The 144,179-nt window shown below is 46.5% G+C and overlaps 1 protein-coding gene across 1 annotated transcript; it reads left to right on the forward strand.

Moving 5' to 3' along the window:
• Nucleotides 1–4,450: 4,450 nt before the first annotated feature.
• NUAK1 (NUAK family kinase 1) lies at nucleotides 4,451–77,661 on the forward strand. Its single transcript, XM_061125453.1, has 7 exons — nucleotides 4,451–4,708; nucleotides 35,932–36,052; nucleotides 53,732–53,883; nucleotides 56,836–56,901; nucleotides 68,256–68,375; nucleotides 70,120–70,252; nucleotides 73,145–77,661. Exons 1-7 carry the CDS (start codon nucleotides 4,466–4,468, stop codon nucleotides 74,296–74,298), a joined length of 1,989 nt encoding a protein of 662 aa, XP_060981436.1. The 5' UTR covers nucleotides 4,451–4,465; the 3' UTR covers nucleotides 74,299–77,661.
• Nucleotides 77,662–144,179: the final 66,518 nt, after the last annotated feature.

Here is a 144,179-nt window from a genome sequence, read left to right on the forward strand (position 1 = left end):
AACCAGTCATAGGGCCACACCGGGATGCGAGAGAGGTGGGGACATACATTCCCAGCAGAGCAGCTGTCTGTGAGCTCACCTGCTTGAGAAGCATGAATATTTGTTGGGCAATTAGAAATCTGGGCTTCCCAGGTGACTCAGTGGTAAAAAATCCACCTGCCAATGCAGGAGATACAGGTTCAATCCCTGGTCCGGGAAGATCCCCTGGGAAGGGAATGCTGGCAACCCATTGCAGTATTCTTGCCTGGGAAATCCCAAGAACAGAGAAGCCTGGTGAGGTCACAAAGAGCTGGACATGACTTTGCAACTGAACAACTAGAAATCTGTCACTGTGAAGAATAAACACTTTCCTGGGTTGCTTTTTATTGTAAGGTGTCTACCAAGCAACATATTTAAGTTAGAAATATTACAACCTTTGGTAACTTTGCAAAACCTCATCTAGAAAAATGTAAGACCTAAGTTAACCAAAGCATACACATTTATAGATATGAGCTTGGATGTCAGGCAGCTTGGAACAAGGATCAGAGGAAAGGCTGATCACAGACAACTTAACCTTTTTGAGACTCAGTGTGATTAGCTAAGTGGGGATCATTAATACCCACCTTGCAGTTTCATGATGATTAGAGGTAATACATATAAGTGAAAGTGAAAGTCGCTCAGTCGTATCCAACTCTTTGCGACTCCATGGACTATACAGACTATGGAATTCTCCAGGCCAGAATATTGGAGTGGGTAGCCTTTCCCTTCTCCAGGGGATCTTCCCAACCCAGGGATCAAACCCAGGTCTCCCACATTGCGGGTGGATTTTTTACCCGCTGAGCCACAAGGGAAGCCCCCAATACATATAAAGGTCCTGGCAGACGGTAGATAGCAGATAAACCATAACTGGCTTTGCGAGGTCTTCTAAACAGCTATTTCTTAATAGAGCAAATATTACTTTCTTTTTGCCTTGACAATGGAAAGTGTAATAAAGAACAAACAGTGGGCCTTACGAAAATATAAGTTGTAGGACTTATATTATGCTTCCAACTGCTAATGTGACAACATTGGTCCCATATCCATAATGAAGCCAGAAATCAGAGTCTAATCAGGTAGTATGATTAACCTGCTTATAATTGCCTGAATTCTAGTAAGAGTCATAAGAAGGTGAAAAATGAGTATAATATTAATAGCCATGATTTACTGAGTATATTTCTTAATCCTCACACCAACCTCTGAGACACACTGTTACCACCGCCAATACCACCTATGTTATTACCATCACCATTTTGCAGATGAGAGAACAGAAGAGTAGAGAGGGAAAGCAATTGTCCAAAATGCTCAATTATGAGTGGTAGAACAGGGATCTGAACCCAGGCAGTCTTGACTCTAGAACTCAAGCTCTCAACCAAGGCGCCTGGGAGCTTGTTGGAGGAAATGCGTTATCTATGTGAAAACACTTGAGCACAATGCACGATAACATTGTGCTAAAGTGTGGTTCAAATTATAAATGCTATAGGAATTCAGTCTGGAGAGGAACTCCCTGTTCTCGGGCATGACTGTGTGCCAGACATTGTACTGTTTCCATCCTTCCCAATTAAGGAGAGGTAGAACTGCATATGTGGAAGAACACACGCTTGGGAACTGGACAGGTAGGGTTTAATTCCTGGCGTGGCTATTTACAACCTGTGTAATCTCAGGCCAATTTCTGAACCTTTCTGAGATGGTTTCCTCAACTGAAAACAGGGTTTCCTGTCATAAAATAGGATCAGCACAAGTAGGTGCTATTTATTCGATACTGATTAAGTCCTAGGCACTGGGGAGGATCACCATCAGCCAGAATAAGTTAGGTTATGCTGCTGTAACAAACAACCGCTCAATCTCCCTGGTTTAGCACACGTTTAATATTTGCTCACACTACTTTTACAATGCAGGTTACTCGGGCCAGTTCTGCCATCGTTACAGAGGCCCAGGCTGGATACGGGAGGCTCTATCTCTGTACTTCATGGTTGTTGTGATCGCCAACATTGAATTTTCAGGATTGTCAAGACATGGGCATTTACCCATTGGTCCTTCAAAGTTTCCACCTAAAAGCCATGCACATCACCGCTCTCATTCCATTGGTCTAAGTAACGTGGCCACACTCAATTTCAAGAGATGGCGTAGTGGATTCCTACCATGTCCATGGGCTTTCCTGGTGGCTCAGACAGTAAAGAATCTGCCTGCAATGTGGGAGACCTCGGTTTGACTCCTGGGTTGGGAAGACACCCTGGAGGAGGGATGGCAACCCACTCCAGTATTCTTGCCTGGAGAATCCCATGCCCAGAGGGTCACAGAGTTGGATACCACTGAGTGACTAAGCACAGCACTCGTCCCTGGGAAGGGAAAGACCCAGGGTTAGCAGTTTTAATTACTGCTACAGACATGATCCGTTTACCTGTAAAACAGATCCGTTAATCTACACTTCAAGAAGAAACTTAAACTCTGAGAGGTTAAGTCATTTGACAAATGTCACACAGCCTAGCCACTGGGAAGCCAGGTTCAACCGGCATCTTATTTATACTGACTTTCTAATCTACATATGCAAAGTATACAGATTTTGTATAAAAGCAGAATAGTTGCTGGAGGCAGGCAGGGAGACCCTGCAAGTGTGGAGGACACATTTCGGTGACTTTGGTGTTACAGGCTATTACTCTGGCAGCGGGGAGGGGGCTTGCAGGGAGGACGTGCTGTTGCTGGATCCTGGGTAAGGTGATAAGGTATAGACAAGCCTGAAGACAGCAGGAATGCAGAAGGGATGAACCTGAGAGCTGCGGAGGAAGGGCGACTCCGGCTCACCGGTGAAAAAAATGAACCACCGCGCATCTGTAGAACGCACCAGACATTCCTCACCGCTCACTCTTCCCATCCCAGTCTGGTATACCGCACTATTAAAAAAACTCCCGAAGCCCTCTTTCTCCTGCCTTCTTCCTTATTTTCCCTTGCTGCTTCTTAGAAGAAGGTGGCAGCCTTGCCACAGTCGTAGCCCTTCCTGCCTGCCCCCTCGCTTGTGGGGGTGGGGTGCTGGGTACCACCTCCAGGATCTGGCCATTTCAGTTAAAGGAGAAATAAAAACGCCCAACGGGCCAAGAGGCCTGCCTGCCTGTCGCCACTGGCTCAGCCGGTCTCAGGCCCTGCTCCATCCGAGGTCCCTGGTTTGCCCATCTCCAAACACAGCTTTGGCGGGCAGGGTGGGCGCCCAGCTGCATCCAGGAAGCTCTAGCGACCCAACTCTCCTCCTCTCCCAGGCGGGAGTCCTGGACAGTGTCGGAGGGCCGCAGTGCGGCAACCGGCCGCAGGTTCAGCCTCAGAGCCTCGCCTTTTTCCGGCGAGGGCGCGGGGCCGAGATCAACGCGCTCCTCTTGGGGTTTTCAGGGGCGCGCAGCTGCCCCGGCCCCGGCCCGGGGGAGCCGCCCTACGCCAGCCGGGATGGGGGTCTGCGAGGCCGGGGTGCGCCCCGCGGCGGGGGAGGGGGAGCCGTGACTCACCGCCTGTAACCCGACACCCGCGCGCCTCCCCTCCCCCAGCCTCTCCCCGTCTCCGGCCTGGCGGCCGCCGCGGCACCTAAAAGAAAATGAAGGGGCGCCCGAGCCCGCGGCGCCCCCGGCCGGATCGCCAGCGGGCCCCGGGGGCCCCCGGCTCCGAGCGCTCTCGTCTGCCCGGCCCCGGGGCTCGGCGAGCCGCCGCCGTCGCCGCAGCCAGGGCGCGAGCCGGAAGGGAGGCCGAGCGGCCGGAGCCGGAGTCCGAGGCGGCGGCGGCGGAGGGCCCGCGGTAGCGGCGGCGGCGGAGGCGGCGGCGGCGGCGGGCGAGCCGGGGGAGGGGGCGCCCGGGCTGGGAACCCCCCCGTCTCTTTCCCAGCCGCGCGAGGACAAAGCCCCCTGGCCGCCGGCGCGGCCTAGCCGGCGCTGCACAAAGGGCGAGTCGCGACACGCTTCCATCCCCCTCCCAGTTCGGGGTGGCCCCGGGCCCGGGAGGCGGGCGGGAGGTGGGGGGAAGCCCGGGCCGCGCCGCCCCTCGCCCCCTCCCCGGAGGCCGGCCCGCGCGCCGCGCCCGCCCCCGCGCCCGCCCAGTCTGCGCGTCCTCCCGGGGAGGGGTCTGGGGGCGCGGCGCCGCACATAACACTCCCCCTCCTGCGCTCCGAGCCACCCCTCTCCCCTCCCTCCTGCGAGCACCGCCGCCTCCCCTGCCACCGCCGCCACCTCGCCCGACGCGCCGCAGCTCGCCGCGGCCGGTGGGCGGTGCGCGGATCGTGCGCGCCGGGGGCGCCAGATGTGCCGTCCCCGCCGCCGCCAGTGACCCAGCCGCAGCCCCGGCGGGAGCCGGCCGCCTTCCCGATGCTGCGGGGGCGACCGTGAGCGCGCCCCGCTTTCTCTCGGCGGGGACCCCGACACCGCGAGCGCCCTGCCCGGTCCTGCCCTCTCCGGCCCGGCTTGCCCCGCGTTCGGACATGGAGGGGGCCGCTGCGCCCGCAGCCGGCCCGGACTTGGGGCCGGGGGCCCCGGGCTCTCCGCCGGAGGCGGGGGCGATCGCGGCCCCCTCGGCGGCGGCCCCGGAACCCAGGAAGCCGCACGGTGTGAAGCGGCATCACCACAAACACAACTTGAAGCACCGCTACGAGCTGCAGGAGACCCTGGGGAAAGGCACCTACGGCAAAGTCAAGCGGGCCACCGAGAGGTTTTCGGGCCGAGTGGTGAGTTGGGGGGATACCCGGGGGCTCGGTCTAGACGCGGTTGGGGACGCAGCGTGCAAGCGGCGGGGTGTGGGGGCGCAGAGGGGGTCTCTGGCCCGAGAGGGGGCTTCTCCGGAGCCCCCAGATTCCTCATTCTCCCCCGCCCCAGACCCCCGTGGCTCAGGCGTGTCTTTCTCCCGAAACACTTGTTACATCCTGTCTGCGCATATTTTGGGGGTTTTGATCCCAGCAGCAAAGTAGTGTTTGTGATTTGCAAACACTTTGCACCATCGGGACCGTTGGGGTCTCCCTCGCGGGCACGCATTCATGCCCTGGAATGCCTTATTGCTGTAACTCCACACACAGCCACATCCGCAGCTCGGAGCTGGTTCGCCTGGCCCCGTATCCTATAGATGAATGAGACCCCCCCCCCCCCCCCCCCCCGCATCCTCCCAGTCCCCATCGCCGCGGTGCTGAGGTCGCTGCAAGGGAGGACGGACTCCTGCCTGTTTTTAAGAGAAAAGGTTAGGGGAATAGAAGTGAAGGTTCAACCCTCATGCCTGAGGGTTGTGACAGTTTGCTGCTGGCTTCTGGGAGGACTGAAACGCCTAGGGCATCATGGATAGCCACACTGAGTTGCAGATTCAGTTGCCTTTCAGGCCCCGGCTGCAAGACTGCTGTATTGTGTAAGGGCTCTGACCCAGCACCCCAACTCTTTGTGACAGCTGTAACCCTGCCAGGGTCCTAAGGCCATTACTCAGCCCCAAGTAACATCTTGAGTGCTTTGGAGTCTTTGCATTGTCCCAACCTTGGCTTGTTGTCATTTTCCTTTCTGCAGAACAGGCCCTTGCAATCCATGCTGCTTGTGGCTAGAGGGTTGGGTTCAAAGTGACTGACTATTGCAGAAAGATTTTGTGTGGTGTGTGGCAGAAAATTAACATGGTTCTTTGATTTTCAGCGTATCAGATGGATTTTAATCGATTTAGGGCCAAAGTCAGGAAGTAATTATGGAACTCCTTGTGTACACTTTTGGGGGGTGTTTGGGGGCCCAGGGTTGCTTATAAACTTAAATGATCACAGGGGAAAAGCAAAATGGGCTGCTGAATAAAGTAAGTGGTGGGTTGATGTCAGTATTTTTCTTTTGCATCTGTGCGGTGACAGTTCTGTGGACAAAATATGGCACCAATCAGAAAGTTCAGCCAGCCCAGTTCTCAGATATTGGTTTATCTGGATAATTCCTTCATTCTAGGCTTCACTCTTTGGGTTGATACAGCTCTATCCTAGATCCTAAAAATTAAAGTCCATTATACGTTAACTGGAAATTTGAGAGATTGTACATAGTATTTTAAAGTTGTCTCCTATCAGCAAAATCTATAGCAAGTAGTCGAGAAGGCAGGTGCCATTTTTGTAGACTGAAAATTTTCAAGAGGAGATGCAAAAATGTCCTTTGAGGAGCACACTCCAAGGTTCTGTGGAAGAGGAGGCTGAGAAACGTGCGCTTCATTCATGCTTTTTGTCTGAGGTGATATTCCCCAGGCTGGATGTTGAATAAGCAAAAACTAAGCCTAGCTCCTTGCTCATGTTGTCTTAATAGCTGTTGAAGAATCACGCTGGGAAGTTCGAAAGCGGAGTAATGAAAACCAGACGCGGTTGGAGCTGCAGGTTGAGGATGTGAGCTTGTGAGGGGCTGAGTGGTAAGGGTGTGTCTGGGATCTGTGAGGGGGCACTGACTCTGGAACGCTGAGTAGCTTGCCGCCAACTGCCAGAGTGAACGCTTGTCTGAGGGCAGACATCTTTCTGAGCTTCACTGGGGCCTCAGGTATTCCCTCTGAGAGCTGTCTGATCTACGGACTAGGGTAGAGCGAAAGGGATTGATTGCATCAGTAGGCGCGAGCCTGCCTTTCTCTCGTGGTGGGTGTCTCTCCCTTTATTTGCAGAAACTCTGAACATTCCTTCGGGATTTAATCGAATGGCCACTAGGGGGCGCCCAGAGAACGGAGGAGGCTCATTTCACCGCAGCAAGCTGTTGAGTCCCGCTGTGTTGTCCAGTTTCCCATTGTGCTGCTCATTACAGCCCCATCTCTTGTTTTACTCAAAGATTATGCAAAGATTCTAAATCTGGTAGCAGATCCACATCCAGAAACTGGCAGTCCCCAGACTGCTTTCTACCTGATAGATAAGCTTCGGATGTTAGCAAAATCATCTAAGTAGATGCGTTAAGCAGATGAGAAAACTGAGATTGGGTGAAAGGAAGGCTTCCTTGACTTCAAGTCCGTCCCCCCACCCCCAACCCCGGTCCCCCCCTTGCGGAGCACGCTGCTCACAGATGGTGTCAGAACTTAAGTGAGAAACAGAAATTGTCAGGTGGAAAATTCCCTATGCCTGACTGGACAGAAAATAAAACATTAAAAAAAAATTGGTCAGCAAGTTGTTCTTGCCTGTACAGTGCTTGGTGACTCAGAATCTATCAAGAGCAGCAAGAAATTTTCATCTGAAGTGTGACTTTGGAGTTTTCTTCTGGTTCCAAGGATACACTGAATATCCATTTGCTTTTGAGGTGCAGTTCCAGAGAATTCAGAGCACGTTGTCTCAATTCTGCCTTTTAGGTCTTTGGGTAGTATTGCGAAGTGATGCTTTATTTTTGTTTGTACCCACGCCTTTCCGAGAACTTTCCAGGAGGCACCGTGCCTTTCAGCTGCTTTGCCAACACGAGTGGCCCAAGTAGAGTGCTGGGTGTTAGGCTGCCTGAGATGCTATGAAATCAGCACCCTTGAGACAGAGGATTGTTTAAGAATCTTGTGGCTTTTAATTGCACGTCTGGAAGGGCCTTCTGAGTCAAACAGCACACCATGGAGCATCAGCATTCGGGGAAAGGCAGTTCCGAAGAGAGAGGTTGCAGAACCAGGAGCTTGGAGTCAGCAGGTCCAGCCCTCTATGTGGTCCAGGCATTCTCCAGGCATCCTTTTCATCCCAAGTGTAGTCTTGCTGCTACTGTCTGAGCATGTCTAGGAGAAAGGACTCAAAGTGGCTTCTTCCAGAGTTCATAAGCTGCACAAGTGAGGCCCTCTGGCAGAAGGACTAAGAGCCCTGGCTTATATTTCAAATCCTGACCGATTCCTGACTAGCTTTGTGACTTTGGGCAAGCTATGTAACTTTCAGAAGCCTCCACTTCCTCATCTGTAAAATGGGCTAATATAATACCACCATATGAACTAGTTGTGAGAATTGAATTAAATAACCTATGTGAAAGTGAAAGTCAGTTGTGTCTGACTCTTTGTGACCTCATGGACTGTACACTCCATGGAATTCTCCAGGCTGGAATACTGGAGTGGGTAGCTGTTCCCTTCTCCAGGGGATCTTCCCATGCCAGGGATCAAACCCAGGTCTCCCGCATTGCAGGTGGATTCTTTACCAGCTGAGCCACCAGAGAAGCCCTTAGAAAGCCTCAAAAGGTGAAATTAGCAAATTCAGTTTCTTTTTTTAGCAGATTTTTACCCCCTCATTTCACTTGGACTTTCACCCCATCAGAGAGGCATGATGCATTGGCCAATTAAATCACTCAGAGAGAGGTAGAGAAATAATCAACTTTTCAGGTTAATTAGGGAAGTGCACCCATAGGAAGCCAAGACCATCAGCCAGATTCTGATAGGATCTGAACACATTTCTAAGGCCTTGAATTTGGGCTTTGTTTATTGCACAACTTTCGTTTTGATACAGTTTCGGGCAGGGCTGCAGAGCAAGCCCCTGTGTTATAACATGGCATTTTCTTTGAGCCAAGCTCTCTGGACCCTCAGGCTGCACTGAGCATTGCCAAAAAATCCAACAGCAAAAATAAACAACGTTTTGGGGAGAGGTGTTATGCGATCAGCTCACCGTCAGCTAAGTTCACCTCTCTCTCTGTTCCAGGTTATCTCTTGTGAGTAGTGTGAGGTGTGGTGTGAGCAGGAAGCAGGTCTCTGGGAGGGTCTGGCATGGGAATGTCAGGGCTGGTGGGTCAGTTGTGCCCCCAAATTGCTGTGATGCCCTGGGATGGGTGATGGAGCATTCTCACCCAGCAAAGGAGCTGACTTGACTGAAAGTGGGTGTTTTAACCATTGGCACCAAGTTATTCATAGCTCAGTGCTGGAAAACTCCAGCTCAGGGATGCAAATTAGTAAGCTGGCCTGCTGAACCATGGGTGTATGACTGTCATATGCAGGGTGGCTGGGGTACCATATTGCAGCTAAGGCCCAAACCTAGTTTTAAAGTATAAAGGACCTCGACAGATGTGTAGTCCAAACTTTTCATCCATCCTTGAGGTGAGAAAAATAAGGCACAGAATTGTCAAGTGACTTCTCTGAGGTTGCACAGCTGGTAACTGAGTAGGCTGAGTCTAAAAAACCTGATTCTTCGTTCGGTATTTCTCCATCACTCATTTAATAAATCTTTACTAGAATAAGACATGACCCTTAGTCTTAACGAGTTTATAATCTAGTAGCAATGATGAAATGTACTTACAAATATTGAACTAATTCTGCTCAGTTCAACAAAGATTTATTACCATCTGCCATATGCTTCTCACCATGTTAAATTCTGGGGCATACACATGGATAAGACCCAAGGAACTTATAGTCTGGTGGAAGAGACAAGAGTGAGCAGTTGCTAGGCTGTGGGTACCTCTTCTGTACAGGAATTGATTACTTCTGGAGATTTTCAAGTTGAAACATAGCTCATTGAAGATCAGTTCATTAACTTGAGTGCCATGCTAGGTAGGAACACCCCCTCCCTCAAATGCCACAACTGCTCTTATTGCTACCAGCCGATATTTTTGAGAGTTCGGGGTATGTCAGGCTGTGCCAAGTGCTTTACAGACATTTTCTCATGTCTGATTGTCACCATGACCTTAAGAGGCATGCCTCACCTTAGACCCATTTAACAGATGGGGAAAACAATACTTGGGGAGTTTAAGTAACTTGCCCAGGGTTAAGTAGCAAGGAAGCATCAAACAAGTCTATTTTGAGACCCACTGCTGCTGGAAACATGGAGAACCTTTTATCTTTGTTGCACGGTGGGTGACCTCCGGATTTGGATGTGGTATTCTGCTCACGTTCCAGAGAACTAGTCATGGGGAGATGCTTCTACTGGGAGGTTTCTCATTGTTCAGGAAGGGGATTGAGAGAGGGCCGTGGAATACGGTAGGATTAGGGAGGGAAAGGGCTGTTAAAGATGACCCTTGAATTGTATTTCCAAAGACCAAAATATGGAAGCTTTCAGGCAGAGGGCAGATTCCGGGGTGAGCAGGCCAGATCTCTTGGAATGCAGGCTTTATGCTGGGACGCAGTAGGAGGCAAGGCAGGTAAGATAGGAATAGGGGGGATAGTAATAACATTTAATAACAATACATAATAGCAGCTAATTCTTCTTGAGTCCTTATAACGTGCCAGGTCCATTTAACTAATTTAATTCTCATAACAATCCTGTAATCGTCTCATCTTCCAGATGAAGAGGCTGAATCACAGAGAGATTTGCTAGCCTGCTGAGGTCACACGCTGCAGCCGAGCCGGGGTCTGGACTCAGGCAGTGTGAATGTGAAGACCGTGGCCAGCTCCCTTCCCCTAGGTGGGCTGAACTGGGCTCTGATCACAGCGGGGCTCCGAGCCCAGGGGTCTGCAGTGCTGGCTTGGAGCAGGGATCCAACCTGGAGGTTTTTGCAGGAGTTGAGCTATGAGAAGATAAAGATCGGAATGGTGTCGGGGTGAGGGGGGGAGATGTGTGCTTGTTGGGCCACGAGTCTGTCTTAATGAAGCAGGTCCAGGAGCGCTTCTCCTGGGCACACACTGAGTTCTTTGTGCCTTCAGCAGCCTCGGCTTCTGGAATCCCTCGGGGCCCTCCGGAGCTCAGCTGGTTCACTTTCCTGTGACAGACGTGCTCCCTCACCGCCCCAGGACGTCTGATCTCACTTCCTCCCAGGAAGCTGCAGTAGATAAGGATTGAGTCAAGGTGTCTTGTCTGCTGACAAGCCCCAGCCAACCAACTTGGACCTGCTGTCCACGCCTAGCAGAGTGCCAGGCACATAGGAGTGCCAGGCAAAAGGCTCATGGGATGGCACAGAAGGGAATACAATATCGAGTAACTATTTCAGGAGGTATGGGAGCTGTAGGTCATTACCCCTGACCTCAAGGAGCTTTCTGATTTGTGGGCTTGGAAAGACAGTGGCTGGAAATGAATGGCGGGTAACAGCAGCGTCTACAAAGTCAGGCAGACCCTTCCCTGCTCGAATTCCCATTCGGTCTTGTGCTCGTGGAGAGGAGAGAGCCGTGCTGGCTGTGGCTTCCTGTCCTCAGTGGCTCCGGAGTCAGACAGCCTAAGTCTCATTTGTCTTTCCCACATGAAAGTCCTGGAGCATCTGTAAGTTATGATTTGCGAAGTATCTGCTTTAAAGCAGAATGCATTTATCATCCCGCCGGCCCAGACGACGCTGTGCAGTGCAGGAATGAGAAGATCCCAGGCCCAGGGCCCAGGAGGGGCCGGGCCAGATGACCCACCCATGAGTAGAGTCTGGCTGTATTGATAAAATTCTCTGGAAGTGGTCCAGAAGCAGCCAGATGTTGACTTCACAGTGAGGCTCTTCGGTAAACTTTTAACTGCATGTTCAACCCGGGGCTGGGCTAAAGATTCCCTATCATGAAGACACAGCCTCCACTGGGGTCAGCCCATCTTTTCCTTTCCCTCTGGCAAGGTATATTTCCTGAGGGCTTCCTAAAGTGCCCAGGACAGTGGGAAGTTTCAGAATAGAACATGAGAAGTCCTGCCATGGAGGTACTGAGGACTTGGTTGGGGCGTGTCATGAACACATGTGGAATAACTGAGCACAGCACAGGGGGGCTTGTATGAATGAGGAGGAAGAAATGCCTGTAGAATCAGACAGACTTGGGTGCCTGTTCTCCCCTGCAGCTCAGCACCTGGATGATCCTGGGCAAAGTCGCATATTTCCTCTGAGCTTCTGTTTTCTAGAAAATGTGGCTGCCAACATCCAACCAAGTGGGATTGCCGTGAGAAGTAGGACTGGGAGCCTTCCGATGCAGAGCTTGTGCATATTAGGCTCTTGGAAATCAGAGCTAGTGAGAAGTGCAAGCAAGGAGCACCTTGGTGGCCTTCTTATTCCTGGTCGTGGCTGTCCCTGCTTTAAACCCTCGCATGGGTGGCTGAGGACTTAAGCTCTGAATCTGCGACATCCTTCAAGTCCTGCCTGGCTGTCCAATTCCTGCTTCCATATCCTCCTGTCTTGGCCCTATGTCGGTTTCCTCCAGAGCTCGTGGGTTTGATGATTTGTCTGTACACACCCTCCCCTTCCACCCCCATTAGGAGGGAAGCAGGGTCACTGTCTTACCACTGCATCCTGGCCTGTAGCCAGGCAATATGGTAGATGCTCAGTATGAATGAATGAATGAATGAACAAACAGTTGCATGAAGAGTGCACCGGCAGTCCTGAGAAGGGAGGGGTCTGTGGAGGTGGGAGGCAGCAGGGAAGGCCCCTTGGGCCCCCATCCTCCCCCTTTTCCGGGTCACCCCTCTCCTTACCACCCTTTGGACAGCTGTGGGGGGGTCGGCCCAGCACAGCCAGGTGCCTCTCCGTCACAGCTCTGTGCTGAGGCTGCAGGGAGGAGGAAGGGAGCCGATTCCCACCCTTGGCGGCTGCTTCCCGCAGTTCTTTGTAACTCTCTGGCCTCCCTGGTCACTCCCACACTTCCGGGAGCCGCCAGCAACCGTCCCCCCTCACTGCATCCCCCACCTTGTCTGACAATCCCTGGTGATCAGCTCTGCAAGTAGGCAAGCTTGAGATGCAAACTGCATTTGCAAGATTTTCAAAACATTTTCTCCCTGGGTTGTAAATCAAGTACTTAAAGAATTGTAAACCAGCTGGAGTGCAGAGTTAATGTATGTCTGGAAAAAAAACACCATCGTGATTTGCCTTTAAAACTCGAGAAAAGAATTCCACTTGGTTTACTTTCATTAGAGGTATTGAGAGGCAGCCCGAGGTGTTTAGTGGGAGGGTGCTAAGAGGCCGCCATGGTAGGTTCCCTCTTTCCCTGGAAGGGAGGGGAAGGGCGGTGTCCAGATGGCTCAGAGTGCAGCTTGCATCTCTGTGGCCAAAGGGGCAAGTCCCCAGTGTAAGAAAAGGGAGCTGCTGCTTCCTCAGTGTTTCCTTACGACCCCATCCCCTCCCGCGGGTGTCACACCTCGTGTATCGCTGGTTCTTCTGACTCTAAAGCCACAGAGGCAGCTGATGGGTGCAGGTTGGAAGGAATCCTTGCTGGCTCTTGTCATTTCATTGTGATTGGGCTCAGTTCATGTACGATTCACCCCAGCTGCCAAGGACACTCATACCCCCAATCTCCTTCAGGAAGGTGGAAGGAAAGTGTGCCAAAGGGGTGGATCTGAGTCTGCCTCTGGAGCCAGGCACCGGGGTTTGAGACCCTGCTCTAACCTCCTGTGTAAGTTTGAGACTCGGTTTCTTCGTCTGTGAAATGGGGAGTGGTTGTGAGGATCAACGAATTTCCTGTTGAGTTCTTAGAAAAGTGTTTGGCCCATAGAGAAATGTTATCCTTGAAGGAGCCCTCTTCTTGGGAAAGGCAGGACAGGGTCTCAGCCGGCTTTGTACCTCCAGCAGCCTGGGCACGGGACAGCACAGAGTTAGGTGCCCCGGCGTTGGATCCCTTTTCTTCACCTATAAATCGAGAGACCAAGACAGAATGCTCAGCAAGGTCCCTGCCAGCTCATAGGAGGAGAATCCTGGGATTTGCTGAATGGAACTGATGAAACAGACTTCATTTCCTCTTGCCTGGTTTTTGGCAGGCGGTCTCTTTGTTGAGGGAAAGGGAAATATCTTCGGCTCCCCGAACCCTTTTAAGATTGTTTGGTGCAGGCTTTGTCAAGTGTAGGGAGAGCCTGCATTTCCTTTCAGCTCAAGGCAGGAATTGCTGTTTAAACTTGTTTATGAAGTGGGTTCTGGACAACCCATGTGAGTTAGAAAATACTTTGAAAGAAGCTATCAGTTTTCTCATCTATAAAATGGCATGATAGTAGGACCTCCTTCCCAGGTTGTCAGGGACTGTGCCAAGAACAGTGCCTGACATGTAGCTGGTTGTCAGTAATTACAGGCTATTATTATTTGGGATTCAGAGGAGGGCAGTCTCATGTTCTGCTGGGTTGCTTGATGGGATCTCCACTCGTTCCTTGGGTACTCTGAGTTTAGGGGACTTTGCCTTGGAGGCTGCAGGCCTGTGACCATCTCTGCTCTCTGTTGTGCGTTTGGGTGTCCCCGTGCTTTTAGCAGTGTTGGGGGGCATTTGGCATCCAGGAAGCTCCTTCATCCCAGGGACAGGTGGGTGGAGGCAAGACTTCAAGGAGGAGGCCCTCTCCCCATGGAAAGGCATGTTTTTGGCAGCCTCATGTAAAAGGCAGAATAGACGCTTATGTTTACTACTCTCTCATCCTTAAAGATGAAATCAGACCATCAGACTCACCTCTGTGGAGCACTCTGTATCCGCCAGGCCTTGGGGTAAGTGTGTTGCCTGCATCGTCTAACTGAATTCCTGGTCATTCTTAGACCCTCCCTCCTCCCACAAGAGAGATGCTATCACAGCCCCCGCTTTACTGCAGAGGGAACTGAAGCCCGCAGGGATACACCGTCTGTGACAACCTGGGGATGATGGCTGGAATGAAACTCACGTCTGTCTGAGCTCTCGGCTATGACCCTAGATGGCTTCCAAGAAGTAGAAACAGTTGTCAGTTTTCCTTCTGCCTTTCCCAGGTCGTATGTTTAAACATATTTATGTACATTTTGACTGAGCTCTTGTTCTGTGCCAGGCTTTGTAGGCACTGGGGAGGCCGGGGCAAGGGGACAGGGGACAGCCTCTGCCCCAGAGGAACTCAACCAGCTCTGGGTTCTAGAACATGCAACTACCCTTTGTCATTTCTACATCCCCAGCCTCCCAGCCTTTGTGGTGTACACTTACCCTTCCTGCCTGACTGTTGAAGGAGACCCATTCCCTGTTGTGTGTTTTTTTTCCCTTTCTCTCATCTCTTAGAATTTCATCTCTTTGTATTGGATACTTTCATTATACAACCTTGATTTTCTTGTTATTGATTAGAAGAAATGCCAGCAAACTTTGAGAAGCTCTCAGCAGTCCTTGATGTAACATTCCAGCTTGTCTAGTTCTGGGTAGATTAGAAAGTGAATCTTTCTCCAACTAGCAGAAGCTGTGGGAGGGAAGAGACTGACACTTGGGTTGACCTGGTGAGCTCAGAGCCCAGCACGTGGATGTGTTTGAATGGAAAGGCAGGATCGTGATGCACCCCTCAGGAGAACCTCACTTTGCGTCTTCCTCACAGTTAATTGATCTCTGCTCCCCAGGCAGAATCAAATGGAATGCTGTGGGAGGGAACCAGTGTGTGAGTGGGCATGCTGGCAGCTGGTGGTATCAATCCTGGAGAGGGGAGGGATGAAGTGGAAATCTCCACTGATTCGTAGCCACCTTCTTGAATGTGTAGGAAGGTCCAGAGTGGAAGGATGATCCTTTCCCTAATGATCATAATAGCAGGAAACACGCATTGAATGGTGCATGTGTGCCAGGCACTGTTCTAACCACTTTAGGGGCCTTCTCTCCTTTGAACCTGCATTATTAGTATGTTCATTTTGCAGACCGGGAAGGAAAGGCTTAGAGAAGTCACATGACTTTCGCAGAGTCACAGAGCTGGGATCTAGGGCTGGGCTGTCTGACTTCAGGCTCAAGGTGGTAATCGCTGGGCTCCATGGCCTTGCACGGGTGTGAACCCTTGGAATCTTCTGCAGCTTCCTGCTTTGGTTCTTCACGCACACTTGGGGACCAGGGGTGGAGTCCCACTGAACCCAGCCAGACTCACTGTTGTCTCCAGGCTTGTGGAAATAGCAGCTGGAGGAACTTGTTTCTGTGAAGCCGGCTGCTCCGTGTCTTACTCCTGGTGCCTGTGTCTGGTTCACGGGAAGAAGGCGGTTCGTGTTTGCTGAATGGCTGTGGCGAGTCAGGAGTCTGGGGGTGTGGTCAGGACGCTTGCGGGCTGGTTCCCCCATTGCCACCAAGTGAGCCGCGTGACCTTGGGAGAATGATGTCCCTTCTTCTGTACTTCTTCAGCTACTTTCTCTGTGAGATGAGAGTTCTAGGATTGATCTGGACTTCCACTCCAGCCCCATCCAGATTCTGCAGTTGGTGAGTCTTCAGGTCTGGTCTCCAAATTGCTTCAAAGTGGGAGTCACTGAATCCTCCGTTGTTGGTCCTCCTTCCAGGGAAGGCGGGCTCTCCCAGGGCTCGGATTTTCACCAGTTTTGTTTCTTGGTGTAGCCCAAGTGCCTCGCACAGTGCCTGGCAAATCAGTATTGTTGACCGGCCTGCATGCACGCCTGAATGAATGATTTGCAGGTATCTCTCTTGCTGATGAAACCTTAGGATATCAAAAATTCTGTCGCTGAAGCCCAAGAAGAAAATTAAGGAGCAAAAGTACCATTTTCCAGGAAAAACACCCTCTTTATAAAGCCAAGATGCAGCCGAGATGGGGACAGTTTATTATCCCTGCTAGCCGAGGGATTAGGGAGGCAGGCAGGATTCCTCGATTTTTCATCATCTGGTGATGCTTTTTGCAAACCACAAAGAAAACAAAACAAAAACAAAAACTCTCCCATTCCTCCCCTCCCCGCCCCACCACCTCCTTTAACTTCAAGCCCAAAGAGCTCTTGCTGCTTGAAACAGCTCATGAAGGAAGAAATTATAACAAATATTTTGCATTTCTCTGGTGGCGGCACAGTCTGAATTCCTTTCAGTCCCACAATGAGTTCTAATTTTATGAAATGTTTGGATTAGCCACCAATTTTCCGGTGGAATTTAGGAGGCTTGTATTCGTACTTATGCTTGAAGCGAAGAAATCTCGTAAAATCCACGCAGGGCCCAGTGGGACGTTGTAGCCAAGGACAAAATGACCGTCAGTGGAATGACGGGGACGAGAGAGATCTCTTTGGCAGCTGTGGGCAGGCTTGGTGGATGATGGTGTGTTCTTGAACCACGGTCTCTGGGGCTTGGCCGGGCTGCATACCACTTCCAACTGATCATGGCCTATAAAAATTCCAGCCCAAGTACAATGCCTTGTACCTGACCTTGTTCTTTCGATTCCCAGAGCCAGAGAATGTTAGAGCATCTGGTAATTGGGTGAGAGGCATTTGATAACACATGGTGCTTGACCCACCGCCTCCCCCCGCCGCCATAGCACTGAGTGCCTTGTGTTATCATTTCCCGTTTGCTAATCTCTTTCCTCCTCCAGACCTGCACTGTCTCTTGTGGACACATGTGCCTATTAAAATTAACATTCATTACAATGAAATAAAATTAAAACCTTAAGTTCCTTAAGCCACATGGTAAGTGCTGGATAACCCTACGGGGCTAGTGGCAACCATCGGACAGTGCGGGGAGGATTATTTCCATCATCATAGAAAGTTCTAAAGGATGGTGCTGCTCTAGAGGCTGAGTTTAATGACAGCAGGGACATGTTCCATCCGCTTCCTTGTTTATTAGCTCCATTCATAGCTCTTGTCACCATCTGTAATTAGCTCTAAGCAGCCTCATTCATTATCTTTTCTGCATTTCCAGGGTTTAGTCCAGTTACCTAGTATATAGTAAGCATGGTGAAGATTTTGAGTAAATGAATGAAGTTGTTTGTCTGATTTAGCATCACTTTGCATGTACCTTCCATTTAGCAGTGGAGAAGGCAATGGCAACCCACTCCAATACTCTTGACTGGAAAATCCCTTGGACAGAGGAGCCTGGTAGGCTGCAGTCCATGGGGTCGTGAAGAGTTGGACACAACTGAGCGACTTCACTTTCACTTTTCACTTTCATGCATTGGAGAAGAAAATGGCAACCCACTCCAGTGTTCTTGCCTGGAGAATCCCAGGGACGGCGGAGCCTGGTGGGCTGCCGTCTATGGGGTTGCACAGAGTTGGACATGACTGAAGCGACTTAGCAGCAGCAGCAGCAGCAGCCATATAGCAGACCTTCAGAAAAATTGACTGACTACTTACAGAGTTGTAGCCCTTGAATGGATTCACCTGATACCTGTCTAGCACGTACTACATGTCAGGCATACTATGTGTAAGGCTCAAAGGCTGTGATGGTGAGCAAATGGACATGACTCTCTAGTTAAGGAGCTTAGCCAGTCTAAGGGCGCTTAGATTTGCAGGGACGTGGGAGTCTCTGGGTGTGCCTGTTAAAATGCACCATCCTTTGCACCCACCGCAGAGAGCTTGGTCCAGCAGGGTGGGGGCACTTAGGGAGACCTGGGAGTCTTCAGCAATTTAACCAAATACCATAAGAAAATGTGATGGGGTTGGTCCATGGTGTATCCTTGGGAAACACAGCAGTGGGAAGCATTCATCTGAGGATATATCACCCCACTTTCTTCACTCCACACCTTTTGTGATAACTGGAGCCCCCCTAAGGCACCAGACCTTTATATTGGAGCCGTGGTTTGAGATCTCTTTGTCTGTTGTTATCCCATGGAGGAATAATAATAAGAGTAAACAATTACATAGCAGGAGTTGGGTCAGGCAGCTCATTGAATCATTGACTTAATTCATGTTCCCCCTAGGAGATGCCCAGCATCATCATCTCCATTTTACAATGGATAAACTGAGGCACAGAAAATGAAGTCACTGGCCCATGTTTACACTACTTGTAGGTGGAATTCCAACCCTGAAGTGCTGCGAAGCTGCTGTTCTCAGTCACTGGGCCTTGAGCTGCTGCTCCCTGAAAGTCAAATGTGCCTTGACATCCTTTTTTGCCAGTTGCTCAGAATCAAAGTTGAGGTATATTTATGAATTGCCTGTTTAGGGACTTAACGTGTGGGCCTTAGGAACTCTGTGGCTCTACGAATGCCCATCCCTGGCTTCAAGGAGCATCATTCGTTCAGACGTTTGCTTGGGCTTAAGATGCCCCATCTCTGTGTGGTGCTGGCAGGTGACAGAGGCTTGCAGCTCATAGAGGAGACAGAGGAAGGGGCAGGGACCTCCCAAGAAAGCGTTGCCCCCAGTTAGATTGTCCTCTGGATAGGAAGACCAAAGCAAATCTTACAAACTAGGTGTTCCCTCATTTTGCTGCTTGTGACTCCATTCTTTACACAGTTTTGCTGTGAAATATGCCTATTTTGGGGCTTCCCTGGTGGCTGAGCAGTAAAGAATCCACCTGCAATGCAGGAGCCCACAGGAGATGCGGGTTTGATCCCTGGGTCGGGAAGATTCCCTAGAGGAGCGCGTGGCAACCCACTTTAGTATTCTTTGCCTGAAGAATCCGTTGGACAGAGGAACCTGGCAGGCTATAGTTCATAGGGTCGCAAAGAGTCAGACACAACTGGAGTGACTTAGCATACAAGCCTATATCACCGGGTAGGGGTTCTGAGTGTGAGTGTTTTGTGTGTGTGATGGGGGGTGGGATTCAACACAAGGGACAATGTGCCCTTTCCCCCTACCTAGCAAGGCAGGCAACCGCTTAGAGTTGAGAGATGCCAAAACTCCTGACCCTCTTCGGAGAACCTTGAAAGAAGGAGAATAAAGTGAGGTTGGTAGGATAATCACCCTCCATAAGTGTTTCCGTGCATCATTCCATTTCACAGCGACTCTGTCGTGAAGTGACCATTATCCTTACTTTGCAGTTAGAGAAGTTGATCCTCAGAAAGGGTAACTCATCTGCTCAAGGAAGCAGGGTAGCACCTGAGTTGAAGACTCAGGCACATCTGACCCTATTATGGGCTCTTCCCCCTACACTGCGGGTTCTCCATCCCACTGAGCATTAGAATGGCCTGGGGCCCTTTTAGAAGCTCTCTGAGTGTGGGGCCCAGGCAGCACCATTTTTGAACAGATGCCTCAGTGCATAGCTGAGTCCATGATGGAGCCTGCTGACGACAGGGGCCCTAGGGTCTGCAGTCCTGAAGGTGTCTCCTCCGTGCCTGGTCACCGTGGGACCTTGCCTGCAGCAAGGCAAGACCCCGCCCCTGTGTGGCCCCCTTCCTCCAGGGAGGGCTGGCGTGGCCTCAGCCATCCCACTGGACCTGAGCCGGGGACCTTTTGCCCCATTGCATCAGAGGCTGCCCGTAAATCGGCAGCTGGCTTGTTTTCTTTTTAGGCTTCAATTGTAGCAACCTTTGTGCGTCTGTTTATTTCAGGGAAATAATTCCATCCTGCAAAATCGATTCCCTGAGTACTACAGAAGTACATTTGGAGGGACTTCTTTTACTGGGGTGACCCGAAATGTCCCCTTTCAAAAGAGGCTACAGCTGTTCCTTGTCTCCCAACCCCCGTCTCCCTTTGCCCTCTGACACCGTCCTCTCAACCTCATATTTGGAAGGTTTCGCTGCAGGATTTTTACTTACACACATTTCTGCATATGGCCTATTTGTTAATAATAATAATTTAAAAAGCGGTTTTGTAGTATGTACTGTATGTTGGACAGTATTGGGCATTTTTTATACATTGTCTCATTGCATTTTGCCTTTTCTTGGCAATGATGAGCGTAAACACTTCTAATCTGGGGATCTTTATCCTTGAGTGGAGGAAGTTACAGTTGTAGCCTGGTTTGCTGGTGTTTTTTGGAGGATGAGGAGAGGGGGCTTCCCTGGTAGCTCAGTTGGTAAAGAATCCACCTGCAATGTAGGAGACCCCAGCTAGATTCCTAGGTCAGGAAGATCTGCTAGAGAAGGGTTAGGCTTCCCACTCCAGTATTCTTGGGCATCCCTGGTGGTTCAGATGGTAAAGAATCCGCTTGCAATGCAGGAGACTTGGGTTCAGTCCCTAAGTTGGGAAGACCCCCTGGAGAATGGAATGGCTACCCGCTCCAGTATTCTGGCCTGGAGAATGCCATGGACAGAGGAGTCTGGCGGGCTGCAGCCCATGGGGTCACAAAGAGTTGGACATGACTGAGTGACTTTCATCCTTCACTTGCATGCACTGGGAGGACGAGGTATCCTATGGACTATAGAAGCTGCCATATTGGGGCAGTTGGCTTGGCTGGGATGGTGGTCGGTCGTTGGCTGATTGAGCAGAGGAGGGCGGGAAAAGCAGAAAGCAGCCCAGCAGTCCCTAGGATTCAACCTGCCATGAGTCCCAATCAAGAAAGTGGAGAATTCTCATTAGTCTGATGCATTGGTCAAGTGGAAGTACTAAAAAGTTATAATAGAGAGCTCCATATATATTTTTTCAGGTAATTGAAACTCTTCCATGTACAAGCCAGTCTTTCAAAAAAATTGTAGCCATTTCTTATGGAAATCTTTCTCAAGATTTCTCAAGATGTACACTTCCTTCCTTCTTAAAACAAAGTACCTTGAAGGTAGTTAAACGTTTTCTTGATGTCTTTGGGGGAACTTCTAGACTGTTCTCAGTGCCGTATTTTGGCGTTCCCATGCCTGCTATTCATAGTTTCTCAATCTGCTCCTTCATCAGCTTCCATGACTTTTTGTGACCCGTTTACATGATAGCGTTTTTCTGTCACCTCTAGCAAACATAATGCATGCTCGGTAACTGAAAACTCACAAGGCATAGAAAAGTTAAAGATGATGTCCTGCCTTGATCCATCAGTGAGGCTGTCTGTAGTGGCTTCCTAATTTCATGTTCCCACCTCCCTACAGATTGGCCATGACAAGCTTGTTAGAACTGTGTTAGCAGGAAGACATTGGGCGACCGTATTCGGGGGCTCAGTGGATAGATTCTAGGCCATTTCTTGGGGTGGCTTTTCTAAGAATTTATTTCCCTTCCTCATACAATCTTCAGAGGGCCACAAATCTAGAAGTGAATCTAGAAAAGAATCTAGAGTCTAGAATCATGACAATGAATCTAGAAATGTACTGTTTTCTCATGCAATGGAATGAGCCATTTTGGGGGGACTTGGGCCAGCCAGACTCACTCAGTTTAGTATGTGGGTGAGCTAGTTCTCTTGATTCAGGGTCCACTGCATTTTCCATTTTGTTCACATTTTGCCTGTGTTCCAGATTGGGTTAAAGGATAAATGACTTTGGAAAACTAAAACCAGGAGAAAACCTACCTTCACCTCATTCACCTAGGTTGCTCAAGTGACAGATTTTTTAACTTCTGAAGGAGTAAAAAGTAGGATGCAGGGCTTTCCTGGTGGCTCAGTGATAAAGAATCCGCCTGCCAATGCAGGAGACAGACTCGATTCCTGGCCAGGGAGGATCCCACATGCTGCGGAGCAACTAAGCGTGCACGTCACAGCTATTGAGCCTGTGCTATAGAGCCGGGGAACCACAGTTGCTGAAGCTTGCGTGCCTTAGAACCCGTGCTCCGGCAAGAGGGAAGCCACTGCAATGAGAAACCCGCGTACTGCAACTGGAGTAACCTGGGCTTGCCGCAACTAAAGCCTGCATGGCCACGAAGACCCAGCACAGCCAAAAATAAATAAAATTAATTAAAAAAAGAGAAGCAGGATGCAGCCTCCTCTTCAGCATGCCAGACCTACTGTCTTTTTGAACATCAGTCTTAGATTAATACCGAGATGGACGCAGAAACACACTTGAAAGCAACTTGCATCAGTCTCCGTACATAGCTTACATTTTATGACCTGCTTAGAGATGCAGGGCGCATAAATCTCGGGGAGGACGGTCTTATTTACTTGTTCGTGTTTTCTGCAGATGGGGCGCTTGCATCAGAGCCCGGCTGGCCTCAGATGTCGGCTCCAGGATATTTTAGCTGAACTGTATGAGTCCATTAAACAAATGTAAGAGTTTTGGGGCAAGGAGGGCTGTGTCTCAAACCAAATGTTTTACATGGAGAACATCTGGGGAATATTGGTATTTGTGTGTACAGTACATCAGAAAGCAGCTTGGCGGGCTTCAGCTGGGATGTTTCTGGCCTGCGGTTGCTGGATTTGACAGTTTTGTTGTAAGGGAATGGTTCTTATGAAGTGTTGCCATAAAGGCAAGGCTTGGTCCAGGAAGGGGTGTCCTCGTTTAGCCGTGTACTCAAATTGCTCTGATTAGCTCTCCGGCCAGATTGCCCATGGGGAATAGTTCTATATCTGAGCTAGTTTTCCCCCAAGGTTTAAATGACAGAAAAAGGAAGCATTGCAGTGCCAGGACTTGGGGTGTTTCTTCTTTTCCCTGTGGTTCTATTTGATGACACTTGGAAACAGGTGTGTCCCAAGCAGTAGTGGGCGCACGATTCAGGTACCTCGGTTGAACTTGGGATGTTGCATTGATGACCTGCAGGGACTCAGGGCACTCCTTTCCCCAGTATTAGTTTCCTTCTGCAAAATAAGTAGCCTGCCTTATGGGTTGTAGAGAGAGCAAAATAAAGTGGATGACATTGTATACCTGGTCGTTATTGTTTAGTCGCTAAGTCACGTCTGACTTTTTGTGACCCCATGGATTGTGTAGCCTGCCAGCCTCCTCTGTCCATTGGATTATCCTGGCAAGAGTGCTGGGGGGAGAGGAGCACAATTCAGTTTGTAACAACTGGTAAATATTTTACAGGGGCTTCCCAGGTGACACAGTGGTAAGGAATCCCCTGCCAATGCAGGAGCCTCGGGTTTGATCCCTAGATTGGGAAGATCCCCTAGAATAGGAAATGGCAACCCACTCCAGTATTCTTGCCTGGAAAATTCCATGGACAGAGGAGCCTGGTGGGCTACAGTCCACGGGGTGGCAAAGAGTTGGACACGACTGAGCACATACACACATATTTTATAGGGGTGAATGTCATTTGGCAGAGAATATAGTTGGACTTCCTGTACCTCGTTGGCAAGATAGATCAAAATGACCTGACTGGACCCCAAGTCAGCCAGAAAAAAAAGGGCAAAACTCCATAATAATTTACTCTGGCTTTATTGGGACATGAGAGGAAATTGTTGTAAAAATTAACCTTCCTGGGTCCTGATGATGGTGTTTTGACTAGTACCAGTCAAGTGAAGTAGTCAGAGGTCACCTCTTACACTGGAGGTGATGGAGGGTAAGGCTCACGACAACAGTGCGTTTAAGGGGACAGGGGAGGGTCTCTTTGTTGGGGATGGGAAAATTCATACTGTGAGCATACTGGGACTCGTTTCCGTGTTTAGGAGCAAGAGTGGGACTCGGGTGGAGATGGGGAGTGAAGCAGGGAAGGACTTCTCAGGAGGCCCTGCCTTTGCACACAGATATCAGTTTCTGCCTGTTACCTCACAAAAGAACCCTTCGCCAGGGACTCAGAGTCCTAGAAAGAGCATCTCCTTGGCCAAACCCTGGGTCACGTGTCTACTCATTGGCACCGGGAACGTGAAGCATCTCTTCTGGTAGTCTCTATAAAACTGTATCCAGTGGGGTACGGGTGATCCCCAGTGCAAAGTCAGGGTGCTCCTACTAGTAGAAGGATGAACAGGTGCAGGGCAGGATGGAGCCCACCTGTTCTTTGCCCTCTCCAGGGAATTACAAGCAACCGGAAGGGTAGGTCCATGATCTGCTGGACCTTGATCAGTGCCTTATCCAGAGCAGATTTCCCAGAATTGCTTGCTGGAGAATTGACTCGTTGTTGCATCATTTTAGGGATGCACTTCCCAGACCCTGCTGTCTGATTCTGCCTTTTGCTCAGCTGTGTTGACTGATCCCACAGAGAGCAGCAAGGAACAGCAGCGGTTGTGTTTTTGAAGATGAAATGATTTAAAAAAAAAAAAAAAAAGACTTAGGTGGGGACAAGGCAGTGCAGTGTGGCTTTGGTGGGACCTGCATCTCCAGAGGGACTTCCCTGGTGGCTCAGAGGATAAAGCCTCTGCCTGCATCTCCAGAGACTCTGATTCAGCTCTTTTTTTTTTTCCCCTCTAAACATGCACTAAATGCCAGGCCCTGTGCTCCTTGCTTTGTCCGTGTTGGTACCGAATTTCAGAATGTGGTCTTTGGGTTTAGTGAGACCCAGCTCTCCTATTCATTAGCTGTGTGCCCTAGGGCAAGTTGTTCACCTCCCTCAGACTCAGTTTAAATTCATCGAGCAAGCAGAAATAATGTTTTAGCGAGAATTTAATGAGGGAGCGAGCAGTGGAGAGGTTTAACAGAGTGGTGCCCAATGCTTGGCACACAATAAGGGCTCGATCACTGGTGATTAGTGTGATTACCATTAGCTGTTGTCATGAATTCTCTTCCAGCCCTTCTGGAGTGGGCACTATTACCACTCCATTTTCAAGACGAGGAAGTTCAGGCTCAATAATTTGGGGATAAGTAGGGATTTGACACTTGAGAGTTCAGCAAGTTCAGAGAGGAGTCAGTGACAGGGAGCTGGGGGCTAGGTTGGGTGGAATAAGATGCCCTGTTGTTGTTTTAGGGTTTTATAAAAGGTCTTTTTGATATTGGGGGGGGGGTCATTTCAGCCACAGCTTTTTGGCATATACAAAACACCAGTCACCTGCTAGGCGCTGGAGACGTTGCAGTGAATAAAAGAGAAATGGTCTCTGTGTGAGTGAAACCTACAGGTAATGGTAAGTGAGGTTATGAAAGGGGACCTGTGTATGTGTCATGGGGGCTCATCACAGGGGGTGGATGTGGAGGAGGTGGTCAGCTGGAGAAGTTAGTTGCAGACAGTAGGGCATGGAGGGATCTGGGCAGAGGAAATGACAAGCACAAATGTCCAGGGGCATGGACACACCCGAGCTGCTCCCTGAGTCCCTGTGAAGACCAACAGACCCTGCCCCAGTGTCCCCAGGGGTGGGAGTTGAGTGATGGGTGTTGAGTGAGGGTCTCGGAGGCACCCGGCCTGATGTGGTGGCGGGCACAAGGGGGCTGAGCTTGCTCCTTGAGAGTCGGGCTGTCAGTGCTGGGTGGGGTCTGTGTGTTTGTAGCCAGAGGTGCCGCTGAGACAGCATTCCTGGAAGGATGGTGGGGCGGTAATTAGGGAGCTGACAAGCATCCAGATGGATTGTGGGGGTGTGTGGGGGGGTGCTGTGGAGTAGGGACCAGCCTGTGAACTCTCTGGCTAATGGACACTGAGAGCCACTGAGAGCTTCCTCAAAAAGAAGCTGCTGCTTCTGAGGAGATGATGAATGAGGCCTCTGGGGGGACCGACTGCAGCCTGTCCTCTTGTTCCTTCCTGACTGTTCTGTCTGTGCACCCTAATTGCTATACGTCCCTTTTCAGACTAAGGGGGATTGAGTCAGGATAAAAATAACTTCTGAAGACTCCCTTCTTTCACTTGTCTGTAAAATCACCCATAGAAAAAATGTAACACTTAAAGCCTTGCCCTCTCATTTGTGTGTGTGTTATGTGTATCCTACCATCTTAAGACATTAGGAATTTCTTTTCTTTCTTCTGTCCACCTGGATCAGCCAAACTCAAGTAGCTAATTTCCTCTCCCTTTGGAAAACTAATGTTGTTTCTTAGGTCTTTTGTGTCCCTTTTCCATTGGTCCCTGAGGTCAGTGATCCAGTGGGAGTCTGAAGTTAATATTTAAAAGAAGTGTTTTCAGTGAATTAAGAAAAAAATGGGATAAGAACCTCCCAGGTATGCCTACTCATGTGTGATATCAAATCAGGCTTCAGGAATTGGAACCAGGTTTGGACTGAGTTGGACTGAAAACAGCGTCCCCAGCATGTCTGTGTGAGGACAGCTCCCTGGCACCAAATGGAGTGAAATCATGCGTCGTGCTCTTCAGCGGATCCTAATTTGCTAGCACGCTTACTAGTGGCTGTCCCTGCCCCCCCTCCAGCCCCCCCACCCGGTCTCAATTTATTAATCGTAGGAACTTTGTTGTGCTGGGGCCTGCTTCACATGTAAATGTTAATTTAAACCCCTTTTAAACAATTTGTTTTTAATTAGAGGATAATTGATTTACAGTGTTGTGTTGGTTTCTGCCATACAACATGAATCAGCCATATTTATGCATAGGTCGCCTCCTTCTTAAACCTCCTCCCCACCCCACCCCATCCCGCCGCGTGGGCTGTCACAGAGCACTGTATTGAGCTCCGTAGCTTACACAGCAGCTTCCCCCCAGCTATTTGCTTTACATGTGGTAATATATGTTTCAATGCTGCTCTCCCAACTAGTCCCACCCGCTCCTTTCCCCGCTGTGTCCTCAGGTCTGTTCTCTTGTCTGTGTCTCTGTGCCTGCCCTGCAAATAGGTTCCTCAGTATGGTTTTTCCTAGATGCCATGTATATGCATTAATATATGATATCTTTGGGGTGGCAGTTTCAGTTTTGAAGCTAGCTGTGGTTTGGAACTTGTTTAGGGATCCTCACCCCAGGTGTGTTATGTCCCAGACTAGAGAGAAACTGAGGACCCTTGTTGCTGTCCCAGTGCTGCTCTTAACTTTGTGAACTGGGGTCTGTACTTTAACTTCCCTGGAACTCAGTTTCCTCATCTGTAAAACAAGGGGGTTGGCATAGAACATTCTGGGGTCCTTGCAGCTCAGGCATCTGCTGGCAGTAATGATACTGGCTCCGCCTTCTCACCCTTCATCATGTGCAAGATCTGATCTGATACGATCCCTGCGGCCACCTTGTGGGGTTGGTGCTCCGTCAGCCCGCTTACAGATGAGGTAACTGAGGCTGTGACATGCGGGCCCGAGGACCTCCTGTGAAGGGGGGGCTCCTGGGCCTCATTCCTGTGACTGATGACAGGGCCGAGGGGCTGAGGCTGGCTTTCTTAGCAGGGCTGCTGGCCGGGACTCTGCTGGGCTTGGAGCTGGATGAATCAGAGTTGCACAACCCTAAGCTTATTCAAGCCGCGGTGTAAACAGTGTCAGAGTGATCAGATGCTACTGCTTGAGGCTGTCCAACTTAGAAGAAACCTCAGCCCTCTGGTCTGATCTGTCCTCTCCCCAGAACGATTGAAACCTGGAGCAAGAGCTCTTGCTCTTGCTGCCCTTTAGATTTCCAAGTTGCTGTTGTATTTTATTTCTGAGTTGCTGTGGCATCTCACTTTCAGGAATGTGTGAATCCCCAGATAAACCCTGTGGTCCCAACCTCGCATTTTCAGTCTTTTTGTGACGCTGGTGTTGCCTTTGTGGCATCTCTTCTGCTACCAGAAGCCCTTTCCTGCAAGGAGCCCTGGGGTTGTTTCTTAGAGATTTCCAGTGGATCCCAGTAAGAGGGGGTTCCTCACAGCCCCAGTGAGACCCTCTCTCACAGAGCAGGCAGGACTGGGGGTGGGGCTCCAGAGCTCATTTGCTCTTTCTTCCTTGGGACACATTCACTTTGACCCGGCGTGGGAGCTCCAGGTGGCCTGAAGAGCCGTAAGTAACCCATGAACAGCCAGCGTCCGTGGCCTCCGGGTATCCACAGGCCTGCCTTGGGTTAGGACGGGCCCCAGATGTCCAGATGACCCAGATGTCTTCTGGGAACAAAGCTTCCTTTTCCCAGGGGCAAATTCAATCAGGTCACTGAGTCTCCTCAAGGAAGTAACTTGCTTTAAATTCCTTTCTTTATAGAGAGGCAGTTCATGAATTTCCCTGAATTATCTAGCTTTTTGGCTGCAGGGTGTATATATATATATTTTTTTTTTTTCTTTTTTTTTTACTCAAGCTGTATCTAATTCATTTTTATGTATTTATTTTTTATTTTTGGGTGTACCGTTTTTATTTTAGTTCTCTGTGTGTATGTGGTTGGTTGTGTCCGACTCTTTGTGACCCTGTAGACCATAGCCCGCCAGGCTCCTCTGTCCATGGGATTATCCAGGCAAGAATACTGGAGCGGGTTGCCATTTCCTACTCCAGGGGATCTTCCTGACCCAGGGATCACACCTATGTCTCTTGCATCTCCTGATTGCAGCTAGATTCTTTACCACTGCACCACCTGGGAAGCCCTATAGTTCCCTGACCAGCGATCAAACCCGTGCTCCCTGCTTTGGGAGGGTGGAGTCTTAACCACTGGCCTACCAGGGAAGTCCCCTGCATAGTTAGGGAATGAGTGCCCTTCTAGCCACATTGATTGCGGTTTAAGGTGGTGGGTCTCAGACATCAGTGTTGCAGGATCACCTGGGTGCCTATAGCTTGCCCTCAAGCTTGAATTTAGTAGGTCTGGGGCGGGCCCTGGAGTTTGCATTTGAACAATCAGCATCCCCTTTCCTCCCCACCAGGGGGTCTGATGCAGGTGGTATGCCGGCCAGCCTTTGGCAAAGTGCAGTCCCCTGGAATCTAACTGTGCCCTGGGGGCGGGCTCATGGCTCGCTTTGGCATCGCTGCTGGCACTAGCTTTCCATCGGTGGCTCTTTTGCCTTCTACCTCGTCAGCCCTGGCCACGGTCTCCTGTTTTACAAACCTCAGTGCCATGCAGGGAGTATAAATCTGCCCTCAGTTTGTTAGTCATTAATTCCACTCCCCTTGCAGCATCGCCACGTGTAATGATGACATGCTCTGCTCAACCCTTGAGGGGGCGGGCACGGAACCAGGGATGGCTATACAAGTAGATAGACATGTCCCCGGGCCCTCTGAGGTCCTCTTAGGCCGGCCCTGGCCTGGTCAAATCAAAGTCTGGTTTGCCATTTTAGTTCTAGAGATAGAACACATTTTTCATGGCAGGAGGAAAAAAAAAATCAGTGTTGTCTGAGGAAACAGCATCTTTTATGGGGAATTTTGATAAATTGAAGAATGAGAGCTGATTTACTTAGGATTATATTTTCAGAACCTCTTGCACGATTAAAGGGCTGGTGGCGGCAAATGGTAGGATGCTTTTCTTTGAAGAAAAAGCTCTTTCTTACGCATGCCGTGCTCCCTGGCATCAGGGTGCCTCTCCTCCGAGCCTGTTGATACAACTCTTGGCTTCTAACCTGCTTCTGTCTGAAAAAACATCCATGTATCGACATGAATCAACAGGCCAGAGAGGAAGAGGCCCACAGGCCCTGCGGCAGAGCTGGCTTGGGTCCCTGCGGGGCTGGTTGCATCACGGCAACTTGCAGGAGTGAGTGTTGTCTTGAGTTGGCCGGACTCCTCACAAAATGCTGGGGGTCATTTAATGAATCAGGGGCTTTGGCTCGAAGGTGGCCTCCTGGCTGGCATCACCATGGTCATGGCTGGGCATAGCCTTTCTGAATGGGAGCTCTTTGGTGATCCTGGGGAACTTTGGACCCATGGGTCCCATGAGGAGTGGTGCCTGGCCTTGAACTCTGACCATCAGCCAGACCAGGGCAGGAACCCCCACCTCTGCTGGCCTCCAACTTGACCTGGCTAACCATTCCCACTGCCAGTGGCCTCTGGGCCCCTTGGTAAGAAAAGATCCCCCAAGCTACCTCTGACGCAGTGCCCTGAAGCTCCCGTGGAATGTGGCCGGGTGTGAGATCATATCTATGAATGGCAAGGAAGCAGCCAGCTCCCATTGCTGGAGCAGGACTCAAACTTGTTCTCACTAAGTGTGACTAATGCCATATTTATGGCCCCATTTCTTCCCTGCTGCTTGGTCCCCCAGTCCTGAAGTCCCTGGGACTTCACATGGGACCCCGTACAAAAACTTCATCTGCTTGGAGGATGCTCATCACACTGGGCTTTGGAGATTCTTTGGGATCCTCGGAGAAATTCTCTCACCTGCCGTGTTTGCTGTCCACACCAACTTTATCCATAACCTCAAGAATCAGCAGCTTCTGGGCTCAGCCAGCCTGGGTTCAAATCTTATCTTCGTCTTTTACAGGCTGTGGAATTTTGGGCAATATTTATCTTCTCGGTGACTTGGTGGCTTTGTACAGTGGGGATTAGGATTGTAGTTAGGATTAAATGAGATACGGTCCATTGGCATCTGGTTAACACATTATAAATATCAGCTGTTGTTGTTATTAGGAATATTGCTACTGCCTTAAGAAAGTTGGTAATGTTAAGGCTCAAGACAAAGCGTTAAGATCTTGCTCCTCAAAATGTGGTCCCTGGGCTGACATCACTGGCTCATTACCTGGGAGCTTGCTAGAAATCCAGAATCCCAGGCTCCATCTTAGACCTTTGGGTTCAAAATCTTCATTTTTGATGTGAAACCCAGAACCCCTTTCACAGACACTGTTCTAGAACCCTCTCTTCAGACTGACATGTGTCAATCAATGAGCATCATGGGAGGAGGCTGTGGAGAGAGCAGGGCAGTGATTCTCTTGGTTATAGAGTCAAATATGCAGTCTGCCTGGGATTTCCCCATTTTGAAGCAGGCCGGGAAGTTGGCTGGCTGCCCTGCTCTTTGTAGGCAGGCAGGGTGGATATAAATTTTCACCTGTTCTTGCCTCAGTACAAATGTGGGGAAGGGGAGGATGTATGTGGGAGGAATCGGCAGGGGGGAAGTCTATATGATGATATCCTGTGGGCTTGTCACGCCTTTAAATGTGACCCAAGATGCTGTATCACTGTATCATCATGACAGACCTTGTTATAGTCACTGCTATTGAGTGAACTCCTGAGTACCAATCACTTTACTTACATTATTTCCCCTCCTTACAACAGCCCCAAGGGTTAGGACTTGCTGACTCCATTTTACAGATGAGGAGACTGAGATCTGTGGGGTTTGGGTTCACCTGAGGTCACCCAGTCAGCAGAAGCCTGAGCTTTCATCATACTGCTTTGCTCCGCGTAGCCCTGCTTACATCCCTGAGCTCTTAACATTCACAGGAGCCGCTGTGGGAAAGTGGCTGCAGAGCAGGTGGTTTTGGGTGATTATTCAGCAAAGAAAAAACGAACCCTGCAGAAGAGAAGGCTGTTACATTAAACAAGGGGTCAGAATTGGCTGGGCTGTTTGCCTCTTAAACAGGCAGGCACCGCGGGGCAGAATTTGCAGGTCCACAGCCATAAGGTTTAATCATTAAATGATAGGGTGGCCTTATTTAAAAGCAGACCATTTTATAAGGCACACGGTGCTGTCTAGACTTGGGACCCCTTAGGAAAGGGGCCGGGCTGTGTGTTGGGCTCAAACACCTGGGTTCCCAGCTTCAGTGAAATCTCTCCAACTGCTGCAGGGACAAACTGAACCTTTTTTGGAGGGTTTGTGATTTCAGACGTTTGGTAGTCTTTTCCTGCTGGGCCCTTTGCTTCTGTTTCTTTGTAGATATGTGTGTGTGTGTGTGAGTTGCTCAGTTGTGTCCGACTGTTTGCAACCCCATGGACTGTAGTCCATCAGGCTCCTCTCTCTGTCCATGGGATTCTCTAGGCAAGAATACTGGAGTGAGATGCCATTTCCTACTCTAGGGGATCTTCATGGCCCAGGGATCAAACCTGCATCTCCCGCATTGCAGACAGATTCTTTACCGTTTGAACCACCTGGGAGATAGGGGTGAGGGTTGAGGAAAACTGGAGAGGAGGTTTGCTCCATAACATCGTGTATCTGTGGGTCTCTTTGGTAGCCTTTGGCCATGAGGGTAATCATGTAGATACTTGTGTGATTTTTGCTTGTTGCCCTTGTCCCCTCATCCCCCGCCCACCAAGGGCTGGGGCAGAATCACGTTGCATCATGACATCTCAGCACTGTGCTCGGTCCCAGGCGGGCACTCAAAAGGATTAAGTCCACGAACAGTCAAAATCCAGAAAGGCGCAAGTGGATGCCACGAGTCAGGCTTCTGTCTCCAAGCGGGAACATTGATTCCCGTGTTTACCTGGTCACCACTGGAAGAAGAAAGGGAAAACAGCTCTGAGGCTGTGTTTTGGATTCCAGTTGTTCCTCCTCCTGTCTGGTCTCAGACTCAGGAGCCATGATGCTCCCGTGAGCCCAGCTGCTCTGAGCTTCTGGACGTTTCCGCTGAGGGTACAATTTAAAGACCCAGGAGAGAAATTCTCGTTCCCTTAACACACTGTGAGAACAAAAGGGGGTCCCTATTCCCTAGACCTTCTCCTGCTGCCCCATGAGGAAGCAGGAGGAATGAAGTGTGTTCCCAGCGTGGAGGGTAAGGAAGGAAGGCTCTACTTATGGGGCGTTCTCTCTGCCTTAAACATTCACTGAGCACTTGTCCTGGGCCAGGCGTGTTCTGAGCCATTTATTTAATCTTCATAAGGACGTGTGAGACAGGTGCTGTGTTTTCCTGCCTGACAGATGAAGAAACAAGAGCACCAAGAGGTTGTGCCCCCTGAGGCAGGTCACACGGCTGGCACGTGGCTCAGCCCCGACTGGAAGCCGTGTCCTCACCCGTCCTGCCAGACTGCTGCGCCTGTGCGGCCCTCCGTTCATACCCTTCCACTCCACAGAGGAGGCACCACGCTACGTCACAGGAGCGGCATTTATGAGCCCTTCTCCTCTTTAAACAACTCTTCAAAAACGTGACAACCGTTCTGAGCTCTCTGGGTTTCCTCTGGAAACATCTTGGTAGCTGGATTTGGCTTCCGGCTGAATATGCAGCAGGCCAATTTCAGATTGTGCGGGAAGGGAGTGGGAGGGTAGGGGACAAGTGGCCTAAGCGGCTGGAGGGTCAGGGAAGGTCTCCCTAAGGGACCGTGGAGCTGAAGCCTGAACGATAAGGATGTGAAGAACCACGGTCTGATGTCTGTACCATATATTAAGTGCCTCTTGACTGCCTGCTATTATTCTTATCCTTATTGCTCTCATGGTTGGCCAGTAATTGGATCTGTGACCTTGGGTGAGTCATCACGGCGCTCTTGGGAGTTGAACTGAATGTCTTCCCTCTGTCCTTGACAGTTGCACAGTTCTAAGAGATTTCTAGCATTTGTCTCCCACTATGCCTTTGACATAGGGGCAGGATGAGCCCTCTTTTACACTTTCAATAGAAGACTCATTGTCAGATGAGGGAAGCTTTTTTTTTTTTTTTCCATTTATTTTTGTTAGTTGGAGGCTAATTACTTTACAATATTGTAGTGGGTTTTGTCATACATGGTGAGGGAAGCTTTTGTAGATGGATAGTCACCACGGCTATTAACATTTATGGAGCCCTTTTAGTTTGCTCAGTGCTGGAGTGGGGTTTGCTTAGAATGCGGACACTTTCCTTTCCACACTGGGCTGGAAGCATCCGCCTGGTAGATATGCCGTGGGCCCGTCGGCCTCTCGCTGCACTGTTGGGGAGATTGACAGGTGGGATTATTTTCTTACCCCCGAGAATGCCACTACCCTTGCCTGACCCTGAATGGTGAAAGAATTTATTTCTATTGTCATTTGACAATAGGGCCTCCTCAAGGCCAAGTTCAGCCTGCTCCATAATCACAGGGGTGGTTTCTCCCCTCAGCCCATCTTTAGTTCATAAAGGAATGCAGGAGTTGGTCCAAGAGCCACCCACATCCTCCCTGGCCTGCGTGTGTTCACTGTCGGCTTCCTCCAGAGCAGGCTCCCAGCATTGCAGGCCCCGCTCAGATACAATAAAGCCTTCCAGTCATGTCTTTACATTTGACGTAAGCAAAGGCAGGCTTTTCTTGCTGTGTCCTGAATGGGGCTGAGGTGAGGGCCCGGGTGAGCTGGGGGCCCTGACACCCTGGTGAAAGGGGGCCTTGAGGCTGGAAGCTCATTCATCTTTGTGCAGCCTCTTTTTGTCTCCAGCCATGTAGTCCACCCACAGTGTAGGGCAGATGCTGCCTGCCCCTGGATTTATAGCAGGGCATCATATATTTCTCCTCTGCTTTCCCCATTCCTCGATTGCCCACGTAGGTAGGATGCAAAGAAATCCTAAGCCATCAACCTAACGTTCCTGTCTTGGTGGCGACGTTCGACTGGAATGGTCCCTCCTTTTGTGCTTCAGTTCAACTGTCACTTCCCTGGTCTGGCTTCTCAGCCACCCAGTAGCATCAGCCTCCCCATTCTCCACTGTCCTTCCCTCCTTTTCCCTTTCCTTCCCTCTCCCTTTCTGCCCATGCTCAGTGTTTCCTCAGGCCTGCCATGTGCCCGGCCTCTTGTTAAGCTCTGGAGCTAAAGCAGTGAATAAGATCCCCACTAGTGTAGTAATGACACCAATATGGATTTAATGACAACTGGGGAAAGTTCTGCAAAAGAGAAATCCAGGGACCTGCTGGTTGATCTAACCAACACATAGCAAAATCAAGAATAATGAGTTTCCTAGTTCTCTTGGACTGGTTGTATTTTATGGAAACATCTCCGTGTCTAGGGCTGCATGGGTATCTGCTGCAAGTCGGAAGTTGCAGATGTTCATAGAGCTATGAGTGCATTCCTGCGGAGACTGCCCCTGCTTGACTCTGAGATATAGTCAAGGTGTGACCCTGGGCGGCTGCTAACAAGGCCTTTTTCTCCAGAATGCTTTATGCCTTTGCAGTCCGAGGGGTGGTTTTACTTCCTTTCCTCCAAGAAAGAGTGCTAAGTTGAGGGCTGAGGTCACAAGAGGACCAGTTTGGAGGGAACTAAGCAGGCTTTCAGAGCTGGCAGCAAAACCCTTGGCGAGCTTTCCTTCTTACCCATGGATAACCCGCCCCCCGCCCCCAACAAAGTAGTTTTTGCCCCCCTTAGAGCCAGGGCAGATGAAATTACCAACCAACTTGTTTATGAGCAGCGATGAATCCACTGGCAAACATAGTTTTTCCCTATGAGATTCCCATTGTCATTTAATTAAAAAAAAAAAAAATTTTTTTTTTAAATTTCTGTGTTTCTTTTGAGTAAGTGCTCTGTGTCGTGGCCCTGGGAATTCTCTACAGTTTGGATTTGCAGACGACTTTGGCACAGAGCTTTGGGATCAACTGGGGCCAGGCAGGGAGTCTAGCTTTGTTTTCTTGGATTTACTCTGATTTTTTTTCTTTAGCAGAGCCTTTTGGTCATATCACATGCTATCAAAGGTGCCTTAGTGAGAGGAAGGATGTAGGGAGGATTTGGCTTCTGAGCAATTGCATTAGCACAGTATAGGCTAAAAGTCTTAAAATCCAAGCTTTAATCAGAACTGGCCTCCAGACAGGCCATGCAATAAGGCCTTTTCTGTTCATCACTGTGGCAGCTGTACGGTGGGGCCGATTGGTGCTAATTTCATCTCTTGGTGTTAGTCACCGACCTCCTGTGCACCAAGCTCTCCTTTTTTCTTTTTTTTCAAAAAGGATCAGGATTCCTAGAGTAAATGAACCTGGCCGTGTTGAAGGAGCCCTTTGCTTTGTGGGGGGAGGGGGGGAAAAACACCATCCCAAACCGAGGCTGTTAAAATCTGATGTTTTCTGTTGTCTGGAGAAGGGTGTTTTTGCTATAAATGAAAGACATGATGGGGGTATTTCGAAGTTTTGTTTTGGTTATTGTCAGTTCTGCCAACAAGTAACATCTGTATTTATTTTCCAAACTCTCCCAATGGCTGATTTGCATCTGTTTAGTTCTCTGAGTAACATTTCATTTCCTGACTTTATAGGTGGCTATAAAATCCATTCGTAAGGACAAAATTAAGGATGAACAAGACATGGTTCACATCAGACGAGAGATTGAGATCATGTCATCCCTCAACCATCCTCATATCATCAGTATTTATGAAGGTCAGTGATTTTTTTTTCACCCCCGTATCAGTTACCATTTCTCATACCATGGGGCCTGCCAAGATTTTTAGGTAATTGCCCTTCTGGGCAGGAGCCAAGTATTTTTCCTCATGATGCAAAAATAGCCGGGTGTTATCTCTTATTTGGTTACCTTGAATGCAACCAGACACATGTAGCACAGTGTACTCTGGTCATAAAATAGCTCTGGCTGGTGCCTTCTTCCATCTTCCCGTTTCTTGGCAGTTGCTAAGCAACCCACCTTATTGACAGCCAGTGTGTGAGACACCCATGGTTTCTGAAAAATGGCAGTTTTCTGGGTGGCCAAGTAATGGTGAATCTGTTGTAAATGTCATTCCCCAAAGCTGACGCTTCAGGGGTGATGTCATTAGTTATTGAAAGTTAGCCTTTTTGAGTTAGGAATTTCCAACAGGTCCAAGAAATACCAAGAAAGAAGAGGGATCAGTTGGTGTGACAGATATTTTACAAATAGAATTTACGTTGTTGGTGTTTGGTGAAAAATGGGGACGGAAAAAGCTTATATATGTGTTCAGGCTTCACTTCTGTGGTCCTTCACAGGAAGAAATAAACTTCTCACATTTAAAAAAATATCCTTTAAAAAATTGTAAAAGCAACATGTGCTTATTGCAAAAATGATCAAAATATAACTTAAATTTAACATAATTATTAGTTTGATAAATAGCTCTGCATCCATATTTAGATTAGTATCTACTTCTCTATATCTGTATGTGTTTTTTATCCAAAATGAGATCATACTGTTTATACTGGGTTTTAGCTTTATTGTTTTTCACTTTTTATATCATACATCTCTTCTTATGTGAATAAATATTCCCCTATAAGGACATTTTAAAAAGGCTTTATAGTATTCCATTTATGGGCATACCATAATTTATTGGCTCTATCTCCTTTTGTCAAATATATAAATCGTTTCACATTTCTGCTTATAATAAACAGGGCTTTTAATGGCTTTCCTTGTAGACCATTTTTACATTCATTTCTGATTATTTTCTTGTGAAATAGTCCTAGTCTTGGACTTACTGAGTCAAAACAGTTCTACAGAATATTTTTAATACATCATTCAGAAAAATAAACCTATTTTTAACTTCTTATCTCTTCATCATAATTTATACAGTAAGGGCTAAGAGGAAACCAGATGGTAACCCTAAAGTTTTTGTGATATTTCAAATTTTCCTTTTTCTGGTTCCCTTTTGATTTTTGCTGTTCTTTTTTTTGCCCCCTGCTATTTCTATTTTTGCTCCTCATCTAGAAGTAAGTGCTGGTAATATCTTTTATCTTGATTTTTCTAAAGCTCATTTTTTGGGGCCTTTGGGGATAAGGTTTTAGGGGAAATTTATGTTTATTCAGTCATTTATTCATTCCACAAACATCTCTTGCAGTGAGTCTCTGATTTCAGCCCCTGGACCAGAAGTATCAGCATAAATTGGGTTTGTTAGAAATGTAAGAGCCTGCTCTAGATATGTAAATAATATATTCTGGGACCATGGAGGCCTAAGCTTAGAAGTTTTCATGGAAATATATGGCATCCAGGCTGGGCCTTGAAGGGAGTTTTTTCTTGAGGAAGAATTGCATGCCTGTGTGTGCTCAGTCGTGTCCAACTCTTTGCGACCCCGTGGACTGTAGCCCACCAGTCTCCTTTGTCCATGGCATTCTCCAGGCAAGAACTAGAGTGGGTTCCCATTTCCTACTCCAGGGGATCTTCCTGACCCAGGGATCAAATCCACATCTCTTTCGTGTCCTGCATTAGCAGGCAGATTCTTTATCACTGTGCCACCAGGGAAGCCTGAGGAAGAGTTGATAAAAGGAGAATCCCAGGCTGATAGAAACAAATCTGAATATGCCTGGTAATTGAGGGGAATTTCCAGAAGTGAGAAGTGAGTCTTGATACAAAATGCAGGATGGAAGTGAATTTTATTAAATGTGGAGTGTTTTTGCCCATTGCGGTCCAGTTGCCATGGAAACCTGAAGGCCACTGTGCATGGCATGGACCAGTGTGGGTCACGTGCTCTGTGCGCACTTCTGTGTTTGAGATTTCTTGGCCTCGAGCTGAAGGCTTCTTTGCCGGGAAGGCAGAGCTTTAATCCAGCGTGAAGTTTCCAGTTCTTTATTTGGGAGACAGTTTGTGGTCACAGAAATCTGGCATCAAGAAGCCTACTTCTTCATCAGCATCATGCCCTCCTTGGCCTTGGGAATTCTTCAGGCTGAATGGGAAACAGGAGTCTATCCGCTTCCCAAAGGAAAGCCAGAGATGAACCTCAGTGGAATTGTATACTGTTATCAAGGTCAAAATGGCCTTAGTTCAGCCCTTGCTGGTGGCTTCCAGGAGAGAAGCCTTTGCTTGTAACTTTAAAGATGGGTATCTGCATGAATTAAAGTTCTTTGGGTGACTAGAAATAATTTCTACCAAGGCCTGAGGTGAGAGCTAGGGCTTCACTTTCTAAAACCCTTTGAACTGGTCTAGGGAGTCAAGGAAGAGCTTGAGTTCTCATACTCAACATGAGACTTTGGGCAGGATGGTTGGCTTTTCAGTGCCTCAGTGACTGTACCTATAAAATGGGGATAGCCATTCTGCTCCTCTCCTAGGGTTTGGCAGCAGGATTAAATGAGATCATACATATACAAGGTAGGTTCCAAAAGGTCATTGATGTGAAGTCTGTGTCAGCTTCATCCCAAGTGGTTCTTAATGTGGGGTCTATTGACAAGGGTGTTTCAGGGGTGCGTAGCAGAGGTCTGTAAATCCTTTGGAATAGTATATAACTGTATTGTCTAAAACAGAAGTCACTAGTCCTAGTTGGATATTTAAATTAAACTTAATTGGAATAAATAAAATATACTGTTGGTCTGTCACATTAGCCACATTTCAAGCGTCTCAACAGCCACTTGTGGTTCGTGGCTGCCATATTGGACAGCATAGATATAGAGCATTTTCATTATTGCAGGATGGGACCATGTTTGTATATAATGTTTTATGTGTTAAGTTCATGAGTTATTTTTCTCTAGGTAGGGGGTGAATGCATAGCTTTCATCAGACTCTGAGAAGGATGAACTATACAGTCCATGGAATTCTCCAGGTCAGAATTCTGAAGTTGGTCGCCATTCCCTTCTCCAGATCTGCTTAACCCAGGCATTGAACCCAGGTCTCCCGCATTGCAGGCTGATTCTATACTGTCTGAGCCACTAGGGAAGCCCTTCCTGACCTCAGATAGGTTAAAAAGAACTATATTGCCTTTAAGAGTTTTGTGACCAGCAGTGTACCTTACAAATAAAAGGTATTGTTTTAATCCAGAGAACTCCCAGGAATTTAAATATGCCTTTATTTTTTTTCTTTTAATTTCTTGGAGATCTCCAGTTTCTGTTCTGTTCTCTTTCCTTTCTCCCACACAAGTCCTTTTTCTCCCACATCCACTAAATAACTGTGGAGGAGGGCAGCTCCCCTCCCTTCCCAAGGGGTTAGGAACAAGTGATCCCCAAAGTGTGGTTCCAGCTGTGACCCCCTGCCTGTGACCCCAGAGTCTCCAGGTCTTGTGACTTTATCTGTCCCCTGTCTAGGACCCGAGAATGCAGCGCCTAGAGTGAGGTTAGACATCCTGATGTTATCTGTAGAATTCTGCCTTGTTCACAGAGCTCTCCCATACCTACTCTGTTTTGATCCCTGCAGCCTACCCAGGAGGTGATCAGCCCAGGTGTTCCCATGTTGTGGCTGTGGAAACTGAGGCAGATTCATGACTTGCTGGGTGTGAAGACTGGGCGGCTTAAACAATAGAAATTTATTTTGGATTTGGAGGCTGAAAGTCCAAGACTGGGGTGTGGATAGAGTTGGTTTCTTTTAAGATCTCTCTCCTTGGCTTGTAGATGGCTGTCTTCTCTGTGTATCTTCACATCTGTATGTGTCTGTATCCAAATTTCTCCTTCTTAGAAGGTCACTAGTCATTTTGGCAACCCCACCGATTGTAGCCCGCCAGGCTCCTCTGTCCATGGGATTCCCCAGGCAAGAATACTGGAGTGGGGTGCCATTTACTCCTCCAGAGTACCTTCCCCCAGGGATTGAACTCATATCTCCTGCATTGGCAGACTGATTCTTTACCACCGAGTCACCAAGGAAGCCCATTTTGGATTAGGGCCCACCCTAATGACCTCATTTTAACGTAATCACTTCTTTAAAGACTCCAAATGGGGTTGTATTCTGAAGGGCTAGGTGTTTAGGACTTTGACATACGAACTTTTTCAGGGGGGATATTCAGCTTATACCTGGAAGAGGGCATTGCAACCCACTCCAGTATTCTTTCCTGGAGACTCCCCATGGACAGAAGAGCTTGGCGGGCTGTAGTCCATGGGGTTGCAAAGAGTTGGACATGACTGAGCAGCTAAGCACAGCACATTCAGCTTGTAATATTGAGTATGTTGACTAGTTGATGGCCCTAGCACAAAGTTCTTCTTACCCATTTGTTTTTTTCCTCTGCCAGTCCTCAGCCCTAGATCTCCGACCTCATGTCATATTTTGCTGGTTCTGCAGCCCACCACTGTGCTCCAGGCATCCCCCTCAGCCTGGCCTCTTCCCCCTTCTTTTGAACCTTGGAGCATGGCAGGGGCAATGTGATGAAAGCAATGGTGGTGAAACCTGAGTTTATCAGTTAATACACTGGTCTCTCTGCAGCTCACAGAGTGAAAGGGGAACCTTCTTCTTGACAGCTGATTGTTTTGATGTGCCAATCAGAAGCCTTAGCTTAGTGCTGAGATGCATTAATTTTTGGAGTGAAAAATCAGTGCCCAAGCATCGCTGTTGGGACATTAGCCAAGTGAACTTTACAATTTCTTCTTAAACAAGGACCTTTGTGATTTAAAACACACACACACAAACATACACACCAGACATACCCTAGCAACAGCAGCAGTAGCAGAAACAATAATAGCAGTCATGACAAAATTCTTGGCCTTCATAGTGGTTACTGTCTTAAATATGTGAGAGCATTCAATCTCAGCATGGTGTGTACCTTAGAAAATAATTCTGCATATATCTCAAGAAGAAGCTTGGGTCCCCAGTCTGGTGAACTCACTGGTCAAGTGTTTTCTGAGCATTAGTTCATGGAAATGTAAGTTATTTGTGTACTATTCACAGTACTGGCGCCCGGCAGGCTATAGTCCATGGGGTCGCAAAGAGTCAGACAGGACTTAGCGACTACACCACCATCACACAATACCTGCAGGCTCATAAAATCTGCAGCTTCACTGAATCAGTGCTGCTGGTCACCAAATCTCAAAAATAATTCCTTTCAAATGTTTCTTTCTTGAACCAGACCCCAGGGTTACTCTCGTGTTGACCGGTAGGTGAATGTGATTGACCCTCAAATTTGTCAACTCTGTGTAAACACAAACCATCACTGGCTCCTAATGCTAAGTAAATAAAAGGGGATAGACATCTACCTTCTGGCATGTGATGCTAAGGGTAACCTAATCAAGAGAGAAAAGGAAGAAAGAAATCACTGGCCCTGTCTCAAGATGGACCCCTGTTTTCAGTCAAAGGGATTCCATTCTCTCAGCAGGAAGGTAATTGACAATAAGGAAAGAATAGCTGAAAAGGAAGTGCCCGCCTGAGCATTCAAGTTGGTTGCCTAGGATGGAAGAGATAAAAACGGTTTTTGCCTGGGGTTCTGATTTCAGGACCCAAGTTCAAACATCAAAGGCACATTGTCTCACCCCCCATTTCCCCTTTTAAAGCCCTGGAGATTCAAATCTGCAAAACCATGTAGCAGTGTCTTGCTGCATAACACTTCAGGGAAACAGTACCCCATCTGGTAATAGTCACGCACGTAAAAGCAAAAAGGTGGGGAGTGGGGGAGATTGGGCTGCAGCTTTCACTTTGATGCCCTTGGTTTTTTTGTTCCTGGAAATCTCTCTTCTTGGCCCTGTAAGATTACATCTCTCTCTTGGCCCTTTGCATTGTGATATTCCGGAACTGGCTAGCCCTTTCATCACATCCCTTGTCTTAGGTAAGAGGGAGCCTGGCTTTCTGGGACAAAGTTGGATGGCTGTTTGGCATTTGTCAGCTGTGATTGCTTGCCTTTGGGAGAGTCTCTCAAACTTCAGAAACAAAATCGCAAGCAAATGTGTCTCTTTTGATAATCATGCGAGTTTCATGGCCTGGCTCCATCTGCCTTAAACCTGCTGCCCATGAGAAGGCATGAAAGACTGTATTCTACTCAGTTCTTAGAACTCCTACCATGGAGACGTCTTGCATGAGTTTACATCAGTTAAAAGCTCCTTCCAGCTTCTTAGAAACATAATATGCTTTCTCAAGCAAACTGTGCCTTCTGAGATTCCATTAGATCTTTCTGGAAGGGGATATGGGCTTCTCCCAGGGCTCAGAGGGTGAAGAGTTTGCTTGTCTCTTAGTGAAGAATCACTGCTTTAAAAATCCGGGCTTCAATGAAGGGTGTTCCTGCCTTCTCCTCCCTCACAACTTGTGGCCAGAGATAGTTGGGCCAATAAAACGTGCTTCCACGAACCCAGCAGAGGTCCTGGAGTCAGAAACTGTTGCTGTCCTGGAAAAGAACCCCTTGAAGGTGGCAGGATCCCAGTAAACAGCCGAATAATACATCTGAGCACTGTTCTCTGACAGAGACTCAGAACCAGTAGCATCAGTGTCTCCTGGGCCCCACCCTAGACCTATGGAATCAGAACCCTGCAGCTGGGCCTGATGCGCTGTGTAATAGCCAGTTCCCTAGGCGACTCTAATGCACTCTCAAGTTTGAGAAGCATCATGTTAGAATAACCATTGCTCAGTAGGTTAGATTAGAAACTGAAGCAGGGCTGCGCTGTGAGCATCAATGGTTTGGAAACACCTGTAGTAGAAGCAATTAACACTTTTCTCCTCTGGCAGAAAAAACCTTAATCTAGGGTTTTCAGGCAATATCAGATCTGGACTTTGGCCCTTTTGAAGGCAGGGGATGACTGAATTGATCTAACAAGATCTGTGGGTTACTAATAGTACCCTATGTTCTTCATTTCCATAGTCATTCATTCATTCATTCATTTTACAAAAATGTATTAAGCACCTGTGTTCCAGGTACTGGTCTAGTAGGGTAAGTATGTATTTCTTGTCCAAATGGGCTTAGAGTTGAATGAATCAATTGCTTTGCAATTACTACTGTGTGATTTTGGGGTAGTGACTTAACCTCTCTGAGGCTTGGTTTCTTAGCTATAAAATGAGGTCAGTAGCTAGCTACTTTATAAGATTGTGAGGATTAAGCTAATGGGGAGGGACTTCCCTGGCAGTCTTGTTGTTAAGACCTCACCTTCCAATGCAGGGAATGCAGGTTCAGTCCCTGCTTGGGGTACTAAGATCTCACATGCCTTATGGCCAAAAAATCAAAGCATAAAAAAAAAAAAAGCCAGAAGCAGTAAGGTAACAAATACAATAAAGATTTTAAAAATGGTCCACATTAAAAAAATTTTAAAAGAAAAGATAATGAATAAAATTGCTAAGCATGGTCTGAGGTCCATGCTCAATAAGCCATACTGATTATTCTTGATGTGATGTTAGAGATCTGAGAGGTCATTGCTGGCTGGAGTAGAAACTTCTGTTGGGTGGTGGTGGGGTTGAGGCCAGATTGCCCAAGTCAGTGATTCTGAGCTCTGGATGCACATTAGAATCTCATGGGGTGTTTGTAAGAAGAAATGCTGATGCCACCCCTAGAGATTTCAGTTTAATTGGCCAGGCTGAGAAAGATTGGCTTGATCCTCCAGCTAGGAGGAAACGGTTGTCTTGGTCCGATCATTTGTCATCAGTGGGTTCCAGAGCAGAACGTGCGTCTGGCAGTCGTCACCAGTGAGCCGTGGGCGATACCTCTGGGCCTGGGTTTCCTTCCTCAGCCATTTGGTTGCTGCCCTCATCAGGGACTCAGAGCCCCATGAAACAGTTTGTTGAACTTGGCAAAGTAGTGTGTTATGCTTGTGTTTACTCTTCTGAACCCATGGCGAATTGCTGAGTATTTTAACACACTCCCTCTGCTGCCAGATTCACAAGTTCCACATGAAGTCTCTCTCATCAGACTGGATCCAAATGGAGGACTCACCCCCTCATCAATTGCACAGCCCCCAGAGAGTTTTCTTCACTTAGAATCGGACGAACGAGCTCTTGGGCTATGAATCTGTCCAGTCACGTTTCTAATGAGTTTCCTATGAAGTTAGCTATTTGACCTTCAAGTGTATTATTTTCATTGTTTTCATTTGATTACACCCAAGTCATTTTTCTAGAGGCTGGAGATTAGACATAAAACAACCGAACGCGAATGCTACTCCCTGGCTGTCCAACCTCGCCCTCTTGGGTTTCCTGGAATTCAATATTTTCTAGCGCCTCAAATAATACCACTTGTACTTGAAGCTAATTTTTAAAGAAGAAAAAAAAAAGGAACTGTATTGCCATGTAACATACAGTCTTTTGAAATGAACTGGGATGTCTCTGTAAATTTGCCAAGGCTGCAAGTATTAGGAAGGCTCATGGAGTGTAGGAGACTTATCTTTACAATGACCATACCCTACAGGGGCATTTGGATCCTGAAAGGGGCATTGTACTTGATGAACTGTAACTTATAACTTTCAGAGTCTGAGATTTCTTTGATTTGGGAATTTGTGCTCTGCCCACTCCAGTAATTCTGTAGAGTGGGTTCATCTGGTAGGTGTGACTCCAAGATCGACATCAGTGCTTTGGGACACCACTGGGAACTGAAGAATGGACCCTAGTTAAGAGAGTCAGCTTGCTGAGTATTGATGCCTTTGAGTGTTAGTTCACGATCTCCTCTCTTCTCACACCCCTCTACTATCCAAGGGCACAAATGTAATCTCAGGAGTGGATTCTGCCAATACAGATTCATAATAATCCTGGATTTGATCCAGGCATGTCTTCACTTGTTGTGTGCTGGGATAATCCTTACAATGAGGTTAGAAGCTTCCATTTAACAGATGAAGAAGCTGAGGGGACAGAAAGGTGAAGTAACTTGCTGAGGAAAGTCAGCTGGGTAAATGGCAGACCTGGATTTGAACCCAGGTGGCCTGGCTCTGGGAGTCAGGCTCTTAAACGCTGCACCCTATTGTCCAATGAAGCGGACTCAGATTTAAGGTTGGAAAGATAGTCCTGAGCCACTCCTGGAGGGTCAGGCGGTGACCGGGACCAGAAAGGTGATAACTGCAAGTCTGACTTCTCCACCCTACGTGATAAGGGCAGGATGAACCTGAAAACTATCACAACACTGTTAATTGGCTATCAGTTCAGTTCAGTCGCTCAGTCATGTCTGGCTCTTTGTGACCCCATGGACTGCAGCACACCAGGCCTCCCTGTCTATCACCAACTCCTGGAGTTTACTCAGACCCATGTCCATTGAGTCAGTGATGCCATCCAACCATCTCATCCTCTGTTGTCCCCTTCTCCTCCCGCCTTCAATCTTTCCCAGCATCAGGGTCTTTTCAAATGTGTCAGTTCTTCGCATCAGGTGGCCAAAGTATTGGAGTTTCAGCTTTAACATCAGTCCTTCCAGTGAACATTCAGGACTGATTTCCTTTAGGATGGACTGGTTGGATCTCCTTGCAGTCCAAGGGGTATACTCCAATACAAAATTGTTGTTCAGTCGCTCAGTCTTGTCCAACTCTTTGCGACTCCATGGACTGCAGCATGCCAGGCTTCCCTGTCCTTCACTCATGTCCATTGAGTTGGTGATGCCATCCAACCATCTCATGCTCTGTCGTCCCCTTCTCCTCCTGCCTTCTATCTTTCCCAGCATCAGTGTCTTTTCCAGTGAGTTGGCTCTTCGCATCAGGTAGTCAAAGTATTGAAGCTTCAGCTTCAGCATCAGTCCTGACAAGGAATATTCAGGGTTGATTTCCTCTCTTAACTGGAGTCCATTCTTCAGTTTCCAGTGGAGTTCCAAAGCAATCTCGGAGCCGCATGTTACCAGATGAACCCACTGTCAGGAATTACAGGAGGGGACAGAGCACATATTCCCAAATCAAAGAAATCTCAGACTCTGCAAGTTAGATCCTGAAGGAATCCAATACAAAATAGAAAGTTAAAAAAAAAAAAAAAAGGTGGAATGAAACCATATAGAGAAGTCCGCTACGGTGATTTTCAGGGGAGGGAGAAGAAGGTTGTTTGCACAGAGGATGGGATTTCTACCCCTTCACTGCCCAAACTGAAGATGCATGCTTTTTTCTAGAAGTTCATTGGAGGAGGGTGGAGTCCAATAGTTGGTCCACCATGGTGCCCTGAGTGACGTCCTTCTCCCACACAACCCCTCTTTGCTGGCTATTTTCCTGCCATCCCGGTATTTGCCTTTGGTCCCCTCAGATAACACTGATGAATGGTTCTTGGCCAGCCTTTTGTATCCGCTCTTCCTTAGGTGGTATATACACTTTCTTTTATTTCGTCTGCCTTCTGTGGAGTCCACTGCTGGCTGTGGGTGGCCTGGTTGGCTCTGGTTCTCCTTGGGCATGCCAGCCAACATCCAGAGTTTTGGTTTAAGAAAAGACAATGAGTGAATTAAAGAGCCTTTCATTGTCCAAACCAGGAAACACATTGAGTCAACTCTGACCAACTCACGGACAATGGGAGAGCTGCCAGTTCAGGTTATTTTTCTCACTCTCACTGCCCTAGGCTTTCTGATGTAAGGAATTAGAGGACCATTTTATGAAGCCGTGAGCACATGAGGTGTTTGAAATTTAGTTCTGGGGAGGGAACTCTTGAAGAATGAATCTTGTATTGACTAAATGACCTAATTAGGCTGCAGACAATTCTTACAAAGGAAAGATCACTCTATTTCTGAAATGAAAAAGAGGCTTTCTGGGAGGGTCCTTCTGAACTTTAATAAAAGAGCATCCCTGAGGAGTGGAATGGTCTGAGGTTTTAGGAAAGTAATAAAAATGCTGGCAATGTGAGGAGGCCCCACCACGGAGGGAAGGGCAGCATCCTGGAACTGATTTAGAAAATGGAGCTAATGGAAGGCAAAGGCGTGAAAAGAATTCTGACTGATCCATTTTAGGCCCTTGGCTTTTTGCTTAAAACTAACAAATGAGCCTTCCTCTTTTTTTTTTTTTTTTAATTTATTTGGCTGCATTGAGTCTTAGTTGTGGCATAGTGGGCTTATGCCCTGAGGCAAGTGGGATCTTAGTTCCCTGACCAGGAATCGAACACACATCCCCTGCATTGCAAGGCAGATTTTTAACCACTGGACCACCATGGAAATCCTGCCTGCCTCTCTTGAGGTTACATGTAAAGCAGAATGATAGCTTCTAATTTTTATAACCTGCTTCTCATGGAACATTAAATGATTCCCACCCTCTCCCTTCCCAAGCCCATTTTCTTCCTAAATGGCCTCTTTTTGGCTCTAAAGCAGCCAGTGGATGGTTGAAATCCCAAGATCTCACTCATCAGCGTTTCTCCCAGGCCAGGGCATTGTTTTTATCATATGCATTTTCTCAAGTTCTACAAGTTGTGTTATTAACCCTGAGGGCAGCAGGAGGGAATGGTTAGGAGTCGGGTAATTAGGGAGGTTGTGAAAGCCAGGCAATCAGAAGGCAGAACTGGACTGTCAAACTCAACATCTGATGAAATTCAGAATTAATTGGGAGAAGTAGCTGTTACCATAGTAACCAATTTCCACTCTCCCTTGAAATGGAAAATAAACAGAAAACAGGACAAATACTTCAAGTGAGTGTCTGGAAAGAAGGCCCTTCTGTGGAACAGTAGGAGAAAAAGGAGAGTCTGGATATTTTAGGATTTGCTGAGACAATGGTAAAACCAGTTTGTGCAAACAGAATGCAAGGCGTTTTGATGGTTCAGTTCCACCCTTGTTTTCTCTAGGAATCTCTGCAGGCCCTTTTAGAATGCCTTTCCCATCTTCCTCTCTGATCATCTAGATACTTAAAGTCTGTATCTCACAGGTTAGCCCTTGATTTGTAAGTACTGGAAGGGAAAGGCAATCCACTCCAATATTCTTGCTTGGAGAGTCCTATGGACGGAGGAGCTTGGTGGGCTACAGTCCATAGAGTTGCAAAGAGTCAGACACAACTGAAGCAACTTAGCATGCATGCAGTTTGATTCAACTAGATAGCAGCTCCTCCAAAAAACAATGTCTTATGCTATGTTTGTTTCCCCTTTATCATGTAGCAAGATGCTCAGATAAATGCTTCAGATAGGCTGATAAACAAGTATTTTCAGAAAAGGGAGTGATGTTGGTTAATGAAGGAGAGTCTTTATTGAGTATTAGGCAAGGAGGGTAAACTTATGATGGAGGAAGGTGGTGGGGAGTCATGACGACAACATATGCTTTTGAGTCACACACATTTGGGATCAAATCCTAACTGGTTGTCTTCCCAACAGAAATGCATACAGAGCAGCATCAAAAGACAACACAAGAATGTTCATAGCGACTTGGTTCATAGTGACCCTCACCTGGAAACAACCCAAATGTCTCTCACCAGCAGAATGGATCCATTCACAAATCGGAGTACTCTACTGCAGTGAGGATGGACAGTCTTTGACTCCATAGAACAGCATGGATTAATTTTACAAATGTTGAACGAATGAAGCCATACACAAAAGAATATACTACATGCTGTGATCCCACTTTTAGAAAACTCAAAATCCAAAACTAATCTGTGATAGTGGCCTATGTACATATCCTTGGGGAGATGGTTAGTGACTGAAGAAGACATAGAGGGTAGTTGCAGGGTGCTGGCCACATTGTTTCTTGATCTGAGTGCTGGTCCCCTATTTATGAAGTAGGAATAATATTAATCTCATAGGATTGTTAGGATTGGATGTGACAATCCATGGCGTGTAGTAATTGCTCAATAAATGTTCACCGCAGTGATTATGAACTTTGCTGGTGGCTCAGACCATAAAGAATCCGCTTGTGATACTGGAGACCCGGGTTCAATCCCTGGGTCTGGAAGATGCCCTGGAGAAGGGAACGGCAACCCACTCCAGTATTCTTGCCTGGAGAATTCCATGGGCAGAGGAGCCTGGTGGGCTGCCATCCATGGGGTTGCAAGGAGTCAGACACGACTGAACCATGCACAGTGATTATGGATCAGCCTTCTAGGGGAGGAGGGATCACTGTCTGGAGAAGGTCTCGGGGTGATGTGATGAAATCCTGCAGTTTCATGGGTCCAGGATCCTAGATGCTACCCTGTCCCTTGTTCATCTGTCTATTTTTCTTGGCAATGTTCGGTCACATGTCTGCTGAGCTCCTTGTGGGCATTCAAGGGCTTTGTGTTCTCTTCATAGCCTGTTCCTTCTTTCTCTTGTCTTAGTCCCTGGCACTTGTCCACTCTGGTGATCCTGCTTAACACGCTCCTGGTTCCCCCTCACTCATGCTGCTGCTTCCGATGGCTGGTGTCTCCTCCCCTTCTTACCCTGGTAAAGACTTCTTCCACTGTCCCCCATGATTGCTTTGTAAAGTTCTGTTGCTCTGTTAAAAACCTGGGTCTGCACCACATGGCCTCGGGCCCCACACCGTAGGCTGACTCAAGCTGAGCTCAGCTTCTATTCAGGGGCTTAATTTTCCTGGTAGGCCTGGCTTGTCAAGGGCCATAGTTTTCCTTACCATTCTGGAGCCACCAGGCTTCTGGGTAAAACTGTCTGGCCAAGAGACACAGGCTTTCATTTTTCAGAAAGGAAACCCTTCCCAACTGGTGGAAAATAAGCTTTTGCTTAGTGACTAATAACATAAACACAGACGAGATTTCTGGGCTTATAAATAACCAGTTGTAAAAGTGCCCAAGGGAAGCGGCCCTTTTTTTGCCAGAAGAATGGCTGAGAGTGTTCCTATCACCTGGCTGATAGAGACCTTACAGTGGGCAAACCCCAGCCGTGGGCTGGGAGTGCGGAAGCCGGTCATTCTTTAGGACGAATTCCCAAGGCCTTGCTCTTATATGTGATAAATCTTGGGCTATTCTGGAAAAATAATAGCTGATCTCTAAGGTTCTTCCTGCTTGAAAATCCTGTGATTCTGGAGCAGCCACCGCATGTTTTAAAGAGTGATGCCAGGGAGAAGAGGAAAGTCTTAGGGTTTTGTTTTGCCAGAGCTGCCTACGAAGCAGACAGAGTAATTACAAGAATAGCTCATGGTGACTGAGCAGGGGCTTGGGCACGGTGCTCGGGGGCTATGGCCCGTGAGCTCACTGAATCCCCCCTTACTGTGTGAGAAGGTTCCTGGCCTTCTTTACGGATGAAGAGACTGAGGTGCAGAGAGGTTGATGTATGTGGATAGTAGGATAGGGGCTAAGAGCGTGGAGTGTGCAGTCATTCTAGGGCTCAGGCCTTGTATTTGCTCTGTGGCTGTGGCAGTCACTAACCTCACTGTACCTGGGCTTTCTCATCTGTAGAACAGGGATAGTCATGTTCTATCTCAGAACAGACCAGAGCCATGTGATATAATTCATGCAATATTGGCACAGTGCCTGCACAGAGTAGGCCTTCCATAAATGCTGCTATTACTAGGAAAGGCTCAGAAAGCTTCGTATATAACACTACATGGCCTCCTTGATGAATCACTGATGCTCCAAGTCTAGAAATGTTTGCAGTCACCTTATCCAGCATTGCAGTCATGGCGTTGACCGCGAGACTCCAGCTGCTTCCTGCTGGAGGACTCAAGAGTGGGATTCCAGAGCCAGGCCTGGTCACATGGGCAGTTCTCTTAACCCGGCTGCCCACCAGCCCTGCCGGCAACAGTGGGGCTTTTGCCTCATTCATTCAGTATTTCCCAAACTGGCTCCTAGTTAGTTCAGTAGGAATATTGAAATGGCCAAATCACCCTGCAAAACTCAGGGTTAAAGAAGCCAGGTTCTCCAGGGGTGATCAAGTATCAGCATTTTCCAAATATTTTATCCATGTTTGACCGTGGAACCCTTTATTCCTCTGGATGTCTTGTGGGACTAGTGCTCCATGAAACATGTATTTAGAACTGTTCCCCAGCCCCTCCAAACACAGTCAGCAAAGGAACAAGAGTGAAAGGATTGGGGGAGATTATTAGGAAAGGGATGCCTGGGAACATGAGACAGGTGGACAGGACCAGGGTCTATTTTAGAGGTAGGAGCAGCAGGACTGACTGTTGGAAGCTGTTTAGTAAACTCTTTGGCACATTGAACTATGTCAAACAGAACTGTGTTTATACCTCCTTGATACCAAGTTAGCCAGTTGGAAAGGGACACGTCTGGTCACTGTCACAGGCCTTTTGTCTGCATGCGACCAGTGACCACACCTTCTGCTGGTCACTGAAGGAACCAGTGGCTTCGGCCTCCTTTAAGCATGCATCAGGCTTGCTGGAAGTGTGAGGCTCCGTGTTTATTTCCCTGTCAAAGTACTTTCCCTCTCTCCCCCTCAATTACCTCCCCCAAAACCCGCTCTGCCACCCCAACTTTTAAAATTAGAAAACCCACTGCCCTCTCCAGGGCCTGTCACTCTGTCATTTTCTGGGGCTAAGCCGTGCATCTTGAGGCAGGTTTTCCAGTTTCCAGAGTTTATTGTTAATGAAGAGTGCACAACAGGCTGAAATCCCCAGCAGGAGCCAAGCTGCAGGGTGCACCGAGGCCAGGAGACTTGGGAGCAGCCAGTTTTATCTGGCTGTTCTCTCTCCTCCTCCTCCCTGCCCTCCTGCTTCTCCCTTCTTTTTATCAGAGAGGTCTGGCTGGACTTGAAGGAGCCAAAAAGGAACTGGGTGGCGGGGGGGGGGGGGGGGGGGGCTGAGCTTCTAGCAGCCTGTGACGAGGTGTGGGAGGACAGGGGGCCCAGGCCTGGGGCACATTCTGGTTCACTTGAGTGTCTGTGTGTCTGGCTCAGTGCTAGGCCCTGGGGTCCAGTAGTATGGATACCAACAAGAGTAACTATTATTGAGTGAAAAGGCAGGCCTTGTTATAAGCATTTAAAATTCCTGATATCAATAACCGCCCCCAACAAATTCTAGAAGTACGTACTGTTATATTCACATTTTCCCGTTGACTGAAGTGAGGCACAGGGAGGGTAAGCAACTCTCCCAGAGTCAGACAGCAAGTAAGGGACAGATCCAGGAATCTGCTTAGGGGTGTCTGATTCCAAAATCAGTTTTTACCTCTCTAAGTCCAGGCTCACGGTCCAAACAGAGGAAATAAATATGTAAGTCAGCAAATATATCCACGCAGTGGGAAAGTGCTGTGATGCAGTATCCATTAGTACGGTAAGAGGTAGAAAGGAGGCAACGTGGATGCCATATTTGAGTTTATTCTTGCCTGATGAGTTGGAGGGGACCTGGTAGGTCAGACAGGTGGGAGTAAAGAAAGAGGGAAGAGCAGGGAGGTGGGAAACAGCAGTGTGTGTGTGTGTGTGTGTGTGTGTGATAGTGAGAGACCGTGAACAGTCTGGCATCAGTGGGCACAGGGGTCCTGACAGGGAGTGGCAGAAGCTGACGAGATGGAGGTAGGTAGGCAGGTGTCTACCTGGGAAGGAGGGTCTTGGGTATCCTGCAAACATTTTTATACTATATCCTTTGGGAGTGATGGATTTCAACACAATGATTATTTTGTTCTTGCTCAAAGGACTTCCCTGGTGGCTCAGACGGTAAAGTGTCTGCCTACAATGCGGAAGACCCGGGTTCAATTCCTCTGGAGAAGGAAATGGCAACCCACTCCAGTACTCTTGCCGGGAAAATCCCATGGGAGGAGCCTGGTAGGCTACAGTCCATGGGGTCGCAAAGAGTCGGACACGACTGAGCGACTTTACTTCTTCAAAAGACATCATATGTGAAAGCCCCAAGCTTTCTGCTTATGAAACAGTAGTGGAGTGGCTTTGGCTGAGGTGGAGCTGAGGGCCAAGAGCCCGTCTTTCACGGCCTCCTCTGACCTGGCCCCTGGGCCTCTGACTGCCTGGAACTCCTAGGTCAATCTAGCAGAGTTTGAGCATCATTGCTAGAGAACATCAGGGTTGAACAGAGAGAAGCATTTAGTGCCATGTAATGGTTTACTGTAATGGTCCAGAATGCACTTATGAAGTTTTGAGTCCCCTCATTTAATAAATATTAATTGAACCCCTTTGCCAAAAGGCCGTGAATGCTTGGGATACCTCAGTGAACAAAACAGACCAAGCCTACTTTACATTCTAGTGGGACAGACAGAATAAATGCACAGATGTGTAACAGGGATAAGAAGGGCCCATAGGACTTGTCAGACCCGGGGGCCGCATTTGGAAGTTTGGGTTTTGTTGGGAGTAAGATGGAGAATCTGGAAGGTTTTGAGTAAAGAGGTGACAGGTTCAGCCACCCATTTGGGGATCCAGGTAGCTGGTCCATATCCAATGATTAATAAATGGTCGTTGTGTTTGTTATTCCCCATCATCCCATCAACGGGGAGATGTCCGGGTGGGAGAGGCTTGTGAGAAAGGAACCTGGTGAAGGGAGTGGGTCCTCAGAAGAGAGGCACTTGCCCTGCAGCATCAGCAAGGGGCGTCCAGTCACAGCAGCGATGATGTCATTGTCCACCTCCTCGTCAGGTCGCTGGCCTGACTGGTCCGCCCCCGGTGCAGCGACATCTCCGTCGTCGCCTCTCTCTACCGCGCTGTCTGTCGTCCTGAGTGAGCGTGTCGGGTAAACAGGCTGTCTGTGTGTCGCCGTCCCCCCCCCGCAGTGTTCGAGAACAAAGATAAGATTGTGATCATCATGGAGTACGCCAGCAAAGGGGAGCTGTACGACTACATCAGCGAGCGGCGGCGCCTCAGCGAGCGCGAGACCAGGCATTTCTTCCGGCAGATCGTCTCCGCTGTGCACCACTGTCACAAGGTATGGCCGCCCCGCCGCCCTTCCGCCGTGGTTTCCATGGCAACACGCGATGCCGTTCATCTGAGGAAGGGGACATCTGCTCTTTGTGGTACCGCTTCAGTTCAGTCGCTCAGTCGTGTCCAACTCTTTGCAGCCCCATGGACTGCAGCACACCAGGCTTCCCTGTCCATCACCAACTCCTGGAGTTTGCGCAAACTCGTGTCCCTCGAATCGGTGATGCCCTTGTAGTCACTGTAGTATATTACAGAGAATTTATAAACTAGAAAGAAGAAAATCACCACCACCTTGAATCCCAGAATCCAGGAATCACCCACTGTTGACATTCTTGTTTGTTTCTTTCCAATCTTCTTCCCGCTACTCCTCACATTTATTAAAAACTTATTGAATAATTTTAGGTTTACGGGAGAGTTTCCAAGATAGTACAGAGTCCCCACGCACCACACTCAGTTTACCCTGATGCTAACATCTTACAGGATTGTTGTACACTCATTAAAATGGAGACACCCACATTCATATACTGTGATTAACAAAACCCTCCAGATTTTACTTGGATTTCACGAGTTTTCCTACCAATGACCATTTTTCCATTCCGGGATCCAATCCAGACACCACTTTGTATGCATTTTTACATTTCTGTCTTGCTGTTTTTTTCACTTAGGATTTTAATTTAAACAGTTTCCTATGTTACTAAAAATTCTCTATCATTATTGTGATTGTTGGACATTTAGATTGGTTCTCATTTCTGGTTATTATAAATAATGATTGACATCTTTCTACATTAACCTTTTTTCTATCATTTGAATAATCAACTTAAGAGAAATTCCAGAACTGGAATTAGTAGACCATAGGTTCTGAACCTTTCTATGCCCTGGTTTCTTTTCCTTGCATAGGTTACATCCACATAGGTTATGTATGAGTGTGCGAGTGTGTGAAGTCACTTCAGTTGTGTCTGACCCTTTGTGACCCTATGGACCATAGCCCACCAGCCTCCTCTGTCCATGAGATTCTCCAGGCAAGAATATTGGAGTGGGTTGCCATTCCCTCCTCCAGGGGATCTTCCTGACCCAGAAATTGAACCTGAGTCCCTTAAGTCTCCTGCATTGGCAGGTGGGTTCTTTACCACTAGCGCCACCTGGGAAGCCAGGTTATGTACACACATGTACAATTTATTGCAACACAACTAATGGGATGTACTCTTAATCCCCCCAGTTTAGCTACCCTTGGCCTCTGGAGAAGGGAGTGAAGTACACAGATAATTCCAAGCTGTACTTCACCCAATTGTTATTTATCACTTTAGTCCTGATTTTCATCCCATTCATACTTTTCCACAGAACTGTCACACCTGGAACAGTCCCTTACTTTGAGGACTGTAGTGACTTGAATACAGCATAGCATCCAAACTAGAGTCAGTTTCTTCATTGAAATGATTGCAATACAGGGCCTTCTGGCTTGTTCCTTGTTCCGGTTAGTTGAGGGTGACTCTGAGATGACCATCTTCTAATTATTTATAATCTAAAACCCTTAACCCATGAACGTTATTTGACTTCTTAGCTGACTCAAAAGGCACTTATGATTCAGATTGTACAGTGTTTTATATCTTATCATCTTGCATTATCATAAAGCATCATAGATCCTACTTTCATTATTTAAGAGTGTGAAACTTTGGTTGTGTATGAATGGGATTTCTATCTTATGAAAACTAGGAATGCAGCCGTGTAAACCAAACTACTCCCAATACTTAAAAAAATCAGCCACCTTGTGATCTGTATCTTTTGTCCAGGAGCCCTGCTTTGTGCATTTCTGATTTCAGAACACATCCCTGAAGGTTGGAATTAGAAAGAGTGGTAGAAATACATGTTTTCATCCTCTTCAGTCAGTGTTTTTGGAGAAACTAGGAATTGTAAAATGGAAAGGAAACTAAGCAATAAAGTACCAGCTGTGAACATACAGATTCTGAACTAAAGAAATCCTGAATGAAAGAGAATTCCTAGCCAGTTGGTTTGCTTAAAAGGGCAGCTTCAATTGCAAAGGTCTTTTATGCTGAATGATGTTAAAGACATCTCCCGGTCTGAGTAGCTGGTTCTTTCAGTTCCTCCTCTTTTCCCTGCCCACCCACCCCCTTAAAAGATCGTTGGGTTTTAAAAAGAATTGAACTGGACAGTTGTTACTGCTGTATAGACCAGTGGCCTATTGGTTAAGGATTTCTTTTCACTGTTCAACTGGCTGTCTGCTTGTCCCTGGGCTCAACAGCCAGCCTTGCCAGTGTTTGCTTGAACGGAAAGGTCCTGCAGTATGGCAGCAGCCTGCTTTGGTCTCCTTGACCTCTTCCCCTTTCACCCTTCACCCCACATTGAGTTCTGCCCCGCAGAGAGGGATTTCCAGAACCTTCCCTTCCAATTGCTTAGGAAATAACCCTTGGAAGGGCTTCTGTTATCCTCAGGACTTTTGTGCATGGTTTTCTAGGTCCGAAAAGGTTGAACCCAGTGTTGCGGAGATAGTTATTCAGATAAGACAAGCCAGGTCTGTGAGCCCCGCGTTCTGAGCCGTCAGCAGGGAAATCTGCCTCTTCCCTGGGAATCGCCATCACAGACAGACGGTGTCTGCCCCTGCCTGGGACGACACTGCTTTCACACGATGGAATGACATTCCCACAGAGAATCCCCCCTCTGTTTTACAGGCTCTGGGGGAGAATGGATTCCAGTCATTTTTCCCTTAACCACCCAGCAAGTGACTAATGCTCTCCTGTCGCTGGTGCTGGTTGCTGGCGGGGCGCTTCATGACAGTGAGAGAGGCCCCCGAAGGATGGGGGTGAAGACCACCGGCGCTGGTGCACTTTAATCTGTCAAAGATTTTTCCCTTTGCTCACCCTCCTTCCCTCTCCTCCCCCCTCCCCACATTTCTCCTTCATCCCAACTGCTCCCATTCAATTCCCTGCATGTCCTCTCATTTCAGAATGGTGTGGTCCACCGGGACTTGAAGCTGGAAAATATACTGCTCGATGACAACTGTAATATTAAGGTAAAGCTCTTGCCTCACTGATGGATGTGCCAGACCTGGGGATTGTAGCTGGTTGGGGGTGGGGTGGTGGTGGTGGTGAAACGCTGCTCCAAGCTACAGCCTACGAATAAGGGAGCCACTTCCTTCCCTGGCTGGCGGGGCGGGGAGCATCACTAGGCTTGAGCCCTCAGTTCAGTTGAATTCATGCAATGCTCATTTATGGATCTCCAACTCCATGTCAGACATTGTCCTAAGAGCGGATTTAAAATACCTTCCCTGCCCTTGGGAAGCTCATACTCTGTAATGATCACCATCAAAATACTTACAATAGCCCAGTGCATTTGTATGTCACATCATATTTGCCCGATATCACTTAAATAGAATCTTCACAACAACCATGTGAGATAGAGACTGTTATTTATATCATTTAACACATAGGGAAACTCAGGCACAGAGATGTTAAATAACTGTCCTGAAATGACACAGTGGTAAGCAGCGGAGTTGGAGGTTTGAACCCATGTCTCTCTGACCCACTGAGCCCAAGTTCGAACCATTCTGCTGGGTTTGCCCCCAGGCCCCCAATTTTATTATCTGTCCCGGTCACTCCTCTGTCACTCCCACCCCCTGTCTCCTACTTCTCCCTTCACCCGCACCCCCACCCCAGCTGTGGAACTGGGAAACTGAAATGCCATTGGGAAAAGAATATACCAGCAAGTGATGGGGTTGACTTTTAAGGGGAATATTATTGCTGGCTGCTGCCGGAGCTGGAGAAAGCTCTCCTGGCCAACAGGGTTCCAGTGCCTCCCACAGAGCACTCCAAATGGCCTTTTGATCATGGCTGCAAAATAAGCAAATGCAGTTTCAAAATAAACGGGAGCTCGCTGCATGTGTTTCATTATGAAATGGCCTTGGTACTCCCGGCACCAGGGGTCCCTCTCATTGGCTGCTGGTGACGTTAGTGCCTCATCCCTGGTCCCCAAACCAGGCATGGGAATGACCTTGCATCATCCCCTTCTTTAGTTGTTGCTCTCAGTTGGGGGAGTGCATCACAGGGAGACTCTTTCCTTACTGGGGAGGATGGAGTTGCCTTGCTGTTTGGATTCTGTTCGTGGATCATGGCAGCAACCATTAGTCACCATCATCCTATGAGAGGCCCCTGGAAGACACGTCAGAGTGACCTCTTTTTTTTTTGTGAGTGGTTGACTGTGATCACATATTTTTCTCTAGTCCATAGCATAAGCAGTAAACAGTTGGTCAAATTAGTCTTTCTAGGAACAGGAAGGGAAATCTCAGGGTTTCTCCATTTCTGGCAAAGTGGGTTGAAGGAGCAGTGGCTACAGGGTTAAAAAGAGTTCCATTTTATGTGGTTTACTAGCTGCTTGACCTTGGGGGAGCCATTTAACCCTGTTTCCTCAGCCATAAAACAGGGAGTTGGTAATGCCCACAGGCTTGTCTTGAGGACTGAACAAGATACTCTGTTTAGCTTTATCTGAGCACTGTTCCGTGAGTCAGAGTTAAGAAAAGCAGTGGCTTTGGGGTTGGATGGCCTGGTTTTGTAATGCAACCTTGCCCCTTACTGACAGCAGTGTTTTAGAGGAATTGTTCACTTATCTAAACCTCAGTTTCCTCATCTGTCCAGTTGAGATGCCAACCCATTTCTTTGGGGATTGTTGGTTATCTGTTCATTACCATGTGTCAGGTCCTGTGCCTAGTCCTGGACAATCCATGACAAACGTGAGGAATTTAGACAGTCAAAGCTCTTAGCACTTGACTCTTCAAATCCAAGGCACCTGCTGATAAGGCTGGTCTCCGGGAGGAGGTTGAACAGGAAGTCAGCTGCGCTGAAGGAGCCTGAGGCGTGGTGGTCAGACCACAGCTAGAGAACTGGGTTCTGCTCCAAGGGACACATTCTAAGGGTTTGAGTCTTCCACCCTGCCAACTTTCTCTGCAGGTTCTTCCTGCCACCTGCTCCCAGAGCTCTCAAAACAAGATGTAGTCTTTACAAGGCCTGGAATGCAAGCCTGTCATTCAGGGATTGGGGTCTGTGGTACAGCTTGACCTCTTGGTCCCATGATGTAGTAGCAGAAGTGATAAGGCACATAGCTTCCTATGGAGTCATAGAATTCCCCAATGGAGGAGAAGAATGGTTAGCATTCAGAAAGCAATTGTGCTGGGAACAATGCGCAGGAGGCCTGAGAGAATGGCTCATTTACATAAAGCAAAAGGGCAGTGGTGTAGGGCCTCTCAGCTCCCAGGACCCAGTCTTCATCCAGGGTCCCTGACCATTATATAGGGAAACAGCAGATACATTAAATATTATGAAAATTGAGGTTTTGGTCCTTTTGCCTTAGGAATCTTTAAGAATTTCTACTCCTGGCATTTACCAAGCTAAAATGCATATGTTGAGAGTGAGAAGAGTGTGTGTGTGCTCAATGTCCAACTCTGTGCAACCCCATGGACTGTAACCCACCAGGCTCCTCTGTCCATAGAATTTCCCAGGCAAGAATACTGGAGTGGGTTGCCATTTCCTCCTCTAGGGGATGTTCCTCACTCAGGGATTGAACCCTCTTCTCTTGAGCCTCCTGCATTGGCAGGCAGATTCTTTACCACTGCATCACCTGGGAAGCTATAACTTTCCCTTTTTCTGATGCTATCCCTTCCTTCTGCTTGTTCAAGGACTCCTAAAAGGATCTGAGAAGCCTAGAGCTTGAAAGAGTCTTTAGGTCATTTTCTGACTTCTGCTTTAACCATCATGGCCTACAGAGTCTGATTGCCTCAGTATATCACTGTGCCTTTGTTTCCCTGGAAAGTGGCACAGAGCTTGTCACCCAGTAGGTACTCTGAACTGTTGGATTTTGCAGTGAAGGGATGACAGCCAGGATTAGAATTCACATGTTTAACTTGCAGGCAGATTCTCTTTTCATCATCTCACACCCACTTCCAAGGTTTTTGAAAATGTGTTTCAGCTGCTGTTGATCTGTCTTCCGGCTGCATGTGCTCAGCTCTTCCTGACTCAGCATTTTGCTGGAAATATATTTAGAAAGGGCACTTGTAGCAAAGACAGACAGACAGACACATGGCTGCAAGCTGGCCTTCGAGTTCAAGAGATCCCATGTCATCAGTGTCTGGATGGGGGTGGGGAGGGTGGAAGGGGTGGAGGGGGGCATTGACCTTGAAGGTCTGTTACCAACCAGCAGAGTATGAGCAGCAGGTACCTCTCAAAATGTGGGTCCATCTTCTGTATTTCAAGGGTAGAGGGCCTTTGCCCAGGAAGCCTATAAAAATGTTACTGGTGGAAACTTGCCACGTGTCGTTGCAGTTGTGATGTGAGCCACGACTCTTGTTTCGTTCCTCTTCCCTTCCCTGCCTGATGTTGACTTGCAAAGAGCACATCTGGCGTTGGGAATTATTTATCTGGCCACTGCACAAGGGTGCGGCTTCTAAAAATATTCACACAGTCAGTCGGCAGAAAGAATGAGAGCAATGTGCTTCTCTGGGTTGCATTCCGTCCTCTGTGGAGAAGCATGTCTACCAAAATAGACACCCAGCATAGCATTAATTTGCAATTAATAAAAACGGGCCAGATTCACATCCCACTCTCTGGGAGAATGGAATGCCGACAATTCCCATAGACGGCTCCTGTTAAAGTGCCTGACAACGAGAAGAGGGCCCAGCACCAGGGTCAACCGACCCCCAGAAAAGAGGGCTGGGAATTTGGTGAGCTCCCAGGGCTCAGAGTAGAAGGACACAGGGGAAATGGCCCGTTGCCCCTGATGACAATGGAAACACCCGCTGCTGTGGATAAGAGCGGCTCTGAATGGCCAGGGCTGAGTTGAAATGGAAACCCCGAGGCTTAACAAGACCAGGATGGGCAGCTCAGGGTATGGGCCTCTGGGTTTTGATTATATGAATGTGAGGACACTGCGTTCATGCATTCACACATCCATTCATTTGCTTGTTCACTTGTCCACTTATGTGTGTGTGGGTACATATCTATCCATGAATGCCTGTATTCTCTCCTCCGTCCTTGCACTTATCCGTTCAGCAGATTGAATATCTCCCATGAGCACTATTTATTCAACCACAAGTATTTACTAAGTTGCTACCGTGTACCTGGCGTGGTGCTAGATGCTGGGAATTTAATAGTGAACCAGATGGCCAGGTTCTTCTATTCTCGGAGCTCAGGCTCTAGCAGTTGTTAAACCAGCTGTAGTAATAATGAGCCATGAGAAGGTTACAGAAGTGAGTGAGGAAGGTAAAGTACCTGCCCTAATGGATTTCGAATTCCAGTTGGGGCCGCAAACAATAAATAAACACATCATGTAATTCTCTGGTGGTGATGAAAATCCATGCAGGGTGAGGCTGGAGGATGGGGGTGTTATTTTAGCTAGGGGCCAGTGGGGGTGGGGGCAGTCAGAGAAGGCCCCTTGCATAGGACTCAACTCAAATCCACTAGGCTTTTTGGCCTCTGTACACACAGTTCCCTCCAACTGGAATGCTCTTCCTATTGATCTTTACCTACCCATCCTGAGAGTCTCACCTTCAAGTCCTCTTCTTCCAGAAAGCCTTCTTTGGTCCTTATCTCTTAGCAGGCCCAGATGGCTCTGCTGTGTGCATTATAGCCCCATTGTAACCTTCCTGTTAAAAGGAAGTGGTGGGTCTGAACTATGGGAGGATCAGAAAGTCATTGCTGAGGTTGTGGTGACTGAACTGGGTTTTGATGGATGAGTAGGGGTTCAATAGAAAGGAATGTGGTGACAGCCTTCCAAGGGGTGAAAGAAAAAGTGAAAGTCTCAGTTGTGTCCGACTCTTTGTGACCCCATGGACTATATAGTCCATGCAATTCTCCAGGCCAGAATACTGGAGTGGGTTCTCTTCTCCAGGGGATCCTCCGAACCCAGAGATCGAATCCAGGTCTCCTGCATTGCAGGCGGATTATTTACCAGCTGAGCCACCAGGGAAGCCCAATGTGATGATGACCTTCCAAGGGGAAGAAGCAGTAAGCACAGGAATCGGGCAAGTCATGGAGGCTGGATTAGGAAAGTAGCCTTTTCTGAGCCCCTGCTAGAAGCCAGAACCCTGTGGCAGAGCTTCCACAGCCTGATTTCATTTGGTTCTGAGAATGCCTCCACTAGGGTGGATCTGATTACCACCATTTTACAGATGAGGTTCCCATAGCTGATAAGCAGTGAGGCTGGCTACCATCCTAAGGGCTGTTTGACTGTGAAGGCCAGGCACCTGACAAATTCTCTAACTCTCCCACCCAGATTTGCCCTAAATCCGACAGTGCATCCTCACACTCACAAGCTAAGGCCACTTCGTTCTTGCTTCAGCTCGCCTGATGTTGTGTGTAGGCGGCTTGCAGACAGTGGGCCCAGGGGAAAACCCTCCAAGTGCTGATGGTGGCTGTGGCCAGGCAGCCCGGGTCACCGTGGCCAGAGCAGCTGTGCGGGGAAACCATGGTTGAACGTGCCCCCCGAGAGGCTGCTTCACGGAGCTTCCCCAGATGGCTTGGGGTGCGTCATTTCCTGTCTCTCTCGGGAGGAGATGTGATCTTAGATCTTAAGATAGAAGCCAACCCCACTTACTCCTGCTCACCGGTTCACTCCCTACCGTCACTTCTTGACAACTTGAGTGAGGCTGTCATGGGAAGAGCCACAGTAGTGAACTCCAGGTTCCGAGAGAGCTATGGAGTGTGTCTTCCTGAAGAGTGACACAAAAAGCCCATGTCCTCCTTACCCCCCAAGAGCCATAACTCCCCTTTATGTGGAGCTTTACAGCCAGTGCAGCTGTTCACCCATGTCTCAGACTAGCCGCTTTCCTTCCCTTGGCCTCAGCTTCCTCGTCTGCAAAATGGGGATAACAGTGGTACCTGGCACCTAGGGTTGTTGTGAGGATTTAATATACGTACCACTCACAGAATGGTGACTATTGTGTAGCAGTGCTGCCATTATTATGATTTTCCCATTTAGTCTGATTTTGCTTTTCACAAAAGCATGTGGTTGGGGCTGTTGCAATTCCCTTTTCCAGCAAAGGAAACAGTTTCAGTTGGAAGTAGTGATCGCTAACATTGACTGAAGGCCTGCTATGTATAAGACACAGTTTAAGACACTTAACATCTACCAATTCATTTGATTTCATATCAGCCCTGTGAGGTAGGTTACATCATAACCATCATCCTCTAATTTACAGTTGAAGGAACCCAGGGTCAGAGTATCTGACATGCAGCAAATCCCCTGGGGATCTTGTGATAGTGTAGACGCTGACACTGTAGGCTCTGGGCGGGGCCTGGGAGCCTCAGTTTCCAATGGGTTCCCAGCTGGTAGGTGGCGAGGCCAGGATTCTAGCTCAAACACTCAAACCCAGCATCGCTTGCTTTCCCCATCATATGATGCAGCCTCTGTAAGGCTGGACATGCTTATTTTGGAAATGGATTTTAATCATTTCTCTTGGCTCTTTGGTGGACTCTGAGCAACAGTTGTTAAGTAAACCAAACCATTGGCATTATCCTAATGGCTGTAGTTTATAGAGCTGGCCAGTACTAGGGCTGTTGCAGGGCTTTACATACATGTCCTTAATCCTCACAACAGCTCTAGAGGTGGGTTCTTCTATTATTCCTGATTTGCTGATGAGGAAATTGCTGGCAGTTCCCACATCACCTGGCACTGCCAAGGCCAAGGCTAGCTCCAGGTTCTTCTGGCTCCACAATCTCTGATCTGTCCAGCACACGTCCTCTCAGTCACTGCAGTTACTGTCTGACCACTGCTTGTGCTATCAACATCAGCTTTCTTTCCCAGAGGTTGACCATCAGCAAGCCAGTACTTCCTTTTTCACTGGGTGAGCTCCCAAGGATTACTCACAATAATCTTTAAAACAATGGTGGTAAAATATACGTAACATAAAGTTTAGCATTTTTAGGTTTTCAGTTCAGTGACATTAAGTACATTCACATTGTTTTGCAACTACCACTTCCTTCCACCTCCAGAACTTTTACATCTTCCCAAACTGAAACTCTGTTCCCATTCAACAGGAACTCCCCATTCCCGCACCCCTGCCCCGGCACCACCCCTCCCCCACCCTGATCCTGCCATCCGGGCTTCTACCTTCTGTCTTGATGAACTTGACTCCTCTAAGTACTTCACATAAGTGGAATCATGTGATATTTATCCATTTGTGTCTGGTTTGTTTCACTTCAGCAAATAGTGTTTTCAAGGTTCGTCCATATTGTAGCGAGGCTAATTCTTTTGAAATGTGAATAATCATTTTCCAGTTTGTCTGATTTTCATCCAGCACGGCACACCTCTAGAAAACAACAAAACTCCAGAAATGAAGGACATGAGTGTTGACGTCTTTTTCAGAGTCAAGGCTGAATTGAGCAGCCTGGTGTGAGGACAGGGGTGGTTCTGAGCCAGGCAGAGCAGCAGCCCATTCGCAGTACAGATGCAGAGTGATCACCTTCCTCCAAAGCTTACCAGTGTGTTAGCAAAATACACCTTTGAAAGCAAAACCAGGTGCCTCCTTGGTGGAGAGTCACTCTCCACACACAACTGAGGTTCTGCTACAGAGTCTCACAGAACCCAGTGTTCACATGGGTCTTCTGGCTCTGACCTTCAGGAGAGATGATGATTCTTTTTTAACTTGATTTTTACCCGAGTGTAGTTGGTTTAAAGGTTGTGTTCGTTTCTGCTGTCCAATGAACCAGCCACACATGTACACATGCCCTCTCCCTTTGGACTTCCCGTTCAGGTCATCATAGTGCATTGAGTGGAGGTCCCCGAGCTGTCCAGCAGTTCTCACTATTTTACACAGTGGATCTTCTTAAGTCCTCTAACCTTCATGTGCTTCACTTACAGAGCAGGGGGCAGGGCTAGCTCGATTATGACTTTTTCAGGTTGGAACCATATCTGGGATTCTTTTTTGTTTTATTATGTTTAAAATAATCATTTCCCCAAACCCCCAAATGTCTTTTATTTCATTCTCTTTATGGATTTTGCCTTTTTCTAGTATCTTCTGTGCTATTTCACTTTCGTATTTTTATTGAGTTCAATTCACTTAAAAAATCCTATGTATTTGAAAAAGAAACCTTACATAATTACTTCCAATGGAAAACCAGTATTGCTTTGAGTGTAATGAAGCTAATCAAGTTACCCATGTGGATTTAAATGGGGGACACGTATTTGAGGTCCAACTTTGTAAAAATGCTTAAAATAGTAACTGGCACATACATTATGTCATTTAATTTTCACCATGACATCGTGGGGTTGGATACTATTCCTACCTCCATTTTACAGGTGAGAAATGGAGACTGAGAAGTTTTATAACCAGTGGCCATTCCCTGTCTTATCGTTGTTATATGCTCCATGTGGTGTGGAATCTTAGAGCCGCAGCCCAAGTTTAAGTGGCTCAAAGATGGAAAAGTGTCTGTGTTGATTAATATTGCTTTTCCGTTGAAGTGCCAAGAACATGGACTAATCTAGATTTCTATTAATTTTATGTCAGCAGCAATGACAGTTTTACTGGGAGAGGCTGATAGGCATCAGTCTGTAAGGATGGGAGTGGGACGTAACATAAACAAACTTCTCGGAAGGGCTACAAAGAAAGCAAGGATGCCTAGCCTTGGAGCACTCGGTGTGCATGTGGGGATTTGCACGTAGTGGTGGCGGGTGTCTTGTGTGTGTTTGTGTGTTTGGAAGCTCATGCAGTGCCCCAGATACCACCAGCGCTCACAGTGCTGTGTCGGCTCCTGCCTTAGCCAGCTTCTTGGAATGTTCCAGGGCTGCAGCTGGTCCCTTCCTGTCCTGATTGACAGGATATACTTCATAAAGCTTCTAACCAACTTCCTGAAAGCCAGGCAGGGAGGGGTCTTGATAAGAAAGTGAAATTCAGGGCAATTAAGTGCAATCTGAGTCCCGAGAATGCATTTTCTGAGTGCGGTTTATGTGCCAACTGCTTTCTGTGTCATTCCATTCATTTGGGGCGACTTTACAAAACTGGCTTCTTGCTGCATTCAGAGCCTCAGCTGGGGCTGGATATGAAATCACTCATCCTATTTATAAGCCTCAAGTGGAAATGAGTTTGGGGTAGGGCAAAAGTCCTCAGAGGCTCAGCGTGAAAGGCTGTCTTAGACTGGCTGAAATTTGCAGATTGCCCAGGGGTAGCACAAGGCAGCGGTTTGAACCTTTGGAGGCACCTGGTTTACATTGTCGCTTGCTAATTATCTCTCTTGAGATGAATAACCTGATTTCCCTAAACCTCAGTTTCCTCATCTGCTCAGTGGGTTTTTAAAAAATTGTGATAAAACATCCATGACGTCAAATTTGCCATTTTAGCTGTTTTTAGATGTACCATTCAGTGGCATGAAATACATTCACATTGTTGTGTGAATGGGATTTTAGATAGGATTAGATTGGAGAGTGTAAGGTGCTAAGGTGCTTAGAACAGAGACTGAACAATCTCCAGTTATCAGGAAGTGGTAACTAAGTTTATTATTATTACTTTGTATTATCTACTGATTATCTTGTGCTTTTCAAAATATAAGGCCTGTTCTGGTGACAGGTGTTTCTTGGGTGAGGACGGGTGGTAAGCAGTGAATGATACAAAGATGAGGGGTGGATGAGGGGTGGAACCTGCCACCTGACTCGGGGGACTCAACCTAGTATGCAAGGTGAATTTATATATATATATGTATATGTATATTTGTATATACATATGTCCTGACGTGTACATACACACATAAGTAGTATATAGTATATAGATACTATATATATAGTATATATGTACTTATATATACTACATACTTATGTATATGTCAGGACATATGTATATACAAATTTATATGTACATATGTAGTATATATGAATATATGTGATAGTTTATACATGCAGAATATACATATATATGTGACAATATGTGTATACGTGTAACATATATACATTATATGTATATGGGAGTAGGTGCACACACAAACACACAGAAGAACACTGCCATGAAGGATAATAAAACACTTCAAGAAACCAAAGGAGAAGAGAGTGATTCCCAGGGGTGTGTGATACAAGAGAAGCAAGGTTAAGGAAAACATTTGCTGCTGCTAAGTCACTTCAGTCGTGTCCGACTCTGTGTGACCCCATAGACGGCAGCCCGCCAGGCTCCCCCATCCCTGGGATTCTCCAGGCAAGAACACTGGAGTGGGTTGCCATTTCCTTCTCCAATGCATGAAAGTGAAAAGTGAAAGTGAAGTCGCTCAGTCGTGTCCGACTCTTCATGACCCCATGGACGGTAGCCTACCAGGCTCCTCCGTCCATGGGATTTTCCAGGCAAGAGTACTGGAGTGGGGTGCCATTGTCTTCTCCAAGGAAAACATTTGGCTGGACCCTAAAGACTTGAAAGTTACAAAGCACCTTGGCCTTCACGATCTCACCTTGATTAAATTTTTTCCTGTCATTCTCACAATAGTCCTGCAATCTAGAACACGATAGGGATCATGGGTTTCCATTTTCTTGTAGGTAAACTGAGGCTCAGAGTGGCTTAGTGACCCTGCTCCATGTCACTCAGATGCCTGGTGGTGGAGTGTGGGCCGCAATACAGTGATGCAGAGCCAGTGCTCTGGGTCCGTTATATCTAGGGCTCCAAGGTGTGCACAACACAGTTCTGATCAGTGTGTAGGCGATGATGTCCGGGGCACAGGTAGGTGCATATACCACATGGATGGGTACCATGAGGTCTTCGGTAGGCTGCAGACAGTTCTCTCGGAGAAGGCAATGGCGCCCCACTCGAGTACTCTTGCCTGGAAAATCCCATGGACGGAGGAGCCTGGTGGGCTGCAGTCCACGGGGTCGCTAAGAGTCGGACACGACTGAGTTACTTCACTTTCACTTTTCACTTTCATGCATTGGAGAACGAAATGGCAACCCACTCCAGTGTTCTTGCCCGGAGAATCCCAGGGATGGGGGAGCCTGGTGGGCTGCCGTCTGTGGGGTTGCACAGAGTCGGACACGACTGAAGCGACTTAGCAGCAGCAGCAGACAGTTCTCAGAGTAGTAACTATACACTTTAGTGTTCATCAGAAACACCAAGCATGTGACTCTGTGGGTATTTCTCAGGGTACATCTTTACTGATGTGAGAAGGGAGTCCTTGCACAGAGTGATTTTTAAGTAATAGAGCATGCTGTGGATGCCAAGCACTACAGTCGGGAGTCTCGCCCAGTTGTGCAGACTGGTCCTCGTGTGAAAGCTCAGGGCTGGAGAGCAAAGGACGACCCAACACAGCTGGCAGAGGCTGGGGCACCGCAGATGCTCTATTCTGGGAGGGGTGAGCGGAGCCGGTGCAGACACTGACCGCAGTGCTAACAGGCTCCCTGGGGCTTGCTTCTCTGCAGATTGCGGACTTTGGGCTTTCCAACCTGTACCAGAAGGACAAGTTCTTGCAAACGTTCTGCGGGAGCCCACTCTACGCCTCTCCTGAAATTGTCAACGGGAGGCCTTACCGAGGGCCAGAGGTAAGCAGCTTGCCTGGTGTGTAAGGCAGAGGGGCTTAAGGGAAGGAAAGAACTTAACCTAGGAATACTTTTTAAAAAAAACCGTAAAAGCAAGCAAGCAAAACCTTATGTGACTATAAAAGCTGTAATATATATGTGTATATATATATATATCTGGAAGAAAAATCCAGAAGAGCCTAAAAGAGAAAATAAAGTTGCCTCCAATTTCCCCATGAGATAACCGATTAATATTTATGTGATTTTTTTTTTAAGGGTTTTCTTCCCCTCAGTGTAGATCTCATATTTCAAATAATTGAAATCACTATATATGTGTATATCTCACCTTTTATTAACTTAAAATTGTCACATTTTCTAAATTTGTTATTAAAAGCATGGTTTTTAGTGATGACACACTTATTCTATGCATATACCATAATTTATTTAATCACTTACCTGGATTTAGGCAGATTGTTTTTAGTTTTTCCCTATTATAACAGAACAGGCAAAACACAAAGCAAACTGTCTCAATCTGCAGTGAATCTTTTTGTATGCATTTTGGACAGCATGTATTTTTGATCAAGGAAATACATTTTAATTGCATCTTCTGACTCATGAAAAATGCATCTCTCTATATGCCTAAAGCTATCAGGGCCAATGAAAGACGTGTATGTGAGAATGTCCTTTTGAAAATGGGTGAGTTGTGACTGATTACTCATTTTTAGAAAGATAGTTCTGTTTGCAGAGAGAATCATCTACTTAGGATCTTTTAAATAGCAGCCGTTCAATGGGTTGAAATGTTTTCTTCCAAATATTTATCTGTTTGAGAGTGTTTAGGGGCAGGGCAAGAGGGTAGTAAAATGGATGCCAAGAGCCTCCATCAACTGCAGTAAAGTCTTTCTAAAATAAGAATGTAAGGGAGGAGCCTAGGATCCAATTTACAAAACCGCAGAAACTCAACACTAAATTTATCATAGATAACGAATGCTTCTGTGATCACTGATGGTCTGTTTCCGAGGTTACAAGCTGGCAGCCTGTGATCTGGCCAGCAAACATACTTCATTTGGCCACCTTAGTCTTTCTGAAAAAGTGAACAAACATTTAATCAGAGGGAGATTTCACATAAAAGTCTGTTTTCTGACTTCTCTTGAAAAACCAAAGGCTCTAGTAGTGCTGGGCCTGTTTGACTAAGTGGTACCCACTAGCCAGAGGAGGCCGCCTGCTTAAGATGGGTGACTGTCCTCCACAGTTTGCCTTCAGACCAATACTCCACGTTGTACCCCACCTTGTCTCTTGTTTGTTCATGTTTGTTGCCTGCTTGGCTCTTGTAGCCATTTGGGTTTGCAGCCTCTGAGCCGTTTGAAGAAGGTGCAGGATTCCTGAATTAGGAATCCAGAGACCTGTGTTCCCGTCTTACCTCCATCACTGGGATGGGGCGTCTCCGGAGAAACCATTTAACTTCCTTGGGCCTCATCTGTCAAATGGGGCTGAAAATAATGCAGGGCCCTACCTGTCTCTCCAGATCATAGTGAGGATCAAAGAAGATCATCTATTCAGGAAAGTTCTATGAGTTAGGACTGTTTGAAATGGAAAGGTCGGGCTCTGAAGCAGGCCCCAGGTGCACTGCATATCAGGTGTCAGGCCATGGTGGGAACCTGGCTGCCAGGTGCTAAATTCCCTTCCTGGGGTCGTTATGGGTGGCTGCTCATGGTCTGTGATGCTGATGTTTGGGAAGGGAATCTACTTGTCCTGTCTCTCTTTGCTTCAGGTGGACAGCTGGGCCCTGGGTGTACTGCTTTACACTCTTGTTTACGGAACGATGCCCTTCGATGGTTTCGATCACAAGAACCTCATCCGGCAGATCAGCAGTGGTGAATATCGGGAGCCCACGCAGCCCTCAGGTGCGCGCCCGTGGATGGTCAGCGGCTGGGCCAGGCAAGGCCAGCTCACATGTCCCGCTTTTGTGTCGATGTCTGTAAGAAGGACACCTGCTATTCCTCTTCTCCCCAGGTCTTTGCTGAGCTGACTTGTTAGTCCGCTTTCCCCAAACCTTTCCGCTGTGGTACCTGCAGATCAGTTGTTCTGCAGAGCAGGCTAGGAGTCCTGTTTGCTTGCTGTGCAAACTTGGGCAAGGTTCTTACCCTATTTAGATTCTGTTTTCCGCTATTGGTGCACATTTCGGAAAAGGTATGACATGAAACCCCTTCTAGTCTGTGTAGACATAAACTCCCTTGGTAGACTCTAAGTGCACGAGGGTGGCAACTACTCTTTTTCACACCTTGCCCCGTTGGGGGTATGGTGCATGGGTGTTGTTTCATTACTATAGCCGAGAACAACTCTGTCCCATTGCCCCCACCTCCTAGCAAACTCAGCGGTTTAAATGACTTCGATGAGCCGTGTCTCTTGGTTCCCTGGATTGGTGAGAGCTCCTCTGGCCTGGCTGGGGTTTCTCCTGCAGTTGCAGTCAGATGGTGGCTAAGGTTGGGGCCAATTGTGGGGACACCTTGGGGTCCCTCTGTGTGGGCTATCTATATGAGCGGCCTCCTCAGGCCTGTCCCTTCAGGGGGTAGCCTGGACTTCTTACATAGCAGCTCAGGGCTCGAAGATGGGGGAAGAAGTGGCTGCCAGGTCTTCTTAGTGTCTCCTTGAAAGCCACATAAGGTCACTTCTGCCATGTTTTATCAGTCAAAGTAACCAAGGCCATAAGCTCCATCTCTTGACAGGAGAGCATCATGTGGGTATAGAAGGGGTGTGTACAGGTAGTTGACTTTAGAATGTAATTAACAGACCTTTCATATACACGCATCCTACATGTGTGTACACACACACACACACAGGTTGATTCTCATTATTTGCGGCAATTCAGTAAAGTTGCTGTGAATGCTGAATTTGTGAATACTGAACCACTGCTCCTAGGGAGATACAGGGCTCGACTCCTGTGAGCCTCTGGTCACAACGTTTTTGTCAACTGATCACTCCTATCCTTGTCTTATGTACATTTCTGTTTAAAGATGCCTCTTTTAAACTATACTGTCGATTCATGAACATCAAACTCACAGCCAACAGCACTTTCATTCATGCCTGAGAGCAGCTTGTCTGACACTTGTCTAATACCTGTCTGACATTTTCTCTGCATGGCACCTCACTGTCTTCTTGCCCTTAGAATCACCAGACAGCACTTCAGCACCACGCTTGGGGGCCATTTCAACAGTGAAATCACCAACAAAAAGGGCAACAACGTGAAAAGCATGAACTAAATGGATTATGAAAAGGACATTTACAGCACAAGGGCAGGAACAAGCAGATACTGCCTTGTTGCCTGGTTCTGGCTCAGCTGGGAACACACATGTGCAGTGGAGGCAACTCATTTTTTGCCCCTCTGTGGAAAGCACCCCAAGTATTGATTTGGGGGTTACAGATACAGCTTAGTGAGTGGGCAAGTTTACAAATACAGAATCTGAATAATGAACATTGAATTATTTTATATAAATAGATATAGATATACACATATCTATATCTGTATATATTTTCCAATGAGCCAACCTGTGGGGTTTGTTGGAGAAAATTCAGGGGGACCTCTATTGTAGCCTTTTTGGCTCAGTAGCCAAATGGTGCCAGCACAGTTTCTGGCACATTCCAGGGGTTCAGAGACTATTTCTTGACCGAATGAATGAACATCCTGGTGCCGTACAGAGGTATGCCTCACCCCCAGCGCCATTGCCAGGCCCCTGCCAGCTACTCATTAACTGCATAAGTAGCAGAGGGGAGGTGGCACCTTCCCGGGATATAATTCAACCCCCACTGGGGAAGCACAGTTTGATCTTAAAAGGTGATTTATAAGCCGCGAGAGTCAGTTGGTTCCTGTGGCCTCCTCAACATCCCTTTGGGGCTTCCTCTTAATTCTTTGGCAGCAGAAATTTGCAAATGGAATTTTTCAGACAGGCTGTAAACGGATAGCAAATAGAGATCAGCTCTCTGATCTGACAGCGGGGTAGGCTATGGATTATGTCAGAGAGGGACAGGAGGTGAGCGCTGGGTGTGGGTCTCAGAGCCTCGCTGAGGCCCTGGGGTTCAGGCCAGCCTTGAGCACAGTGCCTTTCAGTGCCCAGGTGTGCCAGCTATGAGCACCTCTCCATCCTTCTCTGTCGCCCCCTTGATAGCCTCTTTTTTTGCCATTTCAGCCCTAAAATTCCCTCTTTGTGCTGACATACTTTCCCAGTGACCCGAGCAGTGTGTATTTATAAAAGTCTACCTTTGGAGGACTAAAGAGAGTCATGGTAATCTACACCTGTTTTCCCTTTTGGTAAGATGATACCCATCAAAAGAATGGTGGAGCCCTGCTTGGGCTTGGGCTTAGATGCTTTCCTGGTTACCTGGTCTTCCCCATTTTATAAAGATCTGAGTTGATGGAAAGCTCAGCAGTTCGACGTTGCGTCACCATGTGGAGAGGCATGCCAGGCTGTGATGGCACCCCGGCCTGTGGCTCTGAGTCTGGCTGGTGCTATCTCATGTTCAGTCTAGAAGGCTGCAGCTTCCCGCTCCGCAGTGCGGCTGAACTAGGGCTTCATTTGGATTTTCCTCAAATGAGTGTCTCCTGGCGAGTCAGCCCTATGGCGAAGCCCAAAACTCCCATAAAATGTACTGTTCCTAGAATTCTCTGGTAGACCAGTGGTTAGGGCTCTGCACTTCCACAGCAGGGGGCATGGGTTCGATCCCTGGTCCAGGAACTAAGATCCTGCATGCCAAAAAACAAACAAAAAAATGCATCGTTCCTTTTGTTTCTTGTCCTGTAGATGCTCGAGGCCTCATTCGGTGGATGCTAATGGTGAACCCTGACCGCCGGGCCACCATCGAGGACATCGCCAACCACTGGTGGGTGAACTGGGGCTACAAGAGCAGTGTCTGCGACTGTGACGCCCTTCACAGCTCCGAGTCCCCATTCTTGGCCCGCATTATTGACTGGCACCACCGTTCCACGGGGCTGCAGGCTGAAGCCGAAGCCAAAATTAAAGGCTTGGCCAAACCCGGGGCCCCCGAGGTCGTGCTGGAGCGTCAGCGGTCACTGAAGAAGTCCAAGAAAGAGAACGACTTCCCTCAGTCTGGCCAGGACTTGGTGCCCGAGAGCCCATCCAAACTGAGCTCCAAGCGGCCCAAAGGGATCCTGAAGAAGCGGAGCAACAGCGAGCATCGGTCCCACAGCACTGGCTTCATCGAGGGTGTCGTCAGCCCGGCCTTACCGCCCACTTTCAAGCTGGAACAGGACTTGTGCCGGACTGCTGTGCCCCTGCCAAGCCCCCCCGAGGCTGAAGTACCAGGTAAACTCAGCCCCAAACAGTCGGCCACGATGCCCAAGAAAGGCATTCTGAAAAAGACCCAGCAGAGAGAATCGGGTTACTATTCATCCCCGGAGCGCAGCGAGTCTTCGGAGCTGCTGGACAGTAACGATGGGCTGGGTAGCAGCATCCCCTCCCCCAGCCCCCCAGACCCGGCCAGGGTGCCGTCCCACAGCCTCTCCTGTCGCAGGAAAGGCATCTTGAAGCACAGCAGTAAGTACTCAGCAGGCACCATGGACCCGGCCCTGGCCAGCCCCGAAATGCCCACACTGGAATCCTTGCTAGAGCCGGGTGTCCCTGCCGAGGGCCTCTCCCGGAGCTACAGCCGGCCTTCCAGCGTCATCAGCGATGACAGCGTCCTGTCTAGCGACTCCTTTGACTTGCTCGACTTGCAGGAGAACCGCCCCACCCGCCAGCGCATCCGCAGCTGCGTCTCTGCCGAGAACTTCCTCCAGATCCAGGACTTTGAGGGGCTCCAGAACCGGCCCCGGCCCCAGTACCTGAAGCGGTACCGGAACCGGCTGGCAGACAGCAGCTTCTCCCTCCTCACGGACATGGACGACGTGACTCAGGTCTACAAGAAGGCGCTGGAGATCTGCAACAAGCTCAACTAGCTCCCGGGGTGCAGGGGCGGGGTGGGGTGGGGGTGATGACTGGGCTCTGGAGCTGGTTACCTCTTTGCTGGCCGTGACAATAGACTGACAGAGGGATTGGTGCTGTTTGGCTTTGGCCAAATTTGAAGGCTGAGTCAGTGCCTATGTGGGAGAGGTGGGCAGTCGGCCAGTCCTGCTGACTGCCGGTTAGAATTGGGATCCTAATTGGCATTTTGCTTTATGGCATCTCCTAGGGGACCAGCTGTCCAGGGGAGGTGGTGTTGGCCAGCACTTCCAGGATAGGGAAGGAGCATAAGGGAGAGGAAGCATTTCTCTAGAAGTCATCTGCATGCTTCTGGAGGAGGGCAGGACAGACTATAGCCATCTGTTGCGAAATCACTCAGAACTTGCCCCTTCTCATGTTGTTAGCAGGTTTGGTCTGACTGCATAGGAAGGGCATGTTGATTTTAGTTATCTGAGCTTGAATCAGTGATCGATTGATAGGGGCTGCTGGGGGTGTTGGTTTGCGTAGCCCAGTGGGAAGGAATGCTGTGATTGATTAGTAATGGCTGTCATGGGGATGGGAAGGGGTGCAGTAGCACTCATGCCTTGTAGTTATCATCCTTGACCTGGCTAAGCCCTGGGAGTGTTAGTGTAGATCCCATGGGATCTATGTTGTCTCTTTCATGCCACCGTGGGGCATTTGTTAATTTGCTACTCTACCTTGAATGGAAGACAGGGCCTTGGTCAGAGAAAGAATGCTCTGGACACTGCTAAGGACTTAGAGTCAGCCCATGGTGATTGTTTGGCTTCCTGTTGTCTGCCTCTTCTTTCCTAGTGTCTGCCTGGCTCTTGACCACAACCTCCTGAGGGTGGGTAGGGGAAACGTTGGTGGTGTCAGAGGTCAAAACTATGGTGTGGAACAGTGCTCGAGACCCTCTGTGATCTTTCTAAATGAATGGAAATTGATCCGTATCAGCAAGGGGGCAACTTGTCAATTTCTTTAATGTCTCAATATTAACTGGAATGCTGCCTGTGGGTTCTCACCTGCATGAATGTTTTGAATTGGATGTGATACTGCCTACAGTCTCCAAAGGAGTAACTGAGTCAACTCTTTACCCTATTTACTCACAGTAAACAGTTTCCTCATCCACTCAGTGTAGAATCCTCAGAGGTAGGCGAGTTTGCTTCTGGTAGTGTGTAGGTGGGATATTTGAAGGAGGAAAGTCAAGTCAGGCAGAAGGTGTTTTCCCCCTCAAATCTAGGTATTCTATGTCATGGGTTTGAACTCCTAGACTTTGAGGGAAAGGTTCCAGCCACTCAAATGAATAAGCTGCTGAAAGAGCAGAGTGGGTTGGGAGGAAGCAAGTGGAGAGGGAACATTTCCCTGGATGTCATCCTGATGGTTCTGGAGAAGGCAGACGAGAGGTGTGACAGGACTCTTATCTTGAAAAGTCACATAACTCACTTGTGTAACTCCTGGACACCCAGATTGCAGGTGAGACGACATCACTCCCACAATGGGACAACTTCAGATACTGAGTTTGGGATTGATGGTCTTATTTGGGAGTTTGGGATGACCTCAGCTAATTGAAACTCTTGTTTCAAGATGGCCAACTTCTGAAAGCCACCTGGATATTTGAGGAGAACTAGTCTTGGGGGGTGTTTGGGGGAAAACCAACATGGGGAAATGAGAAGGGATTTACCTTCAGACACGAAGAACATTGATTAGAGTGAAACTGCCCTCTGCCGAAGGAGATGGCTCCAGTTCTCCCCTTGTCACCAGCTCTGGGGTTTTGGCTTGTGCATCCCTTCAGGTTGAGCTGAGTAGTGTAATATGGGAAGCTTTGCGGGTTTCCTTTCATTTAATTCCACCTTCTTCCTGAACTCCAATATAGGTTCAAAGGGAAAAAAAAAAAACCTATAGCTAGCAAATTGTATGTGGGGTATGTGGGTGTGTGGAGGGCATTCTCCAACCTCTAAAGCTCCCTCTTCCTTGTATCACTTTATGCAGCCTTTTCTGGACAGTCTATACTGCCACATTGCTGGTCCCTCATGCATGGCAGCCTGTCTAGTTGGTAGCTGTCAGTGTGACTTAGGTATAACATCTGCCTACTGGTTGATGTAGTTTCCTTTTGCCCAAGTGATTGTGTTTGATATTTTCCACCCTTATAATCTTTAAGTAAAAGTGACACTATTAAGGAAAGTCATTCTATCCCTAGCCTCCAAAATATATGTATTTTCTCTTTCTCAGTGGACCCAGACAGTGGGTTGTGGCAAAGCTAGTCCTCCACTCAGAGGCAGAGACTGCATTGAGTCCGAGTCTGCTGGTGGTCTTAGGCACCTGCACTATTTCAGGGACTGAGTTTTCCCTTCAAAGAGGGCTGGAGATCAGCTGATCTCTCAAGTCCCTGCCTAGTTCTGACATTCTGCTAACATCCTCTGGATGTTGATTCTGGATATGATGTTGACTCTGTCCTTTCAAAAAAGAAAGAAAAAACTTGGAATAGAGGGAAAAGACCTCAAAGCAGCTCCCTTCCTTAACTAAGTCCTCTCATCCCTTCCAGCCAAGGAAATCATGCTTGATTTATCTCCATGAAATTACAAGTGAGAGACACTTTGATGACCTGGTGGGCCAAGCAGGAGATTCGAGGTCAGCTCTCCTGGTCCTTCCTTGCCTCCGTGGGCCTTTCAGCGTCTTAGTTTACACCTCTGCCAAAGGAGTAGAGTTAATACTTCTTTTTACAGGTAAATTTCAAGGCATGATCAGTTTTCAGGAAGTGCTTCAAGACCCCAGGTGAAATGAAAATGCCAAGTGCTCTCTGAATTTCCATCCCTGTTATAAGGTGCTGCTTCTGCAGATGGCAAAGAGTACCTTTTGGGGTGAAACTCAGGTGAGTGTTGGCCAGGCCTGTTGTCTTGAGTACAAATGTGAATGACTGACTGACTGCTTATTGCCAAACTGGAAATGTTCTGTAGGGATTTACTGGCATGGTATCATTCCTAGAAGAAAAAAAAAAAAAAAGAGAAACTTGACTGCACATTTTTTTTTTAATCCATGTTGTGACTTTTATTTAATTTCTATTTTTTTTGGTAATAAAAAGTTGACTTTTTTATTTGAATTTGTCTTTTTTTATTTATTGGTCTGAAAGGCATTTCAAAGGTATTATAATAATATATTGGTGTAATTTAATTGGTGCAACATGCTTTATGGCTCCAGTCAAAATTGGTTTTCATTCATTTGATTGATTTGAGCCCAGGACAGCCTACAGGGGATTAAAAAAAAAAAAAGCTGGATAACCACCCAAAGTGTTTGTATTTTCATTGGAAACTGATTTTGTTTTTGTTTGTTTTTATTTTTAAATTAAATAAATTGCCATGAACTGAAGTGAACTGGAAACTTGTGTCTTTACTTGGTTGTTTTTCTCTTAGTTAAGAGATAGATTGGGTATTAAGTAACAGAAACCCACCCATTAGCTTAAGCACAAAAGGGAAATTTCTTCAAAGTTCTCAGAAGAGAAAATGTAGCTGGCAGTGCAGTTGGAACCAGGAATTGAAAAAGTAGGATCCAGGCCCTCTTTTCTGCTCCTTCTCACAGTCCAGTTTTATTCTTCTCCTTCCGTAGCCTTACTTTCTCCTCCCAGGTTTTAATGACACACCTTGGCTTACCCCATAGCTTACAAATTCACATGTTCTCAGTTCTAGTTTCCAAAAAGTTGACCAGGTTCCTGCAACCTGTAGTAGAGATGGCATCAAAGGTTAACTCAGCCATACTGGCTTTCCATGTTAGCCTCCTCTGCCTGCCCCCTGCCAGGGTTCTCTCCATCCAGGCGGTTGTTGCCTAGTTGCAAAGAAGTGTGGGACTCTTTTGTGACCCTATGTACTGTAGACCACCAGGTTCCTTCTGTCCATGGAATTTCCTAAGCAAGAATACTGGAATGGATTACCATTTCCTTCTTCAGGGGATCTTCCCGACCCAGGGGTTGACTTCATGTCTTCTGCACTGGCAGGTGGATTCTTTACCATTGTGCCATCTGGGAAACCCTGTTGTAGAGGCTGAATCAAATGTGACATGTAAGGGGTAGCCAGAAAAGAGAGCTGGTTGGATTGCCACAGCTAACATATTGTCAACTTATGTCAGTGAGGTTAATGTAAAATGGTAACTTTGAGGAAAATCAAGAGAATTAGTATTTATTGAGCTTCTACATGGGTGCTCCCTTCATCCTATTCAGTGGCAAGTGGTATAAACCCAATTTAGACCATGTTAGGGCTTCCCAGGTAGCTTAGCAGTAAAGAATCTGCCTGCAATACAGGCGTCATAAGAGACATTGGTTCGATTCCAGAGTCAGGATGATCCCCTAAAGGGGGGGAATGGCAACCCACTCCAGTCTTCTTGCCTGGAGACTCCCATCGATAGAAGGAGCCTGGTGGGCTACAGTCCATAGGGTCTGGAAGAGTCAGACACAACTGGAGCGACTTAGCATGCACACATGCAGACCCTGTTACCTAACAAGACAAATTTACTGCTTCATGCAACTGAGAAGTCCAAGATGTGTGTCTCAGGCACAGCTGATCCAGGTGTTCAAGTGATTCCTTGGTCTCTTTTTTCACTCACTCTTGCCCGATGTAAGCTTTATTTTGGGGCAGTTTCTCTCTGCATGGAAGCAAGAGAGCTCCAGGTTGTAACAGAGTTATGCAATCCTCTTAGTGTTTGATCCTAGTGTCAAGAGAGATGTTTAATATACTAGCTTTTATGTGCCAAGAAAGGACCGTGATTGGCTTTCTGGGGTCACATGCCTCCCTCTGACCCAATCACAGAGCCCACGTGGAGAGATGCTCTGATTGGCTAGCCTGGATCATGTGCCCACTGTGGTATGCTTGAGTGACAGCTCCTTCAGAATCACAGAGCTGGGGAGGGACTGTTGTCCGAAAAGAAGGGATGTAATACACCCGACAAAAAGTGACCCATATTAGTTGCAACTTTTGGACATTAATTTGCTCATCTATAAAATAGCGTTAAATGATCCTAACTTTCAGAGTTATTGTAAAGATTAAATGAAATAAATAACTTAGTACCGGATCTGACACAGAAGATTTTTAATTTATAAACGAGATCAGGAAAGGCAATAATATAGACAGGAGATATATTTGTTAGGAAGATTTTTAGCTGTAAAATCAGGTATAACATCAGAAAATTCAGCTGAAACTTGTTTAAACACCATAGGAGCTTTAGTAGTTCATATGTTTGTAATTTTAGATAGGGTGGATATCATGGTTACTTAGGTCTAGTTGGAAAAATGGATAGTAAATAACAAACAGCAAAAATGGATAGTAAACAACACCCCCCCCCCCCCACACACACAAACACCACCCCAAATTAGATTGTAGAGTCGGACACGATTGAGCGACTGAACTGAACGGAACTGAAGAGCTATAAATTAAATGGATAGGACCCAGAATCAGAGAATTAAGGGAGGGCTACGTCTTGTAGAGAGTAGTTAGGGAGGGCATCCCTGAAGCGATGAGCTTTGGGGAGAGGTCTGAAGATGAAGAACTATGCGAAGAGTGATCATTCCAGGCAGAGGGAACAATGTATTCAAAGGCCTTGGTGTCTTTGAAACAGAGCTTTATAGGGTTAAATTTAGGTCCATTTGTATAGCGCAATCATGATCCAGGAAGTCTGGTGTTTTGCTAAACATATGTGGCCACGTTCTAATGTGAACTGGCTGTGATCATTTATGATTCTGTGTCTCCTTAATTACAAATGGCTGCTTCCTCTGACAGGTGGTCCCCAGACGAGACATATGCCAGGACATGCAATTTTCAAGGAGAATATGTTTCCACTGCAGAAATTCGCTGCCAATGTATTGACATTTATGGAGAGGATTTTTTTTAATCCACAGAATCATGTGAAGTTTGGGGCATGGAAGTGGAGCAGTGATGTTCTATAAAGACCAGAAAAATGCAGACTAACGTTTTCATATCATAAAACCTGCCCCATTCTATCACAACTGTGTGGTTCCAGTAAGGAATTCTGTAGAAAATTAGCAATCCATTTTCTTTTAAAACTGACAAGTATTTTCTTACTGATAAAAAATTTATACTTCCTATCCCTACCTGACTGGGAATAGCAACTCTATCTTGACCAGCTGGTTCCTCTGTCCACTCCCTATGCTAGTTTTCATTTTTTAATTAGTCTGGATGGGCTATGTTATATTAAAGTAACCAACCCTGAAAATGTGGGTTACTCAGTGACCCTTAGTCTCACCAAGTGCAATATAACTTGGGCAGCTCTTCCTAGCATGCCATCTCCACATGGGCACTCCAGGATCTGAGCTTCTTTCATCCTGTGGTTCTGTCATCTTGGGGTCCTTCTTGTCTAGCTATTCCAATGAGGGCAAGAGAGAGCACAAGTCAGAACTTCTTCATGATCAGGACTGGATGTGGTGTTCATCATTAGAAATCAGTTACCTGACCCCAACCTAACTTCTTGCATAGTCTTCAAGTCTATAGTACTTAAAAAAGTGAAAAGTAAAATAAGATCAGATGGATCCATAACAATGGCTCTGTCATAACTTCCATCTGTTTACCATGGGTGAGCGGGCAGCATAAACAAAAGTCATTATTGTTAATAGCAACCAAGTACCTACTGAACTGCAGGCATTGAGGCTTCCCTTTAATGCTTCACCTCTTTTAATGTTCCTTGTGTTTCCTTATCTCTGGTTTTTAAAGATGAAGGGCTTCCCTAGTGGCTGAGAGAGTAAAGAATCTGCTTGCAATGCAGGAGACCCGGGTTTGATCCCTGGACCAGAAAGATCCTCTGGAGAAGTGAATGCCTACCCACTCCAGTATTCTTGCCTGGAGAATTCCATCGACAGAGGAGCCTGGTGGGCTTCAGTTCATGGGATCGCAGAAAGTTGGACACAACTGAACAACTCACACTTCAAAGATGGGGAAGCAGTCTTGGAAACATCCAGTAGCTTGTCCAGGTCATCCAGTGTGGAGCTGGGTTCAAACACAAACCAGACTGACCAGATTCTGAGTCCAAGATTTTAATTGCTCTGTTGTGCACCTGGGATGATCCTTCAAGTCAGGCTCCTTGATCACATGCCCCATCCTGTCACCATTCCTGTTCATGAAAATGGCATTTTCCTGCAGAAGCTAAGTAGGTACCACTAGGAACGAAGATGCTGGCCCAAGTCTGTGCATTCTCCCAACAAACACGGATAGGAGAGCAGTAGTCCCCCAACACCCCATTGGAATCAGATTCTAGAACACCTGATATCAGTAGATGGAGGTAACATCGTTGACTCAGATTTGTTTATGCTAGAGTGGTATGGGATGAACAGTGAGTCTTTCCCATCCTGAGAACCTGCTGGGTCTTAGAACTCTGTAGAGGGGACATAAGCCTTCAGTGGCCAGGTCCCTTCTGTCCAAAGCTATGTAATCACATGTGCCCCCAAAGAGAGCTGCACGCATTCTTTCCTGTGCTGGTGTGCCTAACATGACCCTGCTTCTAGAGAACTGAGAGCACAAAGCAATTTCTTGGAAACATATGGAAACTCAGGATGCCAGTCTGAGCTGCCTGGATGTGCTTGGGGTCAGGCACAGCAACAGCAACTTCAATCACACAAAACGCAGAGCATTACCATGTCTTCAAAGCCTAGAGCAGGGCCATTGTACAGGCGTGGTTCCAGTTGGACTTCCAGAGGAACTCCTTGCGGTTAGGTGAAACTCAGGGTGGGAACAATTCACTTAAGAGGCAATGGAGAAAAGGAGCTCCCCAAAATGGCCATCCTGAGAAAGTCCTGCAAATTGGAATTTGTGAATCACTGAAGCTAAAAAACCTCTGATTCAGCAGTGCCTAGGGCATTCCAGAAGCATCAGCCATCAGACTTTGGAGCCCAGACGAAAGATGCATGCAAAGCAGAAAGCCAGATGTGGACCTCTGAACCAGGCCTGCTGGTTAGCTCCAACGAGGCCATGGCTGTGGCTTTAATCCCTATGAAGTACAGATGATCCCAGGTGGTGGGTGCTGCTTTAGGCTGATTTCTCATAAACACCATTTGGGGCATCATGATGATGAACTAAGACACTTGGGGAAAAAATGCTTCCCCTTTGAGAGAAACAGCTCGTAATCACATGCTTGGGTCCTTTTGGGATTCAGAATCGTGGTGGGTGGGAGGAGACAGGCAACAAACAAACAAACAAACAACAATATGACAGATGATGATGAGTCAATGGAAGAAAGAAAGCAGGACAAGGAAATGGAGATGGGATGAAGAGCAGTATTTTTGGTACAGTTGTCAGAGAAAGCTTTATTGATTAGGTGACAGTTACGCAAGCCCTGCAGCTGTGTACTGAGAAAGTATTCAGCCAGAGGAAGCATCAAGTGCAAAGTCCTTGAGTAAGGAGTACATTTGAGGAACTCAAGAAAAAACAAGGACCAGGGTGACTGGAGCAGAGGAAGTATTAGGAAAATGACTGGAGATGATGCCAAGGAGGTAGGTGGCTATGTCATCCCAAGCCACAGAGGCCCACGTGGAACATATGGAGAGATTATTTTCCTGAAACTTGCAAAGATATGGCCCAAGGATGGCTAGAAATCCCCCAGATCTTTGCAACTACCTATCAGAGTGAGGACAGATCTTTTTTTTTTGTAAACTGATGGCTCTACCGTTTACTGCATCCAACTTTAATCACAATCTACCTTCAAATAATATTATGCCACTTGATATAACGTAAAAACTTTCACTTCCCCTACTGTGTTTATACATTTTACTTTTACATGTTTTAAACCTCACAGTACATTACTGTTTGTTTTAAATTATCTTAATATTATCTTTAAAATAGAATTATCTTAATGAAAGAATCAGACCATATAATTCATGTTCGCTGTATTTTTACTACTTTGTGTGCCTACTTTCTCTTTCTGGTATTATTTTCCTTTTTTATGAAAAACTTTCATTACTATTTCTTCTAGTAATGATTCACTGGTAACAGCTTCTCTGAGCTTTGTCTGAAAAAAATCTTCAACTTTAGTTTGGAAAGATATTCTCCAGTTCCAACATTTTAGGTGACAGTTTTTATTTTTTGTTCTTTAAAGATATGCCACTACTTCTGGTTTCCATAGTTTCTGATGAGAAGTCTGTGAAAATTTTCCTCTTTGTTCTCTGTGTATAGCATGTCTAGCATGTCTTTTTTTTCTGAACAATATCTCATATTTTCTAGTTATCACTTTTTCTTAAGCAATTTGATTGTGATTTCTCTTGGTATGCTTTTCTTTGTGTTTATCCTTTGGGTTCATTGACCTACTTACATTTATAAGTTTATTGTTTTTGCTAAAATTTCAATTTTAAAATTGCCATTTTGTATTCAGATACTCTTTATATTTATTCTCTTTCCAGAACTCCAGTTACATATGTTATACTGCTTGATATTGTTCACACATTTTATTCTTTAAAACAATGAGGCTTTGTTGGCGTATTTTTTTAGTCTTTCTGTGCTTTGTTTTGGATTTTTTTTTAGGGGGGAGTATGTCTTCAAGTTCACTTTTCTTTGATAGCATTTAATCTGCTGTTAATTTCATCTAGTGAGATTTTCAGATGTGTGATTTTCAGATATTGTTACTTTCATCTCTAAAAATAGTTTTGGGTACTTATATGAATTCATCAATGTCTCTGTACTCTGGCTGGTGGGAATTTGAATTATTTCCAGCCTGGGTGAGCTCAGAATTTGCTTGGTTTGCTGCTCCCAAGAAAGTTTTTTTTTCATGTTATTTTTCTTTGCTCACTTTCCCCCTACACATTAGCAGATTAACATTTAAAGACTCAGAGTCCCTGCGCAGATTTCTGGAAATCTCTCTTTGCATAATGCCCTCCTCTCCAGTGCTCTGCGTCCCCAAATCCAGCTGCCTGAGTCTTCATGGTCTTCCTGAGTACAGTCACTTTCTCTGGGTTCCCCTTCCTGGTGATTCTCACCAGAAACTGCCCTCTGGTTAAATTCTTACCTCATTTTTCCCTTTCTATTGGCGATTATAGTCCTAGGTTGCTTATTGTCTAATGTCTGCAAACATATATTTTTAATATATTTGCTCTATCTTGAGGTGTTTTTTTGTAAAGGAAAAAAATGTAAACAAAACAACAACAACAAAAAACAGTGGGGCAAGGTGTATTTCACAGGAGTTTCTCCTTCACAGATAGAAGCTGAAGTTTACTCATTTGTCCAAACACAGAAATAATTCATGGCAGAACTGGATCTTAGACACAGATATGACAGAATTTAGAGCCTGTGGCCTTCACTGTTACTAAGTTCCTCTTCACCATCCCCACCCTCTTTTTAAAAACACACTCTGCAAAGCAGGCAGGTAAAAATCCTGTCAGTGAAAGGCAAGTTGATTATTCTGCTTACTGGTAATTCCAGTAAAGAGGATTAGTCCAAGAGCTTGCCATTGTAGTTGGCTACTTCTCAGAGGTGCCCTGCCAAAGTGAGCTTTCGTTTATTATTTTCACTTGTGACTGAAGAATATGCGGGGTGGCTCTTCACTTAATTTGTTCTTTCATTCACTCTATCATTTATTTATCCATTCAAGATTATGGAATAACTACCACATTCCAGACACTAGGCTTTTCTTCATGCTGGGGGACAAGAAGTAACTCCCCACAGGTTCTCTTTTCTTTCTTCTTCCTCTCCTTATTCATTCTCCCAAAATTTTAATGTGATCGTGTGGGAAATGCCCATATGATGACATGTTAAGAATGTCTCCCTGGACTCTGGTGAGGTCTCTAGTGGTTAGGAGAGAAGTTAGGGTCTCCTTCCTGATTAAGCACCAAAACCCCTAGGAGGAATCACAGATCAAGCCACTGAACGTGAGCCAGCCATCAGTGCTTCAGGAGAAATGTATTAAGGGCTAACTGAGAATAAGAATGCATACCAACATGGCTCCTTGGGAAATGGGACTATGAGAAATGGGAAATGAGAAAACAAAGAAATTATCACAGGAAAGGTGGCAAGGATACATTCTGAAATTTGCCTCAAGTCCATCCTAAAGGAGATTAGTCCTGGGTGTTCTTTGGAGGGACTGGTGTTGAAGCTGAAACTCCAATACTTTGGCCACCTGATGTGGAGAGCTGACTCATTTGAAAAGACCCTGATGCTGGGAAAGATTGAGGGCAGGAAGAGAAGGGGATGACAGAGGATGAGATGGTTGGATGGCATCACTGACTCAGTGGACATGGGTTTGGGTGGACTCTGGGAGCTGATGATGGACAGGGAGGCCTGGCGTGCTGCGGTTCACGGGGTCGCAAAGAGTCGGACACAACTGAGTGACTGAACTGAACTGAGCCACTTGAGGCAAGCATATGTTTCTTGCTGTTTTCGGTCTGGGTGTCATAATAACAAAGCGAGGAATGTTTTGTAGGTTGCAGAAATGGTTCCCAACATTTTGGTACCAGGGACTGGTTTCATAGAAGATAATTTTCCCATGGATTGGAAAGAGTGGGGGATGGTTTCAGGATGATTCAAACACATTATATTTATTGTGCACTTTATTTCTGTTATTATTACATCAGCTCCACCTCAGAGGACCAGGCATTAGATCTTAGAGGTTGGGGACCCCTGGGTTACAAGTTCCCTCCATACTATCTTTTACCTTGAAGCTGCCTCTCAATAGGCCCTGGAGGTAAACATTAATCCCACTGAGAAAATGGATGCTTGGAGAAGGGAAGTCATGGACTCAAGTCATTCAGCTGGTAAGTGCATGGCCTGAATCTGAACTCAGGTCATGTAACTCCAGAGACTCCAATCCTAAAATCTGCTCTGTCATCTAGGCATGCAAAGTTGCTTGCTGTGACCGAATCATCTATCTTCATTACTCGTGCAATCAAATGAGCAACTTGCTTATATAGCCCCTCCGCAGAGCACCAAGTTCTGTGCCAAAGGTCATCAGGGCTCTTGCATGTCATCCAGATGTTTGTTGCCAAATTTAGGAATGAGTTCTTCCCCTATGTGGCTGGTTGATTGGAATGGAAGCGAAAAAAAAGTCTGGCCAACAACTGCCCAGGAGACCAAGAAATGACAAACAAAAACATACAAAGATGTTCTCATCTTAAAGCTCTGTACTCCATCTGGGCAACTGCATTGGAAAGAAAGGACTTTTGAGGAGAGGCAGGACTTAAATGATGGTCTATCACTAGGTCTGCCACAGCTGGAAAGCAAAATGTAATGTATTTGCAGGGTGAGGTTGCAGAGCTGTTCCTGAGAGAGGCTTAAGCAGGCCTTAAATGAAGGCTACATGGGTTAATGAAATAAATGCATTTCCTGCTTCTCCATGATTTATATTTCTAAGGCTGCACCACATTGTAATTCAATAAGGCTGAAATGGCAAGAATGTCTGGCAGATATTTTGGGAATATGATACTTGGCTCGTTGTGGTGGTTCAATGTCAGTATCTGGAAATGAGTGAGATGCAAAGGGACATCAGAAACAGGTTTTTTCTTTTCTCTTTTCAGTCTCTACTACCTCAAACATAGCCCACACCTTATCAACTTTATTCATGCCAACATAAAAGGATATTTACTGAAAGCTTCCTGAAGCTTATGATCTATTTAAGAGGTAGTTACTGTCTGCCAGTAATGGGCCTCACAATTAGGAAGTTTATGCTTCAGTTCATGGTTTGTCTTTTTCTCCTGATGTAACAAGAGACTTCAGCTTTGTGGCCTGAGTAATAGTTGGGTGATCTTCTGCCACTTTCCAGGGATCCCAGGACTGTTTGAATCCACTTCCTTGTATGTGAATGTATGGGCCAGTGAGATAGGAGAGAGAGAAAAATATACTGGTTTTAGGAGAAGACTTTTTGTTTCCTTTCTACTGGCTTTTATTGACTACCAACTCTGTGCCACTTATGGTTCCCAGGTGGAAATATGCCCTTTTTGTCACTTCTGCATGTTCTGTGTCACTTTCCTCTGGGGAATAGTCCCTCCTAAAGCAGTGTGACTCCTGTGAGGCACCACCAGCTGTAATTACCTTCTACCCTGCACGAGTGAGTGCTTTACCCACTCTAATGAGTCGGAATTCTTCTTCTCCTAGACCCGATGATGGGTCCCAGATTTACTCCAAAACCCAAACAAGGTCAATCAGTGCCATTTGGGTGATCAGGTGTGAATATTGGGAGAGAGGGGGTTTGTGTTTTTTTCTTTTCTTTCTGGAATTACGGTAAGAATGAAGTAAATGAGTGAGATGCAAAGTTTTATAACCAAGTGATAAGAAAGATGACCTGAGAATGAAGCCAAGTGAGGGAAAAAAAAAAAGGACCAAGAATGTGAAGAAAAGTGCGCTGCAGCATTGTTTGAACTTCTGGGTTCAGCTGTCCCTAAAGCAAACAGGGGGCTTTGCAGGTGGTGCTAGTAGTAAAGAATCTACCTGCCGATGCAGGAGATACAGGAGACTTGGGTGGGATCCCTGGGTCAGGAAGATCCCCTAGAGGAGGAAACGGTAACCCACTCCAGTATCTTGCCTGAAAAATTCTGTGGAAAGTGGAACCTGGTGGGCTACAGCCCATGGGGTCACAAAGAGCTGGACACGACTGAGCACAAAGACAACGGTAACCCAAGGCTTTAGTTATAAGAGTTAGTCTCTTTGGGGGCAGGCTTAATTAATTCGATTTGGATTTCTGTCACTTGCGGCCCGAGAATTCTTGTCTGATACAGTTTCTGAGCATAACCTTGAAGAAAAAGCCAAAGGGAACTCTTAGTGGTACAGTGGTGATCAAGGCAGACTTGGCGTCTGCCCTCATGGTGTTCATGGTCCAAGAGGCTGTCATTTCAATGTCTGTATCAGTCAGAGTTCTTAGCTTCAAGCATTAGAATCAAATTCTGGGTCTTTTATGCAGAAATGGAAATTATTAAAAGCTATTTTGTAAACATAGAACCTTTGAGAAGGCCAGATGTTGAGACTGCAGGTACAGAAATGGTTCTGCTGTAGACTTAGGTAGAGATTCCCCAGCCAGTTCCAGACATTGGCCCTTGCCCTGCCAACATCTGACAGGGTGATGCTGGGGACAGGCCACTAATGATACAATATTTGTCACAGATACCACTGAAAATTGGAGATAGCAGCCACCTCCCTTCCATAGACTCCATGTGGGGTCTGCCTATGGGTCAAAGCTGGGCATGGGTTTGTCTAACTCATGGGAACTGCCTGTACCCTAGCAGGAAGGGATGTGACTATCTGGTTTCTATAATAACCTCTACCTTGCACTAAGCCTCGTAAGATGAGGACTTCTTTGGACAAAGGGTGAGAGTCCAGAGATGTTAGGCAGCCAGGTGGATGACAAATATCCACAGTGTTTACCATAAGGTTAAGTTTGAACATAGAGCATCTTTGGCCCCAAGAACTTGGTGTAGACTAAGATTCGACAAATTTTGCAAAATAGGTTCATATGGCATATTTCCTCAAAAAGCCAAGCAATGAGTGCTGCTTCTCTTTTGTTTGCGAGTTATTTTTTAGTAGAATAACAACAACAATAATGATGATGGTGATGATGATACCAAATCAACTTCTAGTTTAGGATAAGGTAACAATTTCATTTTTTCTGAAAACTGCCCCAGGTGTTAGCTTTATCATTAGCTATATTGATGATCGAGCAAAATTAGAGACTGCAGCTTGGCCCTTAGATCATATGGAGCTTTTTTGCTCCTTCTCTTCAGGTGAACGTGAAGCAGTGATGACATAGCCTCCCCCACACAAGATGCCTCACCTGAGACCAAGGGAAGAATCTGAGGCTCCTGTAGGTGGATGTTGAGCAAGAGAGTGACCCAAAGTGTCCTTGGATGACCTTGCTCTGTGCCCTTCTTCTGGTCTCACCAGCTGATCGCTCTGTCCCGTAGGAGAGAGGGGTGAAGAGAAGGGTAAAATATTCCTGATATTCCCTCTGTTAAGTAGGAAAGGAGTTCCCTCCCCTTTGTCAAAGCAGGAAGAATAAACACTCTCCTAGTATTGCCATTAGCTGGGGTCTTCCTCTGTGTCAGACACATTACCGAGCACTTTACAAAAATAATCTCATTAAATTTTCACAAAAATCCTATGAAGTAACATGAGAGCTAACATTTAGTGTTTATACTAGAAAATTTTCTAAGCCCTTGGCATCTTTTAATCAATTCATCCCTTATCAGCTTTAGGCAGGGTCCTGGCATGAAACAGGATAACCTGGTATTTTAATTAAAGGACAATTTCCGAAGTCCCCAGGGGTAGTGAGGTCGGTGTGATGAAGGGGGCAGGTGCTGGACTCTGGAAGGACAGGAGCTGTCATCAAGGGAAGCAGCAGCCAGAGGGACCACTGGGAAAGTCGGTCTCCGGCCGGCCGTCTTTCAACCTCCGCTCAGCTGCCTAATGATGGCTTCCTTCATGAGAAAGGGCCCGCCCCACCTGCGCCGGGCCTCCCGCGCTGTGTGGGATTATCTTTCCCTGCTTCAGGCACAGTGGGCTCTCTTTTTCTAAAGCATGTGTGTCGCATGGCACCTGGCCAGCAGCAGTGTTGGACCTGTCCTCCACGGGAGGGAACAGGTTCCTTCTACGGTGGCACAGAGGAGTCCCCATAGGCCAGTTGCCCTGTATCCACCACCGAGAGAGGCCTGACTGCCAGGGGGGGACCCACATCCACTGTGGGAAGCTGACCTTGCCCCATCTCTTCTCTGTGAAAGTAAAGCTTTGCTCCTTCCAGTATTTGACTGCGCTGTGTTCTTGATGACTCTGATAAGATGCAGTGGGGGCAGAAGTGTCTAGAGCCTTCCCCTGGGACTGGCGACCTGGGCACCATCCTGCTCCACAGTGACCCTGAAGGGACAGAGCTTGGCACTGACCACGTCACTCTTCTTCTTCCTCTGATCTGCCAGTGGCTGCCCCCCTACCCCGCCCTCAGCCGAACTTCAATGGGAGCCACAGAGCAAGGACCTCCTCTGATGTGATGGACACCTTCTAAGGGCTCAGCGCACATGGCCAAAGGTGGGGCGTGCTTCTGGACGGACACATGGTAGATCCTCAGCACAGGCGTGTGCGATCACTGCCTCCATTTCCCGGACGAGAAAGACAAAGTCAGAGAGCTTAGATAGACGATGAGCCCACAATTACGTCGATGAGAAGTGACAAAGACAGATGGCAACTCCTTCCTTCTCACTGTGAAGCTTGTGCTCATCACTGTCACTCTGGCCCTGGGGCTTGTGGTTGTAGCTTTACTGCCTCTGAGAAGAGAGCCACAGGCTGTGTGTCAGGCAGGACACGGGGATTGACCCTGATTGGGTTTCTACTTTGTAAATTAGGCAATTTACTCGCAACAGGCCTGTTGATACCGGTATTGCTGATTTCTTTCTCTGTGTGAAGAATCCAAGCCTCAGAGAGGTTAAGAAACTTGCTTGAGAGTACACAGCTGGTGAAGGTACTAACCTAAATCTGTTGGGTTCCTGAGTCCATGATCTTTTCACTGCTTCACGGGCAGAGGCAGGAGGAAGGAGAAAGATAAGGGGCTGTTGCGTAGGCCGTTTGGGGATGGGAAGCAGGAAAAGAGAATCAGGGGCCTGGGAAGCATAACTGACTTCCCAGAACTGACTCATTGGAAGAGACCTGATGCTGGGAAAGATTGAAGGCAGGAGGAGAAGGGGACGACAGAGGATGAGATGGTTGGGTGGCATCACTGACTCGATGGACATGAGTTTGAGCAAGCTTTGGGAGCTGGTGACGGACAGGGAAGAATGGTGTGCTGCAGTGCATGGGGTCGCAAAGAGTTGAACATGACTGAGCGACTGAACTGAACTGGGAAGCATAAGGCGTGCGGGCAGGCATCCCAGAGTGCCATCTGGAGTTCCATGAAGTCCCCGCAAGCAGCCTTTATCTCTGCGAAATCAGGCCAGCCGGCCGGTGCCGAGCTGCAGCTTTGCCGGGAAGCCTGAGAGCCTTGTGCTCTGGAAGCAGTGGCTGGCGTGGATGATTAGGCAGCAGATGGGAACTTGAAGTCACATGTCGGACCAAGCCCAACCAGCAGGATCTGAGTCTTCTGTAGCGCTCTCACATGTTTGAGACGCTCTGAATTCTCCCTCCTTTGACTGTGCTTCCCACTCCCTCCCAGTCCCTCCCCCCTCCCCCTTTCCTTTCGCTGTTTTTGGCTTTAACTTTTGTTTTCTCAAGGTCCCTCTGCCTCCTCCTGGGACCTGGGGATGCGTGTTCACTGTGATATTTTTCAGGCCTCTCCCATGCAACACATTCAAATAAAAGCCACTTTTCCCCCACCCAGTCAACCTGCTTTTCTTCCTCCCTAGTTTCCTGCTTTGCTTGAAGGCATCAGATGAGGATGGAAACTAGGAAGAGCCGGCTCTCCACCTCTGTCTCCACTCGGCTTCTCCATCACCCTTCATGCCCTGTCTGCTCCCACCACCAGCATCCTAGTTTCCACCCTCATCCTCTCCCACACCAGCTAATCTTTCTTTCTTCCTTCCCCACTCCCTCCTGCACACTGCCACCCCAGGTGTCTCTCTAAAACCCAGATCGGATCGCGCTTGTAAAACATTTTCTAGGACAGATCCACAGTCTTAGTGTCACTGAGCAGGGGCTCACTCTATGATGCACAAAGAAGCCGATATTATGGCACCAGCTTTTGAGAAAAGAAAGAGCTGTATTGAGAGGTCGACTGGCAAGGAGACAGGAGGCCAAGCTCACAAGTCTGTTTCCCTGATCCAGAATCTAGGGTGAAATTTAAAGGGTTCAGGGAATTTAAAATGTGGAAGCTGATTGGCTAGTCTCCAATCAGTCCATATTAGCTACTCGGGCTGCTGGAGGCCAGATTTTCCTTATTGCAGCACTCCTCGCTTCATAAAGGGCTCTGGTGGCAGCATTTCTATTCTTGGAGCTCTGTAGATTGAAGGTTCTGGGTTCCGGGTCATCCTGGAGACTTGGGCACCCAACTTGAACAGATGCAGTGCTGTCTGTGAAATAACTCAAGGTCTGACTAATCAATCAATCAATTTAAGGGAGGCAAACCTCTCCCCTGGTGGCTTGCATGGTAAGAAGTCTGCCTGCAATGCAGGAGATCCCAAGTTCGATTCCGGGGTCAGGAAGATCCCCTGGAGAAGGAAATGGCAACCCACTCCAGTATTCTTGCCTGGAAAATTCCATGGACAGAGGAGCCTGGCAGGCTACAGTCCATGGGGTCGCAAAGAGTCAGACACGACTGGGCGACTTCAGTTTCTTCCACTTTCTTCTTTCTTTCCAAACCTGGTTTAAGCTGGTCAATGAGCAAGGAGAGAAATTTAAGGCTTGGCAGAGTAGGTTGAGACTTAGCAGCAGCAGCAGAGTAGGTTAGGAGAGGAAGGTGTGGTGGGCAGAATTACAGCCCCTGTAAGACTCCAGTCTTAATGACAAAGGGACTTCATAGATGTGATTATGTTAGACAAGGGATGTCTGAGCCCTCCTGGTGAGACTCCCCCTGCATGAGGAAGCCTCACCCTTCTGTCTCTCCTATCTACTCACACCAGATACTAGCTCTCCTGTCCCCTTGGCTGTCTTCCTCCACCTGGCATTGCCAGGAAATGGGATGGAGTCCTCAGAATCCCTCTCACCCAGGAATAGCCAGCAGTCACAGCATTCCTTGGGTCTTGGGACCCACCTGGTGCTTTCAGCACTCCAGGTACTACTTAGCATCCTTATTGCATCCTTTCTTCTTCTGCCACATATCCTCTTAGCTCTGAGCCAGTCCAGCACCAGAAAGAATAACAGCAGAAAGCCCTCTCATTTGGAGCCTGTTTTCTACTCAAGATTTTTGGAGCAGAAGAGGCACTGGCTAGTGATTATGAGGTTTGAGTTACCATATTGGTATGAAGGCCCAGCTAAATGGAAACAACTAAGTTCAGACCCCCAGAGAGGGAAACCCCAATTCAAAACTGCCTCGGGTGATTCCCCAATAAGTTATCTTTGAGGATGACTAGTGGCACTGACGAGAATTGGTTCATGGAGGCATTTATTTATGATAAATATTCAATATATACCTATATATTCAAACCAGTCTATCCTAAAGGAAATCAACCCTGAATATTCATTGAAAGGACTGATACTGAAGCTGAAGCTCCAGTACTTTGGCAACCTAATGCAAAGAGCCAATGCTTTGGAAAAGACCCTGATTCTGGGAAAGACTGAAGGCAAAAGAAGAAGGGGCCGGCAGAGGATGAGATGGTTAGATAGCATCACTGACTTAAAGGACATGAATTTGAGCAAACTCTGGGAGATAGTGAAGGATAGGGGAGCCTGGAGTCCTGCAGTCTGTGGGGTCTCAAAGAGTTGGACACAACTTAGTGACTGAACAGCAGCAACCTATATATTCAATAAAGATATAAATGCACATTCAATATTCAAATATATATGAAACAAATAGTCAATATATAAACACTTGCTACTTGGTGCACACCTAGGGCTGCACAGTAGAGCACGGGGATGAAGCACATGATTGTTGAAGACCTACTATGTGCCAAGCACTCAACACACATGACCTCACTCACTAGTTACTGCAGCCCCAGAGGTGGTATCATCACTGCTAGTTTACAGATGAGGAAATGGAGGCTGAGAGCATGAGTTAGTATGAGGGAGACTGTTTTCATACCTCATAAAGCACAGTGGATAGATGATTAGAATTCCTGCTATCATGATCAATCATTATAATTAGCAATAGTACTGACTGTGAAATATAGAAAGTCAATGGTTATACGTGCTCCCCGGATCACAACCTGTTAGGGTGACAGGAAGACAAGACAGCAGGAAGGACAAGACAGTGGACTGGGTCCTTTATCCAAAACCGACTTCCTATATGTGTTTAGACACACCCTGTCCTAGGTGCTTTGTTTACATAGCTCATCCAATCCTAATGACTACCCCCTAAGAAATAGAGCCTATTATTATCTTCATTTTACAATCAAAGAACTTGAAGCGTAGGAAGAGACTAAAACACTGGGAAATTATTCAAGGTCCCATCACCTGTGGGGATTTGAACCCTTGTACTCAGACCCTGGAGTTGGCTTGCTTTGCTGCTAGATGGTACAGTTTCCTGGCTAATTGCTAGCCTTTATCACCTGAGGTATAAGAGTGCCATTTTTCACTAACAAAAATATAGCATGCACAATTCAACTCAAATTTCAGGTAAGCCACATATAAATTTTTAGTATAAGTGTATCCCATGCTCTATGGTCATATATTGGGTTGGTCAAAAATTTTGTATGAATTTTCCATATAATCTTATGGAAAAATTCAAAAAATATTTTTGGTTAACCTGTGAATAGGTGTGCTAAGTCTGCTAAAATACCTAGCACGTAGTTTGTACTAAAAAAGCTCATTTTCCTTCTCCTTTGGCAGACACTGCTTCTGCCTACCCAAACTCCTGTTAACTCTCTCTCTTCACTAACAAACGATCATTTCCAGTTGGGTGCATCCTCCAGAATGAAGGATGGTGTTTCCTGGGCTCCCTTGCTGGGCCCTAATATCTAGGTGTGCCCAAGTGTCTAAGTTATATCAAACGAAATGTAGTCACAGTGTAGTGCTTTTTGGTGATTCTGGAAAGTTTAAAAGGGAGGGGACAAAGTGTTTTTCCTTCCCTTTGGTCTTTCACATTTCCCCCTTTATCTGGCCTGTAATGTAGATGTATCTGTGGCATTCTGGCATTTGTGTTGGACCATGAAATGACCTTGAGGCCAAAGCCATCAGATGAGGTCAGTGGAACAGGAAGACAGATGCCCTGTTCCCAGTGACCAATAGAGTGAAGTAACACCCGTCTATTTGGAGTAATCTGACAGGTGAAAGATGGTATCTTGGAGATGGAAATGGCCACCCACTCCAGTACTCTTGCTCTGGAAAACCCATGGACAGAGGAGCCTGGCGGGCTACAGTCCATGGGGTTACAAAAGAGTCAGACATGACTTAGCGACTAAACAACACAATAGGTGAGAAATGGTATCTTACTATAGATTTAATTGGCATTTTGTTGTTGTTGTTGTTATTGTGAGTAAAGGCTGTAGGTCTTTTCATGTGTTTCTGGCTGCTCGCTTATTTTGCATATTATTACCATCCCTTTGAAATCTATCCACTCTGCCCTAGGGAATGTGTAATTTGTCGCTTCTCCTTGTAACACTATGTTCCATGGACCACTTTCATTACACTTAATTTTATTTCCCCTGGCAACACCTATTACCATAAACCCTTACTGAACCAGAATTTCTCTGGGATATATGTACCCAGGAGGACATAGATGCATTTAATTTCACTCAGGGCTGATAGATTGCTTTTGGAAATGTCTATAATCATTTACCTTTCCACCAACAGGGCATAGAGTTTTTACTTTTTAAATTTACTCATTTTACAGATATGGCAATGAGGCCTAGACAGGGGATGGGGGCTGGTCATAAAGTTCACCAGTAAGAATCAGGATTTGAGGCCCAGTCTTTTAAGTACATATTAATCAGAGAAGCTAGAAATGTTGCTCCAGGGGAGGGAAAGAAAGTTTCCCTTTCAGTGGTGAGAACTGCTTGCTGATGCTGGGCTCTGAGATTTGTGGAAGGTTCTAGGGAGGCTGTCTTGCACTGGCCCTCAAATTGTTCACATACCACAGATATTTGAGGGAAAGAGTTGCGGGGTGATGAGGAGGGGGGAGAGGGGAAAACACACAGTGGCATTGTAACCACTAAAATCCTATCCTTTTACCCAGCATGGTGCAGTGGTTAGCTGCATGGGGTTTGCAGCCCAACAGATGTGGATTTAAATTCCAGCTCTGCCCTTTACTATGGGACATAGAACATATCCTGTAAACTCCCCGCATTGTATCGTCATCATCTCTAACATGGCAACCGTGACATCAGCTTTGTGTGGTTACTCTGAGATTTAAAGAGAGAGTATCTGTAAAATGTCTGGAAGGTACTAGATGGTCAGTAAAACCATGAACACAATTCAACCTCCTTGACGTGGTCTACAAGCCCCACGTGCTCTGGCCCCTCATATCTCTCCCACCCTGTCTCCTCTCCTCTCCCTGCTGTTTGTTACACACTGTTGCAAACATCACTCTTTCTCTGCCTTTTCCGACATGCCAAGCCTGTTCGCAGCTCAGAGCCTTTGCTTGTGCTATTCCGTCTGCATGGAGAATGCTGGTGGTGGTTTAGTTGCCAAGTCGTGTCCTACTCTTGTGGCCCCATGGACTGTAGCCCCCCAGCCTCCTCTGTCCATAAGATTTTCCAGGCAAGAAAACTGGAGTGGGTTGACCTTTCCTTCTCCAGGGGATCTTCCCAAACTAGGGATCGAACTTGGGTCTCCAGGGAAGGCACATGCACAGAGAATGGTCCTCACAAACTTTTAGCTTCATGGCTCCTTCTTATCCCTAGATTCTTACCTCCAGGGATGCTTCCTCCCATCTCCTTATCTAAGCTTTCTCCCCGCTTGAGGACCCAAGCTTCTCCCTATCACGTCACTCTGTCTTACCTCTTTCAAAACATTTATCTGGTGTTTTCTGAAATTGTTTTATTGTTGCTCTTCGATGAGGATGGGAGCTCCATGAGGGCAGAAACCTCCTCTGTGTTGCTCATGCTATAGCCGCAGTTGTGTTGAACACACAGCTGGTGCTCAGTAAAATCTCCTGGAGGAGAGAATGATGATGGTGATGATGGAGGTGATGAGGGCTTGTTAATCTCCTTTCCAGGCTTCACAAATTTTATTCTTTTCTGACATACCTCAGTTTCAGAGCCTCTCTCTGTGTCTTGCAGGAGTCTTAAGGATAACAGGCAGTGCAGGTCGAAAACCCAAGGGGTAACATTTCAGAAGGAGGCAGCGTAGCCTTTGGGAGATGATGACATGAAGCAGTTGGGTTCTGTTGGTCTGAGGCTTGAGATTCTGGAGAGAGGTTACAGAATGCTATCCAGATATTGTTGCTGTTAAGTCACTAAGTTGGCTGACTCTTTGCAGCCCCATGAACTGCAGCACAGTCTTCCCTGCCCTTCATTATCTCCCGAAGTTTGACCAGACTCATGTCTATCGAGTCAATGATGTCATCTGACCATCTCATCCCCTTCTTACTACTTGTTGTTGATCATTTACATCTCTCTTCACATTGTCCAGGATCTTTTACAATGCCTTTTTATCAGATTTGCAGAGAGCTTTGCACACATGTTTTATTGCGTATTATTAACCTGGCAGGGGTTTCCAGTGTCAAAAATTGGAATGCTTGCATTTTATGGGACTGGAGAACTTTTCTTTCTCAAATGTCTGACTTTGTCTTTTCAGCTTGTTGTGTAAATATAAAGAACAAGATGTCAAGGGCAACGTGAGCTTTTTGAAGGCAGGAACTACATCTGAATCATCTTTTTATTCTCAATACAAGACCTGGTGTGTAGTAGGTAGTAAATATTTCTTGAATGCAATAAGTGGAATGAACGTAAGTTAATAAATAATTGAGACCTCTCTGGTGTAGACACACAACACGAATGGAGGGAGTGATCATCAGAAGCCAGATTCCCCTGCCTGCAAGGGTTAGCTTTACCCTCTGTTCCTGGGCTGTGTCCTGTGAGCCCATCTTCTTTCTACCCACGGTCTTCCTCCCCATGCTGACCAATCCAGGAACAGGAAGAGGGCTCAATCCTGCCAACAGCAAACTTGCAGGTCTCTTTCTCCGTGACACTAACAACCCAAGCCCAGGTCTCAGGGGTGAAAATGTTCTTTTGTTAACTGGTTGTTGATCAACTTGTGTATCACTGTGTTGCAATATAATTTTTAGAATCTCAAAGACTTTTCTAAAATAATAAAAACAAAACTTGAAAACATGTTATGTAAGTAACACATGTCTCTTATAGAATAGTTAATAAATATAAAGAAAAAAAAACAAAACAGAAATCACCCATAAGCCTACCATCCAGACTGCTGCTGCTGCTGCTGCTAAGTCACTTTAGTCATGTCCGGCTCTGTGCGACCCCACAGATGTCAGCCCACCAGGCTCCCCCGTCCCTGGGATTCTCCAGGCAAGAACACTGGAGTGGGTTGCCAGTTCCTTCTCCAATGCAGGAAAGTGAAAAGTGAAAGCGAAGTCACTCAGTCATGTCCGACTCTTTGCGACCCCATGGACTTCAGCCTACCAGGCTCCTCCGTCCATGGGATTTTCCAGGCAAGAGTAGTGGAGTCGGGTGCCATTGCCTTCTCTGACCATCCAGAACTAATTACTGCTATTTATCGAGGATTTAAAAATATTTATAGATAAATGAATAAATAAGTAAATAAATAAATACCTATAAATACATCTGTAAATTTTACATGTGTGTGTGTGTGTATGGAGAAGGAAATGGCAACTCATTCCAGTATTTCTGCATGGGAAATTCCATTGACAAAGGAACCTACAGGCTATAATCCATAGGGTCTCAAAAGAGTCAGACATGACTTAGTGATTCAGTTCAGTTCAGTTCAGTCACTCAGTTGTGTCCACCTCTTTGTGACCCTACGGACTGCAGCACGCCAGACCTCTCTGTCCATCACCAACTACCAGAGTCCACCCAAACTCATGTCCATTGAGTCGGTGATGCCATCCAACCATCTCATCCTCTGTCATCCCCTTCTCCTCCTGTCTTCAGTCTTTCCCAGCATCAGGGTCTTTTCAAATGAGTCAGTTCTTCGCATCAGGTGGCCAAAGTATTGGAGTTTCAGCTTCAACATCAGTCCTTCCAACGAACACTCAGGACTGATCTCCCTTAGGATTAAACAACAACAAATATACATGTGTGTGTGTGTGTATGTGTGTGTGTGTATTGTTGTTCAGTTCACATTCTGTCTCCAAATAATATCACATTCTGAGGTCCTGGGGTTTTGACATTTTTCATAATTTTGGGGAGAGGACACAATTCAACCCATACCTGTTCCCAGTCACCACCATAAGAACATTTGTTCATACATATCTTACTGGAAGTTTTGCTATTGTAGCCTGCTGTGCAAAAAAAAAAAAAAAAGACTTGAAAATTAGATAATATATGTGAAAATCACTTACAGTGGAATTTCTAGGTCAAAGATGTCCTTTGAATAAAGATGAGCCTGATGAGAAGAATTTAGTCAATGAGAGATTGGGTGAAGACGAGCAGTTTCTGGGCAGATGAACAGCTAGTTTCATAGCAGGAAAAGCTTGGGAGGTTTGAGGTTTGGTATTCAAAAATGGAAAGAAGACTGAGGCATAGCAGTTAACAGGAGCATCCTGGGAGAAAGTTGGAGATGTAGACAAAAGCCAGATTGTGAGGAAGATTGTAAACATGGAGGGCAAGCCTATTAGATGTCCTCCTCATGCTCCTGGGCACACAGACTACAATTTCCAGGCTTCCTTGAAGTTAGGTGTGGTCATGTGACTGATTTCTAGGCAATGGCACCTCCATCGGCCCAGTACTTGATGCTCTTTCTTCAATATGATAACATTAGAAGCCACATTTTAAGATGGTGGAACCGTAAGATGGAAAGAGCCTGAATCCTGAATCATTGTTTAGAGGCCAGGTACTCTTCATTCAGGAGCACCCGTTTGGACTTTATCCACGTCATGGTTAGCTTTGGCTGCCATAAGAGAACAGCAAAGACTGGGTGGCTTTAACAAGAGACATCTATTTCTCACAGTTCTGCAGGCTGGAAAGTCCAGGACCAGGTATCTCTCTTACAGATGGCTGCCTTCTTGCTGTATGCTTTTATGGCTCACACACACACACACACACACACACAGAGACAGAGAGACAAAGAGAGAAAGACAGAGAAAGAGAGGGAGGGAGGGAGAGAGGGATGGCTGAGCTGTAGTCTCTTCCTCTTCTTAAGAGGACAGTAATTACATCCTGGGGGCTTTACCATCATGATCTCATCTATAGCTAATTACCTCCCAAAGGCCCCATCCCCAAATACCATGAAATTGATGATTAGGGTTTCAACATATGAATTTGGGTGGGCCAGGGCTGGAGGGGGGTGGACACAAACATTCAGTCCACAGCACAGATGCAAGAATTAAACTTCTATTGGGTTTGGCCACTGAGATTTGGGCGTGTGCTTGATACAGCTGCTAGTGCTGCCTTAACATCTGGATAAGGATTTATCCATAATTTTTTTTTTAAGTGCATGGGAGACCATTAGAAGATTTTCAGTGGTAGCATAAGAGCAGCCAACTTAAGTTGTGACTGATATAATATTTCGGATGTAGTTTGTTCGCTGACCGAGTGAGGGGCCACTGTTAATGAAGTGAGTGAGCATTTCATTTATCACTGCATCTGTGAGTTTCATTCTGTTTTTCCGGCCAGAATGCTGTCTGGCCACTTGTAGAGGGGCATTGAGGTAGACATTGAGAAACTCTGCTCTAATCATCTTTCTTACTGGGCAGATGATCCCAAGTGTCCAGTCTCCTGATGGCTAGTCCCTGCTATCTCCATTATAATCCTTAAAAGCCTACTCCTTTCCCCTGTCACTTCACCTCTGTAAATGGCTCCCCATCTCCCCAGTTTATAGGGCCTCGTTCGAATGTCCTGCCATGGTCGGCAAAGCCCTGCATGGTCTGACCACTTTCTACTCTTCCGGTTTTCAACCTTGTCTCTGGGTCTCTTGTTCTTGCTCACTTAACTCCAGAAATGCTGGTCTTCGTTCTGTTCCTCAGACAAAAGCCAGCCTGTCCTGGCCTCAGGGTCTTTGTACAGCCCTTTCCATCTGCCTGGAGCACACTTTCCTCAAGTGCTTGTCCTTCTCTTCCTTCAGGTCTTAGCTCAAATCTTGTTCTTCAGAGAAGACGCCATGCTCACCCCACTCAAGTTGCCCTCCCCTTGCCCTCAAGTCACATGTATATTTTCTCCCTGTTTCATTATCTTCCTAACACTCATCACTGTCTAAGGGAAAGTCCCAGAGAAGCCAGGGTAACAAAGTAGGGGAGATGCTAAGGGGACCACTTAGGTAACTCTTGTCAGACTCTGGGGACTGAAGGCAGCTCAGCACTGCAGCCTTTGTGAAACAGAGCAAGTCAGGCTATGACCTGTCCCAGCCTACAGTGCAGTCAGAGAAGAGAGAGGACGTGATGGCCCAGAAATCAAGGGCCAAGACGTGTCATGGTGGGAGCAGGACAGAAGAGTGGCCATTGTTCTCTGGGAGGGGACACTGGTGGGCACATTGAGCCCCACCTGGGTCCCCCACAGCTCACTGTGGGGAATCTGATGGTGGTTGGATCTCCCCTGACTGTGTGGGGCTAGAGCCAGAGAAATTCTGTTTGTTCCTGGTACTGGGTAGAGGGGAAAACTGTGGCTAAATGACAAATCCTCATCTTGAAGGGAGGTGGGGTATGGTGAATGGGACTGAGGCTGAGAGCGGGGTAAGGAATGCTGATTTCACTTGGTCCTCTGCAGTGGGGAAAAGTCAAGCCCATAGGACATTTTTGTGGGCCAGTTGTATATCTAGTGATCTCGATTGTGAGGGACTTTGGGGTTTATTGGTCTTTCAGCTGCGTCAGTCCGTGGAGCGTTTGAGGTGGGGAGGTTTTGGGTATGTGTTGCGATGTGGGAAGGAATCTTTACTCTGGCCAACTAGTAGCTGAGTGCTTTGAACCAGGAAGCCCTTTAGGAGAAATTTTCTCTCTGTCCTCATGTTTCCAGGAGGTGAAAGTATTTGGAAATAATGCATTTTCTACCTTTGCTCACTGAATCTTCCCGCAAGGGGTGAACAGGATCTAATCTGATTGGCCAGACCTGGAAAAAGAATGAACATATATGCCCACCTCTTTCTCTCTTTCTTCCTTCATTATGACCTGTCTATAGGATGAAACCTTTCTCCCAGGACTCCCACATATTGTGCTCCCACATGTTGTGCACCGCAAAACTCCTTGCAGTCCTTTGCATAAAGGGGCAATGACACTCCCTAGAGTTGAGCAGGGTGCTAGCCCTGCATTCTTCTCCAACTCCAGTCCTCTGGATCAGGACTCAGAGACAGTTTTTAGAGGCAGGTCTGCAAGTGCATCTCTTGCTCTCCCCATTTAGGCTGTTGGTGATCAAAATAGTGCCATCTCGCTCCCAAAGATGTCCACATCCTAAATCCCAAAACCTCCAAATATGTTACCTTACATAGCAAAAGGAACTTTGCAGACATGATTAGCTTAAGGATTTGAGTAGCTCAGTGGGTAAGTCATGTCCAACTCTTTCTGATCCCATGGACTGCAGCACTTCAGGCTTCCCTGTCCTTCACCATCTCCTGGAGCTTGCTCAAACTCATGTCCATTGAGTCGGTGACACCGTCCAACCAGCTCATCCTCTGTCGTCCCCTTCTACTCATGCCTTCAATCTTTCCCATCATCAGGGTCTTTTCCAATGAGTCAGCTCTTCACCTCACGGGGCCAAAGTATTGGAGCTTCAGCTTCAGCATCAGTCCTTATGATGAATATTCAGGATTGATATCCTTTAGGATTTTACTGGTCTATTCTCCTTGCTGCCCAAGGTACTCTCAAGAGTCTTCTTGAGATGCTTATTGTGGTTTATCTGGGTGGGTCCAGTTAAATCACAGAGTCATTATAGACAGAAGGTGATGTGATGAAGAAAGAGTCTTGAAGATGCTGTGCTGGTGTCTCTCAAGGTTGAGGATGGGGCTGTGAGCCAAGGAATGCAGGAAAGATTCTCCCCTAGAGCCACCAGAAAAGAACATGGCCCAGTGACAATAGGGTTTTAGCCCAGTGAAATTAATACATGTGTTTGTGACATTCAGGACTATAGGATAGTAAGTTTGTGTTGTTTTTAGCCACTAAGTTTGGGTAATTTGTTGCAGCAGCAGTAAGATACTAATACAGACTCAATTGCTTTTAGGCAGCAATTCTTCTTGCTGTGTGGTGTCTGGCTCATCTTCGTGGGTTGTGCTCCAAGGTCTAGAGCTGTGTTGTTTACAACAGTAGCCACTAGCCATTGGTGGTGATTTAGTCACTAAGTTGTGTTCGATTCCTGAGACCCCATGGACTATAACCCACCAAGCTTCTCTGTCCATGGGATTTCCCAGGCAAGATTACGGGAATAGGTTGCCATTTCCTTTTCCAGGGGATCTTCCTGACCCACGGATTGAACTTGGGTCTCCTGCATCGCAGTTGGATTTTTTAGGGACTGAGCCACCAGGGAAGCCCACTAACTAGCCATATGTAGATATTAAAATTAAATACAAATTTAAAATTCACTTCCTCCATTGTACTAGTCACATTTCAACTGTTCAAGAGCCCTACATGGCTTATGACTACCTATTGGACAGCGCAGGTACAGGACATATTCATCGTCATAGAAAGTTCAATTGGATGGCACTGGGCTGGACATTTGGGGAAAGTCATAAGAACCCCATTAGCCAGGGCTATTAGCTGTGTTCTCCAGCCAGACAATACAAAATCGGCACTTCACCCACCATCTGACTTCCATGTTTATAGTGTGAGAGGTATTTTGCCCTGGGGACGTGGAGCAGAGGCAAATCGGTTCAGTTGCTCAGTCATGTCCTACTCTTTGCGACCCCATGGACGGCAGCACGTCAGGCTTCCCTGTCCATCACCAACTTCTGGAGCTTACTAAAACTCATGTTCATAAAGTCGGTGATGCCATTCAACCATCTCATCCTCTGTCGTCCCCTTCTCCTCCTGCCCTCAATCTTTCCCAGCATCAGGGTCTTTTCAAATGAGTCAGTTCTTCACATCAAGTGGCCAAAATATCGGAGTTTCAGCTTCAGCATCAGTCCTTCCAATGAACACCCAGGACTGATCTCCTATAGGATGGACTGGTCAGATCTCCTTGCAGTCCAAGGGACTCACAAGAGACTTCTCCAAAACCACAGTTCAAAAGTATCAATTCTTTGGTGCTCAGCTTTCTTTATAGTCCAACTCTCACATCCATACATGACCGCTGGAAAAACCATAGCTTTGACTAGATGGACCATTGTTGGCAAAATAATGTCTGTGACTTTTAATATACTGTCTAGATTGGTCATAACTTTTCTTTCAAGGAGTGAGCATCTTTTAATTTCATAGCTGCAGTCACCATCTGCAGTGATTTTGGAGCCCAAAAAAATAATAAATAAAGTCTCTCACTATTTGCCATGAAGTGATGGGACCAGATGCCATGATCTTAGTTTTCTGAATGTTGAGTTTTAAGCCAACTTTTTCACTCTCCTCTTTCACTTTCATCAACAGGATTTTAGTTCTTCTTTGCTTTCTGCCATAAGGGTGGTGTCATGTGCATATCTGAGGTTATTGATATTTCTCCTGGCAATCTTGATTCCAGCTTGTGCTTCATCCAGTCCAACATTTCACATGATGTACTCGGCATAGAAGTTAAATGAGCAGGGTGACAATATACAGCCTTGACGTACTCCTTTCCCGATTTGGAACCAGTCTGTTGTTCCACGTGCAGTTCTGACTGTAGCTTCTTGACCTGCATACAGATTTCTCAGGAGGCAGGTCAGGTGGTCTGGTATTCCCATCTCTTGAAGAATTTTCCACAGTTTGTTGTGATCCACACAGTCAAAATCTTTGGCGTAGTCAATAAAGCAGAGATAGATGTTTTTCTGGAACTCTCTTGCTTTTTCAATGATCCAGTGGATGTTGGCAATTTGATCTTTGGTTCCTCTGCCTTTTCTAAATCCAGCTTGAACATTTGGAAGTTCACAGTTCACGTACTGTTGAAGCCTGGCTTCATGGTAGAGGCGAATGGATCCCTTCAAATCCCAACGCAGCCAAGCAAGGAAAAGGGTGAAACAGTCCAGAAACTGGACTGGGGAATGAAAGGGGACTAGAAGGGAGAGACCCAGCTGCCAAGAACCAGCACACATTAGGAATTCTTGACCTCCCAAGAGATCTGGGGGAGAGAAAGTGGTCAAGTCTTTCAGAAACATAACTCAGACAACAGCTGGGTTTCTGGAACCCTTGAGATCCAGATAAGATTGGCTTGAAAACTCATCCCATTCTCCAGGCACTCCAACTCTCTTCTCCAGACTTCTGAATATTCTTGATTTCCTCTAGGCCATTTTTGGCCTTGAGACAGACCTCTCCGAGCTACATCAACCCAAACCTAACTTTCAGCTCCTACTTTGATTTCAATGCAAAGCAACCCCTCTCCCTCAAAGGTTTGAGAGGCAGTGTGGCATAGCAGTGAAGGGCAGGGATCCTGAAGTCAGACTTCCCAGGCCTGTCACAAGCTTTGGGACCTTGGACAATTTACCTAATTTCTCTATGCCTCTGTTTCCTCGTCTGGAAATTTGAGATAATAATTAAATTGTTGTGGAGAATAAGTGGGTCAATTTGTGAAAATTCCTAGGATACTTCCTGGCACATAATAAGTTTTAAAAGGACTTGGCTAATATTTGTAGGTATATTGAACATTTCGGATTCACCAAGGGAAATCTGTACCCTGCCATAAAAAATTCCATAGCCGATTAGCCATTCTTGGCTAATTACATCTGTTCAGTTTCTGCCACTAAAGGTTCTAATTAGCCTGCTACTGTTTATGGAATCGGTCCCCTGGTCTTTCTCTCCTTTCTCTGGCAGGAGGTCCCCAAGTGGGAGTTCCAACAGACTTAGCAGGATGAGGGTGTTTAAAATGCAAGGCCCTAACTGTCACTTTGTCACTGCTGTTGTGCAGTGGCTAAGTCATGTCTGACTCTGTGAACCTGTGGACTGCAGCGCACCAGGCTTCCCTATCCTTAACTATCTTACAATGAGTGTTTTTTCAGTCTGAGATTTATTACTCTTTGCGTCTACACCAGGGGCATTTCAGGCTAAAATAGCCATTGTTATCTCTTTCAGAGGAAGTGGGAGATAGGCGCCTCCAGACAGTGTCTGTGAGCAGTCGGCTGCGGCTGTGAGTCAGGAATTCCTGGTCCCCTTTCTGCAGGGTCTAGGCTGGGGGCTGTCCTGGAGCTGGTCGAAGATTTATTCTGGACTGTTGCTTCAGCCCAGGGCAAGCACCACCCCTCTGAGAGAAGATGAAAGGACCCTGAGTGGTGCACAAGGGAGGAATTAGCATTGATCTTGGAGTCGAAAAGATGCAGGTTTTCCCCAGCTCTGCTCCTTACCAGCTCTGTGATCCAGGGCAAGTCACTTTACCTCTCTGGGTCTCAGTTTCCTTACAAGCAAAACACAATAGCTATGAGGCTGCTACTACAGTTCAGCATGGTAATAGATTTAAAAGGTAGTGTGGTGCAGCTAGTGGTAAATAACCTGCCTGCCAATGCAGGATATGTAGGAGACACGGTTTTAATCCCTGGGTTGGGAAGATTCCCTGGAGGAGGGCATGGCAACCCACTCCAGTATTCTTGCCTGGAGAATCCATGGACAGAGGAACCTAGTGGACTACGGCCCATAGAGTTACAGAGAGTTGGACATGACTGAAGTGATTTAGCACACAGCACATGTAAGGTATGAGGTAGGTACTCAATAAACAGTAGTTATAATTTATCCAGTGCTCAGGACATTATTATGGGGAGGGTGTTATTGCCCCATTTTGACAGAGTCAATTGCTAGAGCTCAGAAAGATGATCTAAGTTGGAGCTAGGATAACAGCCTGACTGATTTCACATGCTATTTTCTTTGTCTCTTACATGGAATGTACAACTGCAGTCTTTTTGTAAAAATTCAAAAATTCAGAAGCATATAGAGTGAAAAGTGAAAATTTCCCCTTACCTATTGGCCTACTTTCAGAGGTAACTATTATTAATGCTTCATTATGGATGAGTGCTGCTCAAATTCAACGGAGTTCACTGATAATTTTCACACTGTTTCTTAAATGTGAGTGAGATCTGTCATCTCACATCTATCCCATTAGTTCTGTGACTCATTTTTGACACAGCTCTATGTCTTAGAAAAATTTCTCCACCTGTATACATATAACTTTGCATTACTTTTGGTAACCAGTACTAAAATTCCATATAAAATTCCATACATAAGGCTTTGGTCCAGGGGGTCACAAAGAGTCAGACATGACTGAGTGACTGAACTGAACTAAGATTGCATCAAAAGACTGGATGGTAAGTTATGTTATTAAATTTATTAGTGATTACTCTTTTGAGAACATTTAGATTGTTTTTAGTGCTTCACCTTGGAACTTCACTTGGTGTTAATGTAACACATACACACCGAGGAAACCAGATCTGAAAGAGACACGTGCACCCCAATGTTCATCGCAGCACTGTTTATAATAGCCAGGACATGGAAGCAACCTAGATGCCCATCAGCAGACGAATGGATAAGGAAGCTGTGGTACATATACACTATGGAATATTACTCAGCCATTAAAAAGAATTCATTTGAATCAATTCTAATGAGATGGATGAAACTGGAGCCCATTATACAGAGTGAAGTAAGCCAGAAAGATAAAGAACATTACAGCATACTAACACATATATATGGAATTTAGAAAGATGGTAATGATAACCCTATATGCAAAACAGAAAAAGAGACACAGATGTACAGAACAGACTTTTGGACTCTGGGAGAAGGCGAGGGTGGGATGTTTTGAGAGAACAGCATCGAAACATGTATATTATCTATAGTGAAACAGATCACCAGCCCAGGTTAGATGCATGAGACAAGTGCTTGGGCCTGGTGCACTGGGAAGACCCAGAGGGATCGGGTAGAGAGGGAGGTGGGAAGAGGGATCGGGATGGGGAATATATGTAAATCCATGGCTGATTCATGTCAATGTATGACAAAACCCACTACAATATTGTAAAGTAATTAGCCTCCAACTAATAAAAATAAATGAAAAAAGAAAAAAGAAAAATACTGAATAAAAAAATATTTTTCCAGTTTTTCATTTATCTTTAAAAAAGTTTTATTTATTTTCGGCTGTGCTGGGTCTTTATTGCTGTGAGGGCTTTCTCTACTTGCTGAGAGCAGGGGCTACTTTCTAGCTGTGGTGGGCAGGCTTCTCATCGCAGTGGCTTCTCTTGCTACGGAGCACAGGCTCTAGACATGCAGGCTTCAGTAGTTGCAGCACGTGGCTTCTGGAGCACAGGCTCAACAGTCATGGCATAAGGCTTAGTTGCTCTGCTGCATGTAGGATCTTCCCTGATCAAGGATGGAACTTGTATCCCCTGCACTGATAGGCAGATTCTTTACCACTGCGCCACCAGGGAAGCCCTGTAGGACTTTCCATCTTAGTGTAGTTGTATCTGTCAATCTTTTCTTTACAGTTTCTGAACTTGTGTCTCATTTACAATGGACTTCTCCCCAGATCAAGGTTGTAAAAATATTCTCCTATGTTCTCTTTAGGTATACTAAAACCCCATCATGTTCCTAGAAGTGGGGCCCAAAACATTGTCACTTAAGAGGTGGGGCTGGTGTTCAGGCCCTGAAGATGAGAATTAATTGCCAATCACTGGTCCTCTATCTGAATTCATTTGTTATGGGACATACTCTGTAGTTTGGGTTTTTATATTGAAGTCTGAAGCATCTGGGATATATTATTTTGAATAACATTGAGTAGGATCTAATTTTATTTTTTCCTTTTGTAATTGAGCTATTGTGTCAATATCATGTATTGGATAGTCTTTTTCCTTTCTCAGTTAAATTGTCACCCTTATCGGAAAAGTATGGTATGTCTCTAGATATCAGTCTGTCTCTGGGATCTCCTGTTCCAGTTATGTATTTGTAACCTTAATCATGATCATCCATCTATTTTGTTCTATTGCTCTGTACTTCAGCCAGTATTACATTGGCAAAGAGTAAGTGTTCAAACAATACAAAAAGTATTTTTGAATGAGTTAATGTAATGAGTTACAATCATAGATGTCTTACTTCATGACTCTTTTCATGACTGTATTTCTTTTATTACAGTGCTAAATCTGATGTTAATATTTATTTGGAATTTATCATCTATTTTAGTGAATATGGACTATAATTTTTTATTAGCATTTTCTCCATGTTTAGTTTTGGCACAAGTGAACCGTTGCTGGTTTTTCCACTGGATCACACCTCCTCTTCATTGCATTTCCACATATGTTAGTGACACATTTTGTTCTGGCTCTTGTGACAGGCCTATAGTCCTGGAGCATCAGTAAGAGGTTCTGAATAAAGAAAAACTCAGATCTTGGTTCTGAATGAAATCACTAGGCTCTGGGGGTATAGGGGAGGGGTTACAGGCTGGAACACTCAGTTCAACAGAGGAAAGCGGGCATCAATTCTAAGGGTCCATGTTGTGAAGCTGCCTGAAGGGGTAGTGGTTTAGTCACTAAGTCAAGTCCGACTCTTACAACCCCATGGGCTGTAGCCTGCCAGGCTCCTCTGTCTATGGAATTCTCCAGGCAAGAATGCTGAAGTGGGTTGCTGTTTCCTTCTCCGGGGGATCTTCCTGACCCAGGGATCGAACCCCGGTTTCCTTCATTGCAGGTGGATTCTTTACAGACAGAACCACCAGGGAAACCCCTGCCTAAAGGGGTGCCAGTACTAAACTCTACCAGAGGTGAACGTGTCTTTTTGTTGTGTATCCTGCATAGGTATTTGTGTATGTGTTCATGATAAGCCTGGGGGCATGACATGCCTGTGAACGGATGAATGAATGTAAGTCTGTGTGTGTGTACCTGTGTAAGAAGGTGTGCTTGTGTGGGCTGTTTGTCTGTGTACTGAAGAAATTTCTGCCTCATTCCAAGATGCTCAGGCAGGACACTGCAGGGATCACTTAAGGCCTTCCAGGTTTTGGGGGTGGATGGGTCAGGGGGCCAAGATAAGGCACACTTGGAAAGGGCTGAGGCAGGGAAATTGAGGCATGGGAATGGCCGTGTGGCTTTGAAAAACCAATTTAGTCTCTTTTAACCTCAGTGTCCCCAGGTAGCAAATGGAAGAGACTCCCTTCTGCCCCGTCGCCTCCTCCCGTCCTTGGGCTGGGGGCAGACTCGAATGTTGCTGCCCTCTGTGAAAGCCTCTCACAGGTTAAAGGGGAAGAAACGCTATGAAGCCCTGGTTTCTTTTTTTTTTTTCATTTATTTTTATTAGTTGGAGGCTAATTACTTTACAATATTGTAGTGGTTTTTGCCATACATTGACATGAATCAGCCATGGATTAAAATGTATTCCCCATCCCGATGCCCCCTCCCACCTCCCTCCGCATCCCATCCCTCTGGGTTTCTTGTTTCCCAGAGGTGTTGTCACCAGCGTTTCCGGGGCGGTGACGTGGCGGCCCAGCAATGGCTCTGTTTTGCTTGCCCTGGGCTGTCAACCAAACACGCGGGAATGTGCTTTTCCAGGAGCCGGTGCCCTCCAGCCCCACGTCAGATGGTTTGGCCACTCTTCAGATCCAGCTGGCTTCACTTCTCTATGTCCTGTGAATAGAAGTGCTGGCTCCTCCTCGGCACAGAGGAGCCGAGACAGACAAACTGCATCTCTCTCCGGAGCAGACGTTGGACCGGCGGTCCCAGCTTTGGAAGCCAGCTGTGGGAGCGATAGAAAAACTTCGACCCCTCCCTCAGACTGAACCTGTTGGGCTGGCAGACTCCACCAACTTTCCCTCAGGTAACTGCATTTGCAAGTTTAAAGGTGCCTGGGATAGACTTAAGCAGAGCAGCCCTGACTCGGTTTTTCCCGCTTTAGATGCTGTGGTGTGGGCCACTTGCTTTGCAGAGGCCTGTAGGCATGATGCCACCCATGCCCCTTGGTGGCTAAGGACTGGATGACAAGGAAGAATGGCCACTTTTGAGTATGGAGTAATGTGGGAGAATGCTGCCCAGCGGTGACCCATCTGACCAAATGATGCTGAAAATATTCGGTCAGGTTGCATATCATGGAAAGTGGATTAGGACTCTCTTTGACAAAAGTTACAACAGTAACAACAAAAATCCACAACCACCCAAGTCAAATTAGCTTAAGGAAAATGTAAAATGTAACTGGCAAGTCCAAGGTAGGTTTCAGGCATAGTTGAATCAAAGCCTCACTCAGCTTCAGAGTGCCCTGTTTTGCTTTATCTCTTTGCTCTTTTTCCTCCTTTGCATTGGCCTTATTTTCTCCACCTATAGACAAGTTAGCTCCCTGTGATAGAGGAAGATTACCTGGAAGCTATAACTATACATCCTCCCAAGAACCCCCATAACAGGAAGTTGTCCTCCCAGATAGCTTTTAAGAGAAAAGTCTCAATGAAGGCTGATTAACTTGGCTCAGGTCATGTGTCCACTTCTTGTACAATCCCTGTGGCTGGAGAGATAAAATGTTCTCATTGACTATCTTGGATTGCTGGCCCACCCCTGTAGCTGCAAATGGGGTTGGGAAGACTGGCAATCCCCAGATAGTGCTTGGAGTGGCTTAAACTAAAGACATTTAAAAGGGCATTTTCCCTGTGTCCTCACCTGGAGAACTGTCTGGTAGCTACCTTTTCTTATAAGGACACTAACCCCACTGGATCAGGGACCCACCTTATAACCTCATTTACCTTAATTACCTCCACAAAAGCCCTATCTCCACGGCCGGCTGGGGCATCAACATATGAAGTTTGGGGAGGTAACAAACTTTCAGGCTAGAGGAAGGGATAGTAGATTTATTCTCAATCTCAGTGAATCTGTCTCCCGTGATTATATGTCAGAAACTGGACTAAGTGCTTTATGTGAATTATCTTAATTAACCCTTCAACCTCTATGAAACAGATATTTATCTTTACCTCAATTTTACATAAAAGGCAACTGATGTTGAAGGCAGTTAAGTAAGTTATCTCAGGTCACAGAACTAGTAACAGCATAGCAGGAACTTGAGCCCAAATCTGCCTAATTTAAAAACCTACACTATCACGTGTCAAATAGATAGCTGGTGAGAAGTTTCTTTATAACACAGGGAGCCCAGCCTGGTGCTCTGTGACGACCAAGACGGGCGGCATGGATGGAGGGGAGGGAAACTCAAGAGGGAGGGGATACATGGCTGACTCATGTCGTTGTACAGAAGAAACCAATGTAACATTGTAAAGCAATTTTCCTCCAATTAAAAATTAAGAAAGCCTCCAAACCTATACTTTTAGCCATGATGCTCTCAGCCACTGACAGGCTGCCCAGTGAGGGTCTAAACCGTAGTTCTCTTTGAATGTCCAGGTTCCTTTGAAGAATTTGGGCTTCAGTATCCACCTATTTCTTGAAGTACCTAGCTTTAAAGTAGTTTCTTATGGATAGAAGAGAGAACAAGTTGGGGAATCAAAATCCCTTGGTGATTTGGTTTTGGAAACAATCTCATGTGCTGTCATTGACATTCAGGTATCCTCTGCCCTGCTCAGCATGACTAGCTAAGCCATGCTCTTATTGACAGTCCAGCTCTGAAGTTAGATAGCATCAGGTTCTTGGTTTGATGGAATGACATCAGGAAACAAAATCTGGAAAACTCAGGAGTTCATGGTCTTATGTCTCCATCAGAGGTGAGTTTACCATGAAGCTAATGAAGCTTTGAGGGCCCCCCAGTTGCTTAGGTGTGTCCCTGGCTTTGTGTTCACCTGGCTGTGGGCTTTTAAAGCTATTTTAGTGGCAGTGGTCTCTGCCTGCTGTTCTCTTTCCACCCCACTTCATCTCCTTCACACTTACTGGATTGAGTGGAATTGGGATGACTGAGTTGGTACTGAATGGTGTTCTTCCAAGGTGGTATTGCATATTCTATAAGCATAGTTTTGTCTGGTTTTTCTCAAAGAGGAACCCCCCCCCCCCCACCCCAGTTGTATAAGCTTTGTGTGTGTGCGTGCTCAGTCGCTCAGTTGAATCTGACTCTGCGAGCCCATGGACTGTAGCCGGCCAGGCTCCTCTGTCCATGGGATTCTTCAGGCAAGAATACTGGTGTGGGTTGCCATGCCCTCCTCCAGGGGGTCTTCCCGACTCAGGGACCGAACCCTTCATGTCCTGCATTGGCAAGTGGATTCTTTATCACTAAGCTGTTAGGGAACAAACTTTAGGCTCCTCAAGCTAATCTGCCTCTTCTTCCCTCTCCTGGTGGGTTCTAGGACTCCGGATTCTCCTTCTCGTGAGCAGTCAGTATGAGGAGATCACAGTGCCTCTGCCTTCATGTCCCCCTTCAGGATCCTTTCAGCTCTAAGAGCAGAGTTGACAGCCCCCAGGGCCCGAGTGACTGCCTGACCCAGGGGCTGCTCAGGAATGAGCCTATTATCCATTAAGAAGCCTGGTTATTTTATGGGCCAATTAACTCGGGAGGACATGGAAGGGAAATTCCAACATTGTGCAAGGTTGCCTCTCCCCTCCTCATCTCTCTTTTCTCCCCACTGCCATTTGAGTCACCACCACTGTTTAAATCTGAGCTGACTTGCTCTCCTAGCATCTGCAGTTTGATTATTTGACTATGACCTGGCTCTTACTCAAACCACAGGGGAGCCCACTAGCCAGTGATTAAAACTGGGCCATGATTATAGTGGTTTTATTTTAGTTGGGCCTCTTTTTATGGACCTGCTGGTATTAGAGTGCAGTGATACTGTATGAGGTATTAGCCTCATAGAAATAATCATGTGAAGCAAGTGGGATGGGAAATGCCAGGCGATGCAGCCGATTATTTGGCCAATATATCTTTCCTTGACCTTTCCTTCTGTAGTGAAAGGCAATGTATGGAAAGAGGGGAGATTGGCCATTACTGAGCAATTAATGGGTGTTAGGCACAATTTCAGCATTTTTCCATGTTTTATTTTGAAACGACCCCGCAAGATTGCATTGTGAGCTTATAAGTCTATTTACAGAAAAGGCACAGAAAAATTAATAAGATTTCCCTTAGTTGCACAGCAAGCAGATAGAGGAGGCATACATGCAGCAGAGTCTGTGACTTCAAGGGCTGTTTCTTCCACTTCAAGCTGACTGATGTGGAAATACTAGCAGGGGCACTCCCAGCCCTTCTGAGGCTTTTTTTCCCCCTTTGTTTTTGGTCTAAGAGCCTCAGCATTAGAAACACTCTGAAGTAGGTACTACCTGGCTGGAGGAAGCCGTGAGGAGTAAGAATTTGGGTGGAACCCTTTGCAGGAAGAATCACCAGGAAGGTTTTGGAGGCAACTCAAGTTTGACTATTCTGCTCCAGACTCTTAGTGAGCACAATGCAGCCTCATAAAATGGACAGACTTACCACGTGGGAGCATCTTCTAATTTTAGCTGTGTGACAATTTCTGTGTGTCTTCAGGCAAGTCTATGCCCTTCTGTCTCTCTGGTCTCTACTTTCCAGCATTACCACCTACCATCCTCTGTCTTGCTCAGGCTGCTTTGGCTCCGCAGAATGAAAGTAGTTTATGTAGTAAGTGATCCTTGGAAATGTGGATGAGGGACATGGAGCAGAAGACAAGAGGGAGAAGAAAATTGACAAAAGGTGAGTTACTCAGTATGACCCCTCTGGGCACCTGGGGCTGAATCCTGCTGGGGCACCTGGGAGCCCATACAAAACACACACTTCTCATCCCCCTCAAGGGCAGAGTGACCTTCTGGAACTTTGGAGAAAGCCCTCGAAGAGTTGTACGTTCTGGCCTCTGGAAGCCTGGCTGGTGTGCACAAGAAGTGTCCACTGCCAAGAGGATATCAGGTGCCACAACAAGATTCTGATGCAACGAGAAAAATAAACCACAATTTGTTTAAGCCCCTGGAGAAGGGCTTCCTGTGACTTGCAGCTAAAGGGATCCTTAAGGTGAGCATTTGCCTAAAGACACCTCACTTTCTTTTAGTCCCCTGGACGCATCACTCTTTTTCTTGTGTTAGATAGAGACTTGCCTTATACTCTCACCTCTGCTTGCTCCTCTTTCTCCTCCCGCTCCTCACCCAAGGCCTTTCTCCATCATTTCAATGCCCTGTTGTTTCCCAAAGGGGCTGTGTCTGACCAAGCAATCAAAAAAGCTTTCCTCTCTGCTCTTTGAATCCAAGTCTGCCCACATCCAGACAGAACATAAGTCCAATTTTTAAAAAAATTATTAGATTCAATAAAACCACCCTGAGAAAGCTTCTTAATACTTACTCTCATTTTCTATACTGACTGGTAACAAACAATTCACTCTCCAGCCCTGGGCCAGGGGCCACACTTTGTGTAGCTGTTATTTCATGTAGTTCTGGCCACTGTGTGCCCATCGAATGAGGCTCTGGTTAACTTTAACTGCATAAAAATATCACTATCAAAACTTCCTGGCTTAGAACAATTATTTTATTATTATCTCTCATGATTTCTTTGCATTAGGAATTTTGGGAGGGGCACAGTTGGTCACTTCTGGTTTGGGGTCTCTTGTGCAATTGTGGCTGGAGATGGCTGGAGTTGTTAATAGTGCTGGACTGGAGCAAGTGGGGGCTGGTCAGACATCTCTCTTTCTCTGTGTAGTTTCAAGGCAATGTCAAGAGATGTCTCTTGTGATCTAATTGGGCTTCCTTTCAGGATGGTGGCCTCAGAACAGTTGACTGCTGGTGTGGAGGCATAGATGGAGACTGGAGGTGTCAAGAGTGAGTGTCATAGTGAGTAAAGGTAACTCTGAGTCACCTTTTAGGAATTAGCCTCAGAAGTCATATAGTATCACTTTTGCATACTCTATTGATTGAAGTAGTCACAAAAGCACATCCATACTTAAGACAAGGGATATTAAACCCTACCTTTTGATGGAGTAGTGGCAAGATTCTAGAAGAATGTATGAGACGGGAGATACTGTAACCATCTTTGGACTATGCAATCTGTCTCCTATGCAAGCAGAAGATGATGGCAGAAAGCCTTATTAGCAAGCTGGTCTGGGTGAAAAGTGGAGTGGGATGTCAAATAAGCAGTAAGAAAGAGGAGAAGAAGAGGAGGACTCGATTTGTATTATGTGGGAGGTAGAAATCACTAGGAACTTGTGATCAGGAAATGAGGAGTGAAGGAGAAAGTGAAGCAAGAATGTGCCAAAGATTCCTGGCTCTGCCGTTCGGGTGGACGATGGGTCCTTCGCTGAGCTGGAGGACGTAGGAGGAAGAGCAGGAAGTGGGAGGGGGGCTGTCGATGACTTTGGCTTTGGCCTTGCTGAGTTGGACTCACACTGCCTGATTCATGAAAAGTCTTCCCATGTAAGAATGAGCAACAGAATGGAGATTGGAGAAGACTGCATCCAGCTCTTAGAAACTCTGCACAGGGATGCGTCAGGTTCCTGACAAAACCTGGGCAACAGGAGGGCTGGGTTCTAGGGCAGGTGGACACACCTGAGTGAGGAGGCTGGTAAATGCAGTGCAGTGTTTGCCAAACTGCCTGATTGTCAGAATCACTGGGGGGCAACTTGTTAAAAATAAAAATTCCCAGGCCCCACCCTAAACTTTCTGAGTCAGAGTCATCAGAGGAGGGGCTGGGGATGCCTGTTTACATGCCCCAGGTGATTCTGGTGATCAGGCAAGTCCAGCCAATGCTGCAGAAGTGCTGTTGTGAATTGCAGAATAATGCACAATGGCAGGAGGATCATCCACATGAACAAAATGTTACCACTACCCCTGGCACTGTGCTCAGGCTCTGGAGATAAACAAATCTGAGTGTAAATTTGGGCTCTATGGCTTCCTCCTGTGTGATTGTGGGAATGTGAATCCACTCTGTCTCAGTTTCTCATCTCCAAAATAGGAATGATTAAAACATATATGTATAATACTGATTTAATGATTGATGCATTCCAACATCAATTCTCTGACAAGTGGGTGTCCCACAATTCAATTCTGACACTAACTACCTGGAGTTAGCATCAGGTTCCACAAGTCAAAGTGTCAGGTCCCCAACAAGACAGCTCTTACTTCAGATGTGAGAAGCAAGTGGGAGTCTCCAGGCTACACACATCCTACCTGACTTGGCTACAAATTCGGCAGCCCCCATGATCCCTGGGGCTTCCTTGGCAGCTCAGACAGTAAAGAATCTGCCTGCAATGAGGGAGAGCCATGTTTGATCCCTGGGTTGGGAAGATCCCCCGGAGAAGGGAATGACAATCCATTCTAGTATTCTTGCTGGGAGAATTCCATGGACAGAAGAGCCAGGTGGGCAACAACCCATGGAGTCAAAAAGATTTGGACACGACTGAGTGACTAACACTTTCATTTTTTTTTTTTTCCATGATCCATAGGTCCCAGGTCCGATAATTCACTAGAAAGATCTGATGGAACTCAGGGAATCTCTATACTGAATGGTGACCATTCAAAGGATATACATGAGCAATCAGAGGAAGTGGTACACAGGGAAAATCTGCAAGGGCCCCAATGCATAAGCTTCTGTCCCCAGGTAACAGTGATGTGTGTTGACATTGGAGAAGCACTGCCTTAGGGCCACTGTGTGAACAAGTTGTTCGAGTTGTGAGAGGGAAAGGCCAGGGACATAGGATCAGGATGTGGCAGACACTGTTGGGATCCTACCCATCAGCCACCCTTCCACATTTGTACTTGCTGCCAGGACAAAACATAGTGTGAGGTCATGGGTGGCTGTGCTGTTCTGGTGAGGCTGGACACTTCCAGCCTCAAATCCTGACTAGTGAAAGCCAGGGACCCTCCTTGCCACCGCAGGTTTGGGTGTGGCCACGTGACCCAGTGCTGACAGGGAGATAGGAACGGATGTCAACAGGGTCTTTGTGAGTAGCCATCCTTGTGGATTAAAAAGATAATCGCTCCCTTTTCTGGGGCTTCCCCAGTGACTCAGCAGTAAAGAATCCACCTGCAAGGCAGGAGCTGCAGAAGCCATGGGTTCGATCCCTGGGTTGGGAAGATCCCCTGTAGGAGGGCATGGCAACCCACTCCAGTATTCTTGCCTGGAGAATCCCATGGACAGAGGAGCCTGGTGGCTATAGTCCATAGGGTCGCAAAGAGTTGGACACAACTGAAGTGACAGCAGTCATGCATGCATGCACATTCCCTCTTCTTTCCCCAGACTTCAGAGTCTGGAAGGTGAAGCAGCCATCTTGGGAACGTGAGGGGAGCCAGTCTAAGCAGATGGACTAGCACAGTGAGTTTGGCACCGGGGATGCCCCAGTCCCTCTCAAAGGGCCCTTGAAGCAGGGTTGAGGTGCTGGATTGATCCAGTCTAGAACTACTGTCCCTCAGGAACTCTTAATACAAATAATAAAGGACAGATGTCTAATGGGACTTTTTTCTACTCTTGACGAAGGTCCCAAACCTGAGAGGCACCTCTCCACTCCCCACAACATTATATAAAGGGAGGTACAAGGCCAAGTTTCTCCATATCTTGGCACTATTTACATTTTGCACCACATAGTTCTTTGCTATGAAAGGCTGTCCTGCTCACTGTAGAATGTTTAGCAACATCCTTACCTCTCAAACCCTCTAGATGCCAGTAACACCCCTCCAGGTGTGATAACCTAGACATTGTCAATGTCCCTGAAGTGGAGGAGGGCACCAAACTGTCCCTGTTGAGACCCACTGTGCTACACCATCCATGTACAGGGTGGTGCCAGACCAGCTCTGTGACCTGTAGCCATCACTCATTTCAGCCAATGCTTAAGAGAAGACTCTTGAGAGTCCCTTGAACAGCAAGGAAATCTAACCAGTCCATCCTAAAGGAAATCAGTCCTGAATATTCATTGGAAGGACTGATGCTGAAGCTGAAACTCCAATACTTTGGCCACCTGATGTGAAGAACTGACTCATTTGAAAAGACCCTGATGCTGGGAAACATTGAAGGTAGGAAGCGAAGGGGATGACAGAGGATGAGATGGTTGGATGGCATCACCAACTCAATGGACATGAGTTTGAACAGACTCCTGGAGTTGGTGATAGACAGGGAGGCCTGGTGTGCTGCAGTCCATGGGGTTGCAAAGGGTTAGACATGACTGAGTGACTGAACTGAAAGATATGAGACAGATCAAGGAAAGAAGGGGAGGGGGGATTTTGTGTGCAGAAAGCTGTCAGAGACTTGGAGCTCCCCTTCACAGAGAGTAGAGAGGGCCACCAGGAAGGAAGCAAATATGCCTGTTTCCCCCTTACTGGCCGAGTTGTGTAAACTCCTGGCCTCCAGGCCTCCATTGGGTTGGAGATGAGTGTAATTAGAGAGCTCTTGGGAGAATTTGGGGATGTCTGGGGATGTTTGGAGAGATGCAGGGACTGTTGCTAGGTTCTGGCTTGGAGAAGCTTAAAGGCGAGAAGCTGGTTTGCGTGGCTTGTGATAGGATAGCCAATGGTGAGGCGAGCAGCAGCAGGGAACAGATGGGGAAGCCATGGCAGATCATCATGGCAGGATTCACCCCTCTCCTTGGAACTGTGAGGTGAGCTGAGGGCTGTGTGGGGTGATGGGAGAAGGTTGGGGTAATCAGTCAGTCAGGGTGGGTCACCTTGGCCAGAGAAGGGGTAGAGAGAAGTAGCAAGGAGAGAATCTCCAACAACCACAAAATCATTCTCATCTGCCGCACGGATGGCCACCTTGCAAGTACCAAGTCAGAGCTTCCTTTCACTCCTCCTCTCCCCCTGCCCCTGAGGGACCAGAAACAGCATTAGGGAGTAAGAGAGGAGCTGGAACAGGGCTAGGAAAGACCCTCTGGTCCCCACTCTTCAATGCCCGCTTCCAGACTGGAGTGTGGCTTGAACTGAGTGGTGGGGAGGGGCCAGGGTATGGAGGGAGAAATTTCAGCTTGGATTAGAACCTGAGGTTTTGATATTAAACTGTATGTTTCTAGGAATTTATCCATTTCTTCTAGGCTATCCATTTTATTGGCATGTAATTGTTCCTAGTGATCTCTTATGGTCCTTTGTATTTCTGGGGTGTCATTTTGTAACTTCTTTTTTGTTTCTCATTTTATTTATTTGAACCCTCTCTCTTTTATTCTTGGTCTATTTTTTTTTTTCTTGGTTGGCTGAAGGTTTATCAATCTTGTCTATCTTTTCAAAGAACCGCTCTTACTTTCAGTGACCTTTTCTGTGATTTTAAAATTTCATTTATTTCTGCTCTGATGGGTTTTATTTCCTTCTACTAACTGTGGGCTGTTTGGTTTTGCTTTAAGAAAGTATGTACATGCTTATTTTTAAAATTTAATTTAATTTAAAAAATTGGCATATGATTGCTGTATGATGTTAGTTTCTGCTGTAGAACAAAGTGAATCAGATAAATGCATACGTGTATCCCCTCCCTCTCTAACCTCCCTGCCCCATCCTACCCCCTAGGTCATCACAGAGCACTGAGCTGGTCTCTCTGTGCTAATCAGCATCTTCTCATAGCTATCGATTTTACATGTGGTGCTGTATATATGTCTCCATAAAAAAGAATGAGATGGGGTTATTTGTAGAGAGGTGGATGGACCTAGGCCCTTTATACAGAGTGAAGTAAGTCAGAAAGAGAAAAACAAATATATATTAATGCATATATATGGAATCTAGGCACTTCCCGTGTGGCTCAGATGGTAAAGAATCTGCCTGCAATTCAGGAGACCCGGGTTTGATCCCTGAGTTGGGAAGATCACCTGGAGAAGGGAATGGCAACCCACTCCAGTATTTTTGCCTGGAGAATTCCATGGACAGAGGAGCCTGGTGGGCTACTGTCCATGGGGTCACGAAGAGTTGGACATGACTGAGCGAATTAAATGGAATCTAGGAAAATGGTACAGATACTTGCAGGGCAGGAATAGAGACACAGATGTAGAGAATGGACATGTGGACATGGGGCGGGGGAGAGTAGGGTGTCTATTTTTACGAGTGAAAAGTCATTCTTTTTCCTTCCCACTTCTCACCGACACCCCCTCTGATCTAACTGACACATGGTCATCCCTCAGGTATATGACTTCCCTTGACCCGTTCTCCTGCACGCCCCACCAGCACCCTCTAACTGTACCCTGTACCTCCTGTAACTCCCTTTCTGGGGGGCTCTCCCCACTTTGGTTAGCAGCTCCCACTTTCCATCTGCAGGGCAATCTCCATGCAGGCAGGTCAGGCTCCTCCTTCTTGCTGGGTCCCTATGCCTGTTGGCAGCACATAGTAGGGGCTCACTAAAGAGATCTTACTCAGAAATGAGGTGCAGCCTCCCCCTTGCCCTTGCCTTTCCCTCCCCTCATCCTCTGGTCCTGCTTTTAAGTGACCTATTGGAGAAAAGGGCAGGGATGATGAAAGCGAGGATGGAAATAGGGGGTTGAGGAATTTTGCTCAAATGAACCACATTCAGCAACAGCAAATTCACCGCATTCTTTAGAAGCCTGTGAAAATCTGGCAGACAAAAAAGGGTTTTGTGAGTGGGTGTTAGATGATGAGTGTAGCCATGGAGATTTTTTTTTTAGGAGTGGGGAAAGGAATAAGGAATTGTTACATCCTCTTGGACAAAAAAGAACAATGCCTTCTAATTTAAAAAAATCTCTCATTTAATGTGAAGGGTTCAGTGGAAGGTTTAGGAGTATTTTCTCTCTTGGAAAAGCATATCTATGGTCTTAACATCAAGAAAGAAGCCTTCTCTGGAATGAGGCTGTGTCTGTAGTTAAGAATGTAAGAAAACATGCCCCACAGCTAGTATGCTCAGGGGCGATCATGGACAAAGATTGATGCTTTGTCTTTCTTTTCCCGAAACAGTTTGCTTTTGTTCTTGTTTCGTAGCTCAGTTGTGTTCAACTCCTTGCGACCTCATGGACTGTAGCCTGCCAGACTCGTCTGTCCTTGGGATTTCCCAGGCAAGAATACTGGAGTAGGTTGTCATTTCCTTCTCCAGGGGATCCTCCTAACCCAGGAATTGAACCAGCATCTCCTGCATTGCAGGTGGATTCCTTGTGCTACCACGGAAGCCCATCCAAACCACTTTATTTCAAAGTAATTCCAGGTCTATAGAAAAGTAGCAAGTATATTACAAAGATTCCCCTAATATTCTTAGATTTCCCCAAAGTTTGCATTTTACTGGATTCACCTTGTCATTCTCTGTATATACATATTATCATTTCTTTTTCTGACCTTCTTGAGAGGAAGTTGAAGACACAATGTCCCCTTACCTCTGAATACTTCAATGTGTATTCCCTCCAGAACAAGGACGGTCTCTCGCAGTGATCAAAATTAGACAAGTCACGTTGACATAATGTTATTTGTAATTCATAGATCTTGTTCAATTTTGCCAACTGGCCTAATGATATCCTTTATAGCAAAGGGAAAAAGCATTTTTCTAACTCTGGATCCATTTCAGTCTCCTATGTTGAATGTAATTGTGAAGTCTCTTTAGTTCTTGAAATGTAAGATTGTCCTATTTTGTCTTTCATGACCTTGATATTTGTCAAGAGTGGGGGCCAGTTATTATTAGAAAGGCTCTCATTTTGGATTTATCTGATGTTTCCTTATAAGTTAGATGCAGGTTTGCATTCTGGACAGGAATATCGTGGGAATAGTGTGGTGTCATAACGACTAACTTTGAAAAGGCGAGCATTTCAAAGGATTTGGAATTCAAGCAATATTGGAAGCATGACAAGTTGGTTATGACTCCGTGCCTTAGGATTACTTGTCAGAGATGTAGTTGAGAAGTATGACTTGACAGAGTCACTTCACCTCTCTCAGGCTTTGTGTTATAATCTGTGAAATGGATAGAGTGGTATCGGCTTACATTTATCAGGCACTCTTCTACTGCCAGTTCGTGTGTGTGTTCAGTCTCTTCATTCATGTCCAACTCTTTGCAACCCCATGGACTATAGCCTGCTAGGCTCCTCTGTTCATGGGGTTATCCCAACAAGAATACTGGAGTGGGTTGCCACTTCCTCCTTCGGGAGATCTTCCTGATGCAGGGATTGAAACTTCGTCTCATGTGGCTCCTAAACTGGCAGGCAGACTCTTTACCACTTGAGTCACCTGGGAAGTCCTATGTTGTTCCAAATGTCATATATGTAATGGTTCTCTTAATCCTTGCAACAACCCTATAACAGAGATATTTGAAAGCATTGTTAGAATAATAACATAAATGATGTAAAAGGAGACTTCTTTTATAGATGAAAAACTGAAGCACAGAGAAGCTAAACAACTTGGCCAAAGTCACATAGCTGGTGTGTAGCAGAGATGGGCTTCCAACCAGGTTACTCTGTCTCTAGAGGCTGCCTATTTAATTTTCACATCATCCTGACTCCTGGAAATGATACCTTAGACAAAAGAAGGATATGTAAGGTAAGCATCTAACCCAGTGCCTGGAACATAATCATAATAAATACTAAGAGATCATTGGTAGCATCTGCCTTCATTTTGTTTCTCATTTCATTAAAGGATTGATCAAGGAGATGTTCCAACTTGATGATGTTGAAGTGACTGGTTATCCCCAAACCAGCTGACGTTTACGAGGCCCCTGGGCCTCATGAAGCAGTGAGGTCAACCGTGGGCTGTTTAGGAGTGTGGGAGAGCAGGGTATTCCAGCATTTGCATTTGGCTATGGCTCTTGCCAACACCCAGTGGTGGCTCAGGCCCAGAGAGGAGACTGGTGACATGCACATTGAAAGCTTCACAGGTGCCTTGTGTTAATGGCATTTTCTCAGGCAATCATAAAGTGTGTCCACATGTGCTAGCTGCCAGCTAGCTAGCTGGAGGGAAGCAGGGAGAGACAGGCAGAACAGATGCTGCTGGGCGGTGAAACCATGCTTTGGGATTAGAATGTGTAATGCTGGGGACGGGTGGAGGAGATAGTTTGAAGCAAGCTTAGTTCATCAAGTTTTTGCCAGAATAACCACCCCATAGCCATTTTTTTTCCTTGTCTGGATAAGAGAGAAGTCAAACTAAGGGGATATTACCTGTGTAGGAAAGGGTTATTAAGTGGGCTCCATGAGTAGGTTTCAGGGGTACTATGAACTCCTTGAATAGTATGCACAGAAGTGTGAATGAGTATGTGTCTATTTACATGTGTTTTTCTAGGGAGAGATTTGCAGTTTTTTTAAATCAAACCCTTAATGTGTTCTGTTATTTAAAATAGAAAAAGACTCCTTGGTGGTCAGGGAGAGGATATGAGAGAGAAACGGAGGAAAGGAGGGGGAGGGAGGGAAGGAGGGAGAGAGAGAGAGAGTGACCAAGGGAGAAAGTGAAAGAATATTATTTCATAATAGTTATACAAGAAGTTGCTAGGAAACCATTCATTGACTTTGTGAATTATAAACATTTTCTTCTTAAGCCCAAACAAATAGATCTCATATCATTCCAATCATGAGAACACAGCTGTTTGTGTGTTAAGGGAAGGAGTGGGGGTGGGTTCTCTGTGTGTGCGTGTGTGTGTGTGTTTAGGGAGGGGTAGGATGGGGGAGAAGGGGAGGAAGAGAGGGTGGGTGGAGCAGAGAGCAGGAATGTGAGCTTCCTTCTGTCCTTAAGAAGAAGCATCTTGGAGGCTCCAAGATGACGATCCTGGATAGCCATGATGGTGAACACAAGGTGACAGGACCCATCATCATTTACCAGGTGGATGCTTCTCCTCAAATCTGCAACTCTCACATAATATTCATGTCCCCTGAAAGGACAAATGAAAGTGAAATGGACTGTTTAGCTAGTTTGCTTCTCCAGGGGAGTGCATTGGCTTTCTGGGGCTTCATTCTGGGTATGGCTTTGGTCTGTTGCATGTGGGTACAGGGCTCCCCAGGTGGTGCTAGTGGTGAAGAACCTGCCTGCCAGTGCAGGAGATCTAAGAGGCGTGGGTTTGATTCCTGGGTTGGTAAGATTCCCTGGAGGAGGGCATGGCAACCCACACCAATATTCTTGCCTGGAGAATCCCAGTGACAGAGGAGCCTGGCGGGCTGCAGTCCTGGGGTTGCAGAGTCAGGCTTGATTGAAGTGACGTAGCACGCACACACTCATGTGGGTTACAGCGACAACTGAGCAGAATTCCTGGATTTTTAGGGTGTCTTTGTTTCAAATACTTGGTTCATTTGACAGACCTTCCTGGCTTGGCTCCGAGGGTCTGAGACCCTCAAAGGGATGAAAGATTTCTGGGAGCAAACCCCCAACTCCCCCAACAGAAGACTCAGAGAACACTCATGTGTTGACTCTCCCTTTCTCCCTGAGGGCTTCCCTCATAGCTGAGTTGGTAAAGAATCCATCTGCAATGCAAGAGACCCCCGTTTGATTCCTGGGTCAGGAAGATCCTTTGGAGAGGGGATAGACTACCCACTCCAGTATTCTTGGGCTTGCCTTGTGGCTCAGCTGGTAAAGAATCCGCCTGCAATGCAGGAGACCTGGGTTTGATTGCTGGGTTGGGAAGATCCCCTGGAGAAGGGAACGGCTACCCACTCCAGTATTCTGGCCTGGAGAATTCCATAGTCTGTATAGTCCATGGGGCCTCCAAGAGTCAGACACTACTAAGCGACTTTCATTTTTCTTCCTGATGGAGTCTTACTCCATTTCTTTCCTCATGCTGAAGACATTTACTAGTTCTCTGTCCTTGCCTCTTCTAAGTGGTCCTTCCCTCCCTGCCTTCCTCTCTTCCTTCCTTTTACTTCCTCCATGCCAACCCCACCCTCCCAACTTTCTCTATCTCTTATTTATTCTAAAACATTTAGGTAGACCTAGCAGGTGCCAGGCACTGGTGCTGCATGCTGAGTTTTAAGAAAGAACAGCATAAAGTGTAATCCCTGCTCTCACAGCCCCGACACTCACAGAATGCATTTAAAAATCTTTTCTGTCTTCAGTAGACAGCGAGATTAGAGTCCCAGGAGAGAAGGTAGGGAGACAAGCTGGGAGGTTGTCACAATACCAAGAGAAATGAGAGGGACTGAGATAAGCAATGGCAGTTTTCACTTTATGAATACTGATGCTCTGTCACTGGGTCCATAAAAATTAGCGATGTCTTTGTAGTAGAGTCTACCATGTATCCATTTAAAATGACCCTCAGTGAGCTTCCCTGGCGGCTCAATGGTAAAGAATCCGCCTGTCAATGCAGGAGACACAGGTTCAATCCCTGGTCTGGGAAGACCCCATATGCTGCAGAGAAACTAAGCCTATGCTCTATAGCTATTGAGCTCCAACTCTTGAAGCCCACACACCCTGGAGCCGTGCTCAGTCACGAGAGAAGTCGTGGCCCTGAGAAACCCATGTGTCACGACTGAAGAAAAGCCCAAGCAGCAATGAAGACCCAGCACACCCAAAATAAATAGATACATTTAGAATAAAACAACCCTCTCTGTCCCACACGCAAAGCACTTTTACTTTGCTTTCTGTATCATCTGATATGGCTATCGGCTATCCTTGCTTCCTCTTTGTTCACATCTGCTCTTGTATCTGAGGACACAGGGGTCCTGGGTTGGGTTGTGTATTTAAAAGATTGACTTGTAGAAAAAAATCGAGGTTCGACAACTCCCACACACTTCATTTATCTTTTGTGGCCAGAAGAGAGCATTGGATGGCCTTGTACAAGGAAGAGTTTGTGCCCAGTTCTGTGTGAGAGAGCTTTCACGATACACTTGATTGCAGGCCAGCATGCCCAGGTAGGTGAGCATCCTGGGGGCAGGTAAGAGGCACACGGGCAGTAGGAATCAACGATGGGAGCGAGGAGGAAGATGGAAAGATTAAGTAATGACTCTGGTCGTTTGATTTTACTGGCCTTGGTTATGATTTTTTCCTGGAGTTAGTTGCTATGGTGTCACACTGAGAATTCATGAATGGATTCTCCTGCCTGCCCTAGCCCAGACATTCCAAGTCTGCGGGTCAATAATATACTCGTCTTTTTGTTTTTAACTGTTTTAAGCCATTTTCTTCTAGGTGAAACTCTTCTAAGCAGCACATAATTCAACATTTCTCTCTTTTATGCACCTTTAAAGTCTTTGCCTATTAAAAGGGAGTGGCAGTGTGAGTGGCAGTGTCGGTGGCTGCCTTTTGGGGTTCTGCTCTTCTGCTTCAAGGTGGAGCATAAGAAACAAAGCTCTAGAACGTGCTTTGTAGCAGCATCTCCTTCCATAAGGTGGATGGCGGAGCTTCTCCCAGGAATGATGTAATCTACAATCTTCCGTTCACTCTGTTGAAGATGATTTTGCCCTTTGGTACATCTCCACGGGCATTTGAATAGGAGGCTTGAGTAGGCAGGTTTGTAAGGTCTCAACTATACGGCTATACTGTCCTGTTTACCCAGACATTATTCCGTGAACCCACAGCTCACCCTTGTTTATTTTTCTTTCTTTTCCAATGCTGCTCTGATTGGCACCTGAGGCATCTTACCACCTGGTTTCCCTCTATCACCTCCCACCTTCACCTTTTCACAGATCTTGCTGCTGCTTTTCACATCCCTGCAATTCCCCTCCATCACTGCTTTATCTTGGCTACTGATTCTTTAAGGCTTAACTCACATGACTTTTCCTTTCTGAAGGCTTTTTCTGAGCTTTTCAGTCAGCTTTTAATCATTAAAAATTTTTATTTATTTATTTTTGGCTGCACTGGGTCTTGATTGGGCTCCCCTGGCGACTCAATGGTAAAGAAACCACCTGCAGCGCAGGAGATGTGGGTTTGATCCCTGGGTGGGGACGATCTCCTGCAGAAAGCAATGGCAACCCATTCCAGTATTCTTGCCAGGAAAATTGCACGGACAGAGGAGCCTGGCAAGCTGCAGTCCATAGGGTTGCAAGAGTCAGACATAACTGAAGTGCTGAGCACTGCACTGGGTCTTTGTGGTTAGATGTAGGCTTTCTTTAGTTGCAGCTAACAGAGGCTCGGAGAAGGCAATGGCACCCCACTCCAGTACTCTCGCCTGGAGAATCCCATGGACAGAGGAGCCTGGTGGGCTGCAGTCCATGGGGTCGCTGAGAGTCGGACACAACTGAGTGACTTTACTTTCACTTTTCACTTTCATGCATTGGAGAAGGAAATGGCAACCCACTCCAGTGTTCTTGCCTGGAGAATCCCAGCGATGGGGGGAGCCTGGTGGGCTGCCGTCTATGGGGTCGCACAGAGTCAGACACGACTGAAGTGACTTAGCAGCAGCAGCAGCGGCAGCAACAGAGGCTACACTTCCTTGCGATGTGTGGGCTTCTTGTGATGGTGGCTTCCCTTGCTGAGGAGCACAGGCTCTAGAGCTCATGAGCTTCAGTAGTTGTGGCTCATGGCCTTAGTTGCCCTTTAGCTTGTGGAATCTTCCTGGACTAGGGATCAAAGTCATGTCCCTTGCATTGGCAGGTGGATTCTCAACCACTGGACCACCAGTTAAGTCCTTAATCATTATTTCTTTAAAATGTATTTATTGAGGGCCTACTGTTTGCCAAGGGCTGTGATGGATACTGGAGAAAAAGTAGAGAGTAGAACAGATATGGTCCCTGTTCATGATCTAGTGCTGGGACGGGATAACATCTTCGTATTTGTTAGATGAGAGCAGGGTAGAGTGGAAGTCCTTCCCCATTTTTGATGTTTCTTTACGTGGGAGAGTAATTCTGCTATAATTCCTGGCCTTTTGAATTTTTGAATTGGGGATAAGAAACTGGGAATGGGTATCTCCATCTCATCTTCCTTATTTCTCGTGTATAATTCACTTTGTAGGGACACACATTCTGCCTGGATTCTCCAAACACTGAGTTTGACATGACCAGGCCCCAGTGTGGGTCCAGGTGGGTTGAAGGTAGTGAAAACCTAATGTGACTGGTAACTGCTCAGATGTGTAAATTGGTTTCTTTCTGAGGTTTAGTAAGAAAATGTCTACTTGCTCATAGGCTTAAAGTCACATTCTCTAATATCAGTTTATTTTTAAATTTTGTCTCTCAGTTGGTTCAGGGTCAGGGAAAAAGAACACTATTAGTTGGGCTCTCTCAAACCTCAACAGTAGTACTACTGTTAAAAGTACTCAACAGTAGTATTAAAAGCAAAATTTTGAACAGAACTCCTAGTCAATCCTCCTGAAGTGCCTTTCTCAAATCCTTTATGGTATTAATTACATTGCTGCAATGATCCACTTATATACATCATCTCCTCCTCTAGAGTATGAGTCTTTGCTTTGGGTAAGCAATTTGTACACTGGACCAAGGAATCCAGCCTGAGGGTTGAATGGGAGCTACATCTGGCCAGTGCTGTGCTGGTCAGTAAATATGTCTTTACCTGGGGTCATGTCAGTTCAGAAGATGAGGCGCCTTTTGGGAATTTGCACAAAACCTTGTCATGTGCCAGCAAAACCTTATGTCCTTGTATTTGATGAATGCACAAACGCATTCTCTTTAAACAGACAATACCATTACCTTACCTGAATGTACTCATCCATGAGGGAAGAATCACATCCATTTTTAACTCACTGTTCATCCTCTCTTACAAAATGCAAGAAGCCAACATATCACATAAGGCCCAGGCAGAATTGTGAAAGGTGAGTATATTTGCTTTGCCAGGGTATTCCCTTAATTTCCATTATTACTATTATTATATGTATTATTATTGTTACATTTAAGAATAATGGAAAAATCAATGTCTTTTAATTCAGGAAACCTAAAATCTTAACATTCATCTCCTTAATTCTGAATGAAAATCCTTTAGGTCTTAATGGTTTGTGGTAAGGACAAAGCAATATGGTATATGTGAAAAAGCAACATGCACCATAAATTCATACGGATGTTAGGAGTTATTCTGATCACTCCCTGAGTGCCTAAATTAGACTCAGAAGCATTTGCCAGCTTAATGAATGTGTAAGGCTTGCTCTGACAATGTTGATTCTAATGATAACAACGTAACATGCTTATTTCTGGAAAACACCTAGAGCTATCTCTTTAAATTATTCATTTTCCAACCGGTTTTTATAGGTTTTGCAATGTTATTTGAAGGGGTCTAATCCTACCTGCTAAAGGGCATTCCACTTAGCACCTGCATTTCTTACTCTGCACATGTGTTTCCTTCTCTTGCTGTTGCTTAGCAGTTGGATAAAGGAATGATTTCAAACAGATTCTCCTTGTGGAAGCCATTCTGCTCATGAATGAGATCTCATACTTTTTCTCCCCATCTCACACTTTTTCTAACCAAATGTATTCTAGCAGAGAAGGAGCACCTTTCCAATTTCCATGTATTTTAAAGTCCTATAAGAGTATAAGCCTGATGACTTTGTAGAAAAGGGAGGAAAACCAGGGTTGCCCCTGACTGGTCCAGTAGAAGGTAGAGTCATCTATGTCTTTGTACTTCTCTGTAATCTCCCTGGCTTTAATTCCCAAGAAATATACAGCACAACACATAGAGTAGATGAGGTATGTAGTACAACCTCAAAGGCAAAAGTCAAATTAGGCAGACCAGAAAGCTTGATGTTTAAGGACATGGGTACCAGGAGTAGTTGGAGGTTTCCAACTGTTGGAATTAGCCAGGCCTGGTCAGATCTCAGTTCTATCACTCACTTCTTTGCATTAGCTTCCATTTTCTTGTCAGTAAAATGTGACTAATAGTCCTTGCCCCATAGCATTGGTGAAGGAGCGGATAAGAAATACACTCTTAGAATAATGTGTGTGAACAGGAAGCGCACACTACCTGTTTATAATTATTCCATAGTCATAATTATTAGATCAATAGTAATGTCTTGACATAGAGAACAGACCTGTGGTTGCCAAGGGGGAGGAGTTGTGCGGCAGGGAAGGAATAGCAATTTGGGATTAGCAGAGGCAAATTATTATAGAGGATGGGTAAACAACAAGGTCTTACGGTATAGCACAGGGGACTATATTCAATATCCTATGATAACTGCAATGGAAAAGAATATGAAAAAGAATGTACATACATATATATATAGCTGAGTCACTTTGTTACACAGCAGAAATTAACACAACATTGCTTCAATAAAATAAAATAGTAACGTCTTGACTGTAAAATGTAAATAAAGCAGTCGCAGTGGTGAAGAACTTAGGAAGCCACTTGAACTGAGTTTGGAACCTAGCTCGGCAACTTCCCAGCAATGTGAACTTGGACAAGTAAACTCAACCTCCCTAAGCCTCAGTTTCTTCCTCCAAAGAATGGGAATAAAATCAGTATCCACGTCACACAGTTCTGAGACCCCCAAATCACACAATGAAAGCAAAGAAATTAGGTACCGGATACCCCTTGTGGGCCAAGAGCCTTCAGTCTTTTATGTTCCTACCTGAGACTGGAAGTTGTTACCGCAAGAGCGGGAGGACACGGGGATCCTGGCTGTGGCCACGGGGCAGTCAGAAGGTGGTACCCCCGTGAGTCTCTGCCGTGCACCTGATGTTCTTTCCAGGAAGCGGGTTCGTGGATTTGGGTGTTTCCAGCACCATCTCTGATGACTCAGTGGCGGAGAACTCACCTGCCAGTGCAGGAGACACAGGTTTGATCCCTGCGTCGGGAGGATCCCCTGAAGAAGGAAATGGCTATCCACTCCAGTATTCTTACCTGGAGAATCCCATGGAAAGCGGAGCCTGACAGGCTACAGTCCATGGGGTCTCAAAAAGGTCAGACACAATTTCGTCACTAAAGAGCGTTGTCAGGTCACATTGCTTCTGCCTGAAGGAGCTAAAAGGACAGCACCGAGCATCGTCCTACCCGGTTAGCACTCCAAAGGCCGAACCTTTGGAATTAGACAATCCCATTTCTACCCATGGGACCTTAGAGAGATTTCTTAACTGTTTGAGCCTCAGTTTCTTTATCTGTAAAATATAGATTTTAAAAAACACCTACTCCATAGAGTAATCTGTGGATTAAATGAGATGATTAATGCAAGTGCCTGGCTCAATAAACGGAAACTTTTTATTAGATCAGAAAACTAAGATCATGGCATCTTGAGCTGGTCCCATCACTTCATGGAAAATAGATGGGGAAACAATGGAAACAGTGGCAGACTTTATTTTTGGGGGGCTCCAAAATCACTGCAGATGGTGACTGTAGCCATGAAATGAAAAGATGCTTGCTCCTTGGAAGAAAAGTTATGACCAACCTAGACAGCATATTAAAAAGCAGAGACATTACTTTGCCAAAAAAGATCTGTCTAGTCAAAGCTTTGGCTTTTCCAGTAGTCATATATGGATGTGAGAGTTGGACTATGAAGAAAGCTGAGCACTGAAGAATTGATGCTTTTGAACTGTGGTGTTGGAGAAGACTCTTGAGAGTCCCTTGGACTGCAAGGAGATCTAACCAGTCCATCCTAAAGGAAATCAGTCCTGAATATTCATTGGAAGGACTGATGCTGAAGCTGAAACTCCAATATTTTGGCCATCTGATGCGAAGAACTGACTCATTTGAAAAGACCCTGATCCTGGGAATGATTGAAGGTGGAGAAGGAAGGGGATGACAGAGGATGAGATGGTTGGATGGCATCACCTGCTCAATGGACCTGAGTTTGAGTAAGCTCCAGGAGTTGGTGATGGACAGGGAAACCTGTCGTACTGCAGTCCATGGGGTCGCAAAGAGTCAGACACGACTGAGCGACTGAACTGAACTGATTGAGGGCCATTTTGACACCTCTGTCTTATCATTTCTTTCTTTGAATGTCATCTATAGTTGAGTTCTCTTTCGTGATGTGCTCAATGGTTATATTAATTAATTAATTTATTTGGGTAGACATGTATTGTGTATCTGCTCTGTGCAGCTCATAGTACTGGGTTCTGCTTGTAACATAAGCAAGAAATAAGATATAGTCCCTAACTCTGTGAAGTTCCAGTTTAGTGATGGAGATTAGGTACCTTGAGAAGTTGAATAATAATTGTATAATGTTTTGCTGGACACAATAAATTCTTGAATGAAACGATGACCTTGAGAAGCACATCATGGTTAAAAAGCATGGACTTTATAGGCAGATGGGTCTGCCTCCTGTCTTGGCTCTGTTCTCAACTAAGTCTTGATTTTGCCAAGTCACTTAATCTCTCAGAGTTCTGTCATCTTTAAAGTAGGGCAAGACATTGTGACTATTCACTGACACAAGGCTGGTACATGCTTAGCACAGTTTGTGGCAAAGAGAGGCTTGACCTCTAGCTATCATTGTCAGAATTAATATTATCATTATCATTACATATTCACACAAACCCTCCCAGTCCTGTGTGTGAGTGTACACGCACACTTGTGCCTGTTGTGTTTGTGTGGTTAGACATTTCACTTGTCATTCATGATCCAATCTGATCAGAGAGATTCAGTCAACTATCCATTCATTGAATAAATATTCACTGAACACCTACTAGGTTCCAGGCACTGTCCTGGGCACTAGGGATATAGTGAGCAATCAACCCTGAAAGTCAAGGTCTCCATCCTCACGGGGTTTATCTTTTAATGGAGGAGCCAGAAGATACATTTAACACACACACTATCATATCAGGCAGTGATAAAATGAAGTGTTATGAAGATAGGGGGTTGAGCATCTTCTATCTTCCTTCGACACAAAGACGATTTTATTCCTGGACTTATCCCCTTGCATCCAGAGCAATTCATCTGCATGAGTGTCACTGGTCTGCTATGAAGCACATGGGCCGATACAACTAGGAAAAGAGAGGCTGGGAGATAAAAGGGAAAACCCGAGAGAGGACTTCGTGATAACGCTAGAAAAAACTAATTATGTGTGCTCAGATTTGATCTGGATTGGTCAAAATGCATGGCGTGAATGGCTAGTAGCCAGCAGGGAACAGCTGCTTTGGCTGTCACTGGCCCCTTAGGTTAAAGGGGGAGATGTCTGGTCAGCCTGATGTATTAAATGATTTAACATCCACCAGTATTCTTTATTTTACCATTATTTATGACTTGCTGAGTCCTGGCATTAAACTTTGGAAGAAATAAGGTGCGGGTGGAAGGCATGGCCTGGGGCTGGGGAGGTTGCAACATCAGGAAGGGACAAATCAAAGTGTCCCCAGTTGTCACTAAGCACGTGGGCTGAGAAGGTGGTGACACTTCCAGAGTGTGAGCCAGGCTTGTCCCTCATTCCCTGGATTCCTCACACCTCCGACTCACCCCTGCTTCCTCTTCTTTCCCTGCCTCTTTCCAGGAATGTGTTTCAACCTGGCAGCCAAGCCTTCATGGAGCACATGAACCACGTATGCCAGACCCACTCAGATATCTCCAGGATTTGGCTTGTGAGCCCAAGCATCACAGTATGTTTATAAAAGTTGGGAAGAAAGAGAGCTGCGAGAGTGGAGGCCTGAGGGGGAAGCAGAGACGCACACACAGAGGCCATTGTACTCCTGTGAAGAAGAGCAGACGTTTCTTCTGTTGTCCTTTCCTTTCCCGGAGGGGGCTGAGACTTGGGGGGACCATTGCTGACTTCTCCCAGGGTTCGAGGTGGGGGGTCTGACTGGAGCTTGAGGTGGGAGGTGGGCCAGAGCTCTTCCTTCCCAGTTTTAGTCACGCATGGGGTCCTGAGGACACCATGTGGTGTTTACATTCCCTTCCGGGGATCGACTGGGGAAGCAGCTCTCTGAATGCCAAACAGCCTCACATTGGCTCCGGGAACCTCCACCTGGAAGGCCATCCACGTTGACCCCAGCCCATCCCATGCTTGACCCCGACTTGCAGGCTCAGGGCAGCCTTTTAAACCTTTCCCTTCCCACTGCTTTGGACAGCATGTCCCCTCAGCCTCAGTCACCCCGGACTCAGCCTCATTCACAGACAGACTCCTACGAGCGGCCTTGGAAGCTCAGCAAGACCCCCCTGAGTCGTCCTATGCTCCCGAAATGCCACAGACTAAACACTGAGTCACCACTCACTCGCTACTCTCCCTGAAGCTCTGGTTTCAGAGGGAGGACCCGAGGGTTTGACTGAGGGAAATAGTTTCCCCCTTTTCTCGCTGGGTGGTTTTAAGGTGCGGCAAGATTGCTGGGAAAGTCGTGGGTGGGCCGAGGGCCAAGTACAATGTAGGTATCCCTGGGTCAGCATTTCGTCTGAGCATCAACCCTGGCCTCTCGCTCCACCCCACCCCTCCAACTTCCAGACTGCAGCCAGAGACAGTGGCTTATCATATGCCCACCACCTCAGGCTTCCGGAAGGGAACGTGGCAATAGTGCCACCTGATCCTGTCCACGGCCCTACAGGGAAGCCCAGGGAGGCTTTTCCTATTTCGCAGATGAAGAAACTGTTCCAAGAGAACAGAGGATTTGCAACCTAGCTATGGCTAAAGAGTGCTGGAGCCTGGTCTCGGAGCCAGATCTCCAGCCCAGGGCTCTCACCCTAGCAGGCGGCTGCAGGAAGCAGTTGGAATGTGTAACGAGAAGAGGGACTGGGAAACTCAATGTTGGATTCTTAGGGAAAAAGGAAACTGACCTCCCACTGTGAAATGAGCAAGGCGTGGCTCACGGGCCAACTGGGCATTTGTTCAGTGACTTATTCAATGACCCAAAGGCTGCAATTTTCCATGGGTGGGGAAGAGTAGGGCAGAATCTGTTGGCTCCTAGCATCCCGACCTTGGAGCCGGACCCTGGGAACGTGCCTAGCTTACTCCTCAGGGGCTGGTCCACCCTGTGCAACCTGGTACACAACCCAAATGCTTGGCATGGCTGTCTGAAGATTTGGGATAATCTGTTTGTGGATGAAAGGGAGGTCTGGTTGTTCGTATCTTAGCAGGACGGTTCCAGGGTCATGACCTGTCACTGTGAAGACATTTCCAAGAGCAGCCTACCAGAGAGGTCCACAGTGAGGTTGATGAGCAGCAAATTCTTGTCCAAACCATGCATCACTATTGCACATCAGTCTGTGCTGTTTCCCTTTTTCCTGCTCCATATCAATGAACCTCTTCATGGGTAAAAAGAGGATGGGATAGAGAATGAGAGGAAGGTAACAGAAGCACTCGAAATCTGAGGCTGACATACATCACTGCACCTCTTTAAAACACAAAACCCCAGATACTGGAGGATCCTCTTCTATCCTCATTTCAAATCTTAGGAAAGCCTCCAGTTAATAGCATTGACTTCCACACTCACTCCCATAAAGCCATTCCTCAGAAGTTCTGAAAAGGAGAGTCTGACTCAGGCAATGTTCTGAAATACTTTTGACCATGACCCACACATCATGTAAATGTGACTAAAACAAGTTTCACAATGTGATATTTACCCTTACTTCCTGCAATGACTTCTATGTTCTATTCTGTTGCCATTTATATCACTAAAAATAAATACAGGTCGACTCACTAATACATGATTGGAAAAGCTCTGTTATAGAAATCTTTGTAAATGGTCTCAACAGCATCTCATAAAATGGCTTCACTTATTTGTCCCACAGCCTGAACGCTGTGCTGCAGGTGTGTTTGACTCTGTGTGACCCTATGGACTGTAGCCCACCAGGTTCCTCTGAACACGAGATCCTCCAGGCAAGAATGCTGGAATGGGTTGCCACACCCTCCTCTAGAGGATCTTCCCAAGCCAGGGATCGAACTGCATCTCCTGGGTCTCCTGTATTGCAGGCAGATTCTTTGCCGCTGAGGCACCAGGGAAGCCTTCCTGAACCCTGTAGACAATGCCAATTATGGCCAGTTGCTCACTCTGCCCACTTATGAGAAGCAGGAGGATAATGGCGAGCAAGGTTTCAAATCCTCAAACAGATTATTACCCCAAAAGTGACTTTTCAATAACAAACCATGCAGCTAACTGGGGGAATAGCAAAAGTCAAATGAGAATGACCTATCTACAAATAATCCTTTACCTTGCTTCCTGGCCTTTGTTCATGCTGTTCTCTTCTCCTGAAACTTCTCTGGTTCCTCCACCTCCACCCAAAGTCAGTGGATCTCAAGGATCACCTCTTCCGGTAAGTCTTCCTTGACTGTCTTTCCCTGCTATGAGGTTTTGGATGGTATCTGACTCTAACATTTATTTGATGTGTCGTCATGCCTTGCCAGCTGAGCTAATATAACATTAGTTAGTTATAATAGTAACTAATTATACTAGTTATAGTATAATATGACTAACTAACTAACAGTAGTTATATTTTTGTGGTTGATCCCTCTTGGAGAGTCTGCCCAGCTTCATGTACTACCTGGAAACCATGTCTGTGAAGTGGTCTCCTGCCTCCTGGTCCCAGTATAATGAACTGGAGATGGACGTGGGGGGCGGGCGCTGGCACTTCACCAAAGCTGGGCCAGTTAGAGCCTTTCCCTGGGAAGTTGCAACTGGAAATAATGGAAAGAGAGAGAGGGAGAGGAAGACAGAGAAACAGGGACAGGAAACTGCCTTTTCCCTAGAGCTTTCTTATTATCAATTCTAGAATGAATGAGGTTCCCCTGTACCCTTGCTCTTGGACTCCATGACAGTCTATCTATGTCTATATACCTATTATGCATCCTTATATAATCTATTCCTAGGATTACCAATGTCCTGTTTTCTGGCAGTCCTGGTTTATGCCTATTGCCAAACATAATTATATCTAGTGCTCATTCACTCTTACAGTGCCTTGGTCTTGACGATCTAGTCACCTCAGCTCACACTAGCTTGTGTTGGCTTCTGTCCCTATTGCACATTTACAATGTCGCTCACAAAGCAAGTTCACACGCATCTGCTCATTCTTTTCCCAAATTCATGATTTTCCCCTCAGAATTGCCGCCCCCTCTGTGTGCCACCACTGGTGCCCTGTCATGTCACCCAGAGACCCTGGGAATAGCCTAGACCCTTCCTTCTACTTCAGCTCATATAGCCCTTTGTTCAGTTTTTTTTCTTCCCTTTGCTCATTTCTCAAAAAAAAAAAAATTGAGTGCCCACCAAGGATTTTGCATTGTGCTTGTTGCTGGATATAGTGTGGCGAATGAATCAGAGTCTTGAATTTATACTCAAGCTCAAAGGACACCCACAAATATATAGTTTCAAGTTGTGATACCTGTGGCAGAGGAAAAGAACTGGCTCTGGGAGAGAGAAGAATGGGATGGGTATGGGGCCAGCCCACTCAGTATCAGGGCCCAGGAAGGCCTCTCTGAGGAAGCAACATTAGAGCTCAGATCTAAAGGCTCAGAAGGAGCCTGTTAACGAAAGGATTTCAGCAGCAGGAGTTGAACCAAGTCTTTACATGTTAGATTCATCCAAAAATTATGTGGAAAGTGGATCTTAAAGGGCAAAAATGGAAGTTGCATTTTCTTCCCATTTAGATCACAACAGATCACTGAATAGAGTTCCCTGTGCTATACAGTAGGTTTTTATTAGTTATCTATTTTATAATAGTATCAATAATATATATATGTCAATCCCAATCCATCCCACCCACGCACCATCCACCTTGGGGTCTGTATATTTGTTCTCTATCTCTGTGTCTCTATTTCTGCTTTGCGAATAAGATCCTCTAAACCAGTTTTCTAGATTCCATGTATATGTATTAATATACAATATTTGCTTTTCTCTTTCTGACTTACTTCACTCTGTAAGTTGGGAGACCAAGTAAAAGGCTGTTTTAGTTGTTCAGGTGAGAGTTGATGGTGGTTACATGCAGAGCAGTGGAGATGTGTAAAAGTGGACAGGCTGGGGAGAGACTTTGGAGGTGAAAATCCACAGGGCTTGGCAGTGGATTGGAGGTGATGGAGAGGAGGAGCTGGTAGTGAGGGAGAGAGGTGTCCACCGGTGTGTGATTTCGGCATGAACCATTTACCGAGATGGGGAGGAGAAGGTGTGAGGAATGTTTGATGGTGGAGTTGGTGGGTAGTTGAAGACATCAGTTGGGGATGTGTTTAGCTGGAGATGACTGTGAAAATTCCAAATGGCTGTTCCAGCTGTGTGGGTGTGTTCTGGGTCCCGGGCTCAGAGGAAGGGCCCTGGGCTTGGTTTAATTGCCATCTTGAAATGTTTAATAACTCGATCTTTGAACTTTAGTTCTATATGGGAAATTTGACCGGATAATGGAGCAAGTGTGTGAGCAGGAGAAACATGTCTAACATACTTGTCTGCCACCCCTTCATGTATAGTAGTGTTTGTGATACCCGGAGTACAAATTCCAGTGGACTCATCACATGGAGGGTTTCAGTGAGACTCCAAATAAGTGCACTTGTGCCCCTTATATGCGGGGGATGCATTCCAAGACCTCCAATGGATGTTTGAAACTGCAGATAGTACCAAACCCTGTATACTTTTTCTCTAAACGTACCTACCTCTGATAAAGTTTAATTTATAAAATAGGCAGAGTAAGAGATTAACCATAATAACTATTAATTAATTAAGAGAATTATAGCAATACACTATAATAAAAGTTTATGTGAATGTGGTCTCTCTCTCTCAAAATATCTTATGGCAAAAATTTAATGCCTGTTCATCTTAAGCACTTGTCATGTGCTGTGGTCCTAACTTTGAGGTGCAATAGCAAAACCAGCACGGATTTCTTTTTCTTTTTTCACAACTTTGCAATAGAAGATTCATTCTTACCATAGGTCTTAGGAACCTAGGCTTATGATTTTTTTCCTTTCCTTATTGAGAACCTTAAGGGCACACTTTCATGACATCTGTTTGGCAAATCTGACCTGCCAGCATCACCACTCTTGCCCTCTGCGGGGGCCATTATTAAGCACAATAAGGGTTACCTGAACACAAGCACTGTGTTAACTTGGCATTTGACCTAATAACCTCAATGGCTATCATCTGACTAACTGACTAACAGGCAGGATATGCTGGATGAAGGGATGATTCATGTGGCGGGTGGGATAGAGCAGGATAGGGTGAGATTTCATCACACAACTTAGAACAGCACACAATTTAAAACTTATGGATTATTTATCTCTGGAATTTTCCATGTAGTATTTTCAGACCTCAGTTGACCGCAGGTTACTGAAACTATGGAAAGAGAAACCACAGATAAGAGGGGACCAGTGTACAAGGTAAGTGTGTTACATCTATGGTTGACTAAGTAGGGACACTGGCCATCCCAAGAAGCCACACTTTCCATTTTAAACAGAAAGTGCTTAGAGCACAGAAGGAGGACAGCGGTGTCCTAAGAAACAATCAAGGAACCCTATCATACCCCTGGGTGTGTGCATGCTGAGTTGCTTCAGTCATGTCCAAATCTCTGCAACCCTGTGGCCTGCCAGGCTCTTCTGTCCTTGGGATTCTCCAGGCAAGAATCCTGGAGTGGGTTGCTGTGCTCTTCTCCAGGGGATCTTCCCAACCCATGGATTGAAACTGCTTCTTTTATGACTTCTGCATTGGCTGCGGCTGCTGCTAAGTCGCTTCAGTCATGTCCGACTCTGTGCAACCCCATAGACGGCAGCCCACCAGGCTCTCCCGTCCCTGGGATTCTCCAGGCAAGAACACTGGAGGGGGTTGCCATTTCCTTCTCCAATGCATGAAAGTGAAAAGTGAAAGTGAAGTCACTCAGTCGAGTCCGCCTCTTAGCGACCCATGGACTGCAGCCTACCAGGCTCCTCTGTCCATAGGGTTTTCCAGGCAAGAGTACTGGAGTGGGTCGCCACTGCCTTCTCCATCTGCATTGGCAGGTGGGTTCTTTTCCACTAGTGTCACCTGGAAAGCCCGTCAAACCCTCCCTTAGGCTGAAAATGAAGGGGCTTCCCAGGTGGTACTAGTGGTAAAAGAACCCACCTGCCAATGCAGGAGACACAAGAGACGGGGGTTCGATTCCCGGGTCTGGAAGATCCCCTGGAGGAGGGCACGGCAACCCACTCCAGTATTCTTGCCTGTGGCCCAATGGGATGTCAGCAGTCAAGATGCAAGCGGAGGATTCGTGCCTACTTGTGCTTGTTGTCACGGAACACGGCCTTCTGAGGCTTGCTGAGCGCAGCTCACAGTCAAGTCACCAGGTGACTGTGGCTGCATGAGTGAGTCCAGCTGCAATCGGCAGAACCACGTGGCCAACCCACAGAACTGTGGGCAATAAAATTACTGTTGCTTTAAATCGCTAAGCTCTGGGGCAATAGATAAACAATACAATATCTTATTCATATTTGTTTCCCTAGTATCTACTATGTTATTGTTGTTGCGTTGCTAAGTCATGTCTGACCCTTTGTGACCCCATGGAGTACTGACCACCAGGCTCCTCTGTCCATGGAATTTCCCAGGCAAGAATAGTGGAGTGGGTTGCCATTTCTTTCTCCAGGGATCAAACCCATGTGTCCTGGTTGGCAGGCATATTCTTTACCACTGAGCCACCTGGGAAGCCAGAATCTACTATACTGCTTGGCATGTCAGCTCTCAATACATTTTTATTGTTATAAACTTTATTCTCCCAACAATCTGGTCAAGTAAGTATTACCATCATTTTCTATTTACTTTTAATTATAAGACTCACAGAAACAATTACTCATCCTAACTCCAAATGTTGGGGAGAATGCTCTGATTAACTTGTAGAAGATGTAATCAAGGTCTGGGAATACGGAGGAATGCATTGGGTCACCCCAGAAGACTTTGATCACCTCTATTATATGCCCCTTCTCTTAATAAAGAATTGATAGTATTTAGCATTTATTGAGTGCTTGCTATGTGCCAACTGCTAAGTGCTTTTTGTATACTGCAGCATGTTTATCCTTGCAAAAATCATGTGAAGTGGGTACTATTAGCATCTTATTTTAGAAAAGCAGAAACTGATGATCGAGAAGGAAATATGATTGGTTATTAGAGCTGGTAAATGGCAGAGCTAAACTCTAGACCGTTGTCTGTCCGACTCCTCACTCTTGTTCTTTTTTTTAAATTGCAGTATAGTTGGTTTATAGTGTTGTGTTAGTTTCAGGTGTACGGCAAAGTAATTCAGTTATACATATATATATATATATATACTTTTTTTTCAGATTCTTTTCCCTTATAGGCTATTACAAAGTATCAAGTATAGTTCCCTGTGCTGTACAGTAGGTCCTTGTTATCTATATATAGTAATGTATCTCTGTTAATATCAAACTCCTAATTTATCACTCTTGCTCTTCACCCTTTTACACCATGTGGAGTCAGAATTCACAAGGGGTTTAGGTTCCAAAGTCAGTGCATGGAGCAACAGTCACACAGTGAGAAGTACTCTTGAAAATGTCCAAAGTCCCTTTTGAGGTTAAAGTGTATAAAACTTTATTTAGTAATAGAGATGAGGAAATGCATGCAATATTTCAGGGCTGTTTCATGTTTAAGATATAATTTGCAAGAGTCATACTGTGGCAGGGTCTGGCTAGATGCTCACAAATTCCATTTATTTTCTTTTGAGGCTCACAGAAAGACTCCATTTTCTAACTCTGTGCAGTTCAATTGGGGCCATGTAGTGAGGTCTGGCCAATGAAATATGGACAGGTGTGATCTAACTCATCATGGATAGGGTTGCCCCTTAATTACTTCTGTCATCCTCTAGTCCAGAAATCAGCCATCCATGGCCTGTGAGCCCATTTTTGTAAATAAAGTTTTAATAGAACATAGTTGCACTCATTTGTTTACATATTGCTTCTAGCTGCTTTCATTCTACAACAGCAGAGATGAGCAGTTGTGACAGAGACCATACGGCCTCTAAAACCTATTTACTAAAGACTTGCTGACTCCTGCTCTAGTCCCCTCTTGGTACTTGCCGTGATGAGCCACCCAGATCTCCCTTTAGCAATGAAGATATTAGCTCCTCAGCTGCTCAAAGTTCTCCTGGAAGATGGTCCACATCTACACCCAGTGACTGATAAACACAGAGGTTGAACAGCATAACCACCTTGCCCCAACTCAGGACAGCTCTGAAAGGCCACCAGCCCCAGAGTTCTCCATTGGGGTGATGGAGACCTTTGGGAGACTGCATTACATCTCAGCCTGACCTTATATCCTTCTCTCCCTTCCATATGTATGATCCTAACAGAGCTCTCTATTAAACATCCTGCACTCCCATCTCCTCCTCAGAGTCCAACCTGCAACAGCTTCCTTCTGCTTCCATACGGTTTCATATGGCAGCAGTACCATTGGAAGATGCTGGATCCTTGAATCCCTGCTAAGAGGACAGTCACCGAGGAGCACCTCCAGATCCTCCTCACACTGTGACTGTAAGTAAGCAATTAGCCTCTGACACTGGGTGTTGTTTGTTTGTTACAGCAGCTCACTCTACTTATTCTGACAAGTATACTCAGCGAGGCAAGAAGTTCACGCAATAAGAGACCCGCAGGGGCTGAGATGTACTGTGGGAACCACCTGCTCACATCCACTACAGGGCGTCTGCCCTGGGAGAGGGGTGGAAGGGTCAAGTCACTCACACCTATTGTCTTGTTTGTTTTCCGTTTCTTCTTTCTCTTTCTCTACTTGGCACACAGAGCAAAGTTTTTATAAGTTAAATGTGGGTGTGGTGTGACTGTACCTCCACCCCAGTTCGGGGCTCTACCCTCAAAGCATCTCTGAGCAGCTTGCATTCTGCAGTGGTTGAAGAATGTAGCGTGTGGATGACTGAGAGGTGGGTAAGTGGGGAATCAAATGAAGCCCAGATGTCAGCCAGTCTCCCTGAACGCTAGCCATCGGTTGGGACAGAATTCAGAGGAAGAGCCCCCAGTGGGGGTGGTTGGGGGGTGGGTCCCAGGAGCTGAACATAAGCAACCCCACTGCTGACGGCCCCCCAGGTATGGCTGCACTTGTGTCCGCACCATGGTCAGAGTGTCTGCAGAGGCAGCTGGAGACCAGCGTGGTCTTTTGTCTCCCCTCTCTCTGAAGTCACCCTGGGACACAGGTGTGCATCCCCTACAGCCAGCCGACAGAGAAGATGAATCAGCGCCCCTGAAAGACGTGCCCCAGAGCAGTCTGACAGCTGAAACTTGTCTGAAGGCGCACGGCTTCCCTCCTGACCACAGCTGATGAAAATGTGCGGCTTGCCCGGAGAAGAATCTGTGTTATTCTTTAAGGGAACAATGCTAACCACAGATGTTCAGCATCTGGCGTGTGGTAGGGGTTTCCCTGAATGAGGAGAATGTAACTGGACCAGCCCGTTCATAAGCTGCCTTTGAGTCTAGGCATGTAGTTGCCTACTTTCAGCCCTGGATTTGGTTCTCCAAAGATGTCTTTTGATCACTTGGCATTTTTATAATATGCCCCCTCCCCTCATTTATCTTCTTTGTCTCTTGATGAATATTTGTCTCTTGATGAAAAGGCCTATATCTGTGCCTTTTGGTCTTTGCTCATGCCATCTCCATGCCTGTTTTGTCATCCTTTTTTTTTTGTAAATGAATATTTAATTGGTTAGAACTCTTTTCACTGCAGTTAAGAGAAGCCAAATCCAACTTGCCTTACACTAAAAGCTAAATGTATTGGGAAACGTAA

Source organism: Dama dama, chromosome 22, assembly GCF_033118175.1.
Source record: "Dama dama isolate Ldn47 chromosome 22, ASM3311817v1, whole genome shotgun sequence".
Lineage (NCBI taxonomy): Eukaryota > Metazoa > Chordata > Mammalia > Artiodactyla > Cervidae > Dama > Dama dama.

Coding starts and splice junctions, on each gene's coding strand:
- NUAK1 (XM_061125453.1), top strand. CDS start 4,466: ATGGAGGGGGCCGCTGCGCCCGCAGCCGGCCCGGACTTGGGGCCGGGG. Junction 4,709..35,931: donor AGAGGTTTTCGGGCCGAGTG/GTGAGTTGGGGG, acceptor CTGACTTTATAG/GTGGCTATAAAATCCATTCG. Junction 53,884..56,835: donor CTGTGCACCACTGTCACAAG/GTATGGCCGCCC, acceptor CTCTCATTTCAG/AATGGTGTGGTCCACCGGGA.